Here is a 144,179-nt window from a genome sequence, read left to right as displayed (position 1 = left end):
TTTTAAAGCCAAAATTTCAACATAAGTAATCGAAAATATAAACAAAATACTTATAGTTATGGTTGTCTCATATAATTTTACACTTCCTAATTTTGATGGCCATCGCGACATTTTGGTTGTCAAGGGGTATGCGCATCTCAAAATTCATAACTCTCTAGTTGCTCGACTACAAAGCACTCGTTTCAAGTGTTTTTCAGGTAAATAGCAATGGTACATGAATACACTATCTGGAGATATGTATTGCAAATAAAGTTTTACAGTGTATTTTTCAGTATATAGTACACAAAAAATTTAACAAATTAGAGTGTCTTCAGAGCGGAAGATCGAGTCCTTTTCCAATCTCCACACCTATAAGTTGTAGTATCCCCTTGTTCAGTATCTGTGAAATGCACATTTGATTAGTGACAAAAGAAAACACACTCGTATAATTGGGTATTATTAAGGGGAAAAGAAGGGATTAAAGCTTATCATACAAGTTCGACTATGAATACTCCGATGAGACCAATCATGCTTGCTCTTGAGTTCCAAACTTCAGCAGTTGTCGTGAAGCCTAGAAAAGCAGGCTTGAACTTAGGCTCTACTTTCGGCACTACCACCTGATCAAAATTTTAAACTATGATATTTTGCTGTTAAAAGAAATAATAATATGATTGTATTACCATATATTTTGGTTACTAACTGATAGTCTACCTTCACTTATGAGAAAATATAGCTATTCTATATAGTGTATATATTTACAAAAGATGTAACATTCATAAAAGTCCAGCTTACTAGCTAATGATCCCAATGTTAAAATCTAATGGTCATAGCATAATTTGATAACTTGCGAATTTTGTATCGAGCTACAGTTTTGAAATAGGTTAATTAGTAGGGAGTCATGTCTATTGTGGAAACAACCATGGAACATAAAGTTAATAAATTATACTCCCTCTAGTCTTTAGTAGTTTAATAATTTTTTAAGCATATAATTAATTTAAGAGTATGTGGGTCATAGAGGAAAGTACAATTAAAAAAATAACTATTGGCAATTTGGTATATTGTATTGAAATTCATATTGTGTGCCAAGAGAAATAGAGTGAGGAGATACAGATTATAATAAAAAAATTGATGGGACCATTTAGAAAACAGAAAAGTGGGTAAACTAAAAAGAATAACCCAAAAAGAAAAGTGGGTAAACTAAATAAAAATTAGAAGGAGCAGTAGTTAGTGAAATACTTCTAGTTAGCAAGGGAAAACTCCCAATTAGAAGAACCAGGTTATCTTTGACCGATTTTTACCCCAAACAAAATTAGGTAATGAATTGCATTTGCTTACCCATTTTATGTACAAAAGCATACATTTAGAGATTAAGTACCAAAAAACTTAAATGGACAGAGTTCACAATAACTTATTATGCATCGAAAATGATATAATATACTTAGTTTTCATTTGATATAGTCAGTTTTCATTAACATTTTTCATATTTGGAGAAACTAACGTTTTATTTTTTTGTTTCTTTCACAAAAATTACCAAAAATTACTATTAATATACTTCGTGATTAGTGCACATAGATATAAATTTGCAGTTTTTCCTCACACGTGAAACAAATCAAATACCTAATTCTATTAAGCAACGAATTAATTTCACATGATTAAGTACACATTGAAGATCTCACACATTAGATTTAAGTTTGACATGCGGATGTCATCTAACTAGTTGTAAAAGTCTTGTGAATGTGGTATCTAAAACCTGAAATCAAATTTCATCTATATTATTGCGCTTAGTCGCTTCCTAACACCAAAAATATCATTCAAGTTTGACGTGTAAAATATTTGCATCCATTCCATATAACCATCAATAGTTTCTATGTAAACACAAATTTGAGCCACGGAGAAAAAAGGACAAATAAACAGTAAATTAAAGTTTGAAGTAGCAACTGAAAAGTAAAAATAGAAAGTGAAGGGTGAAGAAGTTACGCCAGGAGGGAGCTTGGCAGCTTGGACTCTGAAGACAGAATGTTTAGTGGGATATTGGTGGCGTTGACCCAATGAAGTAAGCTTATTATGTCGAAGCCCATAGAGTGTAGATCTAGCAGGCACAAATGTCGAAGATGGGATTGCAGCCATGTCTTTTGTCAAGTTCTTTGTTTTTTTTTTTTTTTTTTTTTTTGCAGTTTCCAGAACTATTGATGGGTTTTGAGATATTGAAGGTGTATAAAGTGAGTTTATGGATAAGGAATAGTCCACGTCACATATAACATATTGTGGTCTTGTGGATACTTCTTACAAGTAGTATTTTGGTAAGGTCTCCCAAAGCAGCGATTTGATAGATTAGTCACCAGTCACCAGCTCACCACCATAAACCAAAGGTATGAATATATTGATTTTGAGACCACGAGTTTGTTTTTCATAATTTGGATCTTTTTCTTTCTTACATTGTCATTAGTAGTGGTGTCAAACTAGATTACTGGGTGGGTATGGATTGATCCAACTTGGTTCGAATTGATTTGGATCAGAATGATTTGAGTAAGAGTGAGTCGTGGGTCGGGGGTGGATGGGCCTGTGTGACCTTGGGTCGGGTCCAACTAAGTAAGAGCAGTCTCGCGTGGGGGTCGAGTGAGACTTGGGTGAACTTGAGTTAGAATGGAATAGGGTGGTGCCGACCCAAATCGGCTCTCAGATGGACTAGGTTCTGAATAAATCAACTTTGAGAAGGACTTGGGTCTGCTCAAGCCGGCATCAGATGAACTTAGGTCCGCTCAAGCTGGAAGGATCTAGGTTAGCTCAAGCCGGCATTAGATGAAGTTGGGTCGGCTCAAGCCAACTTTTAGAAGGAGTCTGGTCAGCTCAAGCTGGCATCAGATGGAGTTGGGTCTGCTTAAGTCGACTTTCGTAAGGACTTGGGTCGGCTCAAACTATCTTTCGGATGAACTTAGGTCGGCTTAAGCCGACTTTCGGAAGGGCTTGGTCGGGACAAGTCTCGGGGTAAAACTGGGCCGCTTCCGTACCGGTACATTGCCGCTTTACCAGTATCATTCAACTTTAATAACATTTGAAGCACATGCTAGGTCTAGTCGGTTCGGGTCGTATATTATTACAAATGGTTATATAATTATCTAATAAGAATTATAAATAGAATACAATTATTATTGTTTCATATATTTTAGGTTACCAAGTTATAACAATTAACATGTGGTACGTGAATGGTGAATCGTGATAACTGATACGTGACTTATGATATCATTATCCATTATGGCATTATCCATTACTACATTGACATGAAATCATGAATATTCGATCAAAATAAACTTCTTAAATTCTTTGTTAATTTGTTATATACTCCCTTCATTTTCTAAAGATCTTTCTTATTATTGTTCCTACAGATACCAAGGAAGATCCATTTGTGTGTAGTGTGGGGCGGGTAAAGTAGGATATAGAAATTGTTTAAGATAAATAAACAAATAAAAAGGGGTTAAAGTAGGAGATAGAAAAAGAGTAAAATTGCAGTAATAATGTAATGGTGGACCATATGATAGGGACATGAGGGTAAAAAAGCGGAAAAAATTCCAAATAAGGAATAAAGTAAAAGAGGGAAGATCTTTTGGAAACGAATTTAGACGGAAAGAGGGAAGATCGTCTTTAGGAAACAGAGGGAGTAGCAAGTTGTAGTTAGCAACAAAAAGATTAATTGAATAATTGAATTAAAGAATGAGAAATTAAAAATATGAGATTAGAATAATAGATAAAATATATATGAACTTATGGAATATGCTAAGAATTATAAAGTATGAATTTATGAAGTTGTAGATTGGAAAACAGGCAATCAATTTAATAATACATTAATAATATATTAAGTCTATATATATATATATATATATATATATATATATATATATATATAATTTTAGAGGGATTATGTTGTTCAGGCAATTAAGCGCATTTGGAAAATCCCGTGGGCTATTGAAGCTCTAATTGTTGATGCTGAAAAAGACTTGAGAAAGTTTGAGTCGTATGAGATTCATCATGTGTTTCGTGAAGCTAATATGGCAGCTGATTGGATGGCGAATTATGGGCACTCTACTGATAATCTTTGTTATTGGTTTGAATCACAAAATGTTATGTTTACCAAAATCATCCGTAAGGATGCTTTAGGGTGGCCTGTCTCTTGGACCCCACCCTAGTTTTTTCTTTCTGGCTAAAAAAAAAAAAAAAAATATAGATCACATGAGAATGCTCCTTACCTAAGAAATGAGAATGAATCTCAACCACCCGATTGGTTTAGAGTTACAACACTTATTCATTAGTCTAAAAAATTTTGAATTAAAAAAAAATTGTTTTTTTTTTTAAATTTTTTTTTCAAATATTTTGTTTTTGGAGTTACATCACTTATTCATAAGAGTTATAGCGTGTAAAATTCATTCTCATTTCTCATATAAGTATGCATTCTCATATAAACTCACATATATATATATATATGTGTGTATATATATATATATATATATATATATATATATATATATATATTATATATATATATATATTATATATATATATAATATATATATATATATATATATATATATATATGAGGTTTCTAATTTCTTATAATAAATACTGCATTTATCCATTACATAGTTAATACAATATATATAATATATTAAAGTCACAAATTAATGATCAATCATCAAATGATCATTAAGTCAAATCAACTTGTTCGAACTTTCAATACTTTCATTTTTTCTCAAGAACTAACAACCATAATGATAATGATTAATGATTAGACTTACTAAATTACTCACTGAGACTGTTAGACAATTACTGAATACTTGTAACACCCTCAAAATCCATACACGTCTAAACTACATCAGATCAACTTTGGGAGTGTTACTACTGCGGTGAAACGCAAAGCTTATTGCAATGAAGACATTAGCTTAAAACATTAACTTTAAAGAGGTATGTATAACTTGACAATTCCAATTCGAATCAACTAATTCGACATATTTTCCTCCTTATTATGAAAACTAAACTGCAACGGAAATGATATGTTAACTACAACTCGGGAATCACCATGGACCCTTTTTATTTAAAACCATTAACTAAGTAATTCATAAACAAACTCTAAAAGGTTCAATAAAAACACTTTAAAAGATTTGAAAACAAAGAGTATCTCCTGTATCCCCGAACTCATGCAGAATTAATAGCATACCCAATCTGCTCCCTATTGAATATCAATGGTTCATTACATGTCAACAAACAAATACAAATAACGAACAATCAGCTATGTTGAGTACGTACTTAAACAATGAAATAATATACCAAGCATAATCAAAGTAATAAGAATCATTCCTAGACATGATACTACGAGAGTATTACATTTTATTACTTTTATAATTTAATTTGCAGCGAACGGGCACCATCATCTTTCTATAATCATACGGTCTACTTAATCCTTAATAGACAACTTGATCTATTAGATGTAATACAAATTCGTTTCGTTCGGCTTTACACCCATCACATTAGTATGCATACCCTCAAGATCGTACGGAACCTTCCGCCTACTTGAATTATTACAATTTATAACGACACTATTGTCGTCATAGTAGGCCTGCGCAGGAGTGTAGAACAAGTCTCATACTCCCCCCAATGTTCACTACCCCCCTCCCCACTTTCGAAGGCTTCGCACAACCTAGAGGGAAGAAGGAGGAATTGTAGGGGAGAAGAAAGAAAAGAACACAGAAGGAGAATAGGAGGAGAGAGAAAATCTTAGGAGTGAAGAAAACGGCTGATTAAAGAAAATAGGGTATTGTTTTTTTTCTTATTTATCATGAGAAACCTAAGTTTATTAGGATTTGTTTCCAAATCAAATTCCGATGCCTTATTTTATTTATTTGGAAAATCAAACAAAACACAACTATAGTATAATTAGGTGCAAAAGTAGGTTTTATAGTTAAATTATAACTGTAGGTTTACTCAAATTGTAATTTTTCCTAAATTATATTAAAAATACTTTCACTTTATTCTTTATATTTTCTTATTTATAAAGAATCATTCCAAAAAATACGGAGAATTACAGGCTTCCCCCATAAAAGAAGTCTCGTCTGGAAACTTTGAGATAGTTAGTCTTAACGACAATCTTTTGCACTTCTAAGTCACAATATTTCACAAGCGTTTTCTAACATTCGCAAGTTACGTAAGCGATAAACACACATAAATAACATACTTTAGCAAACTTTAGGGTGTAAGCGCGAAATTCTATCGCATTCTTCCCCCCTTAAAAGAAAAGTTACGTCCCCGTAACTCACTTACCTCTTGAGAAAGGTCAGGGTAATTCAGACGCATCGTATATTCTGCTTCCCATGGGGCTTCTTCAGTTTTCTGATTTCTCCACAACACCTTCACAATTTTAACGTCCTTATTTCTCGTACGAATGCACCCTGTGGTCTAGAATCTTGATGGGTTTCTCCTCATAGGACAAGATTTCGTTTAACTCGACGTTTTCAGGCTCTAGAATATGCGAATCGTCAGGAACGTATTTCCGGAGTTGGGATACGTGAAATACAATACGGACCCCTTTCTAACTCGTTAAGCAATTCCAAGTGATAAGCCACTTTTCCTACTTGTGCCAAAATCACATATGGTCTTATGAACTTAGGGCTTAGCTTCCCTTTTTTCCGAAATTCCATCACTCCTTTCATTCGGGACACCTTAAGAAACACTTTTTCACCAACTTCATAATTCTCTTCCATTCGCTTGTGATCCGCATAGGATTTTTATCTGTTCTGTGCAGCCCTAATCTTCTCCCGAATGACTCGTACCTGATCCATTGTCTCTTGAATCATTTCAGGACCAAACACCACAGTCTCACTAATGTCGTTCCAACACAATGGACTACGACACTTTTTCCCATATAATGCTTTGAATGGAGCCATTTTAATACTAGCGTGATAACTGTTGTTGTATGAGAATTCTATGAGGTCCAAATGGTCTTCCCATGATCCCTGGTATTCTAAGGCACAAGCTCTTAACATGTCTTCCAAGGTCTGGATGGTTCTTTCTATTTGATCGTCCGTACCTGGGTGAAAGGTTGTACTTAGAGGTGTTCAACGGGTTGGGGGCCCGTTTTCAGCCCTCATCCAACCCGTTTATAAAAGGGCTGGGCTGAAAATGGGTTGGGTTGTATTGGGTCGTATGAAAAATTAAAAGGGTTGGGTGGTAAATGGGTTGTATTAAAAATTAAAAGGGTTGGGTTGAGTAATATTATCCTCTCTCCTCTATCCTCCCTATGACTTATTTTGTTCTTTTTTTCCCCAAAATTAAACCCTAAAAAATTTTCCCCGAAAATTTTCCCCAAATTATAAACCCTAAAATTCTCTCTCCTCTCACTGATGTGTGATAATCTCACAAATTGAAAAAAGTATCTTCTCTCTTTTTTTTGGGTTAATTTTATATGTTTTTGTGAGTTTAAAATCTATATTTCTCTCTTTCCAGTCTTCATTTCAATGGCGTAGAGTGAGAAAAACTGAAGCGTGAATCTCTCAATTTTTGCCTTCTCTTCTTAAGTAATTTATCCTACATTCTCCTATTTTTGTAATCTTTTTAACTTAGAATTTTGTGTTTTATGTTCTTAATCAAGTAATTTCTCCTATTTTTTTATTTCATGGTGTTTTGAAGATCTTTTGGAAAATGTTATTCGCCATGGATGTTGTCTATTCTGCCCTCTAGCATTCGACATGCACGCCAAGTGCTCGATAAAATGCCTAACAAAAACGATACTTTTCTTTGTAATTTCAAGACTAGATCCCATATTTATATTAAACAGTTTACTGACGTTTTGATTCTTTTTAGAGATTTGAAGAGAATGGGTCTATTTGTTCCTGATAATTATACATATTTGTTCTTATCTAAGTGTTGTAGCTCAAATTTGTATTATTGTGAAGGTCAACAGCTTCATAATCATGTAATTAAATGTGGGTTTAGGTTGGATTTGCTTGTTTCGAAATCGATGGTTGAATATCTGAGAGAAATGTATGGGAAGATGTGTGATATGGTTTCTGCAAGGAAGTTGAAAATGCTTTGCCTTATACTTTTCTTTGTCAAAGTGGGTGACTTGAATTCAGCATGGAGTTGATTAGGGAAATTAAAGGAGGTTTGAATCTCTATATTGTAATTGGTAAATCAGTTTATATGAAATATTTTGATGAATTTTGTTTGTGTTCAATTTGAATACCTATACTAATTTTGTGCAATTTTTGAAAATATAAAATTTTTATTTTCATAATCTGGGTTTTTTAGGCTTACTAATTTCGTACATAAATACATAATTTTGTTCATTATTATTTTTAAATCTCAGAATTTGGTGTTATGGGTCATATATGTTTGCGACATTTGGAATCGAGGTCTCATTTGTTATTTAGAATAAGTTTATTAAGGACCTTAATGGCTGTCCATTATTATTTTTAATCCCAAGGATATTAGTCTTAATGGTAGTGCATGTATATATTGTATATGTAGATGAAAAGTGCAACGACTACATCATCAATGCTGCTAGATGATGGATATAACGAATATGCAACCCAACAACGCAAGAGAAAGAAGACATCTAAGGTATGGAAGGAGTTTAAAGAGGGACGAAATGAGAAAGGTGAGTTGATAGCTATTTGCGGTCATTGTAAACTCATGTTGGCGGCCGGCTCTAATCAAGGGACATCTCATTTAAAGCGTTATTTATTAGAGAGTTGTCCACTAAGGCCCATTGGACTTCCACTTGGGGGGGGGGGTGTTAATACGGAGGAGGGGGAATTTGTCTTTGATATGAATGAATTGAAAAAAGAGATCTTACTTTATGTTGTAAAAGGTGCTCATCCATTTTCAATCGTTGAAGAAAAAGGGTTTAGAAACCTGATGTTCAAAGCTCCCCCTTATTTTAAACTTTTTAGTCGGACTACGTTTACTAGAGAGCTATTTTCCTTATACACTTGTGATAGAGAAAAGGTTAAAACAATTATGTTAGGTGCACCTGGTCGTATTTGTTTGACAACCGACTGTTGGAAGTCATCACACACTTGCAACACTATATTTGCATCACGGCACATTTTATTGATAGTGCTTGGAGATTACACAAAGTGATTCTTAGGTTTAGAGGCTTATCTCCCCCTTATGATGGACAAAGTATTTCCGAAGAAATTTTTGTGTTTCTAAATCAATGGAATATAGATGATAAAATACTTAGTGTGACGGTTGATAATGCTACTTACAATGATACTATGATTGTTCATTTGAAAAATCGTCTTACATCAAGGGGAATTTAGTTGGTAGTGGGTGTTTCTTTCATGTTAGGTGGTGTGCACACATCATTAGTTTAATTGTTCAAGACGGTTTGGAAGTAATTGAGAGCATCTTAGAGGACATTAGAAGTTTGGTGACGATGATTGCAAGATCGTCCCATAAAGCCAAAGAATTTTATGAAACCGCCCAAAAAAAATTCCATTTGGAAGTCAAAAGAAGGCTTCATTTAGATATGAAAGTTAGGTGAAATTCCACATTCAAAATGCTTGATAATGTCTTGTACTATAAAGATGTGTTTGTTTACTTAGGGTCGGTAAACACTTTTTTCAAGCATCATGTGCCTATGGAATCCGAATGGATTAAATTGATTGTTGTTCATAAGTTCTTAAACCTTTTCTATGATGTGACTTGCATGTTTTCGGCCGTTAATTCTCTCACTTCCAACTTGTACTAAAAGGGTGCATGGATGGTCCATAGTTGTTTTATTGAGACAACCAAATGTCCTCATTATTTTTGGCTAGAATGGTGGAGCCTATGTTGGAAAATTTTGACAAGTATTGGTCTGAGTATAATGTATATCTATCTTGTGCGGCCATTCTTGATCCTAGATTCAAGGTTAAATGTGTCGAATATTGTTTGGCCAAGTTGACTGGGACGGATGAGGCTATGATACGAGTAGAAAAGGTGTTGTCAACTTTGAGGGCTTTATATAATGATTATAAGTTGCAATCTTTAATATCACCTATCGTCACCCCCTCTCCTCCAAGTAGTCACTTTGTCCACCATTACTTTTTTGATGATTATAATAATTACAACCCAAAAAGTACTAGGACGCAACATGGAAAGTCAAAACTTGATGTGTATTTGGAGGATGAGCCCCTTGATTTGAATTTGGATTTGGATGTTTTGGAATTTTGGCACCAAAATGCAATTAGGTTTCCAGAGCTTTCAAAAATGGCTCGACATTTACTTATTATTCCAGTTAGTACGGTAGCTTCAGAGTCCGCATTTAGCATCGGAGGAAAGACAATCTCCCATAATCATAGCTCTTTGAAGCCCAAAACTTTTCAAGCATTAGTTTGTGTTCAAGATTGGTGTCGTGAAGAGCATGACATTGCTCTTGATTTGGATCATGATTCAAACTCTTGTGATGAGGCGATAAATGAAGACGAGGATGATGAGAGTGATGCAACTAGCTTCCTTGATTAGGTACTATATTTTTATTTTCTCATCATCAACATGTCTAAATATCTTATATTTTCTTTTTGTCTCATAACAACTCTTATAACTTTGTGCAGATGCATGATGTATGATTGATAGAAGGATCGTAAGTTTCTTCTTCAACCTTTCCTTTTATTTTTTACTGTACCAACTATTGCTATATATTATAGCCTAAATAATACCCTTGAATTATTGTGTAATCTAAACCTTAACAAATGATTCCTGCACAAGATAAGTCTAAAAGTCATCTGCACAAGATAAGTTCTGGTAAAAGCACATATTATACATAAACTTGAGGCAAAGCATTATAATCTGACACAGAAATATATATGAATCATATGGCATATAGCCCGGATTCAGAAAAGGTCGCCTACAAATATAGTAGACATATGACATATGGTCTTCCTCCTTATGCTCAACATTGTCTTCATCATGGCCTCACAAAGCTCGTCCCATTCGATATCCATCTCCCATCCAGTAGATCTGTAGTCACCTCGATCATGCATAAACTTACATGAGTCACCATAACCATAGTAGCCTGTTTCTTTGTAATCCTTACAAATGTCTGGTTGGTTAACAAATCCAGCAGATACTCTGACATGAACTGAGGCCCTGAGAGGTCCATGATCCCCACCAGCTTTCTCGACATCAAGAGTTTGCTCATGGCGTAAATCAGCTCTGTAATCAGTGTAGCTGTTGATACCCTTATATAGTTTTACATCACTAGATGTCTTATTTTTTTCATTCATTGATGTACAAGAGATGTGCCAAAGATATGTTGAAAGAAGGGTCTGGCAACAAAGAATTGCTGGACAAGATCATTGAAAAGATCAAAGCATTAAGTTTTCACATTCGAACCTACTACTGGCTCGATTATACCCAGCTGAACAATATATATTGTTATCGAACATAAGAATACTTTCATATTGCTCTAAACAAGTTTATCTCTGTAATGTAAATTTAGACTATTTTATCCTAATTTGCATGATATTTTCACTATTTAAAAGTGAATTTCTGAAATGATAACTTAGACTATTTTGAGCATAGTTAATTTCTTTTACTGTCTTCTCTACAGTAGAGCTTATAGCCCGTCTTCAGGCGAGCAAAACATATTTTGGGATGACGAGGAGATTGTAAATGAATGATGGTTACATGGAAGTTTTTGGCCCATCTCCTCTCACATGAGAGTTAATAATAGAGGAGAATGAATTGATTGTGATTTAGTGTTAAGGTCAAATATAGCGTACACTTGTATATATGCTGATATACATGTGTTGTATAAATATATTAGTGTGTAGTCTACACTCTATGAAAAGTAAATTTTGATTTTAAATGGGTCGGGCCGGGCTAGGCTTAAATGACCCTGATCCAACCTGGCCCGTTTAATTTATATAGTGGGCCCGACCCGACTCGACCCATTTAAGTTAGGCCCGGCCCGGCTCGTTGGGCACCTCTAGTTGTACTCATCAATAGTTTACCACCAAATGCTTCCTGGACCTTTTTCCAGAAATTCGAAAAAGGAATCGTGAATCCCTATCTGACACTATACTCGTGGGTACTCCATGCAACCGAATGACATGCTCAACATATACTTTGGCTAGGGCTTCCATACTTCACGTGTCTTTCATGGGTATGAACCTCGCAGTCTTGGTCAATCTGTGTACTATCACCCATATTGTGTTATTGCCTCCCCGACTCCTACGTAAGGCTACAACGAAGTCCATGGATATTAAATCCCACTTCCATGTTGGAATGTCTAGAGGTTGGATTTTTCCTTGAGATATCTTGTGTTCATTTTTAACCTTCTGACACGTCAGACATTTGGAAACAAACTCGGCCACCGCCCTCTTCATTCTAGGCCAATAAAACATCTTTTTGAGGTTCTTATATAACTTATCTCCCCCTGGGTGGACGGAATAGTTTGTGTTATGACCTTCACTCATGATCTTTTGCTTCAACTCTTCACATTTTTGCAGTATACACCACAAACCCTTGTAGCGTATACTCCCATCTTCGTGAATTTCAAACCTTCCGCTTTGCCCTCCTTAAGTTTCGCTTTGACTCGCTCAAGTTTTATATCCCAAGGCCAGCCCTCTCTTATTTCATCTAGGAAGTTGGGCTGGATGGTTTGGACACTCAATAGCTTTTATACTTCCCCTTCATGAACCACTTCTATCTGGAGTTCCAAAAATTTGTCACAAAGTTCGTGGCAACTACCAAGGTGTTCAAGCTATGGCTAGATTTGCGACTCAATGCATCAGCAACAATGTTTGCTTTATCCTCGTGGTATTGTATGTCTAAGTCATAGTCCTTAATGAGCTCTAACCACCTACGTTGTCTCATATTAAGGTAATTCTGGGTGAAGATATATTTGAGGCTTTTGTGATCGTGAAAATTCGACAAGTCATCCCGTAAAGGTAATGTCTCCAAATTTTCAAGGAAAAGACAATTGCGGCCAACTCTAGATCATGTGTTTGGGTAGTTAACTTCGTATGATTTCAGTTGACGGGATGCATAAGTTATGACTTTCCCATTTTGCATAAGAATACACCCCAACTCATTTTTTGACGCATCACTATAATAGACATCATATCCCTCATTCCCGTTAGGCAAGGTTAGGACAAGTGCTGAAGTTAATCTCTCTTTGAGCGTTTGAAAGACTTTCTCACTATCCTTATTCCAGCTAAGCTTACAATATTTCTTCTTTAACTTAATCATGGGCTTTGCTATTTTCGAAGAGTCTTTCACAAACCTCCTATAATAACTGGCTAAACCCAAGAAGCTTCTTATATTTGTGACATTCTTTGTTGTAGGTCATTCACTCACAACTTTTATCTTTGCAGGATCCACTGACACACCCTCCTTAAAGACGAAATGACCCAAGAATGTCACTTTTTCTAACCAAATTCACACTTCGAAAACTTTGCATACAATTGGTTCTCCCTAAGTGTTTGTAAATAAAATAAGCCTCCAATGACCCTCATGTTCCTCCTTGCTCCTTGAATAGATCAATATATCATCTATGAAGACGACTACGAATTTATCGAGGTAGGGTCGAAAAACCTATTCATGAGGTCCATGAAAACAGCAGGTGCATTGGTTAACCCCAAAAGGCATGACGGTAAATTCATAGTGCCCATACCAAATCCTGAAGGCAGTCTTAGGTATATCTTGATCAACAATCCTCAATTGATGGTAACATGACCTTAAGTCTATTTTGGAGAACATCCCTACACCTTGAAGTTAGTCAACAAGTCATCTATCCTAGGTAATGGATATTTGTTTTCCACAGTGACGTTGTTCAACTCAGAGTAGTCTATAAACAACCTAAAACTACCATCCTTTTTCTTCACAAATAAGACAGGGGCTCCCATTGTGACATACTAAGGTCTAATGTACCCTTTCTCTAGTAGCTCTTCCAACTGATTTTTAAACTCGTTGATTTCTGCTGGAACCATTCGGTATTGGGTTTGGAGATAGGTCCACTTTCGTACTAGGTCAACTGTGAACTTTGCATCTCTCCTTGGAGGCATACCAGATATTTCTTCAGGAATAACATCCTATAACTCTATGACTATGGGCACATCAGCAACCCTTCTCACGGAACACATAAATAGAGGTCATCCTTTGTCAATATAACTCTCAAGTTTCAAAGCATTGATTACTTTAATCCTAGGTTCTCGAGGTATTCATCTCTTATATGACACCTTTTTCCCCGAATGATCTCTCAGTTCCACCTTCTGTGCATCACAATCTATCCTATCCTTGTACTTCCCAAGCCAATACATTCCCAAGCCAATACATTCCCAAAATGACGTCTACGTTCGATAAGTTAAACTTTATGAGATGGGAAGGAAAGAAGCCCTCCCCTATTTTCAGTGAGACATTTAAGAATTTCTTAAAGCAATTAACAATATCCCCATACGCAATAACTATAGGCATAAAAATTGACTCGAACTTAAGCAATGCTAGAGTTCTAGCAGTTGTATGGGTTATAAAAGAAAAAGATGCTCCAGAATCGAACAATACTTTAACAGGAAGTGAGTTAATAGAGAAAGTACCCGTGACAACATCCCTACAAGATTCCTCCTCATTAGTCGTCATCATATACAACTTCCCTTTGCCCTTATTATCGTTGTTGTTGGTCGCAAGGTTCTCATTTGGCGCCTGATTATTTGCATTTGTTGGTGGTTTGGAGTAATTAGAGTTCCCATTGTATGCATTTCCAGCATTCCCATTCCCATTCCTAGGCTTGTCTCCATAACTCCCTTTCTTTTGGCCATTGGGGTTAACTTTATTCTTTGAGTAGTACTCATACGCTTTATGCCCCATTTTCCCACATTCACGACACTCCACCTTATTACCCTCGCAATCTCTCCCAGGATGGTTGTTTGGGCACTTCTTACAGTTGTAAACACGCTTAGGTCTGCGGTTGTTGGTGTTATTGTTGCGGTTATTATTATTGTGGTGAGTGTTGTTGGGTCCTTTATTGAAGTTTCTTTCGGAGGTTTGGTTGTTCTAGTTCCCATGGTGTTTCTTTTCAAATTTTTGAACCTCGGGGTTTGGATTCTCCTTTCGTTGCTCACCTTGTTTACCTCCTTTCTCTCAGGTCCTTATTGCATATAAATGGGCCACTTTGCCACAAATATGGTCCAATGAGGTGAAAGTATCTCCCCAGTCTTCCTTGCAGGTCAAGGGCGAGCCCTAATTCAAAGGATGAGGCCTTAGCTTCCTCAGTAGGGGTAATTTCAGGAGCAAATCTCATCAGCTCAATGAATTTGCGGTAATATTTCTCAACAGACATGCTCCCTTGTTCTAGCATCATAAACTCTTGGGCTTTCTGCTTTTTGAAATATGGTCGGTAATACTTATCCCTTAGGGATTTCTGGAAAGTTTCCCACCCAAAGTCAGATCGTTTTAGGAGGTTGTGCTTAGCTTGAGTCCACCAAAAGTGCGCATCCCCCTGTAGGTAATAGCTTGCTAAGGGCGCAATCTTGTCATCTGGACAGGTGAGGATTCAGAAAAGCTTATCAAACTCCCCAACCCAGTTTTCCAATTCTTGAGGCCCCCCTTTCCCATTCAGGTGGGTTCCTACGAGCAACCTTTTCAGACAAATCCCCATCTCGATTATGTCCTTGGGCTAAGTTAGTTGAAATCTGCTCTAGGTCACGTATCGATTGCTCGACATTTAGAGGGGTCTCAGACGTGCCACCCGAACGAACCATTATGCGCTGAAAATGACATAATGGTTATCTCAGTGACATACACATAGTCGTTTATTCACATAACCATTACACATTTGCATGTTCATACAATACGTTCATACACATAGTCTTTCTTTTTGATAAATTTAATAATAATTAAGCTATAAGTATAGTGTACAACATGTAATTATAGAATTATACAATAGGTCCAATTTATAGAAGTAGACATATTATCTTTCAAAACCTCAGCCGTAATTGCTCCACCGAACTAAAACAATTTAGTATTGCAACAAAATTTATTAAATTAAATTTATTGTTACAACAAAAACTAAAATCTATAGCGATAAAGTTACATATATATTAGAATTTTGGATGATGGAAAAAATTAGAGTTTGATTTTAAAAAACAAACTTAGAATATTATAGAGAGCTCCATCTAAGCATGTCATGTTATTGTTTTTAATTATTAATTTTTTATAAAAAAAATTAGTGTTCACTATAGATATAGATACATATAAAGTGTTTTGGATAAGTGAACATTACATTATGATTTTAGATAAACAACCTAAATTATTTTACTTGTAAATTGAATATAACTTTTGTTACAAATTCGCAATATTATAATTTCTTTACCATTGGAGTTCGAAATAAGTTTCGTATACAATATAGTTTTACAACTTATGAAAAATTATTTATTTGGATGAAGAACAACATATTATTTGTTCTTTATTTTAATTACATGTAAAAATAACTATAAAAATAGTGTATTATATGTGGACTATTTTCTATTAGATTAGTATTAGTTAGTGATCCCGGCTCAGTGAGTCCCTTCTTCCGTGATGAACTGTTGGCACCAGCCCGACATTTTGTCTCTGTGGACCGAGGAGAAGGGGGGCTCGTCGGGAAGAGGATTGTACGATGAGAGAAGCAAGGTGATTTATCATTTTCAAATATACAACACAGATTCTGGCAATGCAATGTAGTTGGACTCTCATGTCGATCCGAATGGAATGAATCATCCTTTCCACGGAGGTAAGTCTTTGCCTGCTAGGCAAGAGGATAGCAAGTTCCAAATTCTGTCTCGGTAGGACATGTATTTCTATTACTATGAAATTCATTGGGTTGCGTTCGACCGAACTCTATTCGTAAACTTCAACGGGATCCGGTAGCAGGTGCCCCAGACTTCTTCCTTTTCTTCTGATGTAGTCGGTTGTTTTTATCCGTGAACTACTAGGATCATATTAATGAAGACTCCCGAAGAAGACTTTCGGACAAAAAGAAGAATCCAAAGACGATACATTTAGTAACTCTACAGGTACCACTAGAGGCGTTGTAAGCAAATAGTTTTTTGAAAAGCGGCGAAGCTTGTCTTGTAGAAAATAGAAAAGTTGTATTGTTATTCGTAGAGGGGTCGCGGAAGAATATTGGGTTCGAGTCCCGAAGGTAGGGGATGATTATCGGCTCCTCATAAATCTAAAAAAGGAGCTGGGGCCGGATCACCCTATTCATTTGTTCTAAAAAAAGAGAATAAAGAGGGGAATAATCGACAAAGAATGACTCTTAATCGTTTCAATTTGAAATTCAAAATAGAAAAAGAGCTATCTTAACCTTAATCACTCAATTAAAGTAATGAATATAATATGTTGAATATTGAAATTGACGAAAGAAACGATAAAATGAAATAAAAAAAAAGGGGAAATTTTAAGAACAAAAACAAGTGGTATTGGAAACATTTGCCCTATATGTGCAAATCAAAATCGGGCAGATCTTTACCTGGAGTAGAGCATAAACCTAAAAAAAGAAAAGAGACCCATTCAAGAACAAGAAAATGACATCGTGATTTGGATTGGATCTCGATGATATGATACATCAATGAAAAGTAAGTTCAATTTTTTTTCGATTTTAGTAGAATTTTATTCTATTATTATATGGGTAATTTCGGGAAAGGAACAAAAAGTAATCTTTCTTGAAAAATAGAAAAGAAGACCCTTGATTATTCATTATAAGTTGAAAAAACCTCGATGAAAAAAAAAGGATATAAAATCTACACATTGATTATTTTTTCACAATTATCTACATGCTAAAATATGGAGCATAAACACAAGGGCTATAGCTTAGTTAGATAGAGCACCTCGTTTACACGCGCGCCAATGGTTTTCAGGGGAGTCCATAATGCAATCAAAAGAATTCATCTTTTTGATAAATCTATGTCTTACTCTATGACTTTGAGGAAAATCGATTATATCTTTGAAAATTATAGTATTAAAATTTCAATTATATAAAGATAAAAATACATATATATATAATTTTGAACCTATAGCATACCATGGTGGCATTACATGAATCAAATGAAAGTTTGTCAATGACATTGCAAAGGCATTATGCAATTCACTAATTGTTTTATTCATAGAACATTTATTGTTGACATAATTATTCATGTTTATTTTTTCACATATATCTATATATCAGATCTTATTTTTTTCTTCATGAACTTAATTCTACTAAACTAATTAGAAAATTAAGGTTCGCGTTTCTAGACTATTTGAGGTGACTGATCATAAAAAAAAAGAGAAAGTTTGATAAGTTTTGATATGGTCATGATGGATGAAGAGTTATATTTTTCTCTTAAACGATATTTTCGATTATTAATATAGGTTAGTTTTATATTTAATTTAATTATATTTATGATACCGTCATTATGATCTTTTTTTTCACTTTTTAATCTTTGATTCTATATGCATTAGTATTTACGTGCCATTAAGTTGTTACTAACACTCATGTTTTCTATAATATTTTATGTCACGCATCTATTAAATAAGTACCCTCTACCTTCTTCAAGTATCATTGGGGTGTTCTTCAGGTTAAAATTATGTTAACTATGTTAGTCATACCAATTATCAGGATACTATTTAATAATAGACTTAGCTACAATATTTAATTTAATATTAAAAATATAAATTTTTTATATCACAATAAAAAAATCTAAATTTAAGAGTATAATGACAAATATTTTATCCGTTCTTTTTCTACTGCAACAATGGATTTGGGTATGATTTTTAAGGAAATGAAAAAATAGGGTTCAGCATAGAGTTATCTTTTTAATTAACAAGTATAGAAGATAAGTAAATCCTTAATAAAGCATACACAGCTTTATGAGGCAATTTGATGAATAATTAATGATGATTTTATTAACATAAAGTAAAGACTATAGTCCATTATAGTTGTTTTTTACTAAAACTAGAACGATCCAAATAAATAAAACTACCCAAAAGGGTGATTATTGAAATAGAAAAAGAAAAGAGGAAGTATTTAAATAAAATGATGTTGAAAAATCTCATTTACAGCAACACAAAATCAACCCTGTTAACAAAAAATTTGTAAAAAAAATAATATAAACAATAACTCATGCAACGCACGAACTTCAAAACTAGTTATTTTATAGTTAGTTAACTGTTAACAAAAGTTAAGCATGCAACAACAACCCGAACTTTTGGGTTTAACTTTTGATTTCTTTGTATATTGATTGTAGCATAGCTCTTGAAATGTAAGACAGATTAAAATAAAAGAATAAAGTTATCCTTTTGCACTTGATCTGTTACTATGGACATAAAATTCTGGAAATGATCTAACTTTTGCTATAGAAACCCAATAAAATGTGGGCTTCACGAAGCTACAGCGTCAAACAGCTAAATACTAAATCTGATAAAGATGTACCCCTTTGAGGAGGCCATCTCTGGCTCTGTTAATTGCAGCAAAGCACAGGCATATATGCTCCTCAAGATCAGTGAGCTGGTCAAGTAAACTTGCTCGATTCTTTCGCAGCCGCTTCACAACTTCGTATATAGGGTACTTGTCCCTTCCCCTATCCAAGCCAAGGCGGATTAAAAGCCTATCTCCCTCTATTTCAGTATGTAGGCGTGACACAAGACGATCGATGGTGTCCAAGTCATTGTGCAGCACATAAGCACTCTTGGCTGCAGCATCCAGCTGTGTCATATTCACAACTTCCTTCTTTTTAATCTTAGACGGAAGAAAAACTGGGCAGCTGGAAGTGGCCACCAGTGCAACCAATGCATGAGCACCGATGGCAATGGCTGATACAGTAATTCCAACAACTGCTCCAATTAAACATAGGGCTGATGTGGTGGTGCCACAACGAATTTGACGAACCCTGCCACGGGACTTCTCAAGGCGGTGGTCAACCTGTTGTTTGAGCTGGGAAAAGCAAAGACGCATGTCATGGAAGTTAAGAGAGTCAGGGCATAGGAATGGATTTCCTTTCTGGTCAAAGTGAAAAAAAATATCAAAGGCATGATTACAGTGTGATTCAGTCATGGACTCTGTGTCAGCAGGTAAGGCGTCGACAAGATCATGTAAATGGGCATATAGGGAACGAGAATGATGGATACTGTGGTGTAGGAGCAGAAGGAGATGGCAAGTTTTTTCACTGTGTTCACAGTATACAGAGACAAGTTGGGTAAAAGTGTTGGGTGGGGCATGCCGCAGGACCTCTTCGGCAGACTCACGATCAGGCTGGAGGACCTGGGACAACAAAAGCTGCTCCTGGTGGTCAGGCTCAGTGTTCTCCCGTTGCTCGACTACATGGATCTTGGACCATATCTCATTGTAGGAACTAGTCTGGACTGCAAGTGCATATTCACGTGAGAGATTGACAGTAGGAGAAGGTATGGTACTTGCTCTAGGTGTTGTAGGCGTATCCTGTGATGAATTCCCTGCTATAAAACCAAATTACTGAAGCAATTAGACAGGCACAAAAGGGACGGTAGATAAGAGTACTCATAAGTTCCACAAGAAAATAAAATGCTAACAGAAATGCAATCTACAAGCCATGAACGCACAAACTCACTCCCATTCAAATTTACTAAAGAACAAGAAACTAAGTGTAAGAAAAGATCTACCTTCACCAGGAAGGCACGTCGGGCTAGTTACTGCTGTTGCTGAAGACGAGGCTAATGATTTCAAGCTCAGGCAATGCAGCATATCTCTGTACTTCTATCTGCCAAAAAGGGAGCATCCCCCTTCAGCCAAAAAAAAACTTCAAACATTACACTGCACACTGCAAAGCAAAACTTCAGCCATTAGAAAGGCAATCATACTAAGCTAATGTGAAACATGGTACTTAGAAGGGACTAAGGGAGTAACTTTAATATATTGCCAAGTATAACACTCCAAGTCTTGTTTTGCGTTGTTAAAGTAGAGACTAGTACCCTATCTTTACACCTTCAAAAGACTATATAACAGGTTCAATAGGTTTGAATCAAGGCTAATAAATTTTAGATAAGTTCACTTCAGATCATATAAGTTTTATACACAACTAAAACAAGTGTGTATACTAGTAAGTTCAGAAAAAATCTTAGGAGTTTGAGGTAAATAGAAAGTACCGTGCAGGTAATAGCTATATCCTGGCAGATACAGCAAAACATTTTATCAATGGAATTTATGGAAAGACCTACCAAAAACAACTTATATCAAGCAAAGCATGTTTGGCCGTAGGATGAGGGAGATAAGCAATAAAAAAGCAGACTTTTAGTTTCTAAAGAAAGAAAAGAATTCTTTGAAACTGAAGGATGAGATCAAATTGTAACTCTTATTAATGGATTGCTCAACTAAGAATTTCAAGTTACAAAACCAAATACTATGGGTAGAAAGACTCCATATTTTACTTCACAAAGTCACCAAAATTATTACTCTTCCAGTAAATTTCTGCCTTGAAAAGAACAATAGCTTAAACCTAATTTGCAGTTATTCGCAACCCAATGAAGGAGCAGCTGAGGATATTCATAGTCAATTGACAAACTGGTCGCTACAATGATCCCAATTCCGAATATTGTTCTAAACTCCTAAAGATTTTAGGAAGAAGAACCAAAGCAATGAAGGATATAAAGGAAGATGTATAAAGTAGGCAGATAAGTTAATTCAGGAGATTATAGATAAATGGTAGTAATTAGACTATGTATAATTGTATATATACTGATGACCACATATTTCATATCCAGCCTCCATATTTTGAAATCCACCCTTCTCAAATCTTGTGTCTCTTAAAAAAGACAATCTACCATCAAATTTTATCTAATTACCCTAGAAATCGCTTACTATGCCTAAACCACTACCATATACAAACCACCATAAAGAACCAACAACAGTAAATCATCATGAATATAAATTATTCCAAGAAGCAAATCAGCATTATCCATTTGAATTCATGACAAAGACAAATGAAAGTACCTTCTGAACAACTTCCCACTTGGCTCATTTCTTTAACTTAAGTATCAAGATTGAATGCTCAGAAAAACAATATTCCAAACTTCATTTTCTACTTCCTAAATCCAATTGATACATTAGAACTCATGTCACAGAAGAAGTTATATTATTTCTTCCAAAGATACCATATATATCAGGATAAAAGGAAAATCAGGGAATTAAGCTAAATTTACTAGTTCCCACACCATAAAACAAACGTCCATCAACCTCAGCTCACCATGAGTCCAAACACACTCCATTAAATTAAATTTAACAGTTTTCCTTTCGACTTAATGAAAATCACTGAAATGGTCATGATATTGTAATTTGTAACTAAGCTCATACACACCAGTAAGGATCCTGCAACCTAAAATTCCGAAAAATTTGTATAAAATCTACTTGTCGTCTCGGAAACAGCACAAATTAAAAGGTACTCCTTGTCCTTGGAGTATATAGCGTTATCAGCTATGTACTCCCAACTCATAAACTCATTCTTTTAATTCATATAATTTAAGTGCGCCTCGCTAAGGAAAAATAAATAAAATATAGAGATTGTAAGCTGGAAGTTTATAGACTATACTCGAAACTCAAAACCCTAAAATCAAATCAAGAACATACCTTATGCTTTCCGTAGATAGAGTAGAGAGATCAGAGTAGGAGAGATGAAAAAAGAGAAGTATCAGATAGGGGTTGAGGACGAAAGAGGAGAGAGAGAATGCGAGGATAGGAGATGGAGGTTGAGTAGGAGAGGGAAGAGGGAAAATAATGACGATGAGGTTATAAATTTTTGGAAAATTTGCAAAAAAAAAAAAACTTTTAAAGGTTCAAATTTGCGAAAAAAAACCTTATAAAGCATTTTTTGCGAAAACAAACTAAAATGTAAATTAATTTTGCAAGATGAAACCTAATGTCATTTTTCGGTATTGACCAAAGATTTTCCGGCATTGACCACTTCTATTTCCCTTCTTCCTCCATAATCCCCACCTAGCCACCACTACCAACACCTTCCACCAGCCCCCACTTCACGCCCAGCCCCCCATCACCTACAACCCATCCCTATCAGCAGCCCCCAACCCCTCCCTCCACCACCTCAGGTGGCAGCCCCCCCCCCTTCGCCCCTATCCTATCTCCTTTCCATTCTTCGCTCCCTCACCGCTCCCCCTTCTCCTCTCGCTTCGTTCATCCCTTCCCATCGCTGCGCCACCCAGAACCCCCCTCCGTAACCCCATCCCCCCGTAGCTTCCCCTCTCACCCAGCCAAGGTTTTTCCGACACCCTAAAGCATAAAGAGAGGAGAGAGAGTCGTAGATAACGAAAGTTTAAGTGATATTAAAAGTTAACTTATTCTAGGATATCAAAAAGTCAACTTATTTTTACTAGATGGCTTAAAAGTTCACTTATTCATGACAATTTTTCCTTTCATATATAATAAGTTACATTGACAATAAGAGTTCAAACTTTAGGTGATAATTTTGAAAGAGTTTGAACAATTCATTAACCTCTGTAGTTCCTAACTTTAAGGGTTCTTAGCTTTTAGCAGATCTCATTGACTTGAAGATGGCTTAACAGTTCATAACTTGTAAATTGGAGGTCCCACCAGAAGGGTTACTTGAGGGAGTGAAATAGAAAGTAGGAAGTAGGTGAGAATTTTACAAAAAAATTCATCAGTTTCAAGTCACCTAGACTCGTTAAAAGTTGAGACCTCCTAAAGTAGGGACCTACACAAGTTAATCAGTAGTTCAGAACTTTAATTGATTACCACCCAAAGTTCAGATCCCTATTGCCAATTTTTTATATAATTTAATTACAAAAATATAACATTTACATTTCATTCATTTTTGTTGTTGTGAACATTAAAAATGATAATGGCGGGGGAATTAGGGCTTTGTTAATTTGTCAATGATAGTGATCATTTGTTAAAACAACGAATTGGTAGATTGTAATAAATTGGTTCAATATTGGTCAGTGATTTTTGTATAAATAAACACATGTCATGAGATTGTACGTGTTTACCTAATCCCAAAGTTTTGGGTGTAATTGTTATAACATGTAACAACTCAAAAACCAAAACTTCATTTGTTAAAACTCAAATGGCATGAAATAAATGGCGAATGGCATATGATTCACATCATTGTTTGTATAGCCATGTAAGTTTTATTGGAGTCTATGTCTCTAAGTATGTGTTATATTTTGTTACACAATAAGTTATAGTATAACATGCTACACCAAGAAGCACTCCTATCTAATTACTCACCGTAGCCTCCAAATTTAAAATATTGTTCCACCACTACGTGTAGGTAGTGAAAATATTAAGTTATAAAGAAGAAATATTATATATGACAAGAAAAATCAACTAATATTGTTAACACTAGCCTTTGATCAAGAAAATTCTCCACAAGAATGATTGTTGGTCTTCCACACTTCTAACGTGTGCTGGCATAATACAGTTGATAAAATATGTGCTTATGGGAGTTCAATCTTACGGATGTAAAGTTTTTATTTTGCCCCTAAAAAATATAAAACTTCTTGCACCTACTTGTACAGTTTTCCTGTGGACTGGTAAATCTAGTGCAAATAGAAGAGCTCTGGTAAATCTAGTGCAAAGATCCAGCTTCGAAGCCAACTCGATATTCTAGGAACGCTGATACACAAACCTCTCCTCTTCTTCAATCTAGAGAAATTTGAATTGCTAGCATGTGTTGGAGAGCATATTTTTGAATTATATCTGGAAATGTGTTATCATATTTTATACTTCATGTAGCTCCAAAGGGATTATGCAACTTCTATATGTAACTATGTCCAAAAGTTTCCTTCCGCCGTTTGTGTTAATGGATGACATGTTCGAGGTTGTGTTAAGGGATGGCATGTTCGAGGTTTTCATTTTTTTTTGGTATATAAAGATGTTATTACCAAAGTGAGATAACATCAATCCCAATTCCCAAAGCTTACCACCTAGCCACCTTATCAAGCTAAGCCTACATGAGAAAGAAAGCCAATTAACCAATATAGCTTATGTTCTTAACTCCTATATGACTATGAAACATTAGGATTTGTACTTGCTGCACAACATCATGCACCTTCAATTGTGACTGCATTTCAGATTGCCAACTGTTTGGCTGGCCGTTGTATCTCATCCAATGTAGCACATTACCCCAAACTTCAACAACAAATTTACATTGAAAAAAGAGATGTTCTTTTGATTCAGCTCCTTCATTACACAACATACAAAGGATCGTATTGCAAAGGATCATATTGCACCCCTACTCTTTGCACCTATGTGCACTGGATCTCAAGAAATTTTGTCATTCTGGGATCATTGTGTTCTTCTCTATCCTTTCTAATCAAACACTACAACAAGAGCATTTTTACAATTTTAGTTTAGAGGATGCTGTTGGGACTTGGGACAAATATTTTTCAAACAAGATGATTTAATACAATTCAAGAGTGATACCAGTAACAAAGATGTTAAGATTGGACTCAGTTATATATTCGGAAGCAATAATCACAAAAAATATCGCAAGAAACAACAATAAGTATCAAAGAGAAAGATTTAATATTAAACCCTTGGAGAAAACCACATGCTCTAGGACTTTCTATGATGTATATGATGACTTACAAGGATTCCAAGATCTTTCGACTGATCACCCTAGAACCATAATCCCGTAGATCAAAGCCCTAACCCGTGTATACCCCAAACACCTCACATCTTGGCTTCTCCATTCACTACAATTATTCCTATTCCATAACCTATATATATAGTCAACTAGGAATAACTTAACCTTAGATAGAATAGAGTACATACTTTTATAAATACAATTCTCCTACTAGGAAACTAATGTCATCAACATACTTGGATACTTGCCAAAACATAAAAGATCTTCAAATCCCGACAAGAGAAGGATCAAAGAAAAACAGTGTCAGGAAATCGAAATTTGAAATTGCATGATATGTTTCCCCATATTATAGTCTTGCAACGCTTATGATTTCAGCGTAAACATGTTGCAGCGAGGATGTACTCATTTTGCGGTTATGGTGCAGCGGATTTGGCGTTGTATCCCTCAGCAAACTGTTTCATCCAAATCAGCAAGTTAAACATATCTTTGAATAACCTTTGCTAGGAAGCCATGTTCTTTTACTCTGAAAACGGATTGTAAGATTAGGGAAAAGTCCCTGAATTGGGATGAATTGTATTCACAATATGTAGGCTAGTACATCAGGAATCCTAAACATACAAGAATCTTAAATATACACAACTTATCAAAAAAATTACATAAATAAAATATTTACATATTATATTGGAAACATTGATTCTAATAATCCAATTTTTGGACCGTTTGCTCAAAATAATTCCACCTTTCTTATTATTTTTTAATAATTCAACCTTTTATTCTGATCCGCTCATATTAAACCGTAACCTGTTAGAACAACTTCATGACCACTAGAATAGGTTAATTGCACACGTTCCGAGTCTGAACTGAACGAGCTCCGCGCTGAATTAACCCGGTTGAAAGATATTGAGAAGCGAAGGAAGAGTTGAGGAGAGAGAAAGAAGAGGCAAAGAAGAAGTTGGAGGAAGTGGAGAGAGAAATAGGGGGAAGTTGTTAAGGAGATAGAAGAGGTGGAGAAAGCAACGTAGAGTCGTTTACAACTATGTTCTTTACCTAATCTACGATTGATGGTGATTTTCAATTTCTTAATGAAGAAATGGGAGAACAAATTGAGGGGTGAAATTAAGAAAGAGGAAAAAAAATGAAAGATGATGCTAGTTTGAATGGTTATTCAAGTGATGGTGGTTGTGGTTTGTGATTGCATAGGGAAACTGGAAATGATGATTATTGGTTTTTTTTCTCAACTATATTTCTAAATAAAATTAGTATGTTGGTGGTGTAAAAGATCCACAACCACCTGGTGGTGCAACAATTAAGCCAACCTGGTGGTCCAATAGTGAAGCGAACCTGGTGGTGGTGGAAATGTTACCTATTGAAACCTCCTATTGCAAGTAACTTTTCAAGCCAACCTACTTTTAAAGTTTAAGTGATATTGAAGTTAACTAATTCTAGGATATCAAAAGGTCAACTTATTTTTAGTAGATGGTTTAAGAGTTCACTTATTTATGACAATTTTTCCTTTCATATATTATAAATTACATTGACAATAAGGGTCCAAACTTTAGGTGATAATTTTTGAAAGGTTTAAACAATAATTCATTAACACGTGTAGTTCCCAACTTTAAGGGGTCTTAACTTTTAGCAGACCTCAGTGACTTGAAGATGGCTTAATAGTTCATAACTTGTAAAACGAAGGTCCCATCATAAAGGTTACTTGAGGGAGTGAAGTAGGAAGTAGGTGAGAAATTTACAAAAAGAAAGTCATCAGTTTCAAGTCACTAAGACTCGTTAAAAGTTGAGACCTTGTAGGGACCTACACAGGTTAATCAGTAGTTCAAAACTTTAAATAGTTACCACCAAATGTTAAAACCCCTATTATCAATTTTTTCTATAATTTAATTACAAAAATATAACATTTACCATTTCATTTTTTTTTCTAACATTACAAATGATAATGGAAGGGGAATTATGGCTTTCAATGATAATGATAATTTGTTAAAGAAACGAATTGGTGGATTGTAATGAATTAGTTTAATCTTGGTCAATGATTTTTGTATTAAAAAAAACATGTCATGAGCTTGTGTTTACCTAATCCGGGGTGTAATTGTTACAACATGTAACAACCCAAAAGCCAACACTTCTTTTGTCAAAACTCAAATGTTATGAAATAAACGGCGAAATGACATACGATTCACATCATTATTTGTATAGCCATGTCAATTATTGGAGTATATGTCTCTAAGTATCTAGTATGTTTTGTTACATAATAAGTTATAGTGTAATATGTTACACCCAAGAAGCACTTCTATCTAATTACTCACCGTAACCTCCAAATTTCAAATATTGTTCCACCACTACGTGCAGGTAGTAAAAATATTAAGGTTATAAAGAAGAAATATTATATATGACAAGAAAAATCAATGAATATGTTTCGGGTAAGAACTTGTAATATGATATTTGGGGAGTCGTCTCGAGCTGTGCCCCCGTCCATTTCGAGCAGGCCTCGTTTGGTCGGGCATAATCCTGCAAAATAAGGAAACCTACCCCGGGGGTGCCCCGGGAACGCCCCTCCGACGCTCAAGTCAGTAAATAACTTTGTGAAGGGAGAAAGTAGTGAGAGAAGTTCTCAAGTGGTAGAGATTAGATACCTGAGTTATGGGGATACGCTCCCTATTTATAGAGAGTTGTTCCAGATGAAAACTGCAATTTGTATTGCCAACAGAGGTATTTTCGTCCATTCAGTGATTTTGAGCCTAGTAAGGCTATAGGCTATTATATATGTCAGGCTTAATTTCCGGTGAGGGTATTTTTACCTTGTCACATGTTATTGGGTTCGCCATATTTTTGGGCCCAAACATTAGCCCCACGCTCATTATACGATAGAAGACCCTCTGTAGATCGTGTGTTGATCGGAATTACATAGACTATATATCCATGTTATTTAATCTCGTGGATCCACATGTAATTGGGCTGGTGGTCCATATTTACTTGCCATTTGCATTTGGCACCTTGTTTCCTTTTTTATTTTATGAGTAATGTACCAAGCGAATAACAACAAAGAGCGAAGGTTGACTTTGTTTTCATGTGACCCATTATACCAAATATTAATGGCATTATAACTTGAGGAAATGGCATTTAGGCGCTAACTTTCAACTTCGAATATTTAAGACCTTCGAGCAGACTAAAGCCCAAAGGCTTCATGCGACCTTCGATGATTGTACCCATCCTCCTCGAGCAAGGTAACCATCCTCGTGCAATTAAAAGGCCAAGGGAAGTGCAGCTAGCCATCGACGAGAAAGCTTGAGACATAGGAATAACATGATGTCAAGTAGGGCCGAGACTGACGCATGACTTCGAGCATGAGAGAGAGAGTTGAGTGCTCTGAGCTGGAGAGAATGCGTGGCTCGAGCAGAGGAGAGGAGTGAACCAACACAAACCTTCGAGGAGGTCGAAGTACGGACGTCCCGGAGCAGGTCGAGGCACTTAGCTCGTTTAATATAATTACTCCATGCATTTACGTGAGTTTGCACAGATGATACTCGAGATGTGAATTTAGCTGCCAACTTTCAAAAATATTTCCAAGTCTTCAAACCTATTGATTTCGTGTGATATGACCTCTTCGAGCATAACCATGTAGGCCATACTTGTATATATATCTCGAGAGGAGGAAGTTATCTTGGGAGCTTGAAAAATCACCAAGTGAGGTCAAAGTGAATGAAGGTATATATATGCTCGAGCTACGAGTTACTCGAAGAATGGTGGATGGTTGTATCTTCGAGTAGAGAGCGGTCGTCGAGGAGGTTTGAATTGTAAGAATAATATCAAGTCGAGTGATGATTTGGACGCATGATTTCGAGCAGGAGATGCGTTTTCGTAAGACAAGTCGATACGACACCAACTCATTCAACCTCGAATGTAGCCCTTCGAGCATGAGGTGCATCTTTGACCCTTCAAAGTGCTATGCGAGAATGAACCAAGTGAGCTCGAGCGAGAGAGAGAGGTGAGCTCGAGTGGGAGAGAGAGGTGAGCTCGAGCGTGAACCAAGATAGCTCGATGTGCGCCCACTGTATAAATGATTAGGTGGAGCAATATCGAGGCTTTTGCATGATGTATGTTGCGGCATCGAGCAGGGAGGTTTTTATTTTCTTCTCTCTCCTTTGCAAAGAACAGAGTTGAAGGACATGTGCCATCGCATGCAAAAATCATTCGCTCGAGCAAGATCCATGTCAATGAGTTCGATGGACTTAGTAGAAAGGCACAATGCTCGAGCAGGTTACTCGTAGAATGCCAAGCTTCCAAATAATTTGTATAAGTGTGTGGGTCGAAGAATGACCATGTCTATAGTCAAAATTAATAAAACAACCTGAACATGTTGTTTAAGTGCAACATATTTATGTGTATATATGATTGCTCGAGTGAAGGAGAAAAACCTAATAACTTAATGAGAGTTTCTAGATTCATAGTTTGAGTCACTCCGCTACCAACCAAGTACATAACAAGCAAAGGTTGACTTTTGCACCCATTATTTTATGTGACTCAGTAGTAGAACTTCAACATGCATCTTGTCAAGCAATTTGCATTTAGGCGCCACTTTCGAAAATTTCTAACTCTTCGAACCCATAAAAATCCATTCCTGTGCTATGACCTCTTCGAGCAGAACCATGCAGGTAATACTCATGCTCCTCTTCGAGAGGATGGGAAGTCATCTTGAGAGGAGGAAGAGTTATCGTCTTGAGAGCTTTGAAAAATCAGTATTCGAGAGGGTGAATGAAGTGAGCTCGAGCAAGAGCCGAGTGATGTTGTCAACATGAAACTAGTTAGCTCGAGCGGGAGGGGGTAGTGAGTAACTCGACCATGAGAGAGGAGTGAGTTGAGTAGTTCGATCAAGGGATTTGAGTAGCTCGACCAAGGGAGTAACGCGAGTAGCTCGACCAAGGGAGTGAAGTGAGTAGCTCGACCAAGGGAGTGACGTGAGTGGCTCGACCAATGGAGGAAGTGAATTGCTCGACCAAGGGAGCGAGTGAGTGCCTTGAGAATACCAGCTAGCACGAGGGAGTGCCCAAGAATATGTTTGTTCAAATGAAAAACATGAGAATTATTTGTCGTGCCGCTCGAGAATATCACCAATTGACCGAAGATATCTTCATGTTATGGAGACCGAGTGATTCGCCTATGTGACTCCCCTTTCGTCCAATTATCCCCACGCGTAACTCTTAATGTGGGACTTTCCTTCACATTGAGTGTTATGCGGAATTGCTCTTTCAAGAGTTGGTGAGCTCCAAGAGTTCGGGGGACATACATGAAACCTCCTCGAGATGACTTCGTTGAAGAGGGGGGGTATGGGACCTCCTTGAGGTGAGTAGGAGGAGGGCGAGACCAAGGAACTCGAGGGATCGTACTTTCTCGAGATGAATTGGGGGCTGGTGAGCCCCATGTACCTCAAGGGGCATCTTGGACCTCGCTCGAGATGTCTCAGCAGATAATGAGCTCCATGTATCTCGAGGGGGAATTTCGGACCTCGCTCGAGATGTCTCAAGGGCCAATGAGCCCCATGTATCTCGAGGGACGTCTTGGACCTTGCTCGAGGTGTTCAGGGTCTGGTGAGTCCCATGTACCTCGAGGGGCATCTTGGACCTCACTCGAGATGTCTCAGGAGATAATGAGCTCCATGTATCTCGAGGGGCATTTCGGACCTCGCTCGAGATGTCTCAGGGGCCAATGAGCCCCATGTATCTCGAGGGGCGTCTTGGACCTCGCTCGAGATGTCTTAGGGGATAATGAGCCCCATGTATCTCGAGAGGTGTCGGGAAGTCGTAGCACTTGACGGGGGTCGACTCCAGCACTTCGAGAAAGTTGGAAGACCTCGCTCGAGGTTACCCAGGGGCCAATGAGCCCCAGGTAACTCGAGGAAGTTAAGTTACCTCGCTCCAGGTTGCCCAGGGACTAATGAGCCCCCAGGTAACACGAGGAAGTTCAGAGACCTTGCTTCGAGGTTACCCAGGGGCTGATGAGCCCAAGGTAACTCGAGGAAGTTCTGAGACCTCACCCGAGGTTATCCAGGGGCTAATGAGCCCCAGGTAACTCGAGGAAGTTCAGAGGCCTCACTCGAGGTTACCTAGGGGCTGATGAGCCCCAGGTAACTCGAGGAAGTTCAGAGACCTCGCTCGAGGTTACCCAGGGGGCGACTGAGCCCCAGGTAACTCGAGGAAGTTCTGAGACCTCGCCTAAGGTTATCCAGGGGCCAATGAGCCCTAGGTAACTCGAGGAAGTTCTGAGACCTCGTCCGAGGTTACTCAGGGGCCAATGAGGCCCAGGTAACTCGAGGAAGTTCAGAGACCTCGCTCGAGGTTACCCAGGGGCTGATGAGCCCTAGGTAACTCGAGGAAGTTCAAAGATCTCTCCCGAGGTTACCTAGGGGCCAATGAGCCCTAGGTAACTCGAGGAAGTTCAGAGACCTCGCTCGAGGCTACCCAGGGGCTGATGAGCCCCAGGTAACTCGAGGAAAATCTGAGACCTCGCCCGAGGTTACCCAGGGGCCAATGAGCCCTAGGTAACTCGAGGAAGTTCAGAGACCTCGCTCGAAGTTACCCAGGGGCTGATGAGCCCTAGGTAACTCGAGGAAGTTCTGAGACCTCGCTCGAGGTTACCCAGGGGACAATGATCCCTAAGTAACTCGGGGAAGCGACCTCACTCGAGGTTACCCAGGGGCCCCTTGTTTACTCGAGGGCTATGACACCGTAGCTCTTGACGGGTGTCGATCTCAGCGACGGTGGTGGCCGAGATATCCCCAACTCGATCTGAGTGAGGTACCTAAAGGTAGGTCTTTGGCCTCCATCTGGGCGTGAATTGCCCAGGGAGTTAGAGGTCCGGCGAGGAAAGTTTCTCATGGTGGCGCAGCTGTACTCCAACAGTGGGTTTAGCTGGACTTCAAATAAACTCTAGGGGAGCAAGTGAGTAGCTCAACCAAGGGAGCGAGGGAGTAGCTCAACCAAGGGAGCGAGGGAGTAGCTCAACCAAGGGAGTGAGGGAGTAGCTCAACCTAGGGAGCGAGGGAGTAGCTCAACCAAGGGAGCGAGGCAGTAGCTCAACCAAGGGAGCGAGGCAGTAGCTCAACCAAGGGAGCGAGTGAGTACCTCGAGGGGCATCTTCGACCACGCTCGAGATATCTCAGGGATCAATGAGCCCCATGTATCTCAAGGGGCACTTTGGACCTCGCTCGAGATATCTTAGGGGATAATGGACCCCATGTATCTCGAGAGACATCTCAGAGCGGCTGCTATGATTAGGTGAACTTCCTCGATCTCGACATGAAGCTAATAAGGCCTATGACTTTGAGGAGAGTCTTACTGCCTTGTTGGAAGAGCTTTTGTACTTAGAATATATTTCTTCAAGTGAGATGAATACATGGTTCTTGACCTTAACGAGGAGCTAATGGCCTAGGGGTCGAGGAGCTGTCATATTGGAGGTCCTTACTCGACTCGAGCGGGGCTTTCTCGAACATTCATGAATCTTCGAAGGCTGTATGAGGGCCTCTACAAACTCCATGAGTGTTCGAAGGCCTTCATGAGAGGACCTCTTCGAACTAAATTTTTCCATGTTGGCTGACTTGATAGAGCGGTCGACTTCGGTCTTGTATGAACGACGTGAGCACACTCACGTAGTTATGACCATTTGTTTGACGATCCCCACAGACGGCGCCAACCTGTTTCGGGTAAGAACTTCTAATATGATATTTGGGGAGTCGTCTCGAGCTGTGCCCCCGTCCATTTCGAGCAGGCCTCGTTTGATCGGCCATAATCCTGCAAAATAAGGAAACTACCCCGGGGGTGCCCCGGGAACGCCCTCCGACGCTCAAGTCAGTAAATAACTTTGTGGAGGGAGAAAGTAGTGAGAGAAGTTCTCAAGTGGTAGAGATTAGATACCTAAATTATGGGGATACATTCCCTATTTATAGAGAGTTGTTCCAGATGAAAACTGCAATTTTTATTGCCAACAGGGGTATTTTCGTCCATTCAGTGATTTTGAGCCTAGTAACGCTATAGGCTATTATATATGTCAGGCTTAATTTCCGGTGAGGGTATTTTTACCTTGTCATATGTTATTGGGTTCGCCATATTTTTGGGCCCAAACAGAATATATTTCCTCCATTTTTCTAATACTCACAATGTTGACATGTGCACAAAGACCAAATAGAAATGGAGAGAAGTGAAATAAAACCGCCATAAGCTATGGGAGATAAAGAGATAATATATTGCTAAGAATGTGAACATTTCAATTTATAAATAACTTGATAATAAAAGGTTAAATGACAAATATTTAAAAAATGGAAGGAAGTATAATTTTCCGAGCACAGATAAAAAAATGACATGCAAAAACATTATTAATCTTTGAATATGAAAAAACATAGTGCCAATACACTAATTTGAATTATTAAAGTAATGGATATTTGTAGATGTGCTAAAAATAAATGGTTTAGTGATGAACATTATTAGAACGTACAGATGTCATGTTAGACTTAGAACTTGGCATATTTATTTGAGTAGAATAGATATGAACATCAATATTATTTTTAATGATCAATCTAATTAGGAATTGAACAAATAAGTTAGAAAACAGATCGAGAAGTCCATATGAAAAATATGATGTAGAGTATGAAAGAAACGAATGTAATGATGCATACTATTGCCAAATTGAAGTACATAAGAGCATTCAAAATCAGGGGACATATCCTCCCCATTTCGCACTCTCTTCTCTGAAATGGGGAACTTTCATTACCTATGTCGCACTCTCTCTTCTAGAAAGGGGAACCCATGATTGTTGAAAGTTTCTGGAATGAGGTGAAACCCCTTACAAAGGGTGGGTTTCTATCTCAGCAACTAATGCACTCATCACACGCGGCATGGTCCCCTCCCCCTGCCCATTTGTTTCCAAAGTGTAAAGGCAGTGATTAAGGTATGAAAAATTCCCTAATTACTAACGGTCATAAATTTTTATCCTCTATAAATAGAGATTAATCTTGGCATATTCCCACACTCAAACATTCCTTAATTATCATATATTATTTTATCTAATTTTTTTCTAAAATCAATGTAAAAAAAATCTAATTATTTAGTTAATATTGGTGGGGTATGACAATATGCAAAAGTAGGAGAGAGAAAAGGTGGTAAGGTATGGAAAAGTAGGAGAGAGAGAAGGTAAATAAGAACCCATGAATATAGGTATGAAATTGTGAAAGAAAAAGGATGGTTTGGAAAGCTAGTGAAAAGTGGCATGGACAAATATTAAAGGATCTATCTAAATGTAAAATATCGATAAGGATCGTTTCATTCTAATCTTTGCCACTAAATCAGTCATGTTTCTTTTGTCCGTTAAGACATTAAATGTCGCCTGCATATGGGGACCCTTGCAATAAGCAAATGACCCCTTTTTGGATACCCCTAATTAAATATCAATTGACTTGAAGTACCCACTTTTTCTCTCTAGTATGTTGCCTTAACGAATGTGTCCAAACGAAATGTTACAATTTTTGAAAAATACAAGAAGTATATAATACTTTCTCTATGTCTTTTAGTTGCAACAATTTTTCGAGTGTTTTTATTAGATGCAATATTCCCTTTCTTGGTAAAGGTTTGGGGACAATTGACCATTTTATCCTCACTTTACCTACCCTCCATGTAAAAAGGTTGGAAATTGGGTCAAATTTTACCATCTCTCTTCTTTTCTTAATATTTGAATATTTGTGCAAAAACGCTTTTGTTGCAACTAAATAATAGAGGTAGAATAAGTCAAGCAGACTATTAGTCTGATATAAGGCTTACATAAGAGCAAACAAATTGTCTGATTACAATAAAGCTTAAAAGATAAATTCTCTCTAGGTTTCCTCTCTTGGCGCAGAATATCGTGGTTTGCTATTGTGCACTTCAACCATTATTATTCTGCCTCAGCGAGGACGACCTAGAAAGATACCTATTCAACAAAAGAACAATCTGACAGCTTCTGCAAGTAAATCGCGAGAGTTGGAGAACAGAGCATCTCCAACATTCCATTTTTGCTTTTGGGATTGAGGGGTCAGCATATACCGGAGCACCAAACTCTATCAAGGTGCCTCTTCAAAAACCGACATCGGGGTATTCGGTGAATCGACGATTGGAGCTACAGACCCCTCCTATTGAGGAACTAGTGGTTGCGCCTCCTTGTCGTCCTACAAGAGATATGCCATTGAGCTATGTTTCTCCTACTTTAGAGAATGCTATCCCTGTAGCTTGTTTGTAATGGTTAGAGGTGGAGAGTGAAATAGATAAATGGAAGAATGATATTCTATAGTATGTGGTTGGAGATACACCCACTCTTAAGTATTTGAATATGTCATTTATTAAGAAGCAGGCTGGTTGTCAAACACAACCCGAAGTCTTATATGACAAGAAAGAGATATTTCTTAGTGAGATTTAAGTCCATGGATGATCAAATTGAAGTTTTGTATTCTGGACATTACACCATTGCAAATAAACCTGTTATTGTGAAAGCTTGGTCTCCACAATTTAACTTTATCAATAAAGTATTGAAGGTTGTTTCAATATGGATTCAAGTAACTAATTTACCTTTGAATAGTTGGAGTATGGTATTTTTGAATAGAATTGGAAGTGCAATTGGTATCCCTTTATTTGCTAATGATTGTACCAGAAGTCAGACTTGAATGTCTTATGCTAGGATGCTAGTAGAAATTGATGCTACTAGACCAATTATAAAGTAGATAAAAGTGGAGGATTTAGATTGTTTTTAGTGGAGCCATAAAGTGGTTTATGAGTGAATTCCATCTTATTGTACTGTGAAAAAATGTCAGTATGTAGGGCATGTTTGTAGTGATAGGAAGCAAGAGAAACATCAGGCTGGTGGGAAGGAAATGTCACAATAATGGCCACCTAAAAAACCAGTTGAGGTTGTTGTACTTGAATAGGAAAAACAAATAAATCATGCTAAGCAACCAACACCGCAGAAGGGCCTCCTATTGAGCTCAACAACGCTTATGAGGTTCTTTTGAACCACATATATTGTGCATGTTGACAAAGGGAAACACCAATGTGATTGGATCATTGTGAAGCTCTTAACTTGAAATATGAGGAGTTGCAATAAACCCTTCAAGCAAAAGGAGGTGCGATCCTTCTTACATAGAACTAAGATTGACTTATGTGTTATTCTATAAACTAGGGTGAATAGGGACATTTTTTAAAAGGATATATGTCAATGATGCGTGCACCAACCAGGAGCCATTCTTGTTTGGAGAGGATTTCAACTCCATTTTGCTGGTAGATGATAAAGAAAATGGGCATATGATCACTGAAGCAAAAATCATGAATTTTCAGGAATGTATAGGCATGTGGTCAGTTAAATGTGCTTAGAACCATTGGAAATTACTCCATCTAGTGCAACAAGCAGGAGTATTTAGATAGGATCTCTTCCAGAATTGAAAGATTTATGGAAAATATGGATTGCTTTGAAAATTATGCTAGAGTTGTGGTGGAGGTCCTTGAAAAAGGAGTATCTGATCATTGCCCATTGATGGTCGAGCTGTAGACAAATGAACCTAGAATAACTCCTTTCATATTCTTCAATGTTCTCACCAAACATGACCAGTTCATAGGTATTGTGCAAGCAGGTTGGCAGTAAAAAGCTAAAGATAATTTGTTTTTGAACATATGGCATAAATTGAAGGCTTTGAAAGGAGCTCTCAAGACTCTTAATGTCTAGTATTTTCAAAATACGCATAACCAAGGTGGAGGCTATTAGATAACACTAGTAGAGAAAGGTCGATTTGCGGCGGACCTATGACCCCTATTTGCGTCGGACATAGGTCCGACGACACAAGTCTCGACGTAAATGACCAATAAATAATCTGTGTCGTACATGGAAACGACGCAGATCTTTTAGCTATTTGCATCACACATAGCATACGGTGCGACGCAAATGACCCTCATTTAGCCATTCCAGTAGAGAGTTATTTGCGTCGCACAGTGCACAAGGTGTGATGCAAATAGCTCTCCCAAGCACCAACAAAGCATCCTGGCTAGAAGAGCCATCTGTGTCGCACATGGCAAAGTGTGTAACACAAATAGCTCTCATAGGCACCAAAAGCCTGGCCAGCAGGGCCATCTGCATCGCACCCTTTGCCATGTGCGACGCAAATAGGCAGCATCTGCGTCGCATGTCACACTAAGTGCGACACAGCTGTATGATTTTGTTTTTTTTTTTTCGTTTTTTCCAGCTCTTTTTATTGGTTTTTTTCCATATTATTAAACCTCATGATTCAAAACTAAACAAACATTTATACTAACAATTGTGAGCGAAAAATTCGGCAGAGTCTCGTTCGTAATTTGGACAACCCAAGAAATTGTTGGGAAAATTTTATATATATAAACAACACCTGTTTCAATACATCTCAAACCATCTCAAACAAGCAACCAATGTTGCAATCAACCTATTCAACCAATAATGTTCAACTACTACAAACACTAACAAGTTAGTTTGTTCTTCCTTCTTCGATGAGCCGTACAAAGTGTTGTGCAAAAAGTTCTTTGATTTCGTTCATATCATCTATGGAGTATGGCTCAAGACTTGAAGGTAAATCCTATAAATATGTTAACTTAGTTAATAAACTTTAAAATTATATAAGTAACGAATTTACAACATACATATACCTCATTCAATTTATTTGAATCATAGAGAAAGCGAATGATTAGAAGCATGTATCTCATCACGAAATAGCCGCATTCATCTCCTCCCGTTTGTTGAGCACACCCAAATTTAATACATATACTAGAATCGAAAAAAATACTAAATAGAATTAGAGAATATCTATCAAAAACAAAACCATAAGAGTTTTACCCACATAGTTATCCAAGACAATTTTGTTCCTTTTTCGGATCCTTCAAGGTGCGTGAATTTTGTATATGCACTAAGTACAAAAAATTTGTAACAGTAAAAGAATTACTACAAACATTTATAAATTATTTAAAATATCATAAAATACATATAACTTAGTAACATGTATATATAACAATTAGTAACTTATATAGTAGTATCTTGATAGCTAAGGATCTATCTCTCCCAAGCTAATCAAATATATATACCTTTTTTCGGATAGAGAAAGGACAAGAAGAATCCAATGTTCCCTAAAGCATGCAAAAAAAAATGTGATGTTCACATATATAACTACAAGTTCATATATAAAGATAAAACAAAGTAAAGATTAGTTTAACTTCTAGCATACTTTTCAATGTACGGACATATGATGTAACGCATTTGTCGATTCGCTTTCATTGAATTTGCATTGAGCACAGCATCTGGTTCATTGCGTATCTTGGTCTCCGAAATCATACTAGAACACATGAAACCAAAATATGCATCTCCATGCTCCTCAAACTCATCTGCCAAGTACCTACACTCCAAATACTTATAGTTAGATGAATAATAATAATAATAATAATAATAATAATAATAATAATAATAATAATAATAATAATAATAATAAATATCAATTTTAATTAGTTTAGAGTTTGAGAAATCTCACCTCATAAATACTTGCAAAACGGATACATTAAGCCATTCTCACTGGAGTATCTGCGTAATCCACCAAAATATAATCAACACTCACTTTCACGACGAATGTAGGATGTAACGATGACTCCTTTCGTGGATGAATGGTATCCTCAACTACAATGATCGGTCCCGAGACATCCGCTAATGCCAAATGACATGGAACTTGACTCTTAACATCCAATGAGAGCACAATGTCATTAATTAAGTGTTTTAGAAGCATGATATCATAATCTTATAACATATATAAAATTAATATATACCTGCAAGTTCACAAATGAATCATTACCCCTCGAACTACTAGGAGCGACTAGAGTGTGAGGATTTGGTACTTGAATATCTAACTGCACCGCAAAAGCCATGAACTATCGTGAACTAATGCATCTATCTTCGAGTTCATCTCTTCCATCGTCTATTCTCTAACTCTTTGGTTGGCTCTAGCCTCTGATGCCTCCATCTACTCATCATCCATGTCCCTACCCTTGCGAGCAGTACTGCTCCGATCAGGATCTTCCCAAATAGATGTAATCCCAATGCTACGCCTAGCTGTTAACACACGCCTAGGTCGGTCTTTCCTCTGCATAGCACGTGATAGAGCATCATCTATCCGACCTGGAACAAACTCTCTTTTATTTTCTTTCCTTTTCTAATCATCCTGCGTCAAATCAAAAAAATTCGTATGATTAGTAGAATACGAGTAATTAGACAATAAAATATTATAAATTTGAAGAATGCTTATAATGGACTCTTTTATCTTTTGTGTTTCTTCATTAAGGAAGAAAAAAATTTCATCCTTATCTTTTTTCGATCTCGCTAGAAGTCATGGCAATGTCCGATCTGGCAAGGAGGAAATCACTGATGATGTTGTAGAGGGTGAAGGGATATACCCTTTGCATTTCCAAAGGGTAATCATCTTCGCATATGACTTTTGACCCAAAAAATGAGGATGCTTGTTAGCAGCCTGAGAGATTCTTGTTTTTTCACTTTTAGCCTAATATAAGATTTAATAACTATTCAATATTGGAGAACCAAATCATTATATGATTTCATATGATTGTAACATACATATTACATACCTTAAACTCCTTAGAGCTACAATTTTTCACAAACTGGTCGCGGATCTCTTTCGTGATGAAAGGATAGAGCACGTACGGTGGTGTATCGTTGTTAGGCCCCATTCCTCGGTTTTGTGATCCATCTAGTCACCAATCTTGACCTGAAATCTCTCCACCGCTTATCACAAGTAGTCAGGACATCTCGTCTCTTCTTCGCATCCTCTTCTATTCCAAACTCTCTCTTCAATATACAAAAATAAACTAATAATACACGATTAGTATAATAAACATGATCTCAATTATATTAAAAGAATAAGGTTACTTACTTTAACATCTTCCAATAAAGTCTTTTTTATGCCTTCTGGAACATCATCCCAACTGTCGTACAAGATAAACACTTTGCTTCTACTGATTTTGTCGTAATGTGTCTTGTACGCACCAGCATATTCCCCAATCGGACGTATCAACTCATCCCACTAAAGTACTATTTGGACCTCGGGTTTGGAACGTATCCTTTTTGTAGGACCTCTTGGCCTGCTCACTTTTTTCTTCCTAGCAGCTCCATCAATAATCTCGGGCTCAGATGCATCACGCATTATCTCATCTTCCATCACTACACCTGAAACCAAATACATGTTAGATTAATCAATAAAGTAGTACGAAATTATTTTAACAAAGCACAAAATATATAATTAAAGATTATAAATATTAGTAGTTGAGTCAATATTACATAATTTACCTATTAATCAGTTTTTTCTTTGACAACGTAAAATCCCTCATTGTGGCGGTCTCGACGAATGTAATTTGTGTCTAGATCTTCCCCTAATTTACTTGGAATGACTACTGACGAAGCAATGACTTCATTGAATTGTGTATCGTATTCTTCTTCATCGTGTACATCATCAATTCCAAGTAATCTCCTTTTTCCTTCGATGACAACAAACCATTTTGAATCGGCAGGGTCAACCATGTAGAATATTTAGTTTGCTTGTGATGCCAATATTAAGTTATCTTCATGATGCCCTAACTAGCTGAACTTGACTAATGTAAAAAAGTCATGTTCATCCTTCTTTACACCACGACGAATATCAACCCACTTGCATTGGAAGAGCGGAACTTTGAAGTCAACATAGTCTAGTTCTAATATCTCTTCAATGAACCCATAGTAATACTTCATTGTCTCAACAATATTTCTATCTCTTTTACTTTTTTACTCTGATGACAGCCCTCATCATAACACCACTGTTTTGCATCGTGGATTTGTCATCTTGCCGCTTAGTGTAAAATGTATAACCATTAATGTCATACCCTTCATAGGAAAGAACTTGTATCTTTGACCCATATAAACCATTTCAACGTATTCCATACATCATTATGAGTGTCAGATAATTGGTTCATAACTCGTTCTTTAAACCAATCAGCGAACGCCTGATTATGCTCAATCATCAACTCACTTTCAGTCTTCAATGGATACTGAACACTAAGCACATTCATGTGCTCATCTAAGTAAGGATGAACTTGTTTTAGATTTTCTAGCACAATCAATTCTGCTTTTCTTTTCAACTCTCCATCAAGACACAATATTTTTCTCCCAATGGTACCACAACCATCAAGCTTTCCTTCATGTCTAGATTTTGGCAAACCAATTGCTTGTGCACGTGCTAAATACTGAATTACATATTCAGATACTTCCTGAGTAATTGTTCTTTGGACAATACTTGCTTCTGGTCTGGCTGGATTCATCACTTTACCCTTTAGTGTAGCCATATGTCTTTCAAAAGGCCACATATACCTCATACAAACGGGCCCACAAAGTTTAATTTCTCGGACAAGATGAATTAGCAAATGAGACATGATGTCAAAGAACGACGGTGGGAAGTACATCTCAAATCGACACATCGTCTCTATTACATCGGCTTGCATGTTATCTAGAGTGTTAGGATCAATCACCTTGCTAGAGATAGTTCTGAAGAAGAAACACAACTTTGTGATCGTATATTTTACTTGGGAAGGCAAAATTCCTCATATTGCAACAGGTAATAAATGCTGCCTCAAGATATGACAATCATGAGATTTCAGACCAATGAGTTTCAAGTCCTTCAGTGAGACAAGGTTTCTAAGATTTGACAAGTATCCAGCAGGAATCTTTAACCTATGCAAAGACTCGATTACGAAAACTGGTTTTCTCATTCTTAGACAAAGTGTAGCAAGCTGGTGGAAAAGATAATAGCGTGTGTTCATAAAAAAACCGAAATCGAAATACCGTAACGAAACACCGAAAAACCGGGCCAAATGGGTGGTTACCATACCGACAAAAAAAAGTTTGAACGATACGGTTACCGAACCGAAAAAATTAGCGGTTAAACGGTATGGTTACGGTTATGATTTTTGAGTAAACGGTTAACCGAATTACCGAAATCTTTTTTTCTCTATTTAATTGTTGTGAAACATTTTCAAACAATTACATTAATTCTAATATTTGTTGTTAAGTTACAACACTTAGAGGAAGTATGTAACTATTTAGAAACTCTAGTACTAATATAAACATTGTAATTAGGAAATGAAGTGAATTCTTAGTGTTAGTTATGTTTTCCAATTGATTTATTATCCACTTTATAATACATTTTTTATTAGAGTATATATAATATTAAAATATATGCACAAAAAATTGAAAATATATATTTACATTAAGTAAAACATAATAGTATAACTTAAACAATGGTTAATGGTTAACCGAAAAACCATACTGAAAAAAACGGTTAACCGCTTAGGCGGTAACCGGATTAAACGGTTACGGTTCGCAAAAAGAGCGTACCGAAACTTCCGGTTACCGAACCGAAATATTGTTTCGGGACGGTTAACCACCCATGAACACCCCTACTAGTTCTGGTCTGCCCATTTTAGCAATGTCTTTCCTATCTTCAACTCCATCTTTTGTCTTCCCAGGGATATACCACAATGTTCGGACAATGGCATCACAAACATTTTTCTCAATGTGCATTAGATCAAGAAAATGTTTGACTGCCAAACATTCCCATTACGGAAGGTTCCAAAACTTAGACCTTTTCTTGTATAAGTTCTTTGAGACACTTTTGAAAGTCTTGCCAAAAATTGTTCCAATATCCTTTACCCTCTTAGAAACCTCTTTTCCATGTAAAGGTACAAGGCTTCTCTCATCTCCACTTTTCCGTCGAACAACTTTTTCTTCTTACGAAATGGATGATCTAAAGGAAGCCATGTACGATAATACAGGTTCACATTCTTCCCACAATGATGTAACCGCTCATTAACCATATCCTCATCACAAATAGGGCATGCCTTTGCTCCTTTAACTGTATACCCTGACAAATTCTCATAAGCCAGGAAATCATTAACCGTGCAAAATATCATGGCATGCAATGTGAATTTAGTTTTCGCATATGCATCGAACATTGAAACCGTCATCCCCACAACACTTTTAGATCTTGAAGGAGTGGTTCAAGATACACATCTATGTCGTTTTCGGGTTGCTTAGGACCTGAAATAAGAAGCGATAACATAATAAATTTAAGCTTCGTACATAAATAGGGAGGGAGATTATAAATTGTCAGTAGAACCGGCCAAGTGTTATGTTGGGTACCTAGTGTGCCAAATGGGTTCATCCCATCTGTACAAAGTCCAAGCCTGATATTTCGAGGTTCTTTACCAAATTTGGAAAACTTCCGATCGATATTTCTCTGTTTCGGAGAATCGGCCGGATGTCTAAGCATCCCATCTTTCTTCCTCTCGTCCGCATGCCACCTTAATAATTTAGCATTATTTTCATTCGAAAATAAACACCTAAATCTCGGAATGATTGGATGATACCAAAAAACTTTCGTCGGAGTTTCTTTCTTTCTCATCCCCTCATCATTATTCTCCTTTATCTTGTATCGAGACATTCCACACCTAGGACACTCACGCAAATTCTTGTACTCGTTTTGATACAACACGCAATCATTTTGACATGCATGTATCTTCTCATATTCCCTACCTAAGGGACACAACAATTTCTTTGCCTTGTAGGTAGAGTTGGGCATTTCATTCCCTTCAGGTAGCAATTCTTATAAAAAAGTGAACAAATCACTTAGACTTTTATCTGTCTAACTATGCTTCGATTTCATATTGAACAATGTGAGGATGTCAGAAAGTTTAGTGAAATTCTTACACCCCTGATACATAAGTGTGTCCACAGCACTTAAAATACTATCATACATATGCGGACGATCGGTTCCTTTATCCTCAAATTGTACAACATCTCATCTACCCTATCATTCTCATCATCTACCTTATCATTCTCATCATCTAACCTGTCATTCTCATTATCATCATCTCCTTCAACTTCAACCTCAACCTCAACCTCAACCTCAACCTCAATGTGATCAGCATGCAAATCATCACACAAGCTAGTGGAGCTCATACCCTATGATGTCAACCTAGTATAGTTACTCTTAAACCCACGACAAATCATATGATCTTTAATTTGATCCACATCACGATACCCCTTGAGTTATTGCAATCACAACAAGGACACAAGACTAACTTTGACCCATTATGCGAATGATGTTCTAACACAACCCTGATAAATTCATCAACCCCTTGTAGAAATGTCGCCGAAATCCGATTACCATACATCCAGTTTCGATCCATATTCATACACTAGAGACACCAAGCAAGAACACAATCGATCGCATCATTCAAAGTCGTTTATCAAATGCAGTCATGACCATTTGGGTCCTTATCACTCCAACCTAACCCATCCTTGAGTTTCTCATCTCACTAGTGAATGAACATTTGGTTTTCAATTCTAAGAAAAATTGGCAGCATTCCCTACAGTTCTCTAAGTACACATGAAGATAGTAGTTAAACTACCTACATATGTACCCAGAGAACGCTTAGGGAAATGAGCGGGATCTTTCTTAGAATTGAAAACCAAACATTCATTCACATCCTAAGTGAGATAAGAAACTCGAACGGGTTTCTAGGCAAATGATGCACATTCCAATTAAACAACACAAACCAATCCATTCCTTAGATTTCCCTCCACACCCCATTAAGGTATGTCCATATAGGTTTGGTTATAATTCAACATATACTTTCCTAATCACATAATAAACAAACAATTCACATAGACAAATCCACAAATCCAAACTAATGGTTACATTAACGTAAATCAAAAAATAACAAAAAGGTATAATACATACCTTTACTCTCAAGGAGCAGCGAAGACAAGCACCACGACGCGAGCTTGGAGAACTTGCAAATCGACGAGCACTAAGGTGGCAACTGAAGTACAATGTAAAGGAATGACATAAGTTTGAAATTCTAAAGCGAGACCTAGTGGAAAAAAGTCCATCCGATGCGGTCAACATCGAGCTTACTGATGCGGTTTTGGTCAGCATCGGATGGGCTCGAAGCAGGTATTAAATATTTACAAATGCGATTTTGAACAGAACCGCACCAGTAAACAATGATATTAAATATAAAAAATTGCACCACCCACAGCAGGTGGTAAGGAATTTGTGTGCCAAATCTTTGTATCCCAATGTAAAAAACACAAAAATGAACAAACTATGAATATACAAAATCATACAAACCAAATATACAAAATTATAAACACAGTATATATACAAAATTATATACAAAAATACGAAATTTATAAAATTAAAAACACAGAAAACATGCAAAATTATAAACAAACAAAAATTATAAACCAAATATACAAACTAACGAACTAATTAAAATAAAGATACGAAAAGAAAATTAAAATGCCATTAACAAAAATACGAAAAAAAAAATGGAAGCCTAACTTAAAAAAATTCTAGATCTGGAATTACAAACGTTTTTGAAGCGGCGACGAGCACTTGTTGAGGCGACGACGAGCACTTGTTGAGGCGACGACGAGCACTTGTCGGCGACAAAGATTGAGAGAGGATATGAGAATGGCAAGCGACAAGAGACAAGTAAACAATGAACGAACGAATCGCCGGTGAACAACAACCATCGTTGGTCTTCACTGATGAAAGTCGCCGGTGAAAAATGAACGCTTGAAACTAATGAACGAAAACAACTAACCATGAACGAATTGAAAAAAACGTTGTTGTTTAGAGAAGGATAAGGGGGGGCGGATGAGTGAGGGAAGAGGAGGGAGTTTAGGGTTTCAGTGAGGAGAGGTAAGGGGAGGGGGCGGATGAGAGAAGGAAGAGGAGGGAATTTAGGGTTTAAGTGAGAAAGAAAGCGGAGGAGAGAGACAAGAGTGAATGGCTGGGGGTTTTAAATGGGCCGCGTTTGGGTTTTTTTTTGAAAAATAGAAAATCTGATGCGGTTCACCAAACCGCATCAGATTTTTGAAAAACCACATCAGTTTGTTTAATCTGATGCGGTCCACAAGAGGACCGCATCAAATTTTCCTTCCAGCTTTCCTTTCCATTTTTAATTGATTTTTTGATGCGGTTTTGTAAAAACCACATCTGTTACTAAGTGATATATAAGATTTTTTCCACTAGTGGAGCATTCAAGAATTCTAACTCATAATGGAAACACATAATTCTAAAGTGAGCATTCAAGAATTCTAACTCATAATCGAAACACATAATTCTAAAGTGAGTATTCAAGAAACTATACACTACACAAACTATACAAACATCCTAAATTCAATCTCAAAATTATTTCACGCATGTTTATCATGGTTTGAATTCTAATTTTAACCACTTAACAAAAATTAAAACTAAAATTATTCAAAGCAACCCCTAAAAGATTAAGAGAACTTGAAAATACATGATAAATGTAAATTAATACAAAAAAATTAAAAAAAAAAGAATTACATACATTGCCGGCAGCGGCACCGACGGCGGCAAGTCAGTCCGCAGCGACGGCGGCAGATCGGTGTAAGCGGCGGCAAGTGAGAGAGAAAGAGAGTGAGTCGGACCACCAAGTGAAAGAGAGAGTGTGGGATGAGACATGAGTGAGGCAAAGTGGCACCAACGAGAGAGAGAGTGCGGCAAAGTGGCACCGGTGAGAGAGAGTGTGCTGGCGAAGTCGCACCACTGAGAATGAGAGAGATAAAATCGCACCGAGAATGAGAGAGAGAAAGTGCGAATCTGCAAAACCAAAAACTACCGAAGAGGGGTCTTGATTTCGCCGGAGAAGCAACGTCGCCGGTGAGAGTGAGGGAGCGCCAGCAAGATAATGTTGTTGGGTGAGAAGCAACGTCGTTTGGGGGTGAGTGAGAAGAGATAGTGAGGGGTTCTTATGCATGTAACTTAGGGCTCCAAAACGAATAATGTCGTTGGGTATACTATTTGGGCGAAAACGTTGTGGGGTAAAGGGTAATTTGTGTCGGATGGGCCTAAGGGTCCGACGGATATTGAGCTTTTGCAACGCACCTAAGGCACGTGCGACGTAGATAGTGTGATTTTTTTTAAATCCAAGGATGAGACGATTTGCGTCGTATGGGACTGAGGGTCCGCCGCAGATTGAGCTTTTGCAACGCACCTAAGGCACGTGCGATGCATATAGCTCGTATCTGGTGCTTATGGACCCATGTTGTGCGTCACACTCTTCTTTGCGTGCGACGCAAATTACGTTTTTGCGTCGTTTGGGCTTCCATGCGATGCACTTGGGGTGACGCAAATCGTCATTTTTCTACTAGTGTAAGAATTGCAAGCTCAGCAACAAAACCTTGCTAGAGACAATAACAACAGAGAGCTAATTGATGTTGAGAAGATGTTGTTGCGTAATCTGGAGAAATGGAGCATAATCGAAGAGAAGATATGGCACAAAAAGTCTAAAACTGACTGGATTAAGCTTGGAGATGCTAACACCAAGTACTTTCATTCTTACACCAAGATGAGGCATGCTCGAAATTCCATCAAGGTGTTAGTAAAGGAGGACTGTAACAAATGCCATAGTGAGGAGATGATCAGTGAAGAGGCCAGACAGTTTTATGGTCAACTTATAGGGAGTGCTGCTTATAATTTACCTATGGTAGATAGAAACATCATAAAAAGGGGCCTATTCTCAATGATATACAATAACATGACATGTGGCTTCCTTTCACAACCGAGAAAATTTATGCTGTAATTTTTGGCATCGATTCTTCCAAAGCTCCTGAACATGATGATTTAAATACGTATTTTTTCAAACACGCTTGGCCAATTATTGGCAATGATGTTGTTAGTGCTATTATAGAATTCCAAGATTCTGATTTTCTACCCAAGGCTATCAATTGCACATATGTAACCTTGTTGCTTAAAGTAGAAAATGCTTCTTCTGTTAAAAACTTTAGGCACATCGCATATTTTATTGTGCTTTGACAAAATCATCTCTAAAGCTCTTACTAATATAATGCAAGTTGTTTTAGTTACTTTGTGGGGGAGATTCAAGCTGCTTTTGTAAAAGAAAGAGTCATCTTTGATAACATTGAGTCATGAGCTCATCAAAGGTTATGTCATGAAGCATATTTCTCCTAGGTGTATGGTGAAGATTGACCTCCAAAAGGCTTATGATTAGGTTGAATGGCGAGAATCTTTATAGTAAACCTGGGTGTACCATGCTCATGGTACACCCAAGGCTATTTTCGCCAAATAAGCAAATGGGCAAATGAGCAAATGATCAAAATGAGCAAATGAGTAAAATGAGCAGATGAGCAGATGAGCAAGTATTTCTACTCATCTAAGAAAATGAGCAAACTTGGTGCAAATGAGCAGTTAGGAAAACGAACTAATTACAGGTGAGCAAAAAAGAAAATGAAGAAAGAGATAAAATGAATAGAAAAAAAAAGACTAGAGCAAGTACATAAGAGTTGACTAAGCACCAATAATCATCCAACACAAATTATGTAAATGTACACATAATCTTCAATCATTCTAAATGAGCATAGATGCTTGACTCATTTGAACATTAGAATTCAAAATTATTGCAGAATACATTTGCTCATTCCTACAATGATAATTCAAAATCAGCACCCATAATTTTGTTCATGTTCTGATCATGTAAAACAACCAAAAACATCTGGTTTATGCAATACGAATAACTGAGGGGAAATGAGGAAAACAACAACAACAAAACAAATGAGCAAAAACATAATCAAATCTGGGTCATGGGTCTTCATCATCGTCGTGGATGGGTCGTGGGTCTCTTCAGTCGCCTCATCATCATCATCTCGAGTCTGCGTCATCATCATCTCATCGTTCATCTCGCGAATTTCAGATCTGGAATTTGTTTTTCCGTAAATTTCAGATCTTCATTGTTGTGTTTGGAAGGTTTGGAAGGAGGAGAGAGAGAAGAATTGAAAATCAGATTTTTCCAGCGAGAAAGAATTGAGAGAAATGAGCGAATTTCAGATCTCCATTGTTGTGTTTGAGTTGAATCCGCCATTAATGATCCGCAAGGTTGTGTTGGTTTCTCCATTTTTTTTCTGTTTATAAGGTTTCGAATTGAAGGAAGAGTGAGAAAGAATAATTGGATTCAGATTTTTGCCTTTTGCTTTTTGTCATTTATTACCCCAAATTTACCAGCGTGCCCCTTAACTTGCAATTAATTACATAAATGCCCCTGGGTGTACCATGAGTGGACTCGTTGAATGGCTGTTCATGAAGTCTTTGATGTTGGAGATAGGTTTCCCGTATGCATATGTTGAATGGATAATGGTTTGCTTATCCACAGTTTCTTACACTTTTTAAAGTCGATGGTAATCTTTTAAAGCCTTTGGAGGGAATGAAAGTACTTAGACAAGGAGATCCCATTTCTCCTTATCATTTGTTCTTAGCATGGAGTATCTTAGCAAAACTTTGTTGGGTTTAAAGAACAACCTGTTTTTCAAATTTCACCTTAAATACAAGAAGTTCAACTTAACCCATGTTTGCTTTGCAGATGATTTGTTACATTTCACTAGGGGTGATACTTAGTTTGTGATACATGTGAATAGAATGTTCACTCACTTTTGTGAGGTGTCTGGGTTGAAAGCTATTTGTCCAAGTGTTCTGTGTATTTTGGAGTAGTGCCTATGGTGGTATAATAGGATTGTTGCACAATCGGGTGGAATAGAGGGTAACTACTCTTCCAATATCTTGGGTTCCCTCTGTCTACTAAGACACTCTCTGCGATGCAATATTGGCCTTTGATCAAGAAAATTCTCCACAAGATTGATTGCTAGTATTCCACACATCCATTGTGTGCTGGCAGAATACGGTTAATAGAATATGTGCTTATGCGATTTCAATCTTACCAGTGTAAATTTTGTTTTTGTCCTTAAAAGTTATAAAACTTCTTGAACCTACTTGTACGACTTTTTTGTGGAGTGGTAAATCTAGTGCAACTAGAAGAGGTCTGGTAGCTTGGGAGACCCTCTATTTACCTAAGACAGCTGAAGGTTGGATATCAAATTTTGGAATCAAACTGACATCTAGGCTTCTTTGGAATATTGCGAAAAAATGATAAATTTTGAGTGAAATGGATTCATCACTATTATGTCAGAATTAGAAACCTTACAATCCTAGAGATGCCAAAACAAGCCTCTTCGATTGCAAGGAAAATGCTGAGTGCTCTAGAGTTGTTTGAACAAGTGAATGGAGGACATGACTTGTTGTATAATGACAACTACTCTATAAGAAAGATGTACATGCTTCCCAAAAGCTCACATGAAAAAGTTGACTGAAAGAAGATATTATGCAATAATCCTGCTCCTTCCAAGTGTACATCCATCACTTAGTTATCCATACTTGCAAGACTGGGAAATGCAATAATCGACAAAGAGTAGGGGTGCAATATGATCATGTGTATGTTGTGTAATGACGGAGCTAAATTAAAACATCTCTTTTTTTAATGTAAATTTGTTGAGGAAGTTTGAGGTAATGTGCTGCCTTGGACGGAATACAACAACCAGCCAAGCAGTTGGAAATCTAGAATGCAGTCACAACTGAAGGCACATGATATTGTGCAGCAAGTACAAATCCTGATGTTTCATAATCGTATAGGAGTTAAGAACATAAGCTATACTAGTTAATTGGTTTCTTTCTCATGTATGCTTAGTTTGATGAGGTGGCTAGGTAATAAGCTTTGGGATTGATGTTTATCTCACTTTGATAATAACATCTTTATATACCAAAAAAAATGAAAAAAAAAGGGCTTACAAGCATGAATCAAAACATAGAACATGCCATCCATTAACACAAACAGCGGAAGGAACCTTTTGAACATAGTTACATATAGAAATTGCATAATTCCTTTGGAGCTATATGAAGTATAAAATATGATAAACCATTTCCATATATAATTCAAAAATATGCTCTCCAACATATGCTAGCAATTCAAATTTCTCTAGATTGAAGAAGAGGAGAGGTTTGTGAATCAGCGTTCCTAGAATATTGAGTTGGCTTCAGAACTGGATCTTCATATGCAGACATCAATTTCTCAAGAAATTCTCCCATTCTAGGATCATTGTGTTCTTCTCTATCCTTTTTGATCAAACACTGCAACAAGAACAATTATACAATTTTAGTTTAGAAGATGTTGTTGCGAATTAAGGACAAACATTTTTCAAGCCAGATGATTTAATACAATTCAAGAATGATACCTGTAACAAAGATGTTAGGATCGGACTCAATTATATATTCGGAAGCAATAATCACATAAAAATAACACAAGAAACAACAATAGGTATCAGAGGGAAAGATTTAACATTAAACTCCTGAAGAAAACCACATGCTCTAGGACTTTCAATGATGTATATGATGACTTACAAAGATTCCAAGATGTCTCGGCTGATCATCCTAGAACCATAATTCCCTAGATAAAAGCCCTAACCCGTGTATACCCCAAACACCTCACATCTTGGCTTCTCTATTCACTACAATTGTTCCTATTCCATAACCTATATTTATAGTCAACTAGGAATAACCTATTCCATGTATATGTTTTGTTAGGGAAACAGCAAGGTGATTACTGTTGATTTAGCACAGCAAGGTGTTGTCTTTGCTTTGATATATAATATATCCATCTTTGCTCTGACAATCTAAAATGAAGATCGTAGAGCAGTAGAAGAAACATTGAAGATTATGTAAGGGTTGCGTGTTCGATTCGGCAAAGTGAATTAATTTTTGCTTTTTTGGTTTCTTGTTTTGAGCGTTGGCTTTCTCTTGTTTGTAGTTTTGGTTTTTTTTCTTCTTCTTCCTTTTATTTAGTCTAACTATGATTGCTTAACATGATTTCTTATGTTGTTTTCACTTTCTAATTTCTGTCATTATCTTTATTTCTTAGAGCAGTACTTAATTATTGCTATAGGAATAATAAAATTTTCAAGCATGAGCATTATTATCATTACATAATATTGAACATTGTCCCTTAACAAATACTTTTTTTAGTACACATTTGTGTCATAATACTCTTCATACTATCTGTCACCTAATACTATTTTTATTACTTTAATGTTCAATATGATCTCTTTATTATCTTAACACATGATAATCTTCCCACTACTAAAATGTTAAGGTCACCCACCCTCTCACTCAAATAAATGTATCCTATTATTTCCTTATCATATCTATCTACTCAATCGCAAAATTACCCAAAAAAAAATGATATAAAGTACTTTAATTATGAGTGACCGTTTTGTTGTTGGGCCTTGCCCCTTCTTATTCACTAAAAAAATGAGTGACCTAGTATATAACTTTTGATACAAAATTATCACATTAAGTTTGGCTTACCCTACATAAAAATTATGGATCCGCCACTAAGGCCAACCGTATCTATAATATATAAAAGGCTCAAATAAAAGAAAATTAAGAATATCAGTAAAGTGTCCACTCACAATGTAATAATATTAAAAAGGGAAATATATTTTGCCCCCCTCCTTAACCAAGTCTGGCTTCACCCTTGGAGCATGCATAATACCAGACGAAACAAAATACTCAGCTAAACTGCATACTTAAAAAATTGAGAGAGAGGAATACCTCAGCAGGAAACGCCTTAAATAAGGGCAGGAAACGTTTACGGCAGTACTCATTAAATAAAAGCGTGAGTATAGGCAAAGGAATGATCAGGGTAGATGCCAGAGGCAGAACCTTCAGCCCAAAAATTCCAAATGCTATAATGTGCATGAGGACCAGAGATAATATTGTTGAATTATGCACTATAGGCCAGTAATTGCCACCAGTTTCATACTTTGGTGCATAGACATTCAAAAGCTGCAATCAAGAGAGTAATACATATAATCAACCATTATACAACTGAGAAAAACAAAGCCTACAGGTTACAAGATTTGCTAGATACAAGCTGAAACTTTTCAGCCATTGTGTGAAGGGTGCACGCCCCAAGTTAGCCACTGGACACTGTAGGAAACAAAGTTGAAGTTTAAGCAAGAGTAATTAAGAAAGGACATTAAGAGAGAACTCGAAAACCTCCTTTGAAGACTATCATGTCCATGGCAGCTGACTCACTATGGAGCACCATCAACAGGGGTGATATAGATGATAGCTTTCAAGATTTGGTGACAGAACAAATATAGAGCTAAGAGATTTTGATTACTCCCAAGAGAACGTAAGATAAATAGAAATATGCTCAAATTAATGTCCCTTATATTACAAATTAATATGAAGCTTAACCAACACTTTTGGACCAGATTTAAAAGAAACTCCATGATTTATGCCCTGAAAGCAGAGACATGATTTCAGTTTTTTATTTGGTTTTTTGGTCATGATATATGTAATCTTTTACTTGTCAATGAAACCTAATATTTCCAAATTTGTTTCTAAAATATTAAGTTTGAAATTCTCCGTCTTTAGTCAAATTTGAACACGGTATAATACAAACTAGTTGTTGGACCTGAGCAAATATCCCAAAGAAAGTATAGTTTGCGGCCACAAGCACAAGTGACAGTTAGTGGTAAGATCATAACATCATAAAGTAAGAGGTCACAAGTTCAAGACTTCATATGTAAACTTTTTGGTCACTTTCTAAAGAAATGTTATGTTGCAGACGAAGCAGCGGCACATCAGCGTACGAGGCGGGGTGACACGTGGTGGCATACAATGCTTGCCCATGCGTTTTATTAATAATATAATTCCTCCGCTGTTTTTTATTTGCAACCTATCTTTTTTTGGTCAAAATTGACAAACTTCGACTTTTATATATTCACATGTAATCAATAATAATTATCAAGTGATATATTGCTAGATTCGTCTCAATGTGTATTTTCAAACTATTGACTTTATATAATTTTTAGTTAGAAGTAATTAAAGATAATAATAGCCAAAGTTTGCATCGAGGTCCGTGAAAATGATATGTTGCAATCAAAAAAGAATGCAGGAAGTAAATAGATAAGGCCTTCTCTTCAACTTAAGAAACTACTAGCTTTCTAAGCACGCGATATGTGCGAAGATAATTTTTTCATGTGATATTTCGTAATGTCAAGTAGCTAGTTTTACATGCATGCAATACATGCAACGACAACTCATTGTAATAATTTAAGTTCACAGTTTTTTTCATTAAAAATGACTTACACAAAATGACTCCGAGTCCGATCCAACTTAAAATCCTAACATCCGACTACGATCCGACTTTTTTTCTCCCCATTTTTTTTATTTAAACGTTATTTTTCAACAAAAATAAGTTTAGATAAGTTCTTGATCTGACCTTATTATCCTCTATGTAATTGCCTTACACAAACTAAAATTATGTAACTCATTAAAATGATCGTTTCTTTACATGACTATAATGCTGTCTAAGTATATTGTTGATTTTTTATTTTGGCAATTTTCCTTTGGTTGGAAGATTTTGATATTCTTAAATGAATTTATTAACATATATATATATATATATATATATATATATATATATATATATATATATGCACACACACCAGATTTCCACTTTTTATCAGCAAAAAAATGTTTAGTAAGCTAAAATCTGTTTAGTCGTAAAAAAGAGTAACTACAAAGGACAAAAACATTAGAGAATCAATAAAAGCAGGTTTAATTAGTAAAAGTCTGTTTCTACCAGAAAAGTTCAGTTTGATAAAGATTCATTTAATTAACAAAATCTACTTAATCCTTAACAGCAAGTTTTAAATAATACAAAACAATTTAGTTAGTAAATATGTTCTAATTGAGAAAAGAAAATCAATTGGTAAAGTTAGGAACAAGAAACATCATATGTAAAATTTAGAGTCTTTTGAGAAAAACAATCAAATCAACCCACTTAAGCCAGGGCCCCAGTTCAGCCAGTGTAACAAGTAACCAGTTCTATGGTGTCCATGTCACACAAAAAGGACCAATTTATTAGGCTGAAGAAAAACGGTCCACTCCAGGACACTTACACAAAGTTGACTATAATCCAAATAAAACAGCAAAGACATTAGCAAGCACTAGCTTGACCAACGGAAAAAACCTCTCATTTGTTTTTTCGTTTTTGTCCCTAAGATGCATTCAAAGAGAAGAGTATTAACATTGACAGCCGAATGCCAAGGACTCTGTTGATGACTTGTTGGGTACATCATTTTATATATTCTTTTTCTCTGTAGAGTCTACTACGTAAACCTGAAGCATACCGGAATATTCTTTTAATGTTGTAGTTACATTCTTGCATTTGAGAGTTTACATCTAGCAGTAAATAAAAATGAGTATATTATTTTTCCCTCAAAAAAATAGAGATGAAGATTTCAGTTTTTTGTTCATTACTTGTTTTTCCAAAGAAATTTTGGCTTTTACCAAACGAGTTTGCCTCGATTTGGTACTGCCCTTACGGCCCGCACCGAAACAGTGCTTTACCCCTAGATGTCCAGTCAACTGCTGCACCTCATGCCCTCAACGCTTAGGGGTACCAGCTAGCTCTGGGTTCGAGTGGCATTTCACCCCTAACCACAACTCATCCGCTGATTCTTCAACATGAACAATCATTGTCAATTGCCAAAGCAATATCTCCAACAAGCATCAACCATAATAAGAAGGGACTTGTACTCAGTATGCCTCTACAGTGAGTTCAAAAGTCAATGCAGCAACTCTTTAACATGTATAGCCCAGTTAAGTTTATCTCTAGATAAACTTAGAAAATCAACAACACCCATGTCTAAATAAAGTTCAGCAATTAGTATCTATCCACCTAACCAACCACAATGCACAATCATGATTGGTGTATTCGGAATAAATGAGTGAGTGACGCAGTAAAAGATCAACAAAAAAAAGTTCATTAAGCAGATGTAAGGAAAATAAAAAAAGTCGATGAAACTGTGAAATTGCTTTAAACCTAGCCTCTCACATTAGCAGCTTCTCTTGTAAGTTATGCCAAGTGCAAAAGAGTCGAAAAAGTATAAGCAAAGAAGAGAATTAAATCAACTAACCTGATTTCGAAATATCAGATATCCCATACAAAAGTACACCAGAATGAACGGCAAAATCAGAGGGGCGAGAAAGAAATAAGTTATTCCAAGAAGCACAAAAAAGAGGATCCTGGGAATTTCACTTTCATAAGGAATCGGTGAGGTTGTCAAATCTTCCGTCTCTTTAGCAAAAAGCCTCCGCAAGTGACTGCAGATGAGATTGAAAAGCTGAAACAGCTCTGAAGATAAACTAGTCCAACCGCTTGTTACAACATATGAAATGAAGAATGAAGCCTGCAGTCGAAGTTGAAAACCAGCATAAATATATGACCAAATTTGGGCAATTTAAAGTGAGCTTTCTACAGAATATACCATAAAAGTTCAAATTTTCAGTAAGGAATACTCCTCTGTAATCAAAACTCTTAGCAAGGAATCCAAAGAAACAAGTAATCAAATATCAGTAACTATAGGTGCTCTCAGTTACTTGTTAAATCTTGCTATTCTTCTATCTTCCTCTCTCTCACTTTGTCTTGCCTTCAACTAAATCAGTAATCAACTTCGAGCAAATGTAAGAATATTCTTCCGCCTCAGAATCACCAAACTAACTTGACTAACTGGTGCATTGAATTACTTCTTTGCCTAGCTATTCAGCTGCTGTTTCTTCCTAGCAAACGTGTATAAGAGTAGGGGTAGGTGAGGTCTTATCAATGAATTCCCAGGGACAATAAATCTAAGTTGTTCTTTGCTTGGTAAATGGTAGGTATATAGGTGCATCAAGAAGCTAGAGGGCATAACCATAGTTGTTCTATGAGAGCTGCTTTACACGCAATGTAGATTTGGTTGAAACTTACAACTTACAAGTATCAAGTACAGGTACAATCCTAGGAGTCTGACTCATCTGATTGATAAGACCAAGTAGATCTATTAGTACTCGAGACATTACAAAAACAATGACAAACCCTAGCAACTAGATAAGGAAAGTGAAAAAAGAAGGAAAAAAAACCTCAAGGAGCACAGATGAGGAGTGACAATGGTGAACATGAAGTTTCTTCGGCAACGATTTTTCCAAACAAGATGCAAGAGAGGCAATGAAATTGTCTCAGCACTTAGACAAGATAAAGAAGATGATCAAAGAATTGGTAGCAGTGAGAGTCAAAATGATTGATCGTGATCAGTGACCAGGAAGTCTGCTGAAGTCCTTTGAGTCTTTGACAACCACTCTTTCCCGTGAAACTCCTTCTTTCTTTAACTATGATTGATCTGACCATTTTCTTTAGGTTCTGAAAGAAAAGAGATTTGAACAGCAGTCTGAAAGACTAATGCTGCGCAAAAGAAGAATAAGCACAAAGTGAGTGCAGAAGGACCTGAAAAGAGTGTTGATCTTGCAAGAAGAAAGGTCACTTGAGTTTTGAGTGCCCATAAAAGAGGGACAAAAGGAAAAAGCCATGATGATCAGGAAAAGATAGTGTTGGTCACTACTATAGACCCCGTTTGCCAACATTTCAGATAGTTGGTACTTGGTAGATCGATTGTGGGGGGGGGGGGGGGGGGGTGGGGGGGGAATAAGAATCGCGAGGGAAGGGAAGTTGCCATCACATGATCACTGAAGCCTATACGCCTTGAGTGAATTGCTTCACCCTCCAGATTCAGATCCCAAAATTTCTTCCTTCTCGATGATAGCTTTCATCTTCAAAAGACGCATCTAGTCACTTTTTGCTCAATATCAAGATTGGAATATATTCTTGATCTCTTATATTGTGGCGCCTGTTATTGAATTTTGATACCATGTGGCAGCTTATAATGAAGACACTTCATATGGACTACATCATGTTGTTTCTCTTTTTGCTTCTCTTTTCTTAGGAAAAAAAATAGTGGAAATTAAATATAAAACTAACATTGGGGAAAGTAGCTATTTCCTACAGAAACAACTAATACAAAAAGCATCCTGCTGAGTATAAGTTAAGCCTAGATAAAGAAACACACCCATTGGTGAAAACCAGAGAGAATCAATCCCAACTACAAGACACTCCTCCAAACATCCCATAGCTCTTTTCCATCCGTGAACCTAGGGAATAACAGCCCACAAGAAGTTTCTGATTTTCTCCTAAAATCAAATCAATTATCAATGCATCTAAAGATGGTTCCTTAGAGATCTGGAACTTGGACAACCCGAATGATAACCATGATGGGAAACATATTCTTGAAATTAATGCCCAACTCACAATGCAAATTTTTTTGGCTACCAGACAACTCACTTACCACCCATATGACACTTATTGGGTCTCTCATCTTACAAATTGCCAACAAAAAAGTCTATCGAAGTACGCAGACAACAAAAGTACCTAAATTATCTAAAGAGCCTTTGACTATAAGATATAATTGGAAACTGGAAGGGAATAACTAAAGACATATAAAGACATCTGAAAAATGATCTACGAAAGGAATGGTTCACAGAATCCGCCAAGCAGACTCTTTAAAAAGGAGATTATAAAAGCACAACACCCTACTGTGACCTTGCCTAAGTCTAAACCCTAAGGCTGAGAAAAGGAGAGACTCGAAAAAGAAAACAAACATTTAATCCCCACAAACTGAAAAAGGGAAACATTTTGCAAAGAAAAGGTAACACGTAAGCGGCAAAGATATGGAATAAAGCACCTCCCCTGCCTAAGAATGTTCTTGCAACTTAATTTTCTCCCTAACTTAAGTTTAACTCTTACCAGGGAAAAAGGAAAAGGCAAGGACATATCCCCTGGGGGATTACGACACTAACCGAAGCAAGAGATCATGTACCTAACAGAGCATCATATAATTCCTCTAAAGACCGCTTGATCCTACACACTTGGTGCCAAGGGAATGCAGGTCAAAGGGAATTATTATAGCCATTTCCCGCAAGGAAACCTCTTGGATACCATATTCAGGACCAAGACCACCTCCTTATGTCGGTTATCTTGACGCCACCCCCATAAGGTGATCCCTCTTATCCTGCCCCACTCCAAACCAATGGAACTTCTCAAAACCCTCTTAACGTTTTTAGCAACACCAACATAGAGCCTAAACAAAAAAATAAGAACTAAAAGGAATTATGAAAGAAGAGACTGATTCAGAGTTATACTCTGTCCAAAGGTAAATACAGTAATACATCCTCTCCATCCATCAATTTGATTCTCTCCATCACTCGGTCACAAAAAGAATGTCCTGTAGAAAACTAACCAAAGGGACGATTTGATAGGTGAGAGGTAAAGTGTTGAATTCACACAGTCACACCTAGCAAGCAACAACAAAAAAGCGAGACATGATACGTCCAAACTAATCCCACACAAAGAGATCTGTCCTAAATTAATATTGAGACCTAAAACACCTGAAATGCCGCAAGAAATTTCTGAACCCGGCTACAACATCGCAAATATAGTATCTCTTGATCCGTGAGTATAGAGGAGACAGCATTTACATAGATAAATATACAAATCATCCACTCTTTTCTCCTCCCTTCCCTACCTCGTTTTGAAAGATCTATACATAAGTAATAAGTAACTAGAGCACACCATTCCAACTAAAAAGGCATAACTGGACCAGATGAGATATTCACCTGAGCAGGAACACCTTCAGCAAGTATTTCAGGGATTTTTTTGGGTTCAAAAATCAATTTGACTTGAGATAAAGCTGTTCCTGATAGCACATTTGCGAAGAATATATTCCATATCGTAAACCAGAGCATCTTACCACAAGCACTTTTCTGTATCCCACTCATGGATATGTAACCTTGAATAGAGGACAACATCTTCATAATGGGTGGTATAAAATATAGAAACGACTGAAGTATGAGACTTGGAAGATATCCAGTTATCACCTGACTCACAAAAGCTCTGCATTTCAAAATAAAAAAAGTCAACGATTACTCAAAAAGATGATGCAAGTCGAGCATATTGAGAACTGCTTGCTAGAGATAGCTGAATAATACCCCTAAACGGAGTAAGATAACATTTGTCTACATCACACACGAATTGCATTAATAAGAAACCCGAAAGCCAATCATATTAAATTGCACATTAATCATGTATTCCTGGAAACCACTTCCACATATACAATTCATCCTTTGAATTCAATACAAAGCTACTGAAAGGAGAAACCACATAATCTCTCTATCCCTTTTCTCTCCATCCCCTGGTGTCTGCTCCTCCTTGCCTCTTTTCATTGTCATACATCAAACCCTACGGATAAGGGGGTAAAAAAAATTGGCCATCCAAATAGCAATGGACGGAAATATCAATTGCTACTTCAGAAGTTCATTGAACAATTTGGGACAAATGTAGTTTATGTCTTTGTCTAAAATGAGATTAATTTTCATAAGATGTGGGGTTTCTAGATTATATACAACCTCCACAGCAGCATAGCCCCACAGCCAAACCTCAATCATGTCATTTCCTCATCATATAGAAAAATAGTTATATTAAGCAATAGGATGACTTCCTTATGGAAGTGTTTTAATATCACACCAAGGCATGATGAAATATAAAGCTAAACACTCACATTGTTAGGATGCTTTTAAGGAAAGGAAAATATTTCTCCAGCTGTTCCAGGTGTGTAAGACCTTGCACAATTACAACAGTACCAAGGAACAAAACTATAAGAACAGCCGAAGCAACAAGTACCACCAATTTGCAAATCCATCTCCTGAAGAACGAAGTAGAAAAGAAAGGCCAATAAACATCATCAGGTTCAGGAGCTTGTTCAATGACCCACTCTGTCGGATTCACCCCCTGTTGGATGTGTAAGGCTATTGCAGCACCATATTGCGACTTGAAAGAAACAAAGGCAGCTGGAACTTCCTAAAAATCACAACTTAAGAGCAGGAGTTATCAGATATAAATATTTTCTCTGCTGCACACCGATACAAAAATTTTCAAGTGTTGTAATTATGTAAATGTTAGATGGTAGAGCAATTGTGAAGCATATGTCATCAAGAAATACTATCCATTTTTAGCTTTGAAGGGCGCATCCAGGCGCATAAGGTATCCAGGGCTATCAGATAAGGTGTGTGCTTCACGCACACGAACAGCAAGAATCAATCATCTAAAATGTCTTCCGATTGCTTTAGTTGTACAAAATTTCTGTAAAACCCCAGTTTTCAAGTACATTGAAGCGGACACAAAGATACGTACAGTCGTACACAGCCCCAATAATGATCAATAATAAGTCAGAGGTTCAGGGAGAGGAGAAATTTACATGTAAGTAAAGTAATAGAAAAATAAAATAACTAGGAGAAATGCAAAAGAATAGATAAGAGACAGCTAAAATATTCTTAGTGTCCATTGAAAAACCTCCGAGAGTGCCACCTAGAGAAAGAGAAAAGAAAGGCAGAGGCCAGACAGAGCCATGTTCCACTCTTTAGTTAGTTGGCCATCATTAATGAAAAAAACAGAGTTGATTCTAATTACACTACAGCAACATCAGCAAGTAATCGCCAGCATTGTCAACATGTGCCTTTTTAATCCACGTACCAACTCTGAGCTCCATCATAACTTGAAAAACTGTTGAAAGAATTCACTAACCTGATGAATCCTATCTTGTTTTAGCATGTAACTTTAAACTAGTACGCAACGAATAATCCTTGAATCTAAAAAGGAAAATCTAGAACATAAAGGGATCAAAAAAAATTCAAAACAGAACAGGACTTGTAGGTGACTGCTCCAGAGTTTATACCCTTTTTCAAAGAATTAAAATCATTGCAGTTATCTCAAAATTAATTGTCTAAGTCTCACGCAGTGGGACCAAAAGTCTACCCAGACCCACTTGGATCCTTCCTATTTTAGAGTATGGGTCTAATGTTTCATACTTGGATCTAGGTGATTTTGGCCTTTGGGTAGGGTCTGGAACTGAGTCCAATATTTTCCTACATAGGCCTCCACAAATGCAACCAATACACCTTGATGCTTCCTCCATCTTTTGGAAAATTCTCCATGGTAACCCTAAGTTTTGGATTTTCACTTTGTTAACCAAAGTTATTTTAATTATCAACTGTAATCCTGTGTTTTTGGTTATACTTGAAAAGTGACATTAATAACCATTTTTCTTTCAAAACAATATGTAAAAGAGTTCCAACCAGGGAAGTATTTTTATGAAACTAAAATTTAAACAAATTTTAACTCTGGAACCAGGATGTTTAGTATAAGATTGGTCTAGGATTGACCTATATGTTCTTTTTTGTCTTCAACATACGCTAGTTCCTTCATTAGTAATCATGCGTTGGCTTCTTTTTTCGGTTTACATGCCAAAAAATAGGCCACAGAAATATTGAGAATACCAAGTTTAGGACCCATTTGAATCCTGGACTTGTAAGACCCTACAGGTACCAATCAGGTTCTTTTTTCAGACCCTAGTATGGGACTATGGGTTTAGGACCTACCCGTTACCATTCCTAGACCACTCCTTGTACAAGCAACATTAGATCAATTTTATGCTGAACATCTTCACTAAATGCATGCAGAAAATAAGCACAAACCTTTTCAGGTAATGAAGATTGTTCCAACCTCATACTATCCTCCATATCCTCCAATCTTTTCTCTAGCGTACGCATATGACGATGTCTATTGCCAAATAGCCCAAAGAAACCATTATAAATTGATCTTTGACTAGTATGTTCTTCAGATTTTATCTGGGCAACTGTCCCATACATTTTCTCTGCATCATTCTATAACAAATTAAATTTATGTACGGAGTGTTATATAAATGCAGAAACTAGAATCTAAAAGGAGGTTTAAACATGTGTCTTTCTCCTTTTCTCGTGTGGGGAAGTGAAGATTCAATTGTACCACATGGACAGAGTGAGTGTTTTGTTCATGTGGAGAAGTGAAAAGTCATATGCCACACATGACAGAATATGAGTGTTCTCAATTCATTTATCAATGTGAGCAAAGAAAGAAGAAAGGGTAAAAAAACCACATGAGGCTCAAAGAAAGTTCCAGCTATGTCAGTTCACCATTGAAGTAATGAACTAGAAGCCACTGAAGTGAATCTTGCTTTCATACCAGCAGCAAGCCGAGGTACTTCTTTATTGGTAATTAAGCAAAGCCAAGAAAGCTTATAAGCAGCAATTCCCACAGAAAACTACATCACGGATGTAATTGCTTTTCCACTTGTAATTTGTTTATGGTAACTGGGATCTGATTAACTTCTTTGTTGATCATGGATTGACTTATGAGACAAAATTAGAACTACCTTAAATGTGTGTTGCTCAAAGATTTCAAAGTTAAAGGGCTAATCAAAAGCATCAATGCTAACTTTGAAATACAGTAGGAGAACTCTAGAGACAGTTTATAACTGAGGTTATGCACATGGCATACGTAACGAAAGCAAACACAAACAAGTCTTGGTGGGATGCAAACTACATAAAAGAATTGCAATATCTTAATATGACCAACAGCAATGGAAGAAGAGAACTAGCTAGCGCCTAGCAGCTTCAAACGCAAGAACAGCCTTTCACATACAGCTCTGGAAATCATATCAATATGTACCAATATTTTAGAAAATTGGAATTCACACATACAAAGTTGTTACAATAGCATGTCCAGAGCTTTGGCATAGAGAATGATGGGACAGAATATAAGCAGTATGAAGGAGGTTCAACAGCGGACAAGAGTGCTTGTTTGTCATCTAACTGGTTTATTGAATTTTTTTCAAATGCAAACGGACGAAGGAGACCTAAGATAATCTGTAACAACTAAAGGTGGATGGAGTTTGTTCGGGTTGCATAAAAGACACAGCCTCTAGATCCCAAGAAGCCAAATAATCTACCTTATAAACTTTAATTTCCTTCAACTTTGCCTAATCATGGTCTCTTTAACAAACTTAAAGATATTTTGCAAACTTCTACATTACATACTTTTGAAAAGCTAAACCATTGTGAATTTTGTGATCTCCATTACCATAATATTCATGCAGATATGCAACCAGAGTCCTGAGTCCCAAGTCCTGAGACGGTAATTTTTCTCTAATAACATGAGCAGGTGTACCACGTAAAAGAGTGCACATCTTATCAAAGCTTTCAAAGCCTCATTCACAAACTTCATTATAAAATATTACAGTACATTTACTTCCTATAAAATGTTATCTTTTATTAAATGACTGAAAGACCGTCCCTCATTTGAACCTCATTTGAATTGTCATCATTCTTTTGAAAAACTCTTGTCCACTTCATTGAATTATAAACACAGAAATTAGTAATACAGTTGTTTTCTCATTCCCTTACAAGTATTATTCTTACCGTAAGCTGTTGAAGTTTGCTTGTCCGACGAACAACTGTGTGTGAAAGATATGTCAAAGGATGATACTCTTTAAAGAACTGATCAATGCTGTCACTAAAGCTGCTTCCAGCCGTAACGGGAATACCACGAACTAAGACTGTAAACAGGTGAGCCTTAGGTTGGGATGCATAGAAGCAAGCAATCCGCTTCAAAGATATCATCTTATATTCCTGCAATTTATACCAATTTGATTATTTTAATAATCCACTCCCTTTCCTCTTAGCTCATAAGAAGTCATGTTCTCTTAGCCTTATTTTGGCAAGCTGCTGTAAGTTTTCAGTGAGATCTTTCATCTTGTCCTAGAAAAATGAATGATTTCACAAGGCAAAGGAACTAGTCAAGTTACCTTGCTAATACTAACTTGTAAAAGGGAAAAATATAAAAATAGGAAACTAAAACAATATTTTATTATGACCAGGTCATTCTAGCATTCACTTGCAGTAAAACATGTAAATCCTAAATGACAAGTTCACCGTGACACCAGAAGGTGGTTAGGTGTATAATGTACTTACATAATAAAGCAGATAACACACGGCCCCAGTAAAAACATAAGCAGCACAAAAGTGAACCCATAACCTTCAAAAAGAAAAGCTGCATAAAATTAGTATAAAGTGAAAACTGAAAAGTATTCCATAGATTGAAATGATGAACCACAGCAAACAAGAGTTCTTAAATCTTAAAATAGCCTTACAAAGGAAGAGACTGAGAACTGAAACATGCTCCATAGATTCTAATGACGAACCATAGCATGTTGACACAACTATAGACCTACTGATATAGTAGACTGTTACTCGAAAGCAAAAAAAAACCTAACTTGTATTGCATTTTTTATTATATGTCTTTGGTGCCAAAGGAAGAGACATAAGCAACTATTAGGTTGTCTACAAAACAAAGCCATATTGCTCTTTCTTCAAATAGATAATACTCCCTCCGTTCCACAAAGATCTTCCTATTTTCACTTTTCACGTTTACCAGTGCACGTTTTAAATAATTAGTATCTTTAATTACAGAAATTATAAAAATTTGATATTATTAATGTACTTATTTAGACGATTGAAACAAATCCTCACATTGACTATATCTTTTTCTTATATATTGGAAAGAATTAAGAAGATTCTTTTTACTTATGAATAGTGTCAAATTTGCAAATGGGAAGATTTTAGAAAATGGAGGTAGTAACAGAATAAAAATTTAACCTTAAAAAGGAACAATAATCAATAAAATGATATACTAGTGGTTCAATCACCAAAAGCCTAATAAAGAGGCAAAGGAAATTGATGATTAGAACAATAATGGAATATACTACGCATTATCATCAATTGTCAATAATAATGATATTGGTGATGTCTGGAAAGTCCTTGCAATAACATTTACGGGTTTTTTGACGGGAAATCTAATAACGTTAACTTATTTCACAGGTCATGATAGCATATTTCGTGGAAGTCAAATTATAGGTACGCTCTCGAATTCATATTGTAAAACCTATAGCATAAAGAGGTCAAAAAGTTATCCCAGTTCAATCTGAACTTCCTCAACCTCACTATAGCAAATTTAATTTTGACAGGTCCTCTACTCCCCATGGAAAGCCCTCTAGGATGAATTTCCAGGACCTTTCCTTGGATGAAGTTTTTCATACTTGGCTGCCATTTTCTTGTATTGGGTTCACTAGGAGAATAGCCAGGGCCGTCTCATGGAATATGGAGACCCTGTGTTACTCATCGAAATGGGGGCCTTCAAAAAAATAATTTTTTTTATTATTATTTATCATAAATCGCTCCTTACAGTTTGATAAATAAACCAAAACTATAAAAAAAATCTAGTAGGATCTTTTATTTAAACAAAGCTATCCTTCTAGCATTCTTGGAAGCGAAATCGTCCACCAGATCTTCATAATCAACTTTTTCCAAATATCTTTCTCTATTGCTATCACGGCTAGTCCATTAAGTCTTTCTTATGACATTGTAGAATGCAAATAGGACTTCAACAATTTGAACTTTGAAAAATTTCTTTTTGCAGATGCAACAGTAACAAGAATAGTCAACATGATTCTATATGCAATACCTAAATTAGGAAAAAAATCAAGATGTTTTACAAACTTTAACATTTCTAAAGGGCCCAAGTTTTCGTCTGGCAAGCATTCTTTAACCATTTGCAACTCGAAAAACAATTTGAACCTATCAATATCAGATTGTCCATCTTTTTCCATTGCTTTTTCCAAACCTCTACAATAAGACCTTAGACTCTCATCATCAAAAGAATATAGTTGTTTAGAACTAAAAAAGAATCCAAAAATATTTTCATATTCTTGATATTGTCAAATCTCTTACTAGGAGAAAGAATAGTTTGGTCAACAATATATAAGAAATAATTAAGTGTGAATGATTCTTCTAGAGATTGGGAAGCAACAACAGATTAAGTATTAGTTGAATTCTCATAAAAGAACATTGTCTCCTAATGACACGCTTTTCACGAGAAAAGTAGGATCAATGTCCATTTCAATTGCAATCTTCTTTGCTACGTCCAAGGCATCATGAAAACCGCTTTCTTTATATCTCTCAAAAAATGAAATCAACTCTTTATTTTTTCGATAACATGTATAAGCACATCCTTTGATTGTAAATTCTTCCTAACCAAATTAACAACATATAATATGTCAAACCAGATAATAATTGTCATCAAAAATTCAAAATCACTCGACTCATTTGTCGCTAGAGATTTAGCTTCACTTCTTATTTTAGAATCATTATCATTTTCTCTTACTTGAAGCAAATCTTCTCTTATTTCGAGCATTTGAAACCTTATAGCTCTAACACTATCGATGCGACTTTCTCAACGAATGGATGACAACGACTTAAGAGTCAATCCTTTCATTGTCTTTCAAAATTTGCCATCTTTTTGTCAAGCATGCAAATATTGTGTAGATATGTTGTATGATACCAAAAAAATCTCTAGCTTTGACACAAGTATTAGCCATATCACACAATGCTAAGTTAAGACTAAGACAACCAGAAGGAGTATAAAGGGCCTGGGGATTTATATCTAAAAGTTTATTTTGTACTCCTTAATGTTTTCCCTTCATATTAGATCCATTGTCATAGCCTTGTTCTCGGACATTATCTATATCAAGATTAAGATCTTTCAACTCATTTTGCAAAACGTAAAAAAATCGTTGACCACTTGTATCATTCACATTCAAAAATCCCAAAAAAGACTCCTCGATTATAATAGAACTCAAAGCAAAGTTAAGGACATTTGTTTTGGGTGACTAATATCAGGAGTGCAATCAAGGATTACGGAGAAATACTTTGCTTGTTTTATTTTCTTAATGATTTCAGTTTTGATTGCAGAACCAAGCAAATGTATAATCTCATTTTGAATGTTATGACAAAGATGGTGAATATGTATTTCATCATTGCTAATGCGCCTAACATGTTCATGAACAACTAGATCAAACTCTGCCAGCATTTCAATTAAGCCCAATAAATTACCATTACTCTTTTGGTATTTTCTCATTTGAGCCACGAAAGGCTAATTTATGTTTTGCACGAAATTTTTCAACTGAAATTATTCTTACTAAAACCTTTTTCCAATGCTCTTTCTCTTTTTAATTTTTTTTTGAGTAACTTTGTCAATAGTCTCATTTTTTTGAAGTCTTACACGCAAATCATACCAAGTTGCCATATTCTTAAAATGTTTCATACTTGTCTCATGCTCCTTAAGTATTGTACTAATATGAGACCAATCACCAAAACCTCCATTAATTAATTGACTTCTTCCATTGCCTTTTTTAAAAGTTTTACAGCAAAAACAAAAAACTTTGTCAAGCTCTTTTGAATAAACAAGTCATTCTCTATCACATCTTTTTGCATTTGACAAGATTCTAGTATATAAAGTCGAAGAAAATCGCTTAGATATCTTGTCTTTAGAACCTTTTATAATAGACAAGTCTCTTTTGGGTCCCTTTTCTACAACACTTCGATCATTTTAGAATTAAGAGCATTCCAATTTCGTGGATCAAATACATCAAGGCCAAATTGATTGTCATTACTTTCATCCAAGCTATGATTATTTTTGTTCGCAACATTATCATTTTCAATGGGATTATTATCTTCATTCACACCACTATCACTTTTAGCATGAACATCATTTTCATTACCACCAATATCATTCTCACTAAACTATTATAAAAGGTCCTAAAGACAAGTTATCTAAGCGATTTTCTATGACTTTATGTACTCGAATCTTGTCAAATGGAGAAAGATGTGATAGAGAATGGCTTGTTTATTCAAAAGAGCTTGACAAAGTTTTTTTGTTTTTGCTGTAAAATTTTTAAAAAAGGCAATGGAAAAAGTCAATTAATTAATGGAGGTTTTGGTGATTGGTCTCATATTAGTACAAGACTTAAGGACCATGAGACAAGTATGGAACGTTTTAAGAATATGACAACTGGGTATGATTTGCGTGTAAGACTTCAAAAAAATGAGACTATTGACAAAGTAACTCAATAAAAAATTTAAAAGAGAAAAAGCATTGGAAAAAGGTTTTATTAAGAATAATTTCAGTTGTAAAATTTCTTGCAAAACATAACTTAGCCTTTCGTGGTTCAAATGAGAAAATACCAAAAGAGTAATGGTAATTTATTGGGCTTAATTGAAATGCTGGCAGAGTTTGATCTAGTTGTTCATGAACAAGTTAGGCGCATCAGCAATGATGAAATACATATTCACCATCTTTGTCATAACATTCAAAATGAGATTATACATTTGCTTGGTTCTGCAATCAAAACTGAAATCATTAAAAAAATAAAACAAGCAAAGTATTTCTCCGTAATCCTTGATTGCACTCCTGATATTAGTCACCAAGAACAAATGTCCTTAACTTTGCTTCGAATTCTATTATAATCGAGGAGTCTTTTTTGAGATTTTTGAATGTGAATGATACAAGTGGTCAAGGATTTTTTTATGTTTTGCAAAATGAGTTGAAAGATCTTAATGTTGATATAGATAATGTCCGAGAACAAGGCTATGATCATGGATCTAATATGTACGAAAAACATTAAGGAGTACAAAATAAACTTTTAGATAAAAATCTCCAGGCCCTTTATACTCCTTGCGGTTGTCATAGTCTTAACTTAGCATTGTGTGATAAGGCTAATACTTGTGTCAAAAGACAGAGATTTTTTTTGTATCATACAATGTATCTACACAATATTTGCATGCTCTACAAACAGATGACCAATTTTGAAATACAATGAAAGGATTGACTCTTAAGTCATTGTCATCCACTCGGTGAGAGAGTCGCATCGATAGTGTTAGAGCTATAAGGTTTCAAATGCTCGAAATAAGAGAAGATTTGCTTCAAGTAGGAGAAAATGATTCTAAAATAAGAAGTGAAACTAAATCTCTAACGACAAATGAGTTGAGTGATTTTGAATTTTTGATGACAATTATTATCTGGTTTGACATATTATATGGTGTTAATTTGGTTAGTGAGAATTTACAATCAAATGATGTGCTTATACATGTTATCGAAATAATAAAAGAGTTGGTTTCGTTTTTTTAGCGATATAAAGAAAGCGGTTTTTCATGATTCCTTGGACATAGCAAAGAAGATTGCAATTGAAATGGACATTGATCCTACTTTTCTCGTGAAAAGCGTGTCATTAGAATACAATGTTCTTTTACGAGAGTTCAACTAATACTTCATCTGTTGTTGCTTCCCAATCTCCAGAAGAATCATTCACAGTTAATTATTTCTTATATATTGTTGACCAAACTATTGTTTGTCTTAGTAAGAAATTTGACAATATCAAGGATATGAAAATATTTTTGGATTCTTGTTTAGTTCTAAAAAACTATATTCTTTTGATGATAAGAGTCTAAGGTCTTATTATAGCGGTTTGGAAAAAGCAATGGAAAAAGATGGACAATCTTATATTGATAGGTTTCACATTGTATTTCGAGTTGCAAATGGTTAAAGAATGCTTGCCCAACGAACAATTGGGCCCTTTAGAAATGTTAAAAGTTTGTAAAACATCTTGATTTTTTCCCTAATTTAGTTATTGCATATAGACTCATGTTGACTATTCCTGTTACTGTTGCATCTGCAAAAAGAAATTTTTCAAAGTTGAAATTGTTGAAGTCCTATATGCATTCTACAATATCACAAGAAAGACTTAATGGACTAGCCTTGATAGCAGAACGATAATTTGGAAAAAGTTGATTATGGACGAATCGCTTCAAAGAATGCTAAAAAGATGTTTTTCTTTGAATAAAAGATCCTACTAGATTATTTTTTTTAGTTTTGGTTTATTTATCAAACTGTAAGGAACGATTTATGATAAATAATGATAAAAAAAATTATAATTTTTTTGAAGGGCCCATTTTGATGAATAACACACGATTCCATGAGACGGCTTGCGTGTTAGTAAATATTAGCAAGAGGTCCTCCCAAAATTTTTGGTTGGATTATATTCAATGTCTTCTTACACATAAAGTGGCATACATACTAGGGGCATTACAAATGTCTAGAAAAGGAAGGACAAGAATTCCCACATCGAATGTTTTAGGTGCATGGTGAAGTTTAAAGGTGCTTCACATTTGTATCAACAGCTTTGGAAGTTGTTTTTCCTTCATGCAACTGAAATCCCACAATTGAAGTTCCCTAAACCATCTCAAGGAAAAATGATTATAATTTACATATTCTTTTAATTGTTTCATAACAAATTTATTATATTGAAGACTAAGGCTCTGTCCTTTTGGACTGAATAAGTCTAAACTAAACTGAATAAGTCTGAACTGAAGTGAACTGGTGTGAACTGATCTCAACTGATCTGAATTGAGTATTATTAATAATTACAAGTAGAGTAATATTTTTATCATCATTGATAATGATAATAATTAATAATATTAATGATAATAATAATAATAATATTTAAGGAAAAGCTATATGCAGCCCTAAGGGCTGTATAAGAAGCTAAAAATGGAAATAAGTTGCATTAATTGATCATTTATTACATCAGTTGATGCAAAACTTTTCCATGAATTCACAACTTATTTCCATTTTGAATAGTGTATTTATGTCTTAAATGCAACCCTAAGGGCTGCATATAACATAACCCTAATATTAATACTAACACTAATAATATGCATAACAATAATATTCTTATGAATTGAGTAATATTAATAATAACAAGTAGAATAATAATGATATGAAGTAATAATATTATCAATATAATATGTTTTCCAAGATTGCTATTCGCAAGTCAATATATACAAAACCAATAACATGTTTCATGCCTAATGTTGTAGAATAGTAACAATAGCATGCATGACTCCTAATTCTAAGCAACAGAATATTGACTTGCCTAATTTACAAATTACATAACTATATTTTCATATATTGGACTACTCCTATAGTTCACATATATTTTAAAAAAAATATTGCTACAATTAGGGAAGGCTTGCTACAATCAAGAAACCTTGAATAATATCTTCAAACAAAAATCCCACTTTTTATTGATGAATTTGGGATTTTACCAGAATATGCTATTATATTGCTTGAAAATCACACTTCCCTCCGGTGCTATTGCTTCTTCTCTCCCATGATATTCTAGGTTTTGTTTGTCTCCTAAAAATAACTAACTTATATATATATATATATATATATATATATATATATATATATATATATTATATATATATATATATATATATTATATATATATATATATATATATATATATATATATACAAGTTGTTTGGGAATTAAGCAGTGACTTCTACAGATTTCTTCCTCCAGGTCAATTTATAATTCCTCCTTCTCTCCCATTATATTTAACTTTATGACTGAGTTTTTTGCTCCTATTTTTTATTTTTTGAAAGTATGAATTTTTTATCATTGTACAGATTCTCCCATTTGCCACTAAGTTCATAATTATCACTAGTTATTCAACGCCTAAAACGACGGTATGTGATTTATGTCATAAATTACAAGTATTACCTAATTGTGTTCCTCCTTATCTATCCCCTCCCTTTCTGATTTTTTCAGATTGTGTATTGAGCTAGTTGATATTAAGCTGCTTTTTCTTAATTCATATCAGAAAGTAGGCTGATTTTTCTATATTTATCAAGTGCTATTACTAGCTAAGTAATATAATTTGGCATGTTCGCGTTGGTGTTAACTGTTTAAATTAGCATGTTGTTGTATGTAGAATCTGGGTCAAATATGAAGAATTTAGAATGATATCGACATGTATTTGTGTGACAGAGATGCCCTCTATGTGTTTTAAACTATTTCATAATTTTAAACTTTCATGCCTAACAGAAGAATAGCCACCACTCAGGCATTCACCATAGTAATTACAAGCTTTCATTTACATAAAAGAAAAAAAAAAACCTGAGTATGTATTGCTTGTCCTTTGTCATGTTATTAAAAGCGAAAAGCTTTCGTTTACGTCGGCTAAAATTAAAAAAATTTCTATAGCATAACTCATTTTTATCAACACGGCGGTTTGAATGGGTATTCATAGCATAAACAATGTGTTCATAATATAAATATTGAATAAACATTAAATTTAACCAAAATATATCTATCATAAAAAGATTGTAATGCATTGTGTTAATAATATAAACATTGATTTTAACAATAAAAATATATCTTCTATAATATATACAGCTACTTCTACACTTATCGCTATTACATGTTTCCACTTATGAGTTTATGACTAATGATAATGTCCTCTAGTTATTGCTATTAATTATTTTGTTGCTATTTAAACTAAAGATATTGGATTGTGGGATTTGTATCAACATGTGATATTTGGGTTCATGAATTAAAGATAATGCCTAAGAATAACATGGTCGGACAAGATGTCAGGAAAATTGTTGACTATTCTACTCGAGGAGAAAGAAAGAAGATGTAGCAAGTATAATTGGCCAAATATTGCCAAAATTTTTAATTTACAAACACACTTAAAGCTTAGTGGAAAACAAGTGCAAAATCATCATTTTGACTAAGGATAAATATAATGGACTTAAAAAATATGAGTAGCATAGCATATAATCCTGAAACTAAAGTGGTGGATGTTCAAGAAACGTGCCTAAAGAGGTGGGACGCATTCTTGGCGGTACGCATTTTTCCCCTATATTATTATACATCCTTAATGTTATTCATGATAATCCTAATACTCTACTTGGCTATTCATTGCAGAAGCATCCTAGGTATGGCTTAATTATAGCTAAAAAAGGATTACCCGATGTCGACACCATGAAAAACATTTCTCTGGTGTGTCAGCATGCGCTGGTGGTTGTTTTACTCCAGGAATGACCAAGGGAACAAACTTTTTGTCTAAAGAGACGGAGGCCGACTTGACTATCATAAATGAAAGGGTCCCGGGATACTGACGAAGACTTTAGTGGAGGTAGCATACCTGTCATTTCTTGTGAAGAAAGTAAATCCCCTCCCCCAAAATCAGTTGTGCGAAGAGTGACACCCATGACCCACCACCTCTCGCAAACGGTAAAGTGAAGAGACCATTAATTCTTCTGAACTCAAAAGAAGGCAAACTAGTTTCGACAATGTTATTGAGTTATTATCGGGGGCTGGTATTGGTTCATCCATTGCTCCCGCGCCTTCAAAGGCTCAATTGGTCAGTGATGCTCTATCAAATATGGAAGTGGTTAAGGAGCGAGGCAATGAGTACTTTGTGGATGTTATAAAGTACTTGAGTGATGATAAACTTGCTGATAGTTTCTTAGCACTGTAGAATGATGATCAGAGGTGGTATTTTCTAAAAGAGGTTTGGACATGGCATATCGCTTTGATTAGCTTGTTGGTGGGTGGTTGGTCTTATGCTTGGATGTCTAATTTATTTTTATTTGAACATTGTTGTGTGTGTTTGAATTTGTGTGACTTTGGTGCCAAACTTTGATAAAACATTGGGTGTGTATTTTATAATATAATATGTATGTCATTTGGTTGGATGTGAAACTTATGTTTAAATGTTTTATCACATGTAGAATGGATGATCATATTAAACGTGCATCTATGATTGTTGATTTAGAAGAATTAAGGAGATCACTTGAACCAAGTGAATCATCGAAATCATCAACAAGGCAACCTAAGAGAGAAATGGGGGAAAATGGTGCTGAATATATTTTTTAGATTGTTAAATGAAAATGCCACGAATTGCAAAGTGCAATTGAGACTTGATAGGGATATGTTTGTACAGCTAGTGAACTTAATGCGTGAAAGAAATTTGTTAGCCGATGGCAAATACATAAGTGTAGTCGAGCAAGTAAGCATTTGTTTGTCATATTAGCCAAAGGACAATCGTACCGTGATACTGCACATACATTTAAGCATTCCATATCTACAATATGCTAGTATTTTAGAGCGGTGTTGGATGCTTTGGTTATATTGTCGTTTGATATCATTAGACCGCATCGCGATCTATCACAAGTGTCTCCGAAAGTAGCAGCTAGCTCACTCTATTGGCCTTATTTCAAGGTAAACATTCAAATAGTATCATCATTGTCAATGTAAATTTTGTAATTTATATGCATATTGCCTTAATAATAGTTACTATAATTATAATAGCATTTAATTTTTCAATAAATTTGAACACAATGCTATTGGAGCTATAGATGGAACCCACATAAAAGCTTGTATAAGTGATGTTGAGGGTGTACCATTTAGAAATCGCATGGGATCTAAAAGTTGGAATGTCATGGCATGTTGTTCGTTTGATAAAATTTTCACATTTATCCATGTGGGATGGGAAGGAAGTGCTCATGATATTACTGTATGGAGGGATGCTTTAACTAATTTCAAATTCAAGTTTCTGCATCCACCACTAGGTAAATGTATATATTTTCCTTCCATGGCTTAACAATCATGGCTTCTAATGTGATTGTCGTTGCAATGATAGGAAAATATTATTTGGTGGATTCCAGATACCCGAATACTGTTGGGTACATGTCTCCGGTTCGCTTGATTAGATACCACATAAAGGGATGCTAGAACATTTCAACTATCGTCTATCGACATTTATCACTGAGAATGTCCATTGAATGCGCATTTGGTCACTTAAAAAAAAGGTGGAAAATGCTTCATAATATGCCACAAATGTCTGAAAAGTATCAGATGTCTATTATTGTTGCCACTTGCACACTTCATAATTTCATAAAAATGCACAAGCTTGGAATACCAATTGTGCTGAAGCAAGTGTTTGTGGAAGTGTTGACGTAGGGATGTTTGATGACCATTGAAAAGCTTCCATGTTTAAAAGACGAAAAGCCTTAGCAAGGGTCATTCGGAGAGATGTTAAACTGAATGATGCACATGAAGTTGATGGTGAAGATAATAATGAAGATGAGGTGGAAGAAAATGACGAGGTTGCAGATCGTATGGAAGAAGATTATTAGGAAATTTAGAATACTCCTTTTGTTTCTTTTAATAGCTAAATTTCCCTTAAATGTTCTTTTTTTTATTGCTACATTGTTTAAACTTATTTATTTGGAGTTATTCACCCACCAAAAAGTAATACTCCCTCCGTTTCCGAAAGTTATTCCTACTTTAACCAATTTCCTCTCACAAAACTATTCAAAATAGGAACAACAAAATAAATCGCAGGAGTATTACTTTTCTATCTTTCGCTTCTTTCACCAAAAATTACTCTTTTTATCACTTGTCTCGCTCCCTTATTTTATGTTCAATGGGTTAAAAAATACCCTCCAAAAAGCTTAAAAGTGACATTGTCAAAAATAATAATAATAATATAATATAATATAATAATAATAATATAATAATAATAATATAATAATAATAAAAAATAATAATAATAATGATAAATAATAATAATAATAATAATAATAATAAAATAACAATAATAATAATAATAGTAATAATAATAGTAATAATAATAATAACGATAATAATAATAACAATAACAATAATAATTATTATTATTATCATAATAACAATAATAATAAAATCAATAAGCTGTAGTCACTGATCTGAACTGATATGAACTGAATTGATCTGAACTGAACTGATTGCATCTGAACTGAACTGAATTTCCCGGTCCAAAAGAACAAAGCCTTAGTCATTGTTATTATGATAATAAATTTGACATATTTTATTCGATTTTCACTTAGGTAAGTAGTTTTTAGCCACTATAGGGTATCAAGATAAAAATGTTATCTAACACCATATACGAAGTTGATTGAGGAACCTTTAATCATAGGCACTCATCTATCTGGATTTGTATCAATAGATGTTTTGGAGTCCTAAAGTGGAGATGGAAAATACTTATTAAAATGCCACAATATAATGTTGACAAATACATTTAGATGATGGTTTACAACAATTATATTGCATAACTATATTAGAATAAAGTCAGCTCATCATCCCCTTTTTTGAGTATGGAGGGGTATACTGATTTTAAACCTTCGTTTGAGCTTCCTAGAATTCATGCTACTTGTGATGGTGAAAATAAAATGGGATGTGGTACATAGATGAAACACTATCCGATAGCTGAGTTTTTATAGAAAGTTGGATGACACAATCAAATTATTGATAATGACATTGGTTTTGCATATTTATTTATTGCGAGGACAATTTACTTTCCAATTAATGTATATAAATGACATTAGTTTAGATATCATGCGATTGTCAAGATCCAGATCCAGAGAAATGAGTTTCCATCCTCATTCTTGTTTTTATTAAATTGTAGCTCTAGAATAACATGTTCAAGAGAAGGAAAAGTTGCTTAAGTTTCTCTTCTTTCTTAGCTTCTAACATATGACGTGTTTAGCTGACTAAGACCCAACTCAAAGTAAAAGAACCAACAAACTCTTAAAAAACCTAAGTAGGTTTCTGAGCAACCTTGACTTCTAAAGTTCTACTTCCAAGATCACAAGTGGCCAATATAAGGTGCAATTTTAAGTGCTTATAGTGATGGCTAGAGCAAGAGCAGCATTCTTAAAAGAACAAAGACTCACAAATAGAAATAACATGACGCAGCATAGAGTCTCTCAAATGAAAACAAATGGTTCATATAACACTCTAGTTAAACCTTTTTGCAAATTCATAAACCTGAAAGAGCTTAATTTAGGTTTTAGTATCAATTTGAGCAAGATGCAATTTACGTCTCATGAAAATATGAAAATGACCATCTGTTTACCTGTTTGAGCCATTATTGACATTGGAAATACTGAAAGAATCCAGAGACTTGTTGGGAAGATCGGAAATATCAATAACCAGCTGATTTCCCATGAAATTAATGGGAAGAAGAATGAATACACCAATGATTGCAGCAATGGCAAAAACCTTTAAGCTGAATAACAGAACAATGAAATTAGAGTTGATAATTTAATAGAAGAGATTGGAGAAATTCTATTTCTTTAAACGAAAGAAAGAGACTCTTAACCTCATAAATGTTCCAGTATACCTGAAGGTGAAGACTCGCATAAAAACCACACCATCCAGACCTGAGTTTTCCAACAGTTCTTCTTCTGATTGTTCCCATGCCCTTTTTACCCAACCAGCAGAAGGTAAAAGTCTCTCGAAGTTGAAATCATTTTTTCGTTTAACCCTTCTTTCAGCAACTAAACGTGGTGCATAAACTCTGAGGTTACCCGGCTGCTTTCTCAGAATAGAGTAGAAAGTGAAAAATAAAAAACAAAGGCCAAGATTGATTCCAACAGATGTTAGAAGTGCTGAGAGAATCATTCCTTCTAGATAATCTCAGAATAATATTCAGCAGCAAACTGCAAACCAAGTTATAGTTCCCTTGTTGTGTTCCTCACAGGTAGAAGACAGACAGCACTAGAAGTCTGAAACAATCCCAGCAGAAAATCCTCTAAAATGAAGAGAGAAAATGTAAGCCAACTCTTTAAACAGGAATAGCATTATCGAGCATTCGAAGTTTATACGGTTTCAGACAATTATAATTAACACTGCATGCAAGTCATAGGTTCGGCATTTAATGCATACAAGAGACGGAATGCATCGAACTAGAGATGGCAGGTTGGTTGGGTATGGTGAATATACCACATCCACCCTGCTTAGAGTATGTATTATTCTATTAACTGATGAGATGTGGGGACGAGTATGGGGTCAAAGTCATACCCATCATGGGTGGTCGGGGGTCCGAAGTTGGAAAAGCCTTGTTTGTATGCTACCCATGTGAAAAAATTATTCTCTAATTCCAAAAAGTCAAGCCAATCGGGTTTTCAAATCAATCAAAAGGCCAAACAATACAATCCCAAGCTCTTCTTATTGTCAGGTGTGGAATTGAGAGTTTACCCACACAGCTAACTATAAAGTCTATACTATTGTTAATTTAAATAAAAGAAAAACCACAATCACTTATATACATGTACCGCAAAGAAGGAAAAAATATGGAACACCGTCGACTTAATATCTTCTTTATTGAAGGGATCACCAAAGACCTCCCCCTTCCATCTCTTGGATAGCCATAGATACAAATGCAGGGAAAGGATTTTGGATTTTTTTGAATTGTCAAACCCATATGTTTGTTACGATGCTAGAGCACGTCCACTTGTCACCTGCTGTAACGATCAACAGCTCGTCTAGATGTGCACTTCTCTTGATTTTTCAAAGAAAGAAAAAGCCCTCACTTTTAGTGCTGTCTAACATCATGATATCGTAATAGCAAAGACCACTCCCTTCCATCTCTTGGATAGCTATAGATACAAACATAGAGAAAGGATTTTGGTTTTTTTTCATATTGTCAATCCCATATGTTTGTTAGGATGCTAGAGCACGTCCACTTGACACCTACTGCGATGATCAACAGCTCATCTCGATGTGCACTTCTCTTGAATTTTCAAAAGCTCTGCCACCCTATCCTCATGGGAGAAAAAAAGCCGCCACTTTTAATGCTGTCTAACATCATGATCATAATAACAAAGACTATGCTCCGAAACCAGTAGGAAAATTCCTAGCAAATCTTTTTTGGTTGTTTTCAGAGGTGGGCAGAAGGATTTAATGGATATTTTGGTGAGCATGTCAAAGTGGCTGTAGGTTTCTAGGTGAGTAATATTTAACTAGGTGATCGAGTGGGTATGGTTTAAAATTTGGACCTGATGGTGCAGATATATTTACTGTGGTTTGTACCCACCATGGGTGGTGGTCGGTTGTTAATAAAAAAAAATTAGGTGGGTACAATATGAGGAGTTACTGGTCTTGCCCTCACCGCACCCTCCCCATTGGCAACCCTACATAAGTATAGCTAAGGACAGAGTCTTGTACAAACTAACATACTGAACACTAATATCTAAAGGTGATTTTCTACATCAACACCCGAAATCTTCTTTATATCTTTCACTGATAAATTACATTAAACTGCACAATGATCTAAAATTATGGTTTCCCCACGATGCAAGTAATTTCTCCATCCCAGATTCACATTGCAAGATCCATTTTGTCCCGAGATTTTCTTCACAGATATATTCACACTTTCCCATATCTCTTCCCATCTCATCAATCTTTCTTTCTCTCTTTCCAAAATCCACACACTTCCGCTCACTCTATCCACTTCCACTTTTATATTCTACATTTAGCTACTGTTCTTTGGGCAGAAAAGAAAGTCAACCACAAGTGTAAAGATGAATTTGGATAGAAGAGAGTGTTACTTATCCATCAAAAATTCAAAGTTGGTTCATTTCGAAGACGAATAAATTAACACCATATACATACTAGACCTCCACAATCTAAGGTGAAACCACACTAAATCTCCATGATAGCTTCTTACCTACGCAGCAAACTAAATCAAATACACCCTCTAAGACTTAATACAAATACAAAGTAAGCCAATTGTTGTGCACGGCTAATCCAGTAAAACAAATCCTTCATGCCCAAGTCTAGAAACTTTACTGGATCAGCATAAACCCAAATACTCTCTGAAAAGGAACATTCAGAGATGACATTTCAATTAACAACATCCATGATTCCTTCCAGATAAAATTCTGACTTTCTGCCTCCAATATTCAACCAAGAATCTCTACTAACAAGATATTTGGTGGCAATATCCTGTGTCCACAAGTTTCTAAAGAACTGTATATCCACTAACTTACCAAAAAAACTCGAGTTTTCGAGTTCAAATTACCCATCCATAAATCGTGACGACATCTATATAGTTAATCACCCCAAGCAACCCAAGTCTCACAAATGGAATATTATTTTTCCCATGACATCAAAAGGCTAAAATATAACGTAAGACTAGAAAAAAAAAAAGGTATTTTAGGAGATTAACATCTAAGCAACTTTTTTATTAATTTTCTGGGTTTAATTCTATTTACATCACAAAGAATTTGCCAAAAAAAAAATTCCTTGAGATAGCCCTCCTATAAGCAAATTTAGAAAGCCCTTATTCTGCTCAACTCGGTATATTCCAATTTTCATAAATTTACCCTTTTTTCTGGTTTTCGTCTAATGCTGAATAGAAAAAAATCAACAATAATATCAAACCCACCTTTTTGGAAAGGGGTAAAAGATATGCAAAAAAAACATTCACCATTAATATTAAAGGGTAGAGCTGAATAATAGCAGCAAATTGCAAAAATCAACCATTATGTATTACCAATGAGCTATCTATCATTATCTTGGATCATAATTTTTTTCTAATTACAAGTAAAATTGTAATCAGCAGAAGAATAAAATCATAATACAAGTGAGATAGAAGAGAAAACTAACCAGTGAAATAGGTGATGTTGATGAATAAAGTTAGACTATTATAGGAGTATGCATTCTTGAGTGAAAGAATGGGATTTGGGAAAGAAAGAAGGAATAATACAGAGTTGAACCGACTTTCTACTGCTTCCTAAGTGATGCGGACTACATGGCACTAAACTCGGGTTCCCACACGAGGGCGGAGTAAATACACGAGTGCGGAGTGAGTACACGAGTCATATAGTAAAGGAGGCAAAACATCATTGGTTGGACGGAATTTTTTTTTTCTCTCTTTTGTAAGTAAAACTAGTTACAAAAATTATTAAAAGAGACGGTCTAATTTTAATATGAAAGTAGATCTAGTCACTAAATAAATTAAACTAGTCATCGAAAGAAATAAGATAATCACTATTGAGCTAATTTTCTTTTTAATATTGGGCTTACGATTGCCTAATTTTAATTTAAAAGTAGACGGTCTCTTACAAGATAAACTAAACTAGTTTTTAGCCACGAGCTATGCCACGAGTAATGATATTTTATATTTATTAATATTTTACTTTAAAAATGATAACACTAAATATCACTTAATTTACTAATTAATACTATAATATATGAGCTTGAAGTCACGGGATCAAAACTCATACAATGTATTTTCTATTTTTTTTATTTTATGTGAATTACAAGGACTAAAAAATCCTAATGTAGAGCGGCATATGACAATGTTCCTTGTTTAAGAACGCCTTTTAATATATTAGTATAGATATTTATGTGTTGTATGATTGTCTAGAAATTTTACGTTAGTTATTCACTTATGTATGTGCAGTTGTTATTAGACTGGCAAAAGTTGACCCAATCTGACAACCTGACTCGAACCTAACCCTAAAAAAGCGGGTTAGTGTTGGAAATTTTGACGCATTATTGTGTCATTTGAGGTTTTTTCCACTAGTGTTGGGTCATGAATAAAAGCAATTCAATTTACCCCAAGGTCATATTAGGGTTGGTCACGGGTAGGACGGCCCGCTAAGCCCGTCCAGACCGACCCGTTAAAGTTGCGGGCTTGGACAAGAAATTTTGAAAAAAAAAATCTAGATACGTGGGCCAAGTCCGGCCCGCTAATATTAATGGGCGAATACGGACAATCTCAAACATATTGGGGGGTAGCCCGCCCGACCCGTTTATCATAATATCTATTTTCTATGAAATTTATTTTTTTAATCTTACTAATTTCAGTTGGTGTCGTAAGAGACCGTCTATTTTTAACTTAAAATTAGGCACGACCCAAGTTCAATACGAAGAGAACATGCTATGTTTTTTAATATAGTGACTATTTTAATCTATTTAGTAACCAGTTTAATTTATTTCGATATGAAGAGAACATGCTACCTTTTTAATATAGTGACTATTTTAATCTATGTAGTAACCAGTTTAATTTATTTCGTGACAAGTTTAATCTATTCATTCCCATTCAGTGACTAGCTTAATGCATTTAGTAAGACTATCGAGTTATTTTTTTGAAATTATCTATCGTAGTTTGAGAATCAAGAAAAGAAAGGAAGGAGAAGAGAAAAGATGACTAGGATAGTGTTGGGTCGGAGTGAAATGATATGGGCTTGTTAGAAAAATCCAGTCTTTAGTTCGTCTAATTTTATGTTTAAGTTAGACTGCCTTTTCTAATTAATAATTTGTGTACTAATTTAGTGTTGATTTATCTTTTGGAATATATAGTTTCTTTGCACTAATATAAATTTAGTAACACATAATTATCTTTATTCTTACCTTTACAACTTAATTAGTCATCCTCAAATATTTTTTTTATGAAAATATTGAACTTTCTCTTTATTTTACACTGTGATTATCAACTCTTTTGTATTTTAACCAAAATTATATTTTAATCTATATATAATAAAGGAAATTAGCTAGACTTATGTGAAAAAAATAAAGGTATTAATAGGTCTGTTAGGCCCGCCGGACAAGCTCGTCTGTTTATTAGGGCGGGTGGACAAGTAGTTAAGCCCGCATAAAAGGGTTTGGACTAGGCATATTAGGCCCGCCGGACAAAAATTTAAGGTTATGCCCGACCCGCAACACCCAAGCCCGCAAATGATCACCTCTAGGTCATATAATGGCCTTAGGATTCGTCGTACTTAAAAAAATGCATCTTGTGTGTGAGACCCTTCAATTTGATTTGGGGCTACTTTCGACCTCCAAATATTTTGGGTTTTAGCTGTAGGAACGAAAACTTGTAATTACTTTAAATAACTAATCTGACAACCGTGGCGTAAAATAATCACTACCCTAAAGTTGAATTTGCCTCGCAACAACACACAGACTCACAACAATCAACGTCCAGGGATACACGGCTTCTACCTTTCCGGTGTTAACAGAAAAGCAGATTAAGACGCTTTTAAATATCACGCCAGAAATATAGAGGAAGTTGGAAGAGAGAAGTGTTTATCTCTTTCTGTGTCATCAAGGAATACCAGAACACTGGTACTTATTGGAAAAACGGAAAACCAAACGTGATCATATCATGGCTGATAAAGTAGGAAAAACGGGATGTAAACGGGGAAGTTAATGGCAACAGTTCAGGAGAGAAATCAGGAAAAACAGTAACATTAAGAGAGAGATTAGGAAAAAAACGGTAACTTAATTACTGATTAAAAATGGTCATTAAATGATGAGAAATAATTGACTCAAAAAGATAGTTAAGTTAGGTTTATTCCTCAAGGCCCATGGCTCGGACCAGGTGGGCGGGCGCACGCATGCGTGTTGTAACCACACATCACCACATACCCACTAAAAGCCTCATTGCTTTTGAACTCAAAGGATAGAGGTAGAGTAATTGCTATAAACCATATTCTTCACTTTTATTCTTTTATGTGGGACAAAAGATAAAATAGACTTTTCTTATTCTTTTAGAGCAAACTTTGAGTTTCTACTATAAACTCCAACATCAGCTTCATGTGGAGAAACTCAAGACACCCTATGAGTAGTGTCTAAAGTCATAAAAGAAAGTGACTTCTTTGTTAGTTCCATCTTTAGAATCCCATGAAGATTTCTCTTATCACGGACATTGGGGTTTATCATATTGTGAGCATATGATTCTACAAGGTGAGATGTGGCAATCTATCTTTGAAGACCGTCTTTGTTTAGAACGTCAATAGTCTCCATCACACTACATCATGTCTTTTAATTTTTAACAACAAATACAGGCCAACTCCACCAACAATCACCCAAGAGTAGTTCCATTTGGACTGCGAAGGTAACAAGATTGTTTACAACATCTTGTCGATTTTATTTTATATGGTATGCAAGATCTACTAAGCATAACTTAGTGTTAGCTTATTTTTTTGTTTATCATTTGGTTATACTAGTCATAGTTAATAATTCATGTTTTAATTAATTAAAGTAAATTTTTCTGATGTCAAAAAAATACATGCCTTCACTTTTGTTTATTTCAATTGGACATGTGTTCCCACACAATTTTATTTCTTTATATCCTTGTTCATTATCCTATCTCATACTTTCATTTTATTTTAGTGGCACCCCTCTTTACTTTACTTTGGGGTGCTTTAATTTTAGTCGCATCATTTTTATCTTAAGAAAAAAGCTCAAATGCTCCGGTTAAAAAGCCCACAAATGCCCCATATTTCCCGCGTAGCAGACGTCATACGAGCATTTGAGCATTTTACAAATGCTTCGGTTGTTTTTGGAAACTGGAGCATATGACTGTCAAATGCTCCGGTTATTACGGGAAAACCGGAGCATTTGTAGTACAAATGCTTCGGCTTCCCCTAAACAACCGGAGCATTTGCCAATTATATTTTTTTTTTTAAAAAGTAGAGCTTACTGATGATGTACAGCAACAGCAAGCGTCAAGCTATACAGCAGCCAGCACAATACATCAATAAAAAAGCTTATCTTTTATCTTAAACAACAACAACACTAGTAAAAACTAACCAAAGTATATAATCCCCAATATCATTATCATATCTTGCGTCAAGCTATACAGTATCAAGCATACTACAATAATAAAAAAAATGTTATCTTTTATATTAAACAACAACAACACTAGTAAGAACTAATCAAAGTATAATCCCCAATATCATGTATCATATCTTGTTCCCAATAATGTAACTTGACTATTTTTTTAAAGAGTTCTCAATAGGATGAATACAAAACCATCCTTCTTAATAGAATTACACAGACATCACTAGTAAAAAAACAACAATTTGCGTCTCACCATCTGCGTCGCACAACAGGACAAAAGTCGCAGAAGACTCATTTGCGTCGCATGCAACAGGGAATCGACGCAAAAGATGACCTATGTGTGTCGTATTTAACTAGTGTGCGATGCAAAACATCTATGTGCGTCGTATGGGCCAAAAATGCGACGCACATAACAAAAGCTATGTGCGTCGCATGAAGCCCACGTGCGACACAGATAGCCCAAGGTATTTTTAATTCCCCGCATTTATCCCCAAACCCTTAGCTTACACAGATAGCGTCTTGATTAAAGTATATGCTTGTATCCCTGGTCGGGTGTAGGGGTTATGATCTCCGATTCCATATAACGGATTATACTCCTCTATTTCAATCATTTTGGCTCTTGTAAACTCAAGAGGGTCTTGTCCTTCATTTATATGCATATACGGTTCCGCTTGGTATCTACGGGTACCATCCCTGCTTACTGCCCAATACACGCTACCCCTCTTAATGATTCTTGATCCACTGCCACTACTATTGCTGCTTGTAGACATCTAATTTATACATACATAACACATATATTTAAATAGCACACACAAAATTTACACCCATTTATTTGCCCTATTAGGCATATTACTCTTACAATCATAGCATTTCCTAGCTTCCTTGAATATGATCGATCAAAGCGCTTTAGAAACATCCACGTTTAAAAAAAAAACTGAACTACCTATATGGGGATAAGTAATTAAACCTTCTTGTTCTTTTAAAAAGAAAAACCTTAGCTCGGATACCACCTTCTTTGCCTCATGTTCATATCTTTTTGAGTGAAAATATATTTCAAACTTTTATGATCCGTGAACACTTTACAAGAAACCCCATACAAGTAATGTCGCCATAATTTCAGAGCAAAGACAACTACAGCTAACTCTAGATCATGCACTGGATAGTTTTGCTCATGCGGACGCAACCATCGAGATGCGTAAGCAATCACCTTCCCGTGCTGCATCAATACACATCCCAGACCCTCTTGAGAAACATCACTATAGATTTCGAACCCCTTAGTACCTAAATGAAGAGTCAGAATAGGAGCACTAGTCAATCTCCGCTTTAACTCTAGGAAGGTGGCTTCACGTTTTTCATTCCATTGAAAACGAGTGCTTTTCCTGATTAGATTTGTGATGGGTAATGCTATTTTGGAGAAATTCTTCACAAATCGTCGATAATAACCTGCTAACCCAGGAAACTTCTAACCTCCGACACCTTCTTCGGTGCTGGCCACTCTTCTACTGACTTTATCTTGTCTGGATCCACTGAAACACCCTCTTTTGACACCACATGACCTAGAAATTTTACCTCCTCTAACCAGAAATCACATTTACTAAGCTTGGCATACAATTTCTCTCTCTGGAGTGTCGCCAATACTGTTCTTAGATGGCCTTCATGCTCCTAACGATTCCTTGAGTTTATCATCTATAAAAATAACCACGAATTGATCCAAGAACGGCTTAAAATAATGTTGCATCAAATCCATGAAAGATGCAGGTGCATTAGTCAACCCGAACGACATGACCAGAAACTCATAATGTCCATATCGAGTGTAGAAAGCTGTCTTTGGAATAATGTTACCTGGGTTCTAGGGTCGACATATTATTTTAAGGATTTGAAAGTTGTGGGGGTTGAGAATTGTTGTAAGATAGGAAATTATGTCTCAACTATTAAGAAAATTAACGGGTACGCATAATAGAATGGACTTGAGAATTTCATTTAGGGAATGGGGTTAGGAAGCTATGAAATGCTATGATTGCAAGAGTAATATGCCTAATAGGGCAAATAAATGTGTATAAATTTTGTGTGTGCTATTTAAATATATGTGTTATGTATGTGTAAATTAAATTTCTACAAGCAACAATAATAGTGGCAGTGGATCAAGAATCATTAAGAGGGTAGCATGTATTGGGCAGTAAGCAGGGATGGTACCCGTAGGTACCAAGCAGAACTGGATATGCATATAAATGAAGGACAAGACCCTCTTGAGTTTACAAGAGCCAAAATGATTGAGATAGAGGAGTATAATCGGTTATATGGAAGCGGAGATCATAACCCTACACCCGACCGGGGATACAAGCATATACTTTAATCAAGACGCTACCTCGGTACGAACCCTGGATAATATTCCGTCTTACTTACTGGAAGTTGTTCGCATTATATGTAGCAACATTGTCCTTGCTGGACGATCCTTGCTGGACGATGATACAACGATGGAAACGATTGATAAGAACTTGGTGGGACTAGAAACCGAAAGACATGCTGATAGAGATAGAGAGAACCAAGCAAGCGGCCGGTACGTGGGATATGAGTCGAGGGGATAATTATTGGGATGACATGTTTAACCGAGTAGTTCGCCATGAATACGACAGAACGATAGAAGGGAGAGGTTCCGTCCATACTCCTCCTGGCTCAGCAGCTAGCACGACTCTGTCCCGACCTGGAGGTTGGATGATTCCGCTACTAGCATGGCTCCTCCTTGGTCAAGAGGCTCCAGAAGATCGAGCAGGGATTCCGTGCGTAGTGCCAGGAATAGTGTTTCAAGGTAGTAATTCTCGAGTAAGCGATTCGGATTATGCTCCCGAGACTCCCTCATCTAGTAGCGACGATAGTGGTTACGCTTACGATCCCTACAATGTACGCTAGGCTAGGATGGAATAAGTTGATCATTGTTATTTCTTTTTAAGAATTATCATATTAAGTTTATGGATCCTAAGTTGTATGGTTAGATGGTTTTATATGTTATGTTAAAGGTTGAATTATTATTACTGCAATCAAGAGTTGTTGTATGAAGAATGTGTAGGAGGAAATTATTTCTTCCAAGTAGTTAATGATTAACGAAATGTGTGGGTGAAATTGCTTATGAACCATTCATTTTTAATTAAATCAGTATTATTTGATGGGAACTACTAAGAATCAACAATTATTATTTTATAGGTTATGGCAAATATCGAAGTGAACAATGAAATCCGGCAAAATGTGGAAACTATTGAGCAACCGGGACAGCCGGATAATTCGCAAAATGAGCAGATACGCCAGTTAAGGGAGATGGACACCCGATTACTGACAATTCTGGAAAAACAAGAGTTGAACAAGGACAATGAGGAGGGAAAATTTTATAAGAGACTCGTGGCTCATAAGCCACGAGGATATGATGGTGAAGTAGACCCAGTGAAGTTCGAAGAATGGGTAGCCTATATGGAAAAACTACTAGAAGTAGTGAGTTGTCCCGAGAATCTGAAAGTAAAATTGGCATCTTTCTACTTGGAGGGACCTGCTGATATGTGGTGGGGTACAATCAAGAAAACCTCTACTCAGGCTATTTCTTTTTGGGAAATGTTCGTAGAAAAACTGAGGAATAAGTTTTTCCCTCCAGCTTTGAGAAGGAAGAAAGAGAATGAGTTCCTATTCTTGAGACAAGGAAAAATGTCAGTGGTAGAGTACGCTGCCAAGTTTGTAGAGCTCTCGAGATTTGCTACAGATTTCACCAGTAATGAAAGGGTGAAGTCCATGCGTTTCTTTGAAGGATTAAACCTGAAATATCATAAGAGAATCGGGGTTTACAGTAGTTTTGAGGACTTGTATGACCGAGCTTTGGAGCATGAACGCATTGAACAGAAGGATGAAAGTTCGAAAAGAAAGAAGAAGGGAAACGAAAAGTCTAGAGAAGGAGGTAATAAGAAATTCAAGTCAGATACAGCCTGGACGTCTATGGCTATAGTCCCTACAATAGCTGGAGAAGGAGGGAAAAAGGAATGGAAGTGTCGCCGCTGCGGAAAGGAGCATTATGGAAAAAATTGCGAAGGTTAGAGTATTTGCTTTAAATGTATGAAGACGGGGCACAGGATTAAGGAATGTCCCATTTCTGTAACAGCACGCACTTCCGAGCTGCTAGCTAATCACACTTAACATTCATAAATCTCAATTAACACTTAATAACCTCGAATTATATTCACTCATAGCGGAAACATAATCTATAAAATGATCCTGGACCTGTGGGTCAGGGCCCACAACATAATAACTTCAAAACCAAATATCAAAATACAAAATACTTTCCTGGATTCCAAATAATAAAATACTTAATTCTCATAGAAACACTTAAGTAATTCTAGATATAACTTCTGAATCACTAATATAATTGCAATCTTCTAACTAAACTCTCACTGTGCTCCACTCTAGGCCTCCAAGAAAAATCTGGAAATACCCTAACATTGAACTCTGCCCCCCACCAGGACAGGTTCCAAGAACAAGATCAGTGAAACTGAGTACACATTGTTCATCCAGAAATTCTTTTTGGTGGTTTAAATAGTTAAAACACTGTTAAGTTGTCGATTAAAATATTACAACAAGCGATACAAACATAAATTAAATCTATTTAAACAAATAAATTTCAAATCATAAAAATCAAAATACTTCACAATCAAGAAGGTATTTTCCCCCTAGCCATAATATAAAGAACTTATAATTTATCTAACATTAGTATTTATACGTGCATATATGCAAAAGTTACCATAATTCCTTTAATATTCGATATATAAGTTTTCATATGCTTATGACTTAGTGCCATAATCCAAAATAAAATTTCAAGTACACTTTGCGAAAAGAATTCTCTTTAATTTTCACAAAAACCTTTTATTAAAATACACACACATACATAATAGGGGAAGAGAACACGAATAGAGAGGGGCATAAGCCATGTCTCTAGATATTTGAGGGACGTCTCTCTACCTTTCATATTCTGCTTGCAAGACTTTTAGGTCATGACCCTACACAAAGGAGCAATATTCACTCCATAACACATAATGAGCAACTTGCTCCACAAATATTGTTCACTTTCCCCATAAAACAAAACTAAAACATAATACTTATTTCCTTAATAACACAAACATATACTTTCCAAACTTATATCCTTGTTTTCAAATATCGTATCACATATTCAATTCTCGAAAGTATATAACAATTTAAAACTTTCTTTGCAATCTATAAAAGAAATAAATTAGGAATCAAATAACACATTCAACATTCTTGAATCTCAATACTTTTATTTCAACTCCAGCTCAAATTTTAAAATAATCTTGTTTTCCGCAAATGTCTTAAAAGAGAAGAATCTACATAAAATATATTTAAATCAAATGTCTTTTGCAGTCAAAACCCATAACCATAATCCAAATGTAATATACATTTCTTAAATATTATATAAGTTGCTTAAATGTTTCCGACACCAAACACCAAGTGCGGATAACCTGTAACATTCTATCTTCATAACCTATAATTATAACATCTCCTGGAACATGGTTCGACAACTACACCACATTGTCACGATTTCAACCCTCTATTCTTGAACTTCCTTCCTTACCCTCTAGCAACCGTACTATAGATTTCAAAATTCCCATGACATATATTCTTCAAGTTTAATGGATTTCGTATCCCCAATACATTACCTCAATGTTGCTGGAATGTAACTCGTATTTCTATCTTTTTACTATAATACATGCGACCTCTTTTGACCATATTATACTATATAATTCACCTACGATAATTGCTGTAAATCAAAAATATCTCACTTCGTACTTCCATGTCATACGTAAATATTTTATTATGCAACCTTTTGTTTGAGGATTAGAATTCCAATACATAAACTCAATGTCCTAATCAATCTTAAATTCATACTTCATAATCATACTTCCCAAGTACTTGAACTCAATATTCATACTATTCTTAACACCATATACGTTTATTGTGAGCGCATGTCACCAATTCCCAAGCTCTCTATTACACTAGAGTATCTTTTCCTCAACTTTCATTTATATCATCTTACTTATCAAATAAAGGAACTTGTACCTCTAATCTTTTTCCTCGGCCCAACTTCGAGTATGATCTCTCATAACTTGAGTATTATAATCATAACTCTCTAGTAGATACTTCTTTAAACCACGACCCATATCTTAGTCATTTATTTCACTAATACGACCTTCACATTTCAAATCTTACTTTCCAATTTCAATATATCTCCTATATGTAATACTTATTTGGTTATAAGAACTCAAAGACCTCTTGTAACAACTTATTTAACCCTTAGAACAATATTTGACCTTTGAAATTCACTTTCATGTTACTATCCCCTAATTTAAGTCCATCACACAACATTTTCACTCCTAGTTAGAACCTCTCAACAACCACTTTATCCATCAATCATGTCAAGATAGATCTTCATTCTCATATAACCAAACTCCTTAGTAATCCTGAAGATATCTTCGAATGATACAATTCAACCTTTATTAATACACCATTAAAATAACTCTTATAATAAGAATCTACTTTTAATAATACCCTCAAGTGACAATTGTATTTCTTAAATAGAACTCATGTATCTAATTCATTCCACATCCATTCTATCTTGAATTTTCATGTCCACAAAACACATTTTATCAATTGTATTTCTTTGAAGATATAATTTGTTCCATGAGTCTCAATGCTTAAGTGTTTTCGAACTTAAGTCCATAACACTTAAAGCTCACATGTACATTTTCCAAGATCATATATTGTTACCAGATTCTCAAACTCATATTTTACAACACTTAAATTCATATTTCTTAAAGTTGGTAAACAACTTAGTTAAGAACTTATCTTTCCGTAATCATATGCAAGGTTATGTACAAAACTCGAATCATAATAGCTTGATTAACAAAATATATTTAGATTCTCAATAGCTTAACGTAATCGAACTTTTTGTAAATTTTATATAATTGTAACTATATGTATACGAATTTAACTTAAATCATAATTAAGTTCCGGAAACTTATTCATTAACCTGAGTTAATTGCTCACTAACTTAGACAAACAAATTTTACAAATAAATTGAAAAAAATAGCAAAAACTCCTTTTTGTAACCAAAAATCCACGACTTACATATTTCAGATGTGGTTTATTGAACAATTTATACTATTAGATTTCAAAAACAAAATAACTTACCACAACTCATAATGAAACATTTAGTCAGTAGAACTTAACATAGGATTCATTTCTATTTTTGACTTAAAATTCCTAAGCATGTATTTCACAAGTCTTGTAATACAGAAATCACACTTCTAATACAATACAAGTTTAACTTGTGAAAACATATCAAGATCAACTTATATAACTTATAAAATCAATCGAAAAATATAGTTCGAAAGTGGAAGAACATGTGTGTACCTCTTCGCCCGATCCTCATTACCACTTCGATTTATATTCAATCTCCAAGCTCCATAAAGATCGATAACCATAATACACCTCAACAACAATACCAATAATTAACAATCATTCTCAAACACTACAATTCAGAAAAGATAAATTGACTCTCTTATACTTTCTAAACTCTTTTATCAACTAATTACACATGCATCCTTACAAGCTAACTTCATTCCTCAATAATAACAATAATCAACTATCATTCTAAAACCAATCTCACAATATTAATCTCTAATTTTAATTAATCCCAAGTCTGAATTTATAGAGAACTTATCAACAACATAATTGACAAAAACCATATTTTATAAAATGACATAAGAAGGATTATTACATATTCTTAGCTTTAATCCACTAGATAAAGAGGAAGATTCAATCTTTAAGTTTAACAAACTACCACAAACTGATTTTTTTGCATATCAAAAGCAAGACTTATAACTCAATTCATTTGTAAAATCAGAAATTGAAATAAAACTCATTTACATGAGGTATTTGAATTCGTGGAATTGAAAAAGGAGGAAGAAACTTAGCTTAATCCTTCCAATCGAGAAGAGTATCAACAATGGCAGTAACAAGGCAACAACCTATCAACAATAACGTTGGTAAACAAAGCCAAATACGGCAGTAACGCAACACAAAGTACAACAGCGGTGTTGAACTTGTTAAGGGCAATCTTCTAGATCATAACTCCAAATTGGGTGATTTTTGTGCCTAAATTCAATAACGCAAAGAGATATACAACTTTGATGAAGAAACAAGGAGCAAATTTGGATTGAATGTTGGAGAAAATGGAGGCAACAGATTATCGAAAAACAGAGGAGAGAGAAATGAAGGTAGCAACACCAAACTTGCAAAGGCCGTAACTCATAGCTCCGAACTCCGAATCGAGTGATTTTTGGGTCTAAGTTAAATAACTTTTCGAGATCTACAACATTTGGGCAAATTCCGACTGTAGAATGCAAAAATTGAACATGCACAGTACGGGGTATAAAATCAGAGGAGAGAGAAAAAATTTGTTTTTGGGGTTTTATTTTGGTTTTGGGGTTTCTTTTAATCTTGATGAAGGAAGATGGAAGATTGAAAATAAGGCAACAATGTGGCAAATTTCTTATTTCACCTATTGCCACGAGAGAGAGAGAGATGAGAAATTGAATGGCTTTCCTGTTTTTGTTTTCCAAAATATAACTTAAACCCATATTCTATTTAGACATTAAAATTTACCTTTTCAAAGATGTTTCACAATAGTTTAACATACAATTAAGGTAATAAAATATAATTATCTTTTAATTGAAATGGGAGAATATAGGAGAATGTAAAAAAATAGTTGTACACAGCGTTATTTATAGGCATTATTATAAATTATTATATAATAAATTATACAAATTATACAATTTGTACAAATTGTGCCGTTGAATCCAAGCAGTTGGACTTTCAAATTCTGCTATTGAATTAAAATTTGTGCAAATATTAGCGTTACTTTTTGTTGGTGGGACATGCATCAAAGAAAAAGTGAGTCTTTGTTAGAGTTTTGGAAACCAAAACTCTTTCCAAGACTCACTCTAACTTTGTTCCACATTATTGCATGAGACTCATCAAGACTTTGACAAGTATTTGCTTCAGACCCAACTCCTAGACTACCGATAAGCGATAAACACACCCTTATGTCCAAAGAGAGGTCAGGTGATTGGAAAGGGTGTGGTCTTCTCCGATGCAGGGCACTGGAAAATGAATACTGATGCAGCTTTTTCAAAAGATGGTAAGCAGTGGCAGGGCCACGTGGGGCGGTGGGTGTACAACCGCATCCCCAGAATGAAAAAATTCTTTGAAGCAATTATTGAAGAAAAAAGAAAAAATCAGAATGAGTGAGGGAAAGCTAATATAGTAGACTAGTAGTTCAACGGCTCATTTGTGTTGGCAAATTAATGTGACAATGACATGTCAACATGGGGAAACAAAACAAAAAGAGGAAAAGTGTTGATGTGGACCTCTCCACAATTAATTAACATTTTCTAAAAAAATAGAAAAATCTCTCTCTCCCAAAATTAAATATGATATTATCCCAAAATTTAAAAAGTCTCTCTCTCCCAAAAGTACCATTACCCAACCCAAATACCCAATTCGTGAGCGCGAATATTGAAGAGTGAAGACTGAAGCTGTGAAGCAACACAGCCACCAGCCACCGATGAATGTGAAGCACCGTCGCACCAAGCACGGAGCACGTCAAATCGGCAAGCAACGCCGATCGTCGGAAAGCAGCATCACATGTAATTTTTTTTAAAAAAAAATTAGTTTTGTATAATTATATCTTGTATTCTTGTATTTCATAGCATTAACATATAATCTATATATTTATAAATAATAAATTATATAATATGAAAATTTATTCTTTGTTATTTAATTTACACGATTGTATGATTAAACTAGGTTAGTAATTACTAAATATTAATTGAATTATTGAGTAAGTGACTTGGAGTATTTTAATTTGTGTGATGAATTAGTTTGTGGAATTTGTGGTATGTGATACTTTATGATTTATGTTTTTGTTTGTAAATTGTATTAATTAGATTTTATAAATTGATTATAGGAAATAATGAGTCATGCATCTAGATCTAAAAAATCAAAGAGAATGAGAGAATCCGATCTTCGACAATTTTTGGTCAAGAAAATGAAATCTCAAAGTGCTTCATGTTCTTAACCGGTAGATACTAGTACTCCTTCAAATGATGTCTCTCAAAACCAATAAAATGATACAAATTTGGGTGGATCAAGTGTTAATAGTGTACCATTAGAAGATGAAGAGTTAGCTTATGATGCTGAACTTCTTCCTCATGATCCCGAAAAAAGAATAAACATAATGGATTATCCTCTAAAACAACGAAATGCAGTTAGGAGAGCATATATTCTTAAAAATCTTGTCAACCAAAAATGCATTCGTTCCCTTATAGAGAGATTGGAGGTCCACTTCGGTTTAGTGTTTCTTGGTTTGACATATGGTATTGACTTGAATACAATATTGAGAAAGATGCAACATTATTTTGCTTTGTTTATTACTTGTTCAAGAATGATGTTGAAGTTAGTTTGGGGGGAGATGCATTCATTAATGGTGGATTTAGATCGTGGAATAAACCAGACAGGTTTATAAAACATGTTGGCGGAGTTAAAAGTGCTCACAATCTTGCTCATATGAAGTATATAAATTTAAGAGATGGCAAAAAGAAATCAATTGTGTTGCTTTAGATAATGTAAATAGTGAGATCCAAAGTGAGTATAATATTCGTTTGAAAGCTATAATTTCTTGTTTGTGTTATCTATTGCGGCAAGACTTAGCATTTCATAGGCATAGAGAAGATGAAGAATCTCTTAATAAGGGAAATTTTATTGAACTTTTGAAATGGCTAAAGGAACATAATAAAGATGTTTCAAATGTCATTTTTGAGAATGCACCCGGTAATTGCCAATTGACATCTCCCATGATTCTAAAAGATATTATTAATTGTTGTGCTAGAGAAACACCTAAGTGCATCATTGAGGAGCTTGGTGATGACTATTTTGCTATATTAGCCGATGAGTCAAGTGATGTATCTCATAAAGAACAACTAGCTCTTTGTTTGCGTTATGTTGAAAGAAAAACGGGAAAAGTATTATAGAGGTTTCTTGGACTTGTTCATGTTGGTGATACCACTTCTTTGTCTCTTAAAAATGCAATTATGTCTTTACTTGTTGAACATTCATTGCGTCCATCTAGGATTCGAGGGCAAGGGTATGATGGAGCTAGTAATATGAAAGGTGTGATTAATGGTCTCAAGACTTTGATTATGGATGATACTCCAAATGCTTATTATATTCGTTGTTTTGCACTTTTGCTCATCAACTTCAACTAACACTTGTTGTCGTTGCTAAAAAACAATGAGTGTGGTTGGGTTTTTGACACAATTGCAACTTTGTTGAATATGGTTGGATCTTCTTGTAAGAGAAGAGAAATGATCTGAGAAATTGAAGCTCAAAGACTTTCTCAAGCCTTAAAAATGGGTGAACTGGAAACGGGATCGGGGTTAAGTCAAGAACTTGGCTTGAAAAGGTCCGGTGATACTCGTTGGAGTTCTCATTATAAAGCTTTTGTAAATGTCATCAACTTGTTTCCTACAATCGTGAAGGTACTTGTGATGATCGGAAAACATGGTTCAAATGCGGATGATAAGGCAAAAGCTCAAGGCATTGTATACTCTTTAGAGTAATTTAATTTTGTTTTTATGGCACAATTGATGTCTACTATATTTGCGTACACCAATGATTTGTGTCTTGTTTTGCAAAGGAAAGATCAAGATATTGTTGGTGCTATGAGACGTGTTTCTTCAACTAAACGAGTATTGCAAAAAATGAGCGAATGTAGATGGGAGAATAATTTGAGAAAGGTCACTTCATTTTGCAAAATACATGACATTGTTATTTCAGATATGGAGGCTGAATATGTAGTATATACTTCAAGGGAGATCAAAGTGTTTTGTTCAACAAGCAACATATCTTCACCATTTTCGTGTTGAAGTGTTCATAGGAGCGATTGATCTATTGCTTCAAGAACTTAACAATCGATTTGATGAGGTTAACATGGAGTTGCTTACTTATATGGCTTGTTTAAGTTCAAAAGATAAATTCTCTTCTTTTGACAAAGAAAGGGTACTCAAACTTGCCACTTTTTATCCATCCGAATTTTCAACTAATGATTTGTTTGCTCTTGAAGGTCAACGTGATATATTCATGGATGATATGCAAAATGATAGTGAGTTTCAGAATTTGGATGATGTTAGTTCTCTTTCAATCAAGTTAGTTGAAACAAATAGGTATGTGACTTATTCACTTGTGTATTTGCTCATCAAGTTGATGTTGATTCTTCCGGTTGCTATAACAAATGTAAAAAGAGTATTTTCAGGAATGACTTATGCCAAAAATAAGTTGCGGAATTGCATGACCGGCCAATTTTTAAATGATTGTTTGGTCACTTTCATTGAAAAAGATGTATTTGTACAAGTTCCCGAAGACGATATTGTCGATCGTTTTCAAAAGATGAAGACTCGTCGAATTATTAAAGCTTATGTAATTTTTTTTCTTACTTTGGGGTGTATGACTTTTAGTATTGATAAACATTTTGGCTTGTCATTTTGTTATATTAAATCGTTTGTAATATACATGAGAGTATTTTTAATTAGTTATTCATCATATCCACAAGTTTAAAATCCTGGCTCCGCCACTGATGATAAGCGGATGGGTCTTGGTATGATGGTGCGTGATAGCGAGGGGGATGTGATGATGTGTGCTAGTTGCCCATGCATCCCTGTAGCTGATATAGCGTAGCAGAAACTGAAGCAGGGTATTTGGGATGGAAGTATGGCTATGAAGTTGGTGTGCGAGCTCGGAAATGGAATCAGATTGCAGTATTGTGATATCTTTAATTAATGGCTCAACTTTTGTTAGAGGACACACACAAGTTATTGTTAATGATATTAACCATAGAGCTAGGCAGTTTAATTATGCTTGTTTCACTTACATTCCTCGTTCTTGTAATAAATGTGCTCATTCTTTGGCTAAATCAGTGATGTGTTAGTTTGGATGGAAGAGTGCCCAAGTGATGTATCTCCACTTGTTTTGACAGATAAATTAATATAAGTTTGTGTGTGCTTCTCCTGTCAAAAAAGAAAAATGCGGACAACCTTAAGCTTTATATTAGGAAACTGTATGGAAGCCTTTGACAACCTCAAAACAATTTACGTTATGCTACACTTGAAATTCAACAATAAGTAAATGTACAAGACCGAAATAGTTGGTGCTTCATCCAGATTGTCCATTTCACACAATACCTATTTCTCTCTACAACCTAGACTGGGTTCATTTGCCGCTCTCTTCGGAACTTACTGTAATCTGCTAGCAAGCTTCCATTCACCTTGTCTTTCATGTTCTCAACAAGTCCCTTTAGTACCTGCAAAGCAGTAAATTTGATTTTCAGTGAACACAGGTGTAATCCTAATAATGGCTCAACTCTCTAACCGAAAGTATCAATGTCAGAATAAGTTACATTTTCAATGGATATCAGCACTTGGAACACTTCAAATTTGGCTAATAATGCAAAGAAAAAGTCTCATCTTTATAAAAACAGAAAGTATACTTCTTCCTTTCTATGAAAATTGTATGCAATACACACATATCGTCATTTTGATCATACTCTTAACTATTATGCAAAAGCATCCTTTTTGAGAAAAATGGTAAGATGAATTACATTAATGATTTAACGTCCTCTCACAAGTCATCTAAGTACCACCTACCCCGAATGCCAAAGCCCCCCAACCTCCTTTGATGACAATCGAACCCACAACTTATTTTCTTGTAATAATACACTTCTATGATAATGAATCATGTTTTGGCTACATTACTTTTTCTCTTATTAATTAAAATTTCAATACGTTAATGATCATAGTCGTGTTGGAGAACGAGAAGACAAAGCATGTCGCAATTATGTAACAACTAAGTACTCCCTCTAGACTTTATTTGTTTACCCCTTTCTTTGGAGCACATTTGCCGAGACACTAATTTGAATCTTAATATCTCTAATTTTCGATAAGCAAAAACTACAAAAAGTTGATATTTGGATAATACACATTGAGACAAATTCAACAAGATCTCACATGACTATATTTTTCCTTAAATACAAATTACAAGAGATAGTCAAAGTCATGTATGTGAATAGTGTCAAAAATCAAAATGGGTAAACTAATAAAGATTAGAAGGAGTACAACATAAGAAAATATTTTTATTTGTGTTTATATATTGGAAAAAATTGTCTCCTGCAATACTACCTAACTATGCTTCCTTAAACGGTCTTAATTCTTAATTAGTTCAGATAATCATAACTTTGATAATTTTTTCTACAAAGAGCCTTTAATGACTTATAACATGTTAAATTTGTAAGAAAAGCTCCTTTTATCTATTTTCTCTCCATTTTCAGCTATCAACACATCCACTATTTTACCTATTCACCTAAGTTTAAGTTATGCATCCTTGAAAAAAAAAAGATTGATGCAAGGCTGCTTTGTGATGAAGATATCCCTATATATCGAGTTAATTAATGGATAGGTTTTGTTTAAAGAAGATATTCCAGAGTTGGAACTGCTAGTAGAAATTTTATCTTATATATTCAAGGTGAAATATAATCAATGCTAAGCTTTGGTTCCAAATTAAAGTCCACTCTGAATTGGTTTTTAACATCATAGTTGTAAAGTTAAATAGAGTTTAAGAGGCACCAACGATATCTTGGCCTAGTGTTTAAGATTGAGGTGCTGTGAACGATAGGTCACAGGTTTGATTCCCCTCCTCTTCTTTGTATTTTGTATTGCCTTCGTGGCTCATATGGATTAGAAAAAATAGAGTTTAAGAGGCTGACCGATTCTGAGACACTTCGGCAAACATCTTCAGGGATGAAGCCAAGAACGGGTGGAAGAACAACACTTATTTTCAACTCCAATTGACCCTTTAACCTGCTTCTCACGCCTCGTCTATCTGAATATAAAGATCCATGAACACCAAGATCAAAATGATTGGGATCCAACACATTATCTAGCCCTTGAAGCTCCCATCTAACCTGCAATAGAGTTTATAACAAGTGCTACTCCTTAAAAGTGTTGAAGCAAACAAAAGTAGCATACCCAAGTAAGTTAAAGCAAAATGTGAAAATATGAAGCTATTCTACTCTTGAAGAGTTTGTGACGAACAATGTTAAGCTCAAGAACTTTGGAGATGGTGGGTGGAATTCCTGAAGGGTAATTCTTCCCATTTGTTGTACATCTCAATCTCATATCAACAACCGGCATTACAGTAAGGAAGAAGAACTGTATGGGTAGCATATGAACTCTCCATTCTTCCTACAAGCAGAGACAAATAAACGCATAAAAAATGAGAACAAAAAAAGCTAGTGACTGTCCTGAAATGAATGTTTTACAGAACGTCAAACTAATACTTCATTGTTTCGTTATTCGTTTTGACTTATCACATTTGGCAATGTTAACTTTGATCACGAATATCATAAGTTAAAATCACCTATACATTTGCATATATATTCTGGCCATGGCATATAAGACTCTAGAAGTTAGAATAAGTCGGGCCATGAAGATCCAATTCATTTCCAACTTAAAACACCCTATTACTGTTAAGTCTGAAATATATTCAAAATAAGAGGCATCCATCTAGACATGGTTCAGCGAACTAGTCTGGTTATTAAACTTACAGAGTCGGCGCTAACCATGGATGCACCATACTAGGTGCTATGCAAAGTTCAAGTAAGATAATAATCATTTTGCTGGCAGCCTGTTTCGAAGAAAGAAACCAGCAGCAGAAAATTAAAAGACAACATGTTAGTGTTCAATTTTTCTCACCTAAGACTAGATAATCCTGATTCTGGAGCAGAAGAGAACAATTTACTATTTGATTTTTGATCAATTATTGTAATGGTAACCATAGATCACAACTCGCACCAATTTCACTAGTCACTAGATTACCCTTCCCAATTAGTTAACTTCGCAGATTTAATGAACTGCGAGTCTGCCATTAGTAGAACCGAGGCAACAATTTAATTAGCTAGGATTGTATGTGTTGCCTATCCCTTTCAAAAGGATCCTCATGTACACCATTAAGATTACACAGTTCCAGAAAAAAGAAGCAAAGTGTTTCTTCTGTTGTTCCAATTAGAAGAAAGACATTTTTCGGGAGTCAGGTAAGGATTAAGGAAGCACTACTGCTTAAAAAAAAAAAGAATGCGGTGGGAGATTAAGATTTTTAATAGCCGCTTTTTCAGCAAAATCGCTTATTAAAGATTTCCTTCATCATCTTTATATGTCACATAGGATGTTGAAAGAATTAATACATCATTGCAGTCCCTTTAGCAACGAAAATAAGCATTTTCGCTAATAATAAGATGCAAATGATTCCTAGGTCAATACATTCAAAGGACATTGAACATCAAATAAAATCAAAGCCACAAATTCATTGCTGAATACATTACAGAAATAGAACCCTCAAAACTCAAAATGAGTACGAGTAGTAATAATTCAAGGCCAACAATCATAAGTAATACCATTACAAAAAAAAAGCAACATTATGCTAAAAATTGTCTTGGTAACATTGAATATAGCCATCAAAAAATCTTCTTCCTATGATCTAATATTCATTTCACTCATTCCACATACCTATAGACTCCAACTATGGACAAGTCTAGGCCCTTAAGGACTGTCGTTTTGTCCGAGTCTCGAAAGAAAGCAATGTGAGGATCTTAGACCACATAATAATTGCTCGTGTTACAAACTATTCATTATTCATATTATCATATATATCTTGGTATATATGGTCATGAATTGACAACTGATGATCATATGCTTGTCCTGAACTTACTATTTCCTCTGCTTAATTTACTTATGTTCCAAAATTAAGATTTCTAAATGTAAAACGGCAGAGTTCAACAATCGGTACATTCAGAGAAATGCCCCATAGACTCATATCTAAAGATTTAGATATCTAACAAAAACTTTCTCCATTTCTTTTTACTTGCAAAAGTTTCCCTTAAGAAAAATGTAAAAATACTTGCAGCTAGACCTGGTCCCAAACCGAACCACCTTCAACCCCAATTATCGCTGTCGCCACTCACCACGACCACCCTCACCGCCACCTTAAATTGTTCCATTCACTAACTTCGACAAGTTCCGAAGTCATTTTCAACACTCTCCCCTATTTCTTAGACACTGTCCAAACCACTTGGTTGGTTGCAAGTAAAACGAGAGGGAACAATTAGCTATTTAGCCATTCTCAAAATATAAGTCTTTAATTTTATACTTCGACACTAAATGTATTGTCAATAGCAATACAAAATATCTCATGCCACCAACGATGTCTTGGCCTAGTGGTTAAGATTGAGATGTTGTAACAGGTTAGAAATTCCCCTCCACTTCTTTGTATTTTGTACTGCCTTTGTGGCTCATATAGATAAAAAAAAAAAAAAACAATATTTCTCATGCCACTTTACAATACCAATGCAAACTTCAACTAAATTTGAGATCCTGTCCTTAAGTTCCTAATCAGTATGTACAAAAAAAGCAAAAACAGACCATAAATTTGATTTAGAGCGGAGTTTTGTTTTTTACACACAATTACACAAATATGACAAAAGTGCAGTAGAAGGCAATGTACATGCTAATTAAGACAAATATAGGCTAACATAAATACTAATATTACCTCATTAAGTTGTTGGCTTCTTCTTTTATCCGGAAATATTGCTTTAAATACTCTTGGTGTATCCTCTAAATATTGATCAAATGAAGCCTGTACATATTTTCTACTCTCATTATACTACAAATTAGTTTTTCTTACTTCTTTTTTAATATTTCAAAATTATGGATAAAATTGAAGGGAAAAAAAAAAAAAGAAACATACCCCAGGAGTTTCGTACATGGCAATATCAGTGGAAATCCGGGAAGAATAAGTAGATGGACGTTGATTGACCGACTGACACTTGATTCTGATTGGCTGCTGTAACTTGAATTTAGTGACAGCTTGGGACAATAGATTACCCCTGATGGGTTTTCTTTCATTAGTGTGATTTACATTTACACCCAGAAAGTGCTTTGCTCCAATTTCACCCATTAGAATTTAGAGTACCCACAAAATACAAATACAGTGGTGAACCAATTTCACGTCCACCCAAAAATTATGGATTTTGTAGTCCTGCTTTGTAGTTGAGCCAACTATTTTGTGGGGGGAAGAAAACTGAAGGAGGGAGAGCATGAGTGCTTTTTTTTTTTAATTTGTTATTTGTGTTCTCCTGTTGTAGAACGATAACATGAGTGGAAGGGTAATGTAATCAAGATTGTATGCTCATTGGACCACTTGGCAGACACGTGGAGAGCGTTAAAGTGGCTTTTTTTTTTTTAGGGGGTTAAAGAGGGACATTGCTGCACATAACCATCTAATAGAGGATTAAAAAAATATTAATTATGTTGAGTTGGATTCCATTACCACAATCCTCAACAAGTATTTATTAATGGTGCGTAGACAAAAAAATTTCCGTTAAAGAGGGGTAAGACTGGAAATTGTGCCATTGATCCATGATGTAGAACTCTATTTGAAGTCATAAAAAGGCCGTCTAATAGAACGAATGCTCATTTACAGACTTGTTCAACGGGTTGGGTAGTCGGGTTTGGAATTTGGTAAAAACGGGTTGGGTGTATTTTTGCATCAGTACAAATTAGGTATATGGATTATGGGTTGAAATATGAGTCAACGATACCTTTTTATTAACTTTTTTATTTTTCATGTAAAATGAGTATTTTTCGTCTATATTATTATTACCAATTCATCTTTAGTATGAAATAAATATCAAATTAATAACATACTTCCTCTATTCTTAAATTTTTCTTTTATAAGGTAAGAAGAAATTCTCTAAGCTACCCTCGCATTGGTGTACTAGCCCACACTTCCGAACTAATAGCTAATCACACTTAGCATTTCCAACCTCATTTATCATTAATTAAATCATGATTAGACAATCATCTACAACGGAGTATAACTCAAGTATCGATCCTGGACCTCTATTACAAGGTCCGTAATTAGACCTGGGCATGGGCTTGGGGAAATGGTTGCCGGGCCTGGCTTGAAATTTCCAAATTTTGTCTACGGGCCGGGCTCGTGCCTCTTGCGGCCTGACCCGTGTTTTATGTTCTTTTTTTTGTATTTTTGACAGTTTTAGGCTAAAAACAAAGGAAAAAAGCGTTCGGCCCGCAGGCTTGTGCTAATGCGGGCCTGAAATAAAATTTATTGACAGTGACAGGCCCGCGGCCCACGTAGCGGAAAACGGGCGGGGCCTCGAGCGGACTCGTGCCGGGCCAGCACGCTCATCCATCATGCAACAACCCATAAAAGCTTATACAACTTTATGAATTAACTAATAAAATCTCTAAATAAATACAATAATACATCATAAAGAACATCTCCATCAACACTATAATCTTCATCCCTGGGTTGATCTAGACATCTCTTATCACAACTTACAATCGATGATCCCTTGTGAAATTGCACCTCACCCGCAAAATTACTAACAATAAACTCTACTCTCACAGGACAAGTTCCAATAAAAAAAATTAGTAAAACTAAGTACACACTATCCAACCGTAAACTTTTTTTGGTGGCTTCAAATGTATTTACATAGTTAAGCTTATCTTATGAAACATTTAAAATCAAGAAATAGAGAATGCATGATGACATAATACAACAAGCACTTGCACCCAAGTTACAATATTACTTGTTTAAAATAATAATACTACATTTCACAAAATAAGTAATAATTTAATTGGAGCAACCATGAGCATTCCATAAAATCTAATACGACCTTTTGATGTCAACTCTAATTCGAACATATTTTAGGACATCACTATGTCTCCTACTTCTGCAATTCAATGTAATAATCATTAATTCGAATATGTATATTTAACATAACTAACTTCTTTCATAAATTTCTAACGAGGTTCTCAGTAAATCATTTCCATATAGAGTGCATGAATCTCATAAACTTCGGCAAATAAAAAACTATTTCATAAAAAAGATTTGAAAGAACTTTCCACGAAAACACTTACATATTCTATTTTCTTTCAGATTTCGTACTTCCTTCGTAACAAAAAAAAAACCCAACATTTGTCATTTTGGGGTGTAATACAAAAATTGCAACAATTTCATGTCTTACTATTTTAGGCAAGTTTTTTAGTATGAAATTGCTAAAATGCCCCCAATTATGAAGATTTGAACATCATTAACAACTAAGCGTAAAAAACATCAACACTAATTATTTCACCCTAATTTAACATCATCAACCTTCCTTCACCGCTGACCTCACCAACCACAAACCGCCAAGCTGCCGCCAACCACCCATTGCCTACCTCATCATCCACCGCCGATCTCACCGCCAATCGCCAAATCGACCGCCACAAGCACCAAATCAATCGCCACAAGCACCTACTTCCACCACCATAATCATACCACCAAATCGAATGCGATTTTCTCGGTTTGTTTTCGTTCGAAATTTCTGGGTTTGCTTTCGAACGATTTCTGGGTTTGATTTCGTTTGAATTTCCTGGGTTTGATATCGTTCGAAATTTTTGGGTTTGATTTCAATTGATTTCTGGGTTTGATTTAATACAAATTTACGGTGGTTTCGTTCGAATTTGCGGTGATTCGGTGATTTCGGTTTGATTTAGAGGTCGGTTTGGGCAGAAATCAGGTGATGGTGATGAAGCTGGTGTTGCGGTGGTTGTGGTGGCAGTGGTGGTTGCAGTGGTTGTGGTGACTAGTGAAGGTGGTCCCGTGATGGCCGTGGTGGTTGGTATGGTGGTCAGTTTTGACCCACTTTCTCTCTCCTTACAAGCCTAATCATACCACTAATACTCTCACCAAACCCCTAAATACTCCATTAAGAAAAACTCCAAAGGAATTTGTGTCGAGAGGAAATGTTGCAATCTTTTTATTACGGAGGAAGTATTATACTAGAAAAGAGAACATGAATAGAGTTGCCATCCTGGCGCATTCTCTAAACTTTTACAAGGGACGTCTCCCTCTTCTACTATGTACTGCTTGCTTTGACTTGTCAGGACATGTCCCTAGAATACAAAATATACAAAATGTTGTTCATCATTGCCCTGGCAACTTCTCCCCCCCCCCCCACACACACACAAAACATAATTAAAATACACAATTCATAATTCACTATTTTCTGAAACTCAAATTCATTGTTCGCGAGTCAAATATGTCAAATCTCATAACATAATCGCATTTGAGTATTTCATATACAAACTCAACTTGTTTGATAACATAATATACTCGAGTTTCCAACAACTTAGTATAAATGATCTTTTATAAAATTCATTCGATAAAACTATGGAAAAACGAACTATAAGGAAAACATAAACCAATTCTATTAAGTAGTCCCTCCGCTTCATTTTAATTGTTACACTTTGATATTTTACACTATTCACAAATTTCACTTTCCATCATTTGTGATTTATACGTGGATAAAAACATAGTCATGCGGGATCTTGTTAGATTCATCATAACATGTATTTTATTAATATGTACTTTTTATATTTTTTACAAATGCAAAACTAAAGATATATATCCTCAAAGTTTTGCATTGGCATGCGTGAAAAGTGTAAGTGTGTAGATTAAAATGAAACGGAGGGAGTATATCATAAGAGTTCAAACATAGCTTATTTCCATGTTTAGCTTCTTATTATATACAGCCTTTAGGACTGCATATAGCTTTTTCCTTTTTATAATTATACAGAAGATAGAATTACTTGAGATCTTATGATGGGTCAATCCCACCTCTAGTAAGTGAAAGGCACTAGCCACTAGTCACTTCTCCTCTCATCCCACCACCCATTAAAGTTGGGCTTGGGAGAGTAAGAATCAGTAGGAGAAAAGACCCGCATAAAAACCCAAAAATGCCTAGTTGATTAACCAATTATATGGGGTTGAATGACTTGTACAATGTGCAAAGTTAAGGGCCATAACAAGAGGACTTGTCTAAATAAAGATAAAGCTCCTAATGATCCACCTCATAAGAAGGTTAGGAAATCTGATGCTTCAACTCAGCATGGTGCACATAATGACCCTCACATGGATGCAACAACAAAGCCAAGTAGAACTGGAAAAGAAGGAAGGGTCTTCAGGAAGGGTTCAAGAGGAGGCAAGAGAAATACAAATGCTGATCCAAGCACCTCAGACCCACAGCCAAGCACAACAGGGAGAGGAGGAACGGGTTCAAGAGAGGGTAAGGGTTTAAGAAGTGGGAAGAAAGCTACAACCACGGTAGGAAAACCTTATTCATATTGCCTCCTTTTTCAATCTTTTTGCAAGTTGACCATTTTCACCTATTAACTTGTTGTTGATGTCCCAAAATAACAGATGCCTAAAGGAGTGGTGTTTTCATAGCTGATGATAGTTCTACTTTTTTGAGGGTAAGAAGCTCATATAATTGACCCTCATGTTACCTAATTGTTGTTATGAATATTAACTTACACTGATATGTCATGTGCACATGGAGGAATAGTACCAAGAATCATCTCAGAAAATGTGGGTTCCAGTCAACCATCAACAAACTAAAGCTATTTTTGGGCCACATTATTTTGTTTTGGGAGCAAAGTTATTGTGCTTTCAGGCCACATTATTATGTTTTGGGAACAAAGTTGATCTATTTTGTGTAACTGTTGTTACAATCAGTTTGTTTGCTACAATTGTCCATTGTTGACGGTTATTAATGTTTAATTACATGTTGTTTCAATCAATACACTTGAATTACTTTTGTTTCGCAATTTTTGCAAATACATGAAAGAGTAATACACAAAGTATGTCAAAATAGGATTCATTAATCCAAAATGTATAATTATTGATTAGTTGTTACATTCATGAAATTGAATCCCGCAAAAAAAGCCATATAAGGCTCTGTAACTAGCCTAAACACCTACATAAACATCCATCATCCATGTCCTAACTATCATGCTATGCCAATTTCAATCCTTAAACTACCAAAAGTAAGCTAACAACATCCATGAAACAACTATCCCCACTATAGCACATCTCTGTCCCCTAGCTGTCTTCTACATTTCCCCACGGATTAGTATCATCTCAACCTTCATTTGACGCATACACAATTTCATGTTATCCTTCTTCAACTTCAGTTTTCCAAGCTTCTCTTCCAATGTTTTAAAACCAAATTCCAGCTCAGTGACTATTGTGTATTGTTTCACTAGCTTTGACTGCAATTCCTCTCATTGGTTGCACCCTTTGGTAAACATAGTCGCACTCTCCCACAAGAAAAATTCACAATCGTGCTTTTGCAATTAAAAAGGGAAACAATTTGAGTTTTGTTGAAATTGCAATAATCAATCAAAAAACGCATAAAACCCTAATTTGCGTGGAACCCTAGTTTTGCACAAAACCCTAATTTTTGAAAAACACAATTGTTAGTAAAATAGAGAAGTATATTAGAAAACTTACTAGCCACATTAAACAACCATAAAACCTTCTCCCATAGCTTCCACTGTTTTTTGATGTCCTAAGTTTGGTCGGAATTCTATGGTTGCATCTTACAATTGCTTCACTTTTGGAGTTGACAGATAAAGAGCCACCGGATTTTTGTGCTTCCATGGTTAACAAAGAGAAAGAAAGAGGAGGAAGAGTATGGCAGGGGAAGTAGAAGAGGGTTTTTAAAAATAATGGTTGAAATCAACCTCACATGCCTTTTTAAAGAAGTAACGTGAGGGTATACTAGAATTAGCAGGTTGGCAACCTGTAAGGCCCAATAAAAGTTAGGGCCCCCCCATAGTTTGGAGTTCCATAGGTTAATCTAAAGTTGGTATATTTTAAAAATTATCGGCCAAAGTTCAGACCTCTCTTGTCAGTTTTTCCTAAAAATCGAGATCAATAGAAACGATCGTTGCAAAACCCGCGTATATTCAGCTCCTACATAGTGTTCAAGGCTCATGCGTTCCAAGCAAGTCCATGCGTCCTATGCAACTCCAGGAACACTTGGATTTTCCTTGGACATTTCTTGTGCGTCCGGCATAGCCATTGTGCAGTTCGTGCAAGTCTCGGCGTAGCCCGCATAGCTCGTTTTAGCCCCTAATTTTTTGCTTTCTCAAAAAATATCACTCTTTTACCCTCCTAATTAGAAACTACAAAGTTCTCCAATAAGAACTTTTCCTCTTAATTAACGATCGTGCTCCTAGCGCATGCCTCTTTTGCGCTTCTCCTGCGTGATTTTAGGACGTTTTTTTTCTTCTATAAATAGTCAATATTGTTCGACGAACGATGGGCACACCTTTTACAACACTTTCACTCGATACTTTCCCATGCACTTTTACCACGACTTTTCCACCACATTTCCAACTACAAATACACTTATAAACACACAATTAAACGCCATATATTCAAACTCCATTCAAGCTTCAAGATTACTTCTCTTGCAGATCGTTATTCAAGACCTAGGCGACAAAGCTACAATTCCCAAGGGTCAATTTCAATATAATTCTTGTTTTCCTAACAATCTACTTGTTAAGATGTAGATCCTTAGAAGAATCAACGCTCTTTTGTACATTCTTATCTCTTATGTTTCTCTTATTTTTCTATCATATTATTCATCTCCATGCTTATATGTTGTAACGCTTTCATCACTTCACATGCTTATTTTTGCTGATCAAATTAGATTGTTACTTGTATTTAATGAACCAACAACGATTAATTTTCAGATTACATAAACATATTACTTGGTTGTTTAATTGCATAAATTTAGACATGAATCGTTTAAAGTAGAGGCCAGTAATAGGTGAATTTGACTCCTATTCATATTCATATCCTCACCCCCAAACTCAATCTTTAGTTCAAATATGAAGTGATAATGGATCATTCCGTAGGGAACGTCATAGCTCAGGTAACTAAGGGAAGAGACATGCCCAATTCTAAGGCCAAGGGTGAAGAGACATGCCCAATTTTAAGGCCAAGGGTGTATATAGCTACATTCAAGTGATTCCGCAGCAAAACACTAGCTATTGAGGGAGTGGCAAAGCCATCGAAGTCGAGTTTGATGGTATTTGAAGGTGGTGGGCATCATTTGCATCCATCCCTTGAATTTCACACTTCTAATGCATCTAATGGGCTTTCGTCTCAAAGATTCTCATGCTCTTATTTTATCAGCTGGTGCTTTTTGTGCAATTTCTATAAAGAGATCTGCAATACTCATTTTCAGTACTTAAGACAAATAGACAACTAATAGTTACTTCATATAAAAAGGTATACATATACCTTTCCACAATTATTCAGGGGTCGAGAGACAGAGAGAGGGGATTGCAGCAGGAAGAGAAAAGTAAGGACATTGCGGCCTTTTACACGGCGTTGTGCCTGCTATAACATTGTATGATACTAATCTTACAGAAACTTTCCTTCTAACTCCCACCCCTTGACCAAGTAGATTCTACAAGATATATTCATCTGATATCGCCGACATACCCACTTCTCAAGCTTTATAGACAAAAACCTTGAATGAGACTCAGCTTGGTTCCTTCAAGCAGAGTAAGGTAGTCTTATTCCCATTCGTGGGGCTAACCAAGGTCTCTGTGGATCAGGATCTACATAAGAATGCACAAGAAATTGAACTGCCTCTTCATCTATCAATTCTCTGGCCCATCCAACACGCTTTGATTGACTAGATCCGGGTCCGAAACACCTTCATCATGCAAAATAAAAACAGATGTAAACTTTCTGGTTCGTGTTGCTAATAAAAGCTGCATATTTCAGATAAAGGTGGTCTTTTAGTCTATAGATCATTGTTTGCCAATGCAAAGCATACACAATTTCAGACCTAACAGCCGCTAAGAGCGAGGTTCTATCTGGAGCAAATTCACTATCTTAATCAAGCAGCAGGGAAGAATAAAACTCCTATTTTCATGAAGAGTAGTCCAAAGAAAAGGATGATACTATATGATACCATACCAGTACTAATCACATTGAGCAGAGTAAGCAATTTCCATTGAAGTTTTAAGCAAGCTAACCTTTTCAAATGCCATTCCTAAAGGTATCTTCTGAAAGCTCAATTACTATTCATCACCATTATGTTTACCAGGACATGGTCATTGGCTAAACATTATTCTCTTTTCTTTTTCTTTACAACTTCTGATAGGAATGAGAATTCACGAAATAAAACTAAAACATCTTTTTGGTAATTTATTGCAAGTAAATTGAGATACCTGTACTCATAAAAGCAAGCACTCCTTTCATTCTCACACTTGCCCCAATTATTCCAACCCTCATGCCTAACACACTGGTCCATGTAAGTGTATGCATATACAACCCTTCCAAAGGGTCCCCATGGCCTTCCAAGATATGCATATGATGCCTTCCCATTGCCCGTGATCACACATCTGAAAAACAAAGTAATACCTTGTAGTTATTATGGTTATAACTTGAGGAAGTGAGGAAATACGGAAGGATAACCGTTATGCTACTAAAATAAGAAAGTCACACATGAGATATCATTTGTGCAATCAACTGCGGCATTTGGACTGAGATTGCATGCTTAAGCTCCAGTATAATGTGTATCTAACACGTGCAATTAAAACCATCATACGGGATAAAGCAACACAGCAGAAAACTCACAAGACAAGATCTGCTAGAAAAATAGTTTGCTGCTGTTGCCGCTTATGTTTATGTCTAACAATAAGAAAGATAGTTATAACTGGAGTAAAAAACCATACTTGTTCAACTCCTATTTTAAGATATATTGCAGAAGGGCACATTCAGTAAATAATCAATGGTTCAAAAATAGAGGTCCAAGTAAATGGAAAATATGAAAAAAATATGAAGTACTAAAGTAACCCCAGCTCTAGCCACAAAATGGAGGTATATGCACCACAATCCAAGACGAGATGATTTTAAATATATGTTTTATATAATTTATGTGTGTAACTAAAATGCTGAATGGCAAATGAATAAAAGACGACGCTTCCCAAGTACCTTAAAAAAACATAACCAGTGGTGTCTTGAGACGATTTCCTGCTTTGCGCGGTGATGAAACCCTCTGACTTGCAATGAATATGGCAATGCTCCAATAGAGCAGTACTGTTCCCAAAAATAAAGTCTACACTTCCTTCAATGTAACAGTCTCGTAGATATTGCTTCCCATAATGCAAATACAAAGTATCCTGATGCAAAAACACAGAAGGGGAAATATAACAAAATTAAGGGATCAATATGATTATCAGAAGCTGCAGAATATAATGGTAACTACAATCACGTGCAATGCACAACCAACCTTGATATTGTACTTAGCAACAACCAAAAGAATAACTTATAACTTCATCAGCCAGCAGCTCATGTGACAGTAAACCCTAAACCAGTTACCAGGAAGCACAGTGTAGCATTTATCAGCAGGCACTGATATTGCATGATTCCGGTTGCTTTATTTCTACCCCGCTCCTTTCTCGTACTCAAAAAGGGAGAGAAAGAGAGCAAGGGGCAGTCAATATGCTTGTTCCTTCGGTGGTGCGGTAGTGCGGTAGTGCCTCTCACAAGCCTCCACCAAAAAATACAAAGGGCAAGGCTAAATGGTTAAATTTTGTCTATGATGATTGTTGTAACTTCAGTAGGTGCGGAGCCCACCAACCCCGTTTCTCATTTAGTTATCTTAATCTAGCCATTAAGAGGTTTTAGCCTTACTCGCCTAAAAAAGGGGAAACTTTTGAATCAGACTGTTGATAGATTACCACCATTTGGCTAGCAACTTCAGACAAAATATATTAAGGTTTTCTGATCAAGAAGAAGTATTTTGGCTGTCAAGTAAGAAACACCTCAACTTTGCAACTTGATTAAATCTGCCATTATAAGACCTTTGATTCGTTGATCACAAGAGCACCAAAGTGATTTGAATTACATGGTTTACTGAGATGCTTCCTTCGGGAAAGCAACTAAAATGCATACTACTTATTTTCATACTAGGACTGCTGACTGCATTCTAAATATACTAGCATAGGCAGAGCAGCATTTTACTGATTACTTATTAATACTTAGATTCCATTCTAACACATACTAACCAACCCGATATCCTTATAAACTTATAACAATCAATTTACATTAATTACATATATTCTTAACGAGTTCACAATATGACACTTGAGTTCTAAGAACAGAGAGCAGCAATCTATACCTGCCATCCTAAGAACCTGCAATTGTAAAAAGCACAACGATCAGCAGTCACCCTAAGCGCCACCGCTTGTCCTGATCCCTACAACAAGCATTTCCCAAAATACAGATAACACCAGATTAATCTCCAAACCAACCCAATTCATGTAAAATTCAATTTGCCAAAACCTAAACACTCTTTCATCACAATCAGTACACACTGAAACCCCACGAGTCGAAATTAGATTCTAAACTTAACCCTTAAACCTAAATCCATAATTCAAAAATTCTCCATACTCAAACAGTACAAAATTTCAATATCAGTCACTTAAACAGTTCCCAATTACCAAGTGGAAAGGACAGGTTGTGGACTTGTGGTTGTACTCAGATGCCTTGTGAGCGAGCGTTAATGTAAATTATCTTATCAAATTATTAAATTACCTGGGGTGCAGAATTCTCAAATGTAACATTCTCAGCAATAAAATCCTCCCCTTCAACAATCACAGTCCCACATCCAAATGTTCCTGTTCCAATCAACCTTGAAGCCTGCAAATAATATACAATCATCTCATATATCCTAAACAAAACCCTCAATAAAGAATATTATTTGTTTACGATTAAACGATTTCTTATGACGATTCATGTTAGCCGACCCCGAACAATTTATAATTTATAATTTACCTGGTGGTGTTCGATCTTAGTGGCTGTATTGTTCCATGTAATAAGAGTATGTTCAGGGGATAAACCTGCAAAAGTAATGAAGTTTTTGGTTTTGGGTACGTACACCGGCTGTCTGTAAACCCCAGGAGACAGACGAATGATAGTCCGACACGTGTTACCAAGTGGGACAGCGTCGACAGCTTGTTGCACTGTGCAATATTCGCAACTTCCATCTTGCGCCACTGTTATTACTCTCGCTGTTGCTGCCATTTTCTCTCTCCTCAAATATTTTCTGGGTTTTTGGGAGTTTTTATTTGAAAGGGCTTGTTTGTTTTTTTGTTTGTTTTAGTGCGATGTAAATTGAGGAGAGGGAATGTGGAAGTGGAAAGAGAGGAGAAGTGTACTATTGCGGAGAGTAAACGCAGAAAAAGATATACTAAAGAGAGAGATGGTGAATCACTAGAATTGGGGATTCGATTCTTGTCGTCTTGGGAATCGCATCAACTGGTTTGGGAGTTTGATTGCTCCGCACGAGCGTTGGACCTTAGAACTTGGGACTTACTTCTTGACCTCCAAGTTCCAACCATATTGGATACGAGTCATGATAAAATCATATCAAATATAGGCAACTTTGCCCATATCACTAATATAAAATTGAAAAAGTAATGTTATGAAAAGACAGAAGTACAAAAATAATGTATTAAATTTAAAAAACATATTTTATTCAACTTTTTGAATGTGAGAAAGGTAATAGGAAGGAGAATGGAAGGAAATGGGAAAAAGTGACATCCCCTCTCTCTCCCCTCTCCTACAATTCACTTGACAACAAAAAGAAGCCATTCTCAAAACTTCTTACAGTTAACTTTTATTTTATTATGGGGAGAAATAAAAACTAAATTAAGTGGGAAATTAAGTGTTGTTGAAGTGTGGAAAAAAGGTCTCGTCATTTTAGTTGTTTTGAAGATATTGTGGAAATTTGGAGAAGAAAATTGGGCTTTCATGGAGGGCGAGAGCTGGGAAAAGAATCAAAAATCAGATAATTCAAAGATGAACAATGCAATACAGGTACAATGGAACAGTGTGGTGTAATTTAGATTTTTTGTATTAAATATGGCACAAAATTGATGGCAAATATTAGGGTTAATAAATGCAGGGGTATTAAATGTGGCGGAAATTTAATAGCAAAGTATTAGGGCACACAAAAAGGTGCAGCTTTGATAAAATAATAAGTAATTAGTTAAATTATGTGAATCAATGTTGTCTTTGTGATTGGAGATATGTTTTGTAATATTACTACTAATTGCACCAAACGGTTTAAACTATAGAAATATTTGAATTCATTTTTGTTGAAATAATGGTATTTGTTGTAAGTTAGTTGATTTGAAGACTAAAAGTTACAAGTAAAAATATTTAACTTGATATTGTGTTTGTGTTATCATGCTATTGTGTTTATGATTACTACAATTGACTCATAGCACAAAGTAAGAGTAGACCATTACAAGTATGATTTAGAAGATATTGATCAACCTTGAGGTATAAGCATATCACTTGGTATTGTGTTTGTGTTGACATGCCGTTGTATTTGTATTTTCACGATATATTTTGGGTGATGGTTAAATGTGTGATAGGGTGTGGTGTCTTCTGATATGTTGGTGGAGGATGTGGATGAAGTTTATGAAGAATCGATTGAAGGTGTGATGTTGGGGACACCATCCCAGGGTGTCGTAGATAAGGAGACGAAAGCTCCAAGGGTGGGCATGGTTTTTGGTACGTGGGAAGAAGTTGAAGCTTGCTTTAATAATTATGGGAAGCATAATGGATTTTGTGTAGTAAGGTGTGGTGGATCTTTCAAGCAGAAGTGTGGTATGGAAAAGGTTAGGCGTAACTACACATGGAAGTGTGAGTGCCATGGTAGACCAGACAACCGTCGTACTATAAAAGGTAAGAGGATTGTTGTTGGTAGTAAAGGGATAGAAGTGTCTTCGAGGAAGACCAAGAAATGTGAATGCCCTGTTATGATGTTCGCAAGCGTGAATGAGGAGAATGAATAGGTAGTTAAGAAGGTTGTCCTAGAGCATTTAAACCATAACTCGACCCCCCGCAAGGTAAGGTACATAAGTAAGTATCGGAGACAAGAAGTGAATACTATTGTTAGGAGAAGATTGTTTAACGATACTGCCGTTGGGGTTTCGGTGTCGAAGATTCATCGTAGTCTTGCAATGGACAACAATGGGTTGGATAACTTGACCGTTACAGAGAGAGATCTGCGTAATGTTTTGGCAAAGGAACGCTGACTTAAGCTAGGAGAAGGCGATGCTAATGCGATGTTGTCGTATTTTAGTAAAATGACGGAAGACAATCAAAATTTCTTCCATATGCATCGTCTAGATGAATTTGGGTATTTAAAAGATGTTTTATGGGTAGATGCAAGAAGTAGAGCAGCGTATGAAGAATTTGGGGATGTAGTATGCTTCGATGCCACCTACTTGACAAACGACTATGACTTTCCCTTTGCTAATTTTGTCGGTGTCAATCATCATGGGCAAACTATTTTGCTAGGCTGTGCACTTGTATCTCATGAGACTATGGAGACTTACGAGTGGGTGTTTAGAACATGGTTGATGTGCATGAATGGCAAAGCTCCTAGTGGCTTTTTAACTAATCAAGATGCGGCTATGAGGAGAGCATTGGCGAACTGTATGCCGGACACTTGACACATATGGTGTTTATGACATATTTTGACAAAATTTAGTCCAAAACTAGGTATGTATACTAAGTATCAAGACATTAAGGTCGCATTGCACAATGCAATCTATGATAGTTTGAATGGCGAAGAATTTGAGAAAAGTTGGGGAGATGCTATTGCAAAGTTCGACCTTGGAAGTGATACTTGGCTTGCCGGTAAGATGATTGTTTAATGAATGTATTATGGTATGGTCATATTTTTTTTGTTTTAGGTGCTATATTAATTTTTAGATTTTCAATGATTGGAATATGGTATTTGTTAGGATTTGGTTGGAGTTATTTTGTGTGGGAGAATTGGCAGGAACAACTTAGTTGTTCCATAATTGGAACACTGCCAAATAGGGATTTTAGGATGGAGTTATTTTATGAACGTATTACAATGTACTTATGATCACTTATCAAAATTAACTTAAAAAAACCTTTTGAATGTTATATAAGAAAAACACTTGGGGCATATGATTGTTTATTTGTTTAAATAGAAACGTTGAACCCTAAATTGCTAAACTATTGTACACTACAAGAAAACCTATTTATCGCAACAAATTTAACACAACGACTTAGAAGTTGTTGCAATAAAAGTTGTTTTGCAACGACAACGTCGTTACAATAGATAACATTTCATTTCCCTCCACCATTTTCGTAGGCGCGGGATTGTGAAATATTTGGGTGTATTTATAACAACGATTATTTTTGTTGCCAAAAGTTATGTTGGTTTTAGCAACGACAAATGTTGTTGCGTATAACTCTAACAATTTATCACAACGACCTTTTTTGTTGCTAATATATTTTGTTTTTTAAAGCAACGACTTTTTTGTTGCTAAAATTTAAACAAATAAATCAAAAAGGTAATAATAAACAATAGTATTCACTCTAACACATCATCATCCCATATTTTACTCTCTCACTCGACTCACTACCTTCCATTGCGGCCGAAGCCCTAACAACCACCGCCTGGTGAAGCCGCACGCCCACACCTACAGCCATTACCGGCGGCTGGTGAAGCCGAATCTGCTGCTACCACCGGCAGGAGAAGCCGAACCTGCTGCCACCACAAGTTTGGTCAAGCCAACTTGCTGCTACCATCGCTGAAGCTGCTGCTACCATCGCTGAAGCTGCTGCTACCACCGCTGAAGCTGCTGCCAACATCAAGCCACCGCCGGAATTGTTGTTGCTGTCAACTTGAAGCCACCCCCGAAATTATCTTTGTTGCCGCCGTTAAGCCATCGCCGAAGGTTTTTGTCCTCAACAGAGCGTGGCTCATTTTCTCGCTCCATTCTTTGGGTTGTGAGTTTCTTTCTCTTTTAGTTTTCTCAATGTTTTAAGTAAATTTCTCATAAATTAGCATAATTTATGTAATTTTATCAAAGGATTTTGCCTTATTGGTGATCTTGCAATATCTTAATTATTATGGGTTTTTTTTAATCCCTTTTGACTATGTTATGATATATATGTTTATATAAGTGCTGTAATCATTTTAGATTGAAGTTAACAGGATCTATAAACCAAAGACATTAGTTTATTTTATAAAGAGATGATTTTGTTAGATCTAGCTCAACTAATCTATAGACTTTGACCATTAAGTTTTTTGTTCAGAATTATCTCCTGCTTGTTCTTAATTTGATTGATAGATTATAGATAGCATATAATATGGGTATTTATTATATTAGTTTCTTATGAAAATAAAAGTCTTAATTTGAGCTTTATAATGCAAATTTTTTTTCCATTAGTTAATGCTTATAATAATTGGCAAGAAAAGAGACGTTTTTGGTCCATCTCATAAAGCACAATACAATCTAGTTGTTGTATCTGTAAAAGCCAAAATCATGAGCAAACATATATATTGCTATATGAGTAGAGTCGATCATAGTGTTGAACTTTCATGCTTTTTTCACATTGAAAATTTTCTAATTAATGTGACAAGTTGGGATAACTTAAGGCTCATATACATAGCACTCTTTCCATTTTCTGGTGGTTAATTTCCTTTTGAAATTTAATGAGAATTAACAACTTTATCTTGCTATTTTGCTTCACAGCCATTCATTTATTTGCCCTTCCTTTAAAAAATTTCCATTAGTCTTATATCCCCTGCATGCTAAAAGTCTTAATTTGAGCTTTATAATGTAAATTTTTTTGCCATTAGTTAATGCTTATAATAATTTAAAGTTCACCATATATGCTAGTGCCTTTTGTTTTTGTGGGGAAAAACTAAAATTCCATTGATATGTTTGTCACTGATGCATACTCCCTCCGTTTCCTAAAGATCTTCCCACTTACTGTTCCCACAAATACCAAGGAAAATCAAGTTGTGTGGGGCATGGTGTGACTAAAGTAGGAGAGAGAAAGGGGTTAAGATAAATAAAAAAATAAAAAGGGGTTAAAGTAGGAGAGAGAAATGGAGTAAAATTGAATTAATAATGTAATGGTGGACCATATGATAGTGACATGAGAGGGTAAATAGGGAAATTTGTTTTGCCAAATAAGGAATAAAGCAAAAGTGGGAAGATCTTTTGGAAACACCCTTAAACGGAAAGTGGGAAGATCTTTAGGAAACGGAGGGAGTACATGGTTAATTGACTATGATCATAGAGGGATCATAAAAGCAAGGAAATCATCAGTTCTATCATGCCTTTCACAAAATGAATGGCCATTGTTTCATGTTTTGCACTAGTTTAATACATCACTGCAATCTAATCCATGTTAGAATCAACTACACCCATATAAAGGGATTCTGAAATAAGTTGCTGAGCTTTATAGAGCAGTGATTCCTTCTCTTCAGTAGCATACCTCTCTAAGTCTTCTAGCATGTTATTCAATTAAATCAAAAATAAAGTATGAAAGATGTTTATAACTAAAGATGGTTTTTAAATTATTTTGTTTGCACATTCTGTGTTATATTCCCAAAGGCATTAAAATAATAGCTTGCTTAAATATATTAGGTTAGCAGGTTACGTCCCATCAGCGTTTTCAATCATAATATGCAATGGTATGCTAATATTACTTTGATAAACTCATACGTGGCCTATACTTATTACCGAGGGAACCCTTTATCCAACTGCCCTAGCAAGGAGGCGATTTGTTCGCTGGGCGATTCAGCTAGCCAGTCCATATAATTTAAAGCTATAGATGTTGATAATAAATGTGCTTTTGTTTCACTAAAATATGTTTATGTTATAATATAGAATATACATAAATTTGTATTTGGATGAATTTAGGGAATGGCTCTCAATAAGGAATGGATGAAAATTATTGATCGTACTATGCCCGAGTATAGAGAGGGATCGATGAATTCTTGAATTTTGCCTTTTCACATGTTTTGGAGGGTGATGAAACAACCACTATTAGGTGTCCTTGTGACAGGTGTCGTAATCTAGTATTTAAAAAAAGGTGTGATGTGAGGTTTGATTTGCTAAAGTCAGGAATGTATGAAAATTACACCAAGTGGGACCTTCATGGTGAAAATGTAAATGAGTCTTCTAATGGCATCTTTAGTGATATGGAAAATAGAGATGAGATTCATAGTGATGATAGTGGAGTCAACATGTTAGAAGATGCATTTGGAATACCAGGCATGCATTTAGAGGGTTCTAATAAGAATGAAGATGGAAATGCTTATGAACCTGATGAGCAACCAAAAGGAGAAGCAGCAAAATTCTTTCGTCTTCTGAAGGAATATCAAGAGCCGTTAACAACCAATGGTGGAAAAATGACAAAGCTGTCTTATATAGTAAAATTGTTGTATTTGAAGGTGTTGAATAACTGGAGTGACAGCTCTTTTGATAGTCTTCTGAAATTGCAAAGTAAAGCTTGGGGAACCACGCTTCCGGATTCATGTTATGAGGCAAGGAAACTGATCACAGATTTGGGTCTTACTTGTGTCAAGATTGATGCTTGTGAGAATGATTGTATACTTTATTGGAGAGAAATTGCACAATTAGATAAGTGTTCAACATGCAACTTGCCGAGGTATAAGAATGTTAACAATGACTCTTCCAAAGGAACCAAAGTGCCTCATAAAGTATTACGATACTTTCCACTAACACCTAGATTACAAAGATTATATATGTCATGAAGAACCGCAAAAGATAGCCGGTGGCATAAAGATGAAAGGTATGAAGATGAGATAATGAGGCATCCTGCAGACTCTCGTGCTTGGAAATCATTTGATGACGAGTATGGTTCATTTGCTAGTGATGCTCGCAATGTTCGACTTGGGTTAGCTTGTGATGGTTTCCAGCCGTTTGATAATTCACAACATAGTATCTGGCCTGTTGTACTAATTCCATACAACTTACCTCCTTGGATTTGTATGAAACCTCATTCTTTCATCTTATCCTTGCTCATCCCAAGACTCACTAGCCCCGGTAGGAATATAGATGTTTACCTACAACCATTAATTGAAGAGTTAAAGGAACTATGGGAGGTCGGGGTTGAAACATTTGATGCTTACACCAAACAGAATTTCAACATGCGTGCAATGTTGTTATGGATAATTAATGATTTTCCAGCCTACGGTGATTTATCTGGTTGGTGCACTAAAGGAAAGTTTGCTTGTCCATCATGCCACAAGGAAGCTAGACGCACTTCACTAAAGCATAAAGGTGGTTACCTTGACCATCGTTGTTGGCTACCTATTAACCACAAATGGAGAAAGGATGGTAAATCATTTAATAATAAGAAAGAAAAACGACATGCACCTTTGCCTTTAACGGGAGAGGAAGTTTTGGAATGTTACGCCCAATTTGAGCAAAAGAAATTTGGTAAAGTTGCTGGACAAAAGAGAAAATGGGATGATTCTAATAGCTTATATGGTTGGCGGAAAAAAAGCATTTTCTTTGAATTGCCTTATTGGAGAAAGTTGCTTATACGACATAATTTAGATGTCATGCATATCGAGAAAAACGTGTCTGATAACATTTTGGGTACTTTGATGAATATAAAAGGTAAGACAAAAGACACTATCAAAGCTCGAATTGATTTACTGAATATGGGCATTCAGGAAGAGCTTCACCCTATTTTAGATGGAGACAAAGTCCAAATTCCAGTCGCGAGTTACACTTTAAGTTCAAATGCCAAGGCTGCAATATGTGACATGTTTGCTGCAATGAAGTCTCCTGATGGGTTCTTATCGAATATTTCTCGGTGTGTAAAAGACAATGGAAAAAAGATTTCTTGCATGAAAAGTCATGATCATCATATGTTTATTGAGCAACTTCTCCCTCTTGCAACACGTGGGTTTTTGCCAAATAATGTTTATGAGCCTTTAGTTGAGTTGAGTCCTTTCTTTCGAAACCTTTGCTCAAAAAATATTACAATGAAGGAACTAAATGCACTTGAAGCACAAATCCCCTACACATTGTGTAAGTTGGAGATGATTTTTCCTCCAGCATTTTTTGATGTAATGGTGCATTTAGTAATACATTTGGCAGCAGAGGCAAAGATTGGGGGTCCCGTCCGATATCGATGGATGTACCCAATTGAAAGGTAAGTCATATAATTAACTTTTTTTTCAATTAATTATTTTTATTTTGTTGATGTTAATACTAATCTTTAACCATGATATAGGTATCTTCGAACTTTGAAAAAATACATACGCAATAGGGCACAACCAGAGGGATGCATTGCAGAAGGATATCTAGCAGACGAGTGTCTAACATTTTGCTCAAGATATATGAATGACATTGACACAAAATTCAATCGAAAAGGGAGAAATGATGATGAAGAAGACGATGATGATGAGGGTGCTTTAAAAAGCATGTTAGATGTGTTTAGACCACTTGGTCGACCTTTAGGACAAGGGTTGCCATTACATCTTAGTTTTGAAGAGTGTGAACAAGTCCATTTATACCTTCTACTAAACTGCGATGAGCTTACTGATTTTGTCAAGTAGGTTTCTAATAAAGTCATATCTAGTCCATTTCCCATTTCTTTGAAGTATTATTATTATATACAATTTTTATTTTTATTATTATTTTTATTCTTATTATTATTATTATTATTATTATTATTATTATTATTATTATTATTATTATTATTATTATTATTATTATTATTATTATTATTATTATTATTATTATTATTATTATTTTATTATTATTATTATTATTATCATCATCATCATTTTTATTTACCTTATATTGCTCAAATTATTTTGCAGGGAACATAAGTTAAAGTTGGAACAAGAGAATCCGAGAAATGTGGAACGCAGACATAGAATGCAATTCGCTCAGTGGATATATGACCGTGTAAGTTTCCAGCTTTGAAATTACATGCTTTCTTGTTGATGATGAGATTAATTTTGACTCATTATTTCCATTTTATATTTTTGTATAGGTGCGTAGTCTTCATGAGGAAGGGAGCATCGATGAAGATCTATATAATTTAGTTTGTTTCCCTTCTAGAGTTGTTAGGCGTTATGCAGGGTATATTGTTAATGGTTTTTGCTTTCATACTGATGATCGGTGTGAAAATAGAAAAACTCAAAATAGTGGAATCATGGTACGAGGAGATGATGTTTCTGACAAAGAATACTATGTGGTATTAAAGGATGTGTTTGAGGTGTTTTACCCTGGTGGGAACAGGGCATTTGTTTTCAAATGTTCTTGGTTTGATGTACAACATCATGGAAGAGGGTACAAGGTTGATGACCATGGCTTAATAATTGTGAATAAGAGGTTTTCTTTGAAAACAGATGAAGTGTATGTCTTGGAATCACAAGTGCAAAAATTGTTAATCTCTGCAAAAATTGTTGTCTTTTCCTTAGAGAATAAATCTGATATGATTTTCCAACATGGTATGATTTAAATGCTCCCATTTCAGCCTTATAATTGAAATGTATGCAGGCCTTTATCGTGAGCGAAAAATGTGGGTTCCAGCGTACATGAAACACTTGTTCTGGGCAGGTATGGAAACAACGCAGAGGTCGGAGAGCATCAATAGCTTTTTCGACGGCTATGTCCACAAGAATACAAGGTTGCGTGATTTTGTCGATAATTATTGTTGTGCAACGGAAGCTAGAGCCAATTCTGAAAGAGAAGCTGATGCAAACACAAGTAGATATGTTAGGCGAAAAGTGTCAAATTTTAATCTCGAGGCCGTGTTTCAGCGTGTGTGCACAGATGCAAAGTTCAAAGAAGGTCAAAATGAATGCTTGAAGATCTTGTATGTGCAGTGAAGGAAGAATGAAGAGATTGAGGAAAATGTTTTCGAGCACACTTTCACAGATCGACCGTGGGTCGTGTGCAAGACAACTAGGGAGGAGGTACCATTGGATAATAAAGAGAGTATAAGGTTAAGGTGGATATGAATTCCAATGAGGCTTGTTGTGAATGCAAGCTACTAATGCCATGGGATAATGTGTCGTCATCTAATTTTATTGTATGACACATTAAATGTGAAGAAGATACCCCAAAGATATATTCTCCGTCATTGGCGGAAAGATGTGATTAGGAAGCACACCATGGTAAAGGTCGCATACCATGACCCGACTAAAACTGAGGAAGTCAAGAGTTACGATAGGATGAATGTACTCTTTGATCCTATCTCATTGAAAGCCGCATATTATGGAGAAAATGAACATGTAGTGGAAACTCTGCAACTACTCGACAAACGTATCAAGCAAAGGTATGCCAAGAGGATGGGCAGTGATACGGTTGAGATGCATCAAACCCCTTCTTCAGTTGGTAATAACCAGTTAGTGGGGACCTTCACTCCTGGCTCTGCTCAATCCAATGCAACACAACTTTCCTTCAATGTGAAAGACCCCCGAAGGAGACCGAAGAAGGGGTCTCGTTCACCAGGTTTATTTCGAGTGTGGAGAAAGCTTTGAAGCAGAAAAGAAGTGTGAATACAAAGAAAACTACGACAAATCAAACAGCTCACAAACAAAGTAAGAAGGGAAAGGTATGTCATGTAATTTATGTTGGTATTTGCCTAAAATCGCATATTTTGGTTAAATTTTATGTAGTTATTGAACATTATATGGCAATAACACCAATTCAATAATATTTGACAATATATCGCAACGCAAAAACACAATATGTTACTTCGATTGATATTACATATTTCTATATACAATAGTGCAAATGACCGTATATTTTGGTTAATTATGTTTACTCATTAAATATTATATGAAAATATTGTAGGGTGCAAATGTTGTACCTGAGGTGCAGTTTGATTTGAATGAGACACCGCCGCAATGAGGGGAAATATGTCTACTTAACTTATGTTACTTGCTTGGGTTGTAAGATAATTATCTAAATATTTCCTAGTTGTAAGGCTAACTTGTAGAATGGTTAACTGAGACATTGAATACTTTAATTCAATTACAATACAAGTTGCCTTTGGTGTGTTTGGATAATCCAATATTATGACGACAATTTGAAAATGGAGGATGTCCAATAATGGAATATTTAATCAAGTCCATTATATTCAACTTCTACTACTTTATTTTTGACAAAAAATGTTTATTATAATGAAGAAGATATAAGTAATGACAATGTTATATTTTTCGCACAAAAATGTTAAAAAATAATCGTAATTAAATTGCAGATGAATGTGAAAAAATCATAGTAAGTAAATTGAGATGAAAATTTAGGGATTGATTGATATAAAAGTAATGGAAAAATATATAAGTGTGTTTTTGTTAAATACTAATGGGTCGAATTAAGAACAAAATTCCCAAAAGAAGTCAACCGAAATTGTGTTCATAATAAGTGAGTAAATGGCCCAAAAAACAAAATAATGACATACTAAATAAATAAGTGGCCCAAATCATAAAGAGTAGGTATTGGTATTCAATGAGGAGGGAGGCCCAAGTAAAAAAATGTTTTTTTTTTTTTTTAGTGAAGAGATGTGGCAGTGGGCCCAAGGAGGAAAGAAAGGAATCAGAAATTTTGGGTGAAGTTGGTACAATATTTGTTTTTTAAAAAAAATAGCGCGTCCCAATGGGACTAACAAGACGAAATTACAGAGGAAGCAGAGGAAGATTTTCCGAGGAAGAAGCAAAATTGCAGAGGGTATAAAGAACTCGAATAGCGCGTCCCAGTGACTTGTCAAATCAACTTTAAGTTTATTTGTACACGGCAAATGATGATACATCAATATTGGAGGAAATTTCAAGTTTGTAAATGCAAATTTCTGTATTGGAGGAAATTACTTTATTAATATTGGAAGAAAAAAAAACTTAACAGATATATTAATGTTATATTAATAAGTAATTAATTACGTGTTTTATTAAAAAAAAAAAAAAGACACGACTTTAAAAATAAAAATAAAAGACATGAGTGTCCGTGTTCACATGAACACCATTTGTATCATATTTGACAATATATGGCAATGAAGAAACACAATATTTTATTACATTGCACATAACATTTTTGAACTCGTTAAAAAAACACGACTTTAATAATAAAAATAAAAGACATGAGTGGTCGTGTTCACATGAACACCATTTCTATCATATTGACAATATATGGCAACGCAGAAACACAATATGTTGTTACATTGTACAAAAAAGACATGACCATCACATATGTTGTTCAGAATATAGCATAACTGATAAACACAATACCATGCCTTTATTTTCATTAGTTAATAAATCAATAATAATAACATTAAGGTATTAAACATTTATATTAAAAAAAACGTTTTTTAGTTTTTTTTTTTTTTTTTTGAGGGGAACGTTTTTTAGTTTTTTATACAACAAAACCATCATATTTTCAAGAAAACAATATCTACTAGTGTATAATCTTAATTTGTGTGAGTTATCATCAAATAAAATCATTTATATACTAATAAACCTTATAACATGTATAAATTAACCTAAACGAATATTACATTGAACGTTAATGGGAAAAAAGTTAACGCATATTAGTTCGTTTTTCACATCTGAATGATTGACTACTAATAATACTATTTTAATGTCACATTAATAAGTATTTTACGATGGGGTTTATTAAGAAAAAAGACATGCGTGGAAAATGTTCACATGAACACCATTTCTATCAATTTTGACAATACATGACAATGCAGAAACACAATATGTTGCTTCGTTGGACACAAGTTTTTCGAACTTATAACGTAAAACCACCTTAACATGACATTAAAATGGTGTTTACGACGCCTTCATTAGTTAACAAACCGATACTAATTACACTAAACATATGCATGAGAAAAATTAATTATTGATTGGCAGTTTTTTTATACACCAAAACCATCATATAATATTAGTGTATAATCTTAATTTGTATGACTTACCATCAAATAAAATCATATATATACTAATAAACCTTATAACAAAGTATAAATCACCCAAAACCAATATTATATTGAACGTTAATGAAAAAAAAGTTTATGCATTTCCTTTTTCAATATGAGTCTGATTGACTACTAATAACACTATTTTAATGTCACAATAATAATTAATTTACGATGTGGTTTATTAAGAAAAAAAAGACATGCGTGGAAAATGTTTACATGAACACCATATGTATCAATTATGACAATACACGACAACGCAGAAACACAATATGTTGCAATTATAATATCATTTCTATCTATTAGTGTATAATCTTAATTTGTGTGACTTATCATCCAATAAAATCATATATATACTAATAAACCTTATAACAAAGTATAAATCACCCAAAACCAATATTATATTGAACGTTAATGGAAAAAAAGTTTACGCATTTCCTTTTTCAATCTGAGTGATTGACTATTAATAACACTATTTTAATGTCATAATAATAATTAATTTACGATGTGGTTTATTAAGAAAAAATAAAAAAGGCATGCATGGAAAATGTTTACATGAATACCATATGTATCAATTATGACAATACATGACAACGCAGAAACACAATATGTTGCAATTATAATACCATTTCTATCTATTAGTGTATAATCTTAATTTGGGTGACTTATCATCCAATAAAATCATATATATACTAATAAACCTTATAACAAAGTATAAATCACCCAAAACCAATATTATATTGAACATTAATGGAAAAAAAATTTACGCATTTCCTTTTTCAATCTGAGTGATTGACTACTAATAACACTATTTTAATGTCACAAAAATAATTAATTTACAATGTGGTTTATTAAGAAAAAAAAGTCATGCGTGGAAAATGTTTACATGAACAACATATGTATCAATTATGACAATACATGACAACGTAGAAACACAATATGTTGCAATTATAACACCATTTCTATCTATTAGTGTATAATCTTAATTTGTGAGACTTATCATCCAATAAAATCATATATATACTAATAAACCTTATAACAAAGTATAAATCACCCAAAACCAATATTATATTGAATGTTAATGGAAAAAAAGTTTACGCATTTCCTTTTTAAATCTGAGTGATTGACAACTAATAACACTATTTTAATGTCACATTAATAAGTAATTGATAGCGATTTTAAACAAGTTATAAAACCCTATTCTTGCAAGTGTACAAGACTTAGTAGTAAGTGATAAATAATAGGATATCGTATCCACAGGGAACAGTTGATTAAAATTAAATCTAATGTCTACTAGTTTGATCCTAAATATAAATATATTGAATTGTTTTTGAACTAATTAAACTAATCTGAAATATATATAGTAAACTAAATAAACTTGACAATAACAAAAGTGAATTGGAGAACATACAATAATACGAAATCTAGGACAGTCGAATCCACCACTAATAATATGACTAATAGATTAATAGGAACGAGAATTAATAGGTTTATCAAGTACCCTAAACTACAAGCCGGAATACTCATAAAAATTGTATTGCGATTAATTAGGTGACATAACTTATCTAACCAAAGCATAAATTATTCAACTTCTAACCCAAATCATCAAACACCATTGCATAACATCACACTTTGAACTACAAGAACAAAGTATGTAAATTTGATAACAATAAAACCAACAATCAATTCTACAAGAACAATTGTCAACTAATATTGCAAACAATAATCAACCCAATAATAATCTAAATAGTTATGCCATCATAAACCAAATATCAATTCTCAAACACAATTAAACTATCAATTCATACTATAAGGGTTTCATCTAAGTCCTAGAAAAATAAATTAGCTACTCATAATTGAAGAGAACATCACCCAATTATGAGAAACCATGGCTGAAAATCAGATGACAAGCTTCGTTCGTCTCTGCTTCGTCCTCCGTTCGTCGAACTGCCGTCTTATTGCTACTGTCTGCTGCCCTCTCTATTCAGTATTCTCCCCTTTTATTATTGATGTTGGGGTGGGTTTTAAACCAAAGCCCACTGTTTCTTTTGCACCTATGCTCCGTGGGTTTGTTAAGAAAAGAGTTTCATTTCTTTTTTCTTTTTATTTCAATTCTTCTCCTCTCAATTCATGGCTGCGTGGACTTGTTCTTTGCAGCATTGGGCTTAGCCCACTTTCATCCCATTAGACTAAAATTTGTATTCATTAGTTTAGCTCATTAATCTATCAAAGACAATTCCCAGTTATTTGACTCCATAACGTACCTGTCAAACATGAGATATATTACTTCTAGTATAGAAATATAATATAGGTAAAAGTAATATATAATCATAAAAGCACAATTACTATATAATCTATAAAACAACTAAACCCCACAACTTATTGTTTATAATACTAATAAAGAGCTAGCAAGAAGGAATAAGAAAGTTATAATATATAATTATTTGCACTTATCAGTAATTTACGATGTGGTTTATTAAGAAAAAAGGCATGCGTGAAAAATGTTCACATGAACACAATTTATATCAATTATGACAGTAGATGACAACGCAGAAACACAATATGTTTCAATTTTGGACATAACATTTTTGAACTTACAACGTAAATCCACCTTAACACCATTAGATATGTTATTGACAATATAGCGGAAACGATAAACACAATATGATGCTTCATTTTAAATACAAAATGATTAGTTCACATATTCATAAAACTATAATCATACAAAGTACTTAACATTATCCATACAACCATTATAATGCTTAGTGAGGTACTTAAAATTACACTTGCATTAGATCGTTACAAAAGAAAGCAATCCGACGCGCAAAATACAACGAACATGTCATTGTTATCTATCCATTTCGCTGTGAAATCTTCCTCCACCACCCCTGACTTGCATTAAACTATCGGCTACAATTATGAAAAAAAATTGTTAGAATTAAAATGTAACTCATAAACTTAAAAGTAAAGACAATATGTAACTTAAATTAGATACAATTAAAATTAATATGGTAATACGAAAAATTTTACCCTAATTGTTGCATGTAGTCTTGCCTTACCCCCCGGAATTGAAACCGTGATGTTTGCTCGGACCTTAGTTTCACACCACATTAGCACAATACCACTTCTCAACCCAGCTCCCCTAACACATTTATAACTGAGTGTTGTATCTAGATCCGTGTGAATTGCATCAAACTGATAATCTGAAACCCTAGCCTCAAGCAAAACTATCACATGTGGTTGGTGTAAGTTCACCATCATTTGAAAGTGTCGAAGGAAAGATGGTCTTGAAGCCCCCATAACACTCCATACAATTATTGGAGTGTGAGGTGTAAAAACATTTGGGCCATCCAAACCACCCATAACCCTGAACCAAATGAGTGTCCTATTTTTTTCGTTTACCAACCTATCCAATACCGAAATACCTATATCAAAATGAGACAAGGGGCTTGCAACATGGAATATATGAAATGCATCTATGTACGAAGCAATCAGGACATGCACACGAGCCTGGCGTAGCAGATGGATGTTGTCATATGAAATGTCAACATTTGGCTTAGGATCAATAACATACTTTGCCCATTTGGGGACAACCTCATCTTCATCCCAATATTCCAATTGATCAAGACTCCAAAGAAACAACACTTGGAATACATCATGCACATCGTATGATGTCTTCCCTATTTGGGTGACCAACCATGAATTCTATCCCACTTTTTTCCTTCATGAACAAAGCTTCAAATACTGTATTCTCAGATACATTTTCCTTTGGATTTTTTTTATAATGGTTCTTAGTGTGCTAAGGCAAGATGGAAATGTCGTATACATTGCGTGATCCCAAATGTTGCTCCACGCGTTGACATCCATCTCCCCTTCTACAAATTTCGGTGGTTTCACATATGTGGTTAGTTGTGGACACTCTTTGAACTCCCAACCTGGTGGTGGGACAAACCCATTCATGTCGTTGGTTTAAGTGGTATTTTAGAGGATGATGATTTAGGATTCTTTAGTTAATAAAGTAATGGAGTGAGGAAGGATGATGAAAAACTCTAACCATGAGTTATAGTTATATAGTAGTACAATAGTACTTCATAGTGGCCCACAACCCATCCAATACAACTTACCCATCCAATACAACTTACCCATTAGCAAATAATGAAATTGAAAAACTCAACCCACCTGATAGTTGATAAAATATGGATTTGCACAAACACAATATGTTACTTAGTAAGACATCACATATGTTGAGTAAATGTAAACTTGGGACACCTACTTCATTCACTACGTCATAAGGCGCAACAGGTTGATAAACCAACTACAATTGTGTTAATAAACCGATACTAATAATACAAAGGTACTAAATTTAGCTTTAATAGAAAAGCATATAAAACACAACCATCATCAAATTTTGTTCTCCCCTACTCCACTAACGTCTTTCCTATAGCTATACTGTCAATAACACCAGTTCCATAATCTTTGATAATATATATGCCGATGCAAAAACACAATATGTTTCTTCCAGATATCACATTTTCGAACTTATAACTAGAGACACCTTAACACCATTACATGTTTCCGGACACAATAAAACTAGGTACAATTGTCTTAATAAACCGATACTAATAAACTAAGGTACTAAAATTAGCTTTCCAACAAAAGCATATAAAACACAACCATCATAAATTTTGTTTTCCCCTACTTCTTTCATTGGATCTAGAAATTTGTTGTCCATTAAGAGGCTAACATCTTTTGTATCCAACCCTAGTTGGGCTGACCATATTCCATAAACCTCGTGCAACATTGTATCTACACGAATACGAAATTGGTGAACTATGGGAATCAAACGTATATCACCAATTGTGAATACCCTCCACTCGTACCAACCTTCGTGCCTTGGATTAACAGCGAGATCAAATCTTGTTCCCTTCAAAGATAATCACATTAAACAACTTAGAACATAAATAAATTTCATTTAATAAAATATAATAATTTAATTGATTTTACCTTCATGTAAGCCAAAACAACATCGGCACCTTAAACCCGTGTGCGAATGGGGTCTCATCGGGCCTCAAAAACTTCTTACAATGGAATAGCCAAAGGTTATTTGTTGCAACCCTTGACATTCTTGCATAGTCAACATAAACGTAATTAAACGTTTTATTTACATCCATAACATAATTCTTACCCCTACTATCCACATCACCACCTTTGACTAGGAATTGTAATGTAACAGGGATCGACATTGCTTGGTTGACTGAACTTTGTGCTGAATCGATTGTGTCATTCTCATCTTCCAATCTCACACCACTCTTAAAAGATGAAATTGACATAGATGAGGAGGATATTTTTTGAAAAGGAGAGCAGTAAATATTAGGGTTATGTGGTTGATCACAATATAGATATTAGTGGTCTATTTATAATGTAATGGGGAAAAAGGTGAATTTAATGCATCGTCAATTGATGAGTAATGTAGTTAAATGTCATTCACCATCTATCACAATGGAGTACATAGAAGTTATTAAATACACCATTTTGGTTGGTATGGGAATTATCCTATATAGAAAAGTGTAACTACTTATATTAAATTATTAATCACATTTGGACACATCACATAACATACAACTTTATTTTACTATAAATTTTGCAACTTTATGTTGAATGCTGAAGAATGTTGCTGTCAAATTGTTTTGCATGTTCAAAATTATGGTAGAATAAGTGGTTTAGTTGCACATTATAATGTAGAAATACATTATTTTTGAGTTGTTTAAAACTGTTATTTTGTTGGTTTGTGGTCATTTTCTCTCTTCAAAATTGAAACTTCTTTATTATTCTTGATAGGTAACAAAGGTAAATGACAATATTACTTTTAGTTATTGGCATGACAATGTAACAATGGTAAATCATTTTTTGCCTTGTAACTTGGTACTGAAACTTGGATCATTATTAATTAAGCTAAATTGGTTGTTCTATTAGTAAACATTACAATGGAGTAATCATCATAGCCATCAATTCCAAACATCATCACTCATAAGTGAACTACAATATAATCAATCTACTTAAGAAAGTAAATAATAGCAAATGCAATCCAAGATGCACAAAGGGCCGTGAACAAACTTTTTTCATTTGCCGAAGATTTCATGAACGCAATTCGCAATTGGCACAGTTCATCCTTCAACCCTGCACATATTCTTCCAAATTCACCTTCTTCAATTGCAACCTTTTAATCTTATCTTCTTTAAATTTCTGCACCATCTCCATCTCTGATATGGTGGTTTCCTTCTCAAAAAGTTGAAATTCAAGCTCCTCCACACTACCCTCATGAATCAGCTTAAACATGTCACATTTAGTATCATACAATTCACAATTTGGGTAAAATTACCAGCCATAACATAACTTTGATAAAGCAAAAAAATTGAGCAACTTACAGGCCACAATGGACATCCATAAAACTTTGAACCAAGATTAGGGCCATTCTTAACAGTTCGCACCACCGCATCATTCCCACAATTACACTTCATTTTTGGTTTGGAAAACCTTCGTGAGTTCGTGGAACATCTAGAGCCGAAGGAATTTTGTTTTCTCGCAGACATGGTGTTATGTTGAAGATAAGGAGTTTTGGGGAAGAAAGAGATGATGCAGAGATGGAGGTTTCGAGAAGAAGATGAAAACTTTTAATAGATGTTTAAAATAAAAAACAAAGAAATTGAAAATAAACCCAACAACTTTTTTTGCCACATCACGCGCAAATGTTTACTTTATATAATCTGCTTATGACAAATATAATATTTATTTCACCTCAAGATATTATATCATAAATTTGGAACTGAATATTGTAAAAACAAAACACAATAATATCTAAATTTAACACCCTATCTTCATTAACTAACACAATATTGGGGCTTAATATTTGGTCATGGCCCATAGTATATGGCCCAATGATATCGAGGTGTAACATTTAATTGATAAAAAATCGTAGCTGAACACAATATTGTCACTGTATAATATGAATATGTTATAAAGAAACATAATATTATCACTCTATTAGTTATAAATTAGTATAACGATATGTTCTAATATTATAAAAAATGATAATTATTTGTTTATAACTATTGTTCATATGAGGCATGAGTGATAATAATGAGGGTTCATATATTGTACAATAATAATAAACATAACAACAATTTTTATAAATGAGTAAAGTTACTAAACTAATACTTACAGTATTGGCTACTAGCTTATTGCGTGTATGTGTTATTACAATAGAGTACATGCTCAAACAAAATACATTAAAGTCACTTATGATCAATCATCAAACGATTACGTCAAATCAAACAATTACTAAACTTGTTAACTACTATATAGTAACTTAGCACTTAACCAGTTACTCACTTAGACCTAATAACTCAGTAATTCACTAACTTATTAGTTGTTGATTGTTACTAATCTTGTTTTTTTTAAGGATATTCGGGTTTAGGGATTAAGGTTTAGGGTTTAGGGTTCATTTGCGGATATCTGAAACTATACGAATCATGGAAATTTAGTGGATACCCGAGCGTGAAAAATTATTTTCAAGCCTGGATATCTGAAATATCCGATGATCCAATCCGAAACTTTTTTAACGAACCTTACCTTAGCAAAGATCAATTTCGGATATCCGACCGGATCCGTTTCAACTATATATTTTGAATCGATTTCGGATCACATTTTTCCCGATCCGAACATTTCAAATATATCCGAAACATTCGGATCGGATATCCGAAATGAACACATCTTTTTACATTAATTAAAGTCTCCTTATTATAGATACCCCAAACATCATTGGCATAACAAACTCATTAGAACACAATTATAATAATAGATGATGTATGGTTAAATGGGATCCAACACAATACTACTAATTGTAAACAGAATATTCTCTTATAGAAACACAATACAGCTTTAACATGCTTTATGATGTGAATCACACAAAAGTACTACCAGGAGGACTTTTTTTTTGGGGGGAATTAAACCAAATCGTTTTGGTTTTGGCGCCAATATATTTCTATTATTGTGGGTACATATATACTACTACATGGCAAACAAACATGAAAAAAATTAAGAGAGTTAAACATGGTGCACTTCTTTCTTCCAGCTACCATGTTGGTACCCCACGAAGTGAAGGAACGAAATTATCTCTTCCCACCAATACGAGTAGCTTTCATCACCACTCTAAAACTTACCAGCTTCAAGAAGAAAGGATTCATTATAGAATATCCAACTTACCCTTCAACCACAGTTGGAAGAGCCTACCAAATAGGGTCCTCCAAATCTGTCATTAAGGTGGAAATCATAAGGATTAAGGAATTGCAACTGTCAATCACTGAACCCCACCGAAGTGAAGAAGACAAACAATCAGCCTTAGTGGAGATAAGTAAGGATCTCAGAGTAACTCCTTTCAACCCCCCGGACCTCGGGGATGTTGCTTACTTGGGTAAACCTTTAAAGGTTTTTCTAAAATGGCTGATAGAGAACTCCTCCAGGGAAGAGTTGCAAAGTAATATACACTTGTTGGATATTTTATGCCCACTGACCCTTCCAACTCGTAGGGAGGTGTATTTACTTGGAGAAGGTGTTCAAGAATTGGTAATAAGAAGCTTTGCTAATGATCTCAAAGCTGTTCAAATTCAAAATGAATTGGACGGTTCCTACCCTGTGATAGGGTTGTCTGCAAGCATAAGTAACACGACTTCAGACATACGTGATGGTCGTTCTTTTAAAATATCGTTCAACTACAGCGCAACCAAACGTAGGCCGGGAAACTAGAAACGCAAACCTCCAACTATGCGTACAATAATAATATGGAATTGCCGTGGCATGGCAAGGAGCACTTTCCCCACACGATACACTCACATCATCGACTGTCACATACCACATGTGGTTGTTCTATCCGAAACCCGAGTTTCTTGCAACATTTTAAAGGTCATCATGCAACATTTTCCTACCCGAAGATTGAGTACAGCGGAACCAGAAGGTAATTTAGGCGGGGTAGCGGCGATTATTACAAGTATGAACGATAGCTTTGTTGACATAGAGGTCAATCGTAAATTACCTAATGAGTGGGATGGGTCGTTAGTATGTTAGTATTTTTAAATATTAGTTTCGGGGTTTAGTACAACATGGAGGAATGAGTGGTTTAAGTCTAATTTTGTAATGAAATGACGCAGTTGAACTAATATCCTAATTAGTTTATGTTAGAACACGAGGTTTAGGATTTAAATGTAACTCAACTGTTTTTGGGCCAAAGTATGAGAGTATAACATGAATACAATGATGTTTTGTTTTTTGGGGCCTTAAATATGATGTTAACATTAAGAAAACAATACGGTCCTTTATGTTGAACGTGGCCCAATGTGTGACGACTTCCATTTGATTGCCCAAAGCATGTTAGGCCCAATGCGTGTCGACTTCCATTTGATTGCCCAAAGCATGTTAAAATACTTCATTTACCATTTTCGTACTTCCTTTATCAATTGCTCTTGTATTTTATTTGACTACAAAGTGGGTAAATATTTCCCGAACCAAACACGATAAGGTAAAAACAATTTGCACCCACACAAACACATTATCTATTTTAACTAAAATCCCAAATATTAGTGCAATGGAACAACACTAACGTTTAGTATTTGAACTCATATAGTTTAACTAAAATACCAAATCATAAACATTAGTGCAATGGAAAACACAATATCACAAACATAATATTACAACACACAAGCATAATATACCATACCATACCATACACATTAGTGTAATGGAACAACACTAACGTTTAGTAATTTGAACTCATGTAGTTTAACTAAAATCCCAAATCATACACATTAGTGCAATGGAAAATACAATATCACAACACAAAACACAATATCACAACACATAAACACAATATACCATACCATACACATTAGTGCAATGGATCAACACTAAAGTTTAGTAATTTGAACTCATGTAGTTTAACTAAAATCCCAAATCATACACATTAGTGCAATGGAAAATACATTATCACAATGCATAAACACAATATCACAACATAAAACACAATATCACAACACATAAACACAATATACCATACCATACACATTAGTGCAATGGAACAACACTATCGTTTAGTATTTGAAATCATGTAGTTTAACTAAAATACCAAATCATAAATAATAATGTGCAATGGAAAACACAATATCACAACACACAAACATAATATACCATACCATACCATACACATTAGTGTAATGGAACAACACTAACGTTTAGTAATTTGAACTCATGTAGTTTAACTAAAATCCCAAATCATACACATTAGTGCAACGAAAAATACAATATCACAACACACAAACACAGTATCACATTGACACAAACACAATATACATCCTATGATTTAACAAAGCAAAATAACAAAGATTTCTACTTTTGATACCAAAAATAAATAATTTAAATAATATTAGTTAGTTAATTAGTTAAACTGTACACCATCTAAAATATAATTCACGGCACAATCATTTACATGTCTAAGAAAATGGGCCTCAGTACCAAAAACAACTAATTACATACCCAAAAAATGATGGAGCCACTTTTGCAATCCACATAGCCACATATTATAATCATACCCCAAAATCCAACCCACAACACATTTGTACGTCCCAAAAAAATCTTGAAACCAAACATAACTACTTGGATTTACCACCAGTGTTTCAATACCTAGCCAACAATGTCTTCACATTTTCCCTGGCGTTGTTATGCTCGGACATCACATCTTCACATAGAAGCCATTTTCTTTCATCCTGTATATTTCCCTATGGAGTCATATTAAACTACAATAATTAGATGATTTCAAAAAATATACTAAAAAAGCTATAGTAATAAATAACTTATTGGCTAAGAATAAAGGAACACACACAATAGTCACACTATGCTTCAACCGGTCAGTGCAACTCTTAATCGCAATTAGCATATGCACACAACAGCTATGCCTGAAATATCATTAGTATACTATTATTAGTATAATACTGTATTATAACACATTATCATATTATTAATAGATCAATCAGATAAATAGAGAGCGCAATGAAGTTAGTGTCTTTACAAATCCCCTTGTTGGATCATTTGCATGGAAAATTTTGGCCAACTCGAGATAGCACCCAACTCCCATGTCTTGTCAACAAAACTAAGTAAGCGGTCCACAGCGTAGGTCTGTTTGGAGGGCTGGCACATTAGTAAACATAATTAACATGTATAAGTGAACTTTAAGTTTAAAATCATACCAGCTTCATTAAACTGAAGTGGTTCGCATCAACCGCTTGCCGTGTCTCCATGGAGTAGTCAATCACGAGGACCTCCTCTTGGTTAATTGAATAGGCAGCACACCACCAATGTTGGGCCTCAAGGACCGGAACAAATATCTTAACTACAATAAATTTACATAATTTCAAAGAATGTACATATAGAAATCAAATTACAATTCAAACGGTGTCGATTATCTCACCACATTTATTCTAGAACTTGGGATGTCTTTGAGGTTACGTGAATATGCTTCAATGATTTTGTCGAAGCTTGCCCAATCGTCGTCAACGTTGATTTGCAATGCCTTCATCTGCAAATAATATACACTTTATCTTTGGCCATAATATACAAATATTACACTATTGTAGGATTGTGTAGTCGGTACGGCAACAAAATAGGGTCTAGCATGCATCGCGCACTTTGAGTTTCGTACCTCCCTTTCCATACTTTAGTATACAAAGCTACTGCCACCCGAACATACTATATAAAAGTAATATTAGAGAATACTAAACGTCACTAAAAATAATTTTAAGTAGAATGTAAGTGTTGGGGAGTACATACAAAATTGTCAATACACCTCCTAGGTTGCACAACACGTGTACAACTACTACAATTAACATAATGACCTTTACACTCTATCATGACTGGATTCTCCCTACTCAAAACACCAATAAATAACGCAATAAATTAATGAAAATAGTTGACAAATTTGCTATCGTCATGGTGCCATAGTAAGTGACGAAGAGCATAGACGAACGATTAAAAAGTTGACAAGTAGATTGGAATCCCATATTATTTGAATATACTAATTAAAACTACAATAATCAAATGCTTACTTGAAAATCACCACGAACTGTGCAAGTTGTTGCCGGTACATGTTATTTGCACGTGCTCTCCATGTATCGACATGCTCCTTTGTAATACGACATGATGGTTTTGAAATGCATTTCTTTCGGCTCCGTTTTCCAACAAGAGGGTCCGTTACATGCACTTCGCTAGTGGAGTTCGAACCACTAACATATCCTCTATCATCGTCTCCCCTACTCTCCTCCTTACCATCCTTCTCCATGTCACCCCCACTGTGATGCTGCCCCCCCCTCATGTTCATCCCCCTTCTTCTTATCACTCAATATTTCCTCCTCACCCACCTTCTGATGGTCACCAATCATATAAGGCTGACCCCCTTATCCTCCTTATCCTCCTCATGTCCTTCATCCTCACCCCCCTTCTCCTTTGCACCCCCTTCTCCTGCTCACCCCCCTTCTCCTTTGCACTCCCCTTCTCCTGCTCACCCCCTTCTCCTTCTCCTGCTCACCCCCCTTGTGAATGACCTTAAAATTCAAGTTATCAAATGTAATGTCGTTCTCAATGATATTGACATTCAAATTATCACATGTAATCCCAGTGTCGTCCTTCTCATTCACATTACCGTCCAAATTGTCATACCTAATCTTGTTCACTATGTCTTTCTCACCAAATGAGAAGGTGTATTTTGAACCACCTACTCCAGATGAAGGTGTAGCCCACGTAGATGTAATTGGACTGCCAAATTGCTCATATATTTCTGAAATGACATCTAGGTATATACTACTACCTTCCTCATCACCTGCATATATAATAAGTATCCATTATGATTGTGTATGAATGCATGTGACAAACAAAGACATGTAATCAGCATAACATACTTGGCTGAGTTTGTGAACGACTTGTTCAGGGAGTTTATGACCCACTTTTCCAAGAAAAGTTGGCCCTTGATCTTTATTAAAGCCTACATGGGTCGAGTCCTCTCCTTCACACAAATAAAGTTTAGTTTAACAATAAATGTGTACTTTATTCCTTCATTATTTACAAGTCTACTCTTCCTACCATAACATAATTATAAAAGTATAATTTCATTCAATCCCGTCAACTTTAGTACAAGTTGTATTTTATTTTTTCAAATTGTCCAACTCTATGTTCCATAAATTATTTTCACTCCATATTATTTATCTCTGAGATTAAGTTATAAAAAACTATGAAAATGAACTTGTAAGAGAATGAGGCATTATACTTTGCTGAGTATCAATCGTTTTTTCCTTTTGATCTTCATGCGTAGATGGTCCTTCTCCCTTTCTTTCACCTTGTGGGCCTTGTCCTGCAAACAGATCATATCATGTCTTCATGTCTTCATATCTTATATTTTTCAAATAAACACTAAAAACATAGTTAGCCAATCACTACCAATATTGAGTACTTAAAACCACAGATATGGACTAAGCAAGACACACAAGTCATAATAATATGAATGTGAACCGTGAAGCACCCATGCTCACGAAAAAAATATATACTAATAACTACAAGACAATACATTCGTAGTCATTAGATCCTCCTCATATGTTATGTTTAATAGATATTTGACATAACATTGTCAATGCTAACCATTATTAAGAACCCAAGTAGTCTAACAAATTTTAGAGATTACACAAAATGAAATATTAATATGGCACAACACCAACAAGATAGAGGGATGCCATTATGGAACAATATCCTGACCAATGCACTTAGGAGTTAGGAGTGAAAGAATTTATGGTAAAATCCAAATGACACAATGCAACATACACACACAAATGTATATACCGATCTCTTCATGTCCGATGTAATATAGTTAAGGGGAAAGAGGTACAAATTTCGAAAGTGACCTATTATTAGAACAATATAAAAACTCACCCTGTCTTAACCCTTAAGGAAACTAGACCACATAGTTTTTTCACTATTGTGCAGCAAATTTTCATATATATGGAGAACTTCACAGTGATAATTGATTGTATAGCTCAACTTTCACAAACCATAACCTTAATTTTTCTTGGTAGAATATTCATATGAGTAGGTCATCATTACCCACATTATTTGTTTGATGTACTCCAATTAAAAAGTTTAGACTTAACAACATTCCACGTCATTAAAATCTTGGCTTGTTCTGTTCCCCACACACCCCCTCCCCCCAAAAACCACGAAAAAAAGCAATGGAGAAACCAATATTTATCAGCGTGCGTCATATTTCCATATGAATCAAGCATTACAGGCCACAAAAATTTTATCAGAAATAAGACTCTGGTGAACATATTAATTATTTTATAAAAAGTGTTCAAGCTTAAAGCCTAAGCAAAGTCGCAACCTGGTGCTTGTGTTTGTAGCCACAATATACTAAATTCACATTACACCACATTTAAACATCATATTCTCATAACTTCTGTACAAATGTAATTTTGTACTTATGTTGGATATCAGAATGTACAAGAACAGCCAGCAGTAGTTTGATATGCCATGTTCATATGGCATTTTTCAGTACCTAATTCACCACTTTAGTGTGGACTTGAACATGTTTTGGTATGATTTTGAACTCTTTCTCAACAATTTGTATTTGAGTTCTTTAATTTCTTTTATGTTGGTGAGAGGGTCCAATTGGTTCAATTTGCTATTGAAGAAAATGTCAAGTCATAAACTCAAGTGTGCAAGTGGAATAAGTCATCAAAGTACGCATTTAAGTGGCAAGCAAGGAAACAAAGATGGAAGTGAGTATTAATCAAATGATGAAGCATCACGAGGAAAGAAAGGAGGAAGCTGTACGGGCAGGCTCCGCGGTCGCGGAGCTAATGACCGCGGGCGCGACAGAATTCGAAGCAAAATTAAGGAAAACTGCCGAGAGCTCCTCCGCTACTTCTCCGCGGTCGCGGTGATTTCCTCCGCGGTCGCGGAGCCCTGTAACGCGGATTTCGGCTTTTCGTCTTCTCCTGTTTTGCTGATTAAAAGAACATTTCGTCCTTTGTGTTTGAGGGAGTTTTTTCATCTGTTTTTAGAGAGAATTCAAATAAAAATTGTAATCTTTTATATTATGGAGAGCTAATCTTCTATCTTGGTGTATCAATCGAATCAACCATTTTAATCAACTTGTGAGTTCAATTCTTCCTTTTAATTGCTTGAATGTTGATGATTCTTCATGTTCTTCATGTTTGATTGTTTTTGTGCTTAAGTTAACTTGATCAATTAACTTTTTGCTTATTACAATCTCTACTATCTAGATAATTGTCTGCTTTAAGATTATCTAGGGTTTGTAGTTTATGCCCAATTATTGCACGCTCGTGGATGATTGAGTATAAGAAGAATCATCATATAATTTTGCATTCGACCGCTTGTGTGAATGCTAGATTACCCTATTGAAATCTCCCTAGTTGTTATCTAATTGCTTAATTAAACCTAGAACGCTCGGGCTAGGTTGTTACGCCATTAAGGGTCAGATTAGAGCGCTCGCTTAGTCTTACCACTACGTTAGGGGAGATTGAATCTTATGATTCACAATAGGGCGTTCAAGTAACTTAGGTGTTGAATTGGTTGTGAAGATTGATTGCCAAGATCTCGTTTATTATTTGATTTTCCTTGTTTTTGCTTTGTTTGTTTCATTTTCATTCCTCAAAACCCCCCATTGTTACCATAGCACACGTCTAGTCAAACCAAACCTACCTTCTCCGTGGATTCGAACCTTACTTCCTTATACTACGTTTGTGTAGGGTAGTATTGATTTATTTGCGCGTTAGCCGATACGACTTAGGCATCGCCATAGTTGTATCTTTACCTTATATTATTCAAACTTATCTAAACTTAGTGAAACTTGTGTGAACTTAATGAAGCTTAATATATAAGGTGTTAAAATGATATGAACTTATTTGAACTTGTCTCAATAGAAATTTATGTTTAAGGTGAAGTGAACATATGCTAAATCATTTAACAATACGGTCCTTAGAAAGTTCGAAGTTTTAATCAAAACATTATCCAACACAATATAAACATACTCTTGTCAACTTCATCATCATTCATCAAAGTAGCCTTCCATAGCTTGTTTTGGTAGGGGTTGTGTTGGGAAGTTGCTTTCCTTCTTCCCTTGATCTTTGTTTTATTAGGCCTTACTACCTACATAAATACCAAACAATCTCAAACTCGATTGTATAATATATTAAGTATTAAGAATTGGATTCGTCGTTGCTCAATAGTTAACCATGTATGGAAATATACAAATATAATATTTTTACCTCATTTTCGAGGAGGGCATCATCTTCCCCCGGCATTGAATCTCGAGCTACCATTGGATGTCTTTCACCATAAGCCACATCCACGCACTTTGTTAAAAAATGGAACAAGACACATAATTAATATTGTAAGTTTAACATTAGTTTTAGCATGTCTTATATCCTCGTTAATGAGAGATGAAAAATAAATAATTATGACTACATCTTGCATGTCTTATAAGCTCATGAACTTGTATAAACTTTGAATTTGAAAAATGAGAAATAATTGTGTTATTGTAATTTCTTTTCAAAAGGTAATAACCCCAAGTAAATTATGTATACATTGACAATAGTAATAACTAAGCTCCAGTTTGCCGTAGTCACCCGAGTTTCTTCTATCTTCATCTTTCGCTGTC

General features: G+C 35.4%; 8 protein-coding genes across 11 annotated transcripts; 3 read left to right on the top strand and 5 right to left on the bottom strand.

Annotated features, from left to right (window-relative positions):
• Positions 1 to 162: 162 nt before the first annotated feature.
• On the bottom strand, positions 163 to 2,167 carry LOC104887310 (light-harvesting complex-like protein OHP1, chloroplastic). The gene is made up of 3 exons (XM_010671923.4): positions 1,957 to 2,167; positions 474 to 596; positions 163 to 379 (listed from the first exon to the last, which is right to left on the bottom strand). The coding sequence occupies exons 1-3, from the start codon at positions 2,104 to 2,106 to the stop codon at positions 311 to 313; spliced, it is 342 nt and encodes a 113-aa protein (XP_010670225.2). The 5' UTR covers positions 2,107 to 2,167; the 3' UTR covers positions 163 to 310.
• Positions 2,168 to 9,786: 7,619 nt separating this feature from the next.
• LOC125494700 (zinc finger BED domain-containing protein DAYSLEEPER-like) lies at positions 9,787 to 10,473 on the top strand. The gene has a single exon (XM_048638415.1). It carries the CDS (start codon positions 9,787 to 9,789, stop codon positions 10,471 to 10,473), a length of 687 nt encoding a protein of 228 aa, XP_048494372.1.
• Positions 10,474 to 19,158: 8,685 nt separating this feature from the next.
• LOC104887311 (UPF0496 protein At3g19330) lies at positions 19,159 to 22,735 on the bottom strand. 2 transcript variants are annotated; one of them, XM_010671925.3, is made up of 3 exons: positions 22,568 to 22,735; positions 20,608 to 20,765; positions 19,159 to 20,421 (listed from the first exon to the last, which is right to left on the bottom strand). In XM_010671925.3, exons 2-3 carry the CDS (start codon positions 20,687 to 20,689, stop codon positions 19,382 to 19,384), a joined length of 1,122 nt encoding a protein of 373 aa, XP_010670227.2. In that variant the 5' UTR covers positions 20,690 to 20,765; positions 22,568 to 22,735; the 3' UTR covers positions 19,159 to 19,381. The 2 variants fall into 2 exon arrangements, with proteins under 2 accessions (XP_010670227.2, XP_010670226.2); XM_010671924.3 differs by having other exon boundaries at positions 19,159 to 20,424; positions 22,568 to 22,734.
• A 28,536-nt stretch (positions 22,736 to 51,271) lies between these two features.
• On the bottom strand, positions 51,272 to 81,733 carry LOC104887312 (CSC1-like protein HYP1). Of its 2 annotated transcripts, XM_010671927.4 has the most exons (11): positions 81,554 to 81,733; positions 78,285 to 78,695; positions 78,018 to 78,170; positions 65,344 to 65,407; positions 64,792 to 65,001; positions 63,031 to 63,219; positions 61,059 to 61,357; positions 60,118 to 60,394; positions 56,553 to 56,825; positions 53,170 to 53,403; positions 51,272 to 51,690 (listed from the first exon to the last, which is right to left on the bottom strand). In XM_010671927.4, the coding sequence occupies exons 2-11, from the start codon at positions 78,563 to 78,565 to the stop codon at positions 51,529 to 51,531; spliced, it is 2,142 nt and encodes a 713-aa protein (XP_010670229.2). In that variant the 5' UTR covers positions 78,566 to 78,695; positions 81,554 to 81,733; the 3' UTR covers positions 51,272 to 51,528. The 2 variants fall into 2 exon arrangements, with proteins under 2 accessions (XP_010670229.2, XP_010670228.2); XM_010671926.4 differs by lacking the exon at positions 63,031 to 63,219 and having other exon boundaries at positions 81,554 to 81,731.
• Positions 81,734 to 88,720: 6,987 nt separating this feature from the next.
• Positions 88,721 to 89,590, top strand: LOC109134445 (uncharacterized). Its single transcript, XM_019248185.2, has one exon. The coding sequence runs from the start codon at positions 88,721 to 88,723 to the stop codon at positions 89,588 to 89,590; it is 870 nt and encodes a 289-aa protein (XP_019103730.2).
• A 9,112-nt stretch (positions 89,591 to 98,702) lies between these two features.
• LOC104887313 (hypothetical protein) lies at positions 98,703 to 104,062 on the bottom strand. The gene is made up of 5 exons (XM_010671928.4): positions 103,472 to 104,062; positions 103,274 to 103,360; positions 100,765 to 100,914; positions 100,437 to 100,634; positions 98,703 to 98,978 (listed from the first exon to the last, which is right to left on the bottom strand). Exons 1-5 carry the CDS (start codon positions 103,679 to 103,681, stop codon positions 98,877 to 98,879), a joined length of 747 nt encoding a protein of 248 aa, XP_010670230.1. The 5' UTR covers positions 103,682 to 104,062; the 3' UTR covers positions 98,703 to 98,876.
• A 6,781-nt stretch (positions 104,063 to 110,843) lies between these two features.
• Positions 110,844 to 114,933, bottom strand: LOC104887315 (pectinesterase 31). 2 transcript variants are annotated; one of them, XM_010671929.4, is made up of 6 exons: positions 114,437 to 114,929; positions 114,197 to 114,301; positions 113,781 to 113,858; positions 112,592 to 112,779; positions 111,826 to 111,999; positions 110,844 to 111,305 (listed from the first exon to the last, which is right to left on the bottom strand). In XM_010671929.4, the coding sequence occupies exons 1-6, from the start codon at positions 114,683 to 114,685 to the stop codon at positions 111,143 to 111,145; spliced, it is 957 nt and encodes a 318-aa protein (XP_010670231.1). In that variant the 5' UTR covers positions 114,686 to 114,929; the 3' UTR covers positions 110,844 to 111,142. The 2 variants fall into 2 exon arrangements, with proteins under 2 accessions (XP_010670231.1, XP_048494370.1); XM_048638413.2 differs by lacking the exon at positions 113,781 to 113,858 and having other exon boundaries at positions 114,437 to 114,933.
• A 5,645-nt stretch (positions 114,934 to 120,578) lies between these two features.
• On the top strand, positions 120,579 to 124,331 carry LOC104887394 (uncharacterized). Its single transcript, XM_010672011.3, has 6 exons — positions 120,579 to 121,123; positions 121,232 to 122,641; positions 122,723 to 123,043; positions 123,315 to 123,402; positions 123,491 to 123,950; positions 124,000 to 124,331. Exons 1-6 carry the CDS (start codon positions 120,579 to 120,581, stop codon positions 124,329 to 124,331), a joined length of 3,156 nt encoding a protein of 1,051 aa, XP_010670313.3.
• The last annotated feature ends 19,848 nt before the right edge of the window (positions 124,332 to 144,179 follow it).

Source organism: Beta vulgaris, chromosome 2 (genome assembly GCF_026745355.1).
Source record: "Beta vulgaris subsp. vulgaris cultivar EL10 chromosome 2, EL10.2, whole genome shotgun sequence".
Taxonomy (NCBI): Eukaryota; Viridiplantae; Streptophyta; class Magnoliopsida; order Caryophyllales; family Amaranthaceae; genus Beta; species Beta vulgaris.
Note: the sequence above shows the minus strand (reverse complement) of the source record. Positions and strands in the feature narration are given on the sequence as shown.

Excerpts from the sequence above, each read along its gene's own strand:
- LOC104887310 (XM_010671923.4), bottom strand. The coding sequence starts at position 2,106 with ATGGCTGCAATCCCATCTTCGACATTTGTGCCTGCTAGATCTACACTC. Across the intron at positions 597-1,956 it reads CTGCCAAGCTCCCTCCTGGC|GTGGTAGTGCCGAAAGTAGA; the intron begins GTAACTTCTTCA and ends AATTTTGATCAG. Across the intron at positions 380-473 it reads GAGTATTCATAGTCGAACTT|ATACTGAACAAGGGGATACT; the intron begins GTATGATAAGCT and ends TGCATTTCACAG.
- LOC125494700 (XM_048638415.1), top strand. The coding sequence starts at position 9,787 with ATGGTGGAGCCTATGTTGGAAAATTTTGACAAGTATTGGTCTGAGTAT.
- LOC104887311 (XM_010671924.3), bottom strand. The coding sequence starts at position 20,689 with ATGCTGCATTGCCTGAGCTTGAAATCATTAGCCTCGTCTTCAGCAACA. Across the intron at positions 20,425-20,607 it reads GACGTGCCTTCCTGGTGAAG|CAGGGAATTCATCACAGGAT; the intron begins GTAGATCTTTTC and ends TTGGTTTTATAG.
- LOC104887312 (XM_010671927.4), bottom strand. The coding sequence starts at position 78,565 with ATGATTCTCTCAGCACTTCTAACATCTGTTGGAATCAATCTTGGCCTT. Across the intron at positions 78,171-78,284 it reads ATGCGAGTCTTCACCTTCAG|CTTAAAGGTTTTTGCCATTG; the intron begins GTATACTGGAAC and ends TCTGTTATTCAG. Across the intron at positions 56,826-60,117 it reads CTGAAGGTGTTCCTGCTCAG|GCTTCATTCTTCATTTCATA; the intron begins GTGAATATCTCA and ends CTTCGACTGCAG.
- LOC109134445 (XM_019248185.2), top strand. The coding sequence starts at position 88,721 with ATGGCAAATATCGAAGTGAACAATGAAATCCGGCAAAATGTGGAAACT.
- LOC104887313 (XM_010671928.4), bottom strand. The coding sequence starts at position 103,681 with ATGGGTGAAATTGGAGCAAAGCACTTTCTGGGTGTAAATGTAAATCAC. Across the intron at positions 100,915-103,273 it reads GAAGCCAACAACTTAATGAG|GAAGAATGGAGAGTTCATAT; the intron begins GTAATATTAGTA and ends CTCTGCTTGTAG. Across the intron at positions 98,979-100,436 it reads GCCGAAGTGTCTCAGAATCG|GTACTAAAGGGACTTGTTGA; the intron begins GTCAGCCTCTTA and ends ACTGCTTTGCAG.
- LOC104887315 (XM_010671929.4), bottom strand. The coding sequence starts at position 114,685 with ATGGCAGCAACAGCGAGAGTAATAACAGTGGCGCAAGATGGAAGTTGC. Across the intron at positions 113,859-114,196 it reads TTGAGAATTCTGCACCCCAG|GGATCAGGACAAGCGGTGGC; the intron begins GTAATTTAATAA and ends TGCTTGTTGTAG. Across the intron at positions 112,780-113,780 it reads GCAGGTTCTTAGGATGGCAG|GATACTTTGTATTTGCATTA; the intron begins GTATAGATTGCT and ends TTTTTGCATCAG.
- LOC104887394 (XM_010672011.3), top strand. The coding sequence starts at position 120,579 with ATGTATGAAAATTACACCAAGTGGGACCTTCATGGTGAAAATGTAAAT. Across the intron at positions 121,124-121,231 it reads TCAACATGCAACTTGCCGAG|AACCGCAAAAGATAGCCGGT; the intron begins GTATAAGAATGT and ends TATGTCATGAAG. Across the intron at positions 123,044-123,314 it reads GAGCTTACTGATTTTGTCAA|GGAACATAAGTTAAAGTTGG; the intron begins GTAGGTTTCTAA and ends ATTATTTTGCAG.